This window comes from Podarcis raffonei, chromosome 2 (genome assembly GCF_027172205.1).
Source record: "Podarcis raffonei isolate rPodRaf1 chromosome 2, rPodRaf1.pri, whole genome shotgun sequence".
Lineage (NCBI taxonomy): Eukaryota > Metazoa > Chordata > Lepidosauria > Squamata > Lacertidae > Podarcis > Podarcis raffonei.
This window is the reverse complement of record NC_070603.1, coordinates 105,461,190-105,590,830: the sequence shown is the minus strand read 5'-3', so window position 1 is coordinate 105,590,830 and position 129,641 is coordinate 105,461,190. Positions and strand designations below refer to the sequence as shown.

The 129,641-nt window shown below is 46.4% G+C and overlaps 6 protein-coding genes and 1 long non-coding RNA gene across 16 annotated transcripts; 3 read left to right on the top strand and 4 right to left on the bottom strand.

Moving 5' to 3' along the window:
• Positions 1–25,278: 25,278 nt before the first annotated feature.
• Positions 25,279–37,207, top strand: DALRD3 (DALR anticodon binding domain containing 3). The gene is made up of 13 exons (XM_053378415.1): positions 25,279–25,541; positions 26,498–26,796; positions 27,704–27,972; positions 29,319–29,377; positions 29,918–30,040; positions 30,321–30,391; positions 31,097–31,155; positions 31,728–31,810; positions 32,637–32,760; positions 33,735–33,793; positions 34,775–34,888; positions 35,011–35,079; positions 36,622–37,207. Exons 1-13 carry the CDS (start codon positions 25,353–25,355, stop codon positions 36,739–36,741), a joined length of 1,638 nt encoding a protein of 545 aa, XP_053234390.1. The 5' UTR covers positions 25,279–25,352; the 3' UTR covers positions 36,742–37,207.
• Positions 37,208–40,874, bottom strand: LOC128408537 (uncharacterized). 3 transcript variants are annotated; one of them, XM_053378416.1, is made up of 3 exons: positions 40,546–40,874; positions 39,280–39,388; positions 37,208–38,270 (listed from the first exon to the last, which is right to left on the bottom strand). In XM_053378416.1, exons 1-3 carry the CDS (start codon positions 40,807–40,809, stop codon positions 37,792–37,794), a joined length of 852 nt encoding a protein of 283 aa, XP_053234391.1. In that variant the 5' UTR covers positions 40,810–40,874; the 3' UTR covers positions 37,208–37,791. The 3 variants fall into 3 exon arrangements, with proteins under 3 accessions (XP_053234391.1, XP_053234393.1, XP_053234392.1); XM_053378418.1 differs by having other exon boundaries at positions 37,208–38,108; XM_053378417.1 differs by lacking the exons at positions 39,280–39,388; positions 40,546–40,874 and adding an exon at positions 38,957–39,095 and having other exon boundaries at positions 37,208–38,390.
• On the top strand, positions 38,308–39,459 carry LOC128408538 (uncharacterized). The gene is made up of 2 exons (XR_008329121.1): positions 38,308–38,390; positions 38,957–39,459. It is a non-coding gene; the product is annotated as an uncharacterized LOC128408538 (long non-coding RNA).
• Positions 40,875–40,885: 11 nt separating the features above from the next.
• On the bottom strand, positions 40,886–51,838 carry WDR6 (WD repeat domain 6). Of its 3 annotated transcripts, XM_053378411.1 has the most exons (7): positions 51,368–51,838; positions 46,922–49,331; positions 45,898–45,993; positions 45,483–45,599; positions 45,242–45,360; positions 43,077–43,538; positions 40,886–41,298 (listed from the first exon to the last, which is right to left on the bottom strand). In XM_053378411.1, the coding sequence occupies exons 1-7, from the start codon at positions 51,492–51,494 to the stop codon at positions 41,198–41,200; spliced, it is 3,432 nt and encodes a 1,143-aa protein (XP_053234386.1). In that variant the 5' UTR covers positions 51,495–51,838; the 3' UTR covers positions 40,886–41,197. The 3 variants fall into 3 exon arrangements, with proteins under 3 accessions (XP_053234386.1, XP_053234388.1, XP_053234387.1); XM_053378413.1 differs by lacking the exon at positions 45,483–45,599; XM_053378412.1 differs by lacking the exon at positions 40,886–41,298 and having other exon boundaries at positions 41,573–43,538.
• Positions 51,839–58,041: 6,203 nt separating this feature from the next.
• P4HTM (prolyl 4-hydroxylase, transmembrane) lies at positions 58,042–86,386 on the bottom strand. 2 transcript variants are annotated; one of them, XR_008329120.1, is made up of 10 exons: positions 85,746–86,386; positions 83,774–83,855; positions 71,335–71,525; positions 70,644–70,740; positions 65,807–65,969; positions 63,923–64,108; positions 63,137–63,227; positions 60,801–60,924; positions 59,279–60,388; positions 58,042–59,236 (listed from the first exon to the last, which is right to left on the bottom strand). XR_008329120.1 is itself a non-coding variant. In XM_053378403.1 (9 exons), the coding sequence occupies exons 1-9, from the start codon at positions 86,070–86,072 to the stop codon at positions 60,171–60,173; spliced, it is 1,479 nt and encodes a 492-aa protein (XP_053234378.1). In that variant the 5' UTR covers positions 86,073–86,386; the 3' UTR covers positions 58,042–60,170. The 2 variants fall into 2 exon arrangements, 1 of the variants encoding a protein (XP_053234378.1); XM_053378403.1 differs by having other exon boundaries at positions 58,042–60,388.
• Positions 73,993–82,740, top strand: LOC128408534 (secreted frizzled-related protein 5-like). 2 transcript variants are annotated; one of them, XM_053378410.1, is made up of 4 exons: positions 73,993–75,464; positions 79,112–79,281; positions 80,056–80,142; positions 81,564–82,740. In XM_053378410.1, the coding sequence occupies exons 1-4, from the start codon at positions 75,121–75,123 to the stop codon at positions 81,878–81,880; spliced, it is 918 nt and encodes a 305-aa protein (XP_053234385.1). In that variant the 5' UTR covers positions 73,993–75,120; the 3' UTR covers positions 81,881–82,740. The 2 variants fall into 2 exon arrangements, with proteins under 2 accessions (XP_053234385.1, XP_053234384.1); XM_053378409.1 differs by having other exon boundaries at positions 80,053–80,142.
• Positions 86,387–87,518: 1,132 nt separating the features above from the next.
• ARIH2 (ariadne RBR E3 ubiquitin protein ligase 2) lies at positions 87,519–128,625 on the bottom strand. Of its 4 annotated transcripts, XM_053378407.1 has the most exons (16): positions 128,532–128,563; positions 120,247–120,413; positions 118,607–118,952; positions 108,172–108,239; positions 106,301–106,364; positions 104,180–104,327; positions 103,370–103,491; positions 102,289–102,398; positions 99,810–99,927; positions 98,266–98,316; positions 98,121–98,142; positions 97,065–97,216; positions 96,066–96,209; positions 94,728–94,796; positions 92,888–92,971; positions 87,519–91,732 (listed from the first exon to the last, which is right to left on the bottom strand). In XM_053378407.1, the coding sequence occupies exons 3-16, from the start codon at positions 118,853–118,855 to the stop codon at positions 91,661–91,663; spliced, it is 1,473 nt and encodes a 490-aa protein (XP_053234382.1). In that variant the 5' UTR covers positions 118,856–118,952; positions 120,247–120,413; positions 128,532–128,563; the 3' UTR covers positions 87,519–91,660. The 4 variants fall into 4 exon arrangements, with proteins under 4 accessions (XP_053234382.1, XP_053234379.1, XP_053234381.1 ...); XM_053378404.1 differs by lacking the exon at positions 120,247–120,413 and having other exon boundaries at positions 128,532–128,625; XM_053378406.1 differs by lacking the exon at positions 120,247–120,413 and having other exon boundaries at positions 128,362–128,595.
• Between the last annotated feature and the right edge of the window lie 1,016 nt (positions 128,626–129,641).

Below are 129,641 nucleotides of genomic sequence, written 5' to 3'. Positions count from 1 at the left end.
GGACTACCTCCAAAGATGATGGACTCTCTTTCACTGAAAGTCTTTAAACAAAGGCTGGATGGCCATTCTGCCAGAGATCATTTAGCTGTGATTTTTGGGATCCCTCCCAACGCTACAATTCTATGATTCCATATATAACCTGTTAACTATATGTGAAGATGAAAAATGGCTCTCTAGGGTTGATGTTTTCGTGGAATCACCTGCCACACAAACAAACAAAACTCTGGCTATTAATTTGACAGCTTTTGGGTTACATTTGGCTGGGTGCCTTTGATTAATGGCAAGACGCACGTAGCCACACACTCACACAAGAGTCTGTTCTTAGCCCTAGGGTGGCAAAAGGATGCCATTCGCTTATGGTTTGGCAAATATGATCCTGCCCATCTGCCACTGGGCAGGATGGGGAAATCTGCCAGTTTCTCACCTTGTCTCCAATTAACATGCAGGTGCTTGTGGAAATACCCCAATGTCCCCAAAGACCGGTGTTTTCCAGCCATTCTGGCTCAAGTTTGAAGGAGGGGAGGGAAAACAGGTGCCAGAGGGTATGTTTTGAGGGGCAGGGGAGGTGCCAGGTGTCAGCAAAGGGAGGGGTGGGCGAGAAATTCAAACCCGTGAACTTGTATGTGTCCTGGAGACAAGAACAGAGGCCCTCACCAGAGCCAATTCCTCCTAAAGCCTTCCTCCTCCCACCTGAATCTAGGTCCGTTCTGACTCTGAAACCCACCTCTGTGTGATCTCCTGTTTGTGGGGAAGTTCCTAGCATCAGAAGATCAAAACAGGGAGAAAACTGAAGGTTCGAGGGCCAACTGCAATCTCTCCTTGACCCCAGGGATGCTTCCTGCTTGCCCTTTGCACACACACCCACACACCCAGGCAGCTGCCACAATGATTTGTCAGAAATGCTGGATTTTTATTTTTATTTTGGTAATATTAAAACACAAACAGCTGTAAGATCCAAGTACAATTTGAAGTTCTGGTTAAAGCCGTATGCAGTAGGGAACCTGTAGCTCTCCAGAGGTTGCCGGACTACCAACTCCCATCATCCCTGACCAGGGGTCATGCTGACTGGTGCTGATGGGAGCTGGAGTCCAACAATATTGGAGCAGGCATAGGCAAACTCGGCCCTCCAGATGTTTTGGGACTACAGTTCCCATCATCCCTGACCACTGGTCCTGTTAGCTAGGGATCATGGGAGTTGGAGTCCCAAAACAGTTTGCCTATGCCTGATCTAGAGGGCCACAGGTCATTCCTCCCACCCACCAGCCGCTGCCCTATGCAGTTTGAGACAGGAGAGTAATGGTAAAGGCCTATGGTAAAAGACCTACACCTATGGAGATCGCTCTACTTTTCTGTGCTTTTAAAAAACGACAGTCCAAGAAAAGACAGAAGAATCACAGGAGAGTTACAGGATGACTTGAAGTTGCCGATGTGCGGATGCCCTGTAAAAAAAAAATGAGTAAACGAAGCACAGCCTAACGTGGAAAAAAACTTTCATCTGTTTTCAGATTTGAACATGGCTCCTGCTATCTTTATACCCTGCACAGTTGGTTTGTAGTCATTATTTTTTGTAATTTTTGTGTTGCTGTTTTGAAATTGTTTTCTGTGCTGTTAGAACCCCTAGAACAGATATATCCAACGTGGTCCCCTCCAGGGGCTGTTGGACTCCAGTTCCCATCAGTCCCAGCATGAGCCATGGTCTTAAATCATGGGAGTTGTAGTCTAACCGCATCAGAAAGAAGCCACCCTGTTGGCTAGAAGTTTTGCTTTAAACTGAAGGGCATGGTTATTAGGATACAGTGGTACCTCGGGTTACATACACTTCAGGTTACATACGCTTCAGGTTACAGACTCCGCTAACCCAGAAATAGTACCTCGGGTTAAGAGCTTTGCTTCAGGATGAGAACAGAAATTGTGCTCCAGCCACGAGGCAGCAGCAGGAGGCCCCATTAGCTAAAGTGGTGCTTCAGGTTAAGAACAGTTTCAGGTTAAGAACGGACCTCCGGAACGAATTAAGTACTTAACCTGAGGTACCACTGTACTTAGATATAAATAATGAAATAAGGGCCTCAAAAGGGAGCAGTGCCCAGTTAAAAAGAAGGAAGGCACAACATGAAACACTAATTTGGCAACATATGGTTTTAGTACCCACACGCATTCGCAATTGTAGTATCAGCTGAAGCAACTTTGTGAACTGTCCTCAGACCCTATCATGATTATGTTGTTGTTTGTTTTGTTTCGTTTTAAGACATCTATATGCCTCATGGGAAGAGAAGACTCCCTGGAAAAAACCCTGATGTTGGGAAAGATTGAGGGCACAAGAAGTAGATGACAGAGGATGAGATGGTTGGACAGTGTTCTCGAAGCTACCAGCATGAGTTTGACCAAACTGCGGGAGGCAGTGGAAGACAGGAGTGCCTGGTGTGCTCTGGTCCATGGGGTCACAAAGAGTCAGACACGACTAAACGACTAAACAACAATATGCCACTTAATAATTTGCCTCTCTAAGTGGTGTACATAAAAGTGGGCATTCAGGGTGTTCAGGCATCAAGACCTGAAAGGCAATCAGCTGGGAAGAACACAAGCAAGAATAATCTTTCCCAGTGGGATTTTTTCCGCAGGGAGAACGGCTCAAGTGATAACACGGTATCACTTGATGTTGATGATGAGGGCACACATCTCCCAGGTTTGCTGTTTAATCCCTCTCGCAGGCTCAAATAAAAAACCCCAACAACAAATCTCTGATCGGGTGGGGAGGCAGCCTGCACACCTGCATGTTGAGTCAGAGCCACAGGTGAAACCCAATCCCAATAAGCTGCTTGGAGAGGGTCTTGGGTTCCCTCCTTCTCTACGTTAATAGGGTGGGAAGGACGCGCAGGCCTTCTGTTCCCCACTTGGCATCGTTTGAAGCCATCTGGGCTCATCTGGACGCTGAAGTCACTTTGGCGCCTCTCGTCTCCGCCTCTTCTCCCCACCCCCACATACAGGCTTTGATGCCCAACCACCCCACGTACAACCAGGAGCTGCAATTAAGCAGAGCCCCCCCCCTCCACTAATTTATTTGGGGTCTGCTGTATTGTATTCAGGATGGAGGTGTGTTTGCGAGAGCGGTGAGCTCTGTTTTGTTGTGCCTGCTCTGATTCCCTGCAGCTGTGATGTCTGAAACCCAGGGATGTGGAATAAGGAAACTGTTGTGTGGAATCAGGATCCTATGGCAACCCAAACAGCAAGGGGATAATAAACTGGGCGGCAGTGGGGGGGGGGGACACACACACCACTAGGAGCTTGGTCACAAACTGAGGCAAGGACAGCCCAATAAGCTAACGCCATTTTGATGAAAGCAGCTGAGCCTGATATCCAGGCCAGACCAGCCCTTGAACTTGAATTTGCCATTTGACTTTACACACAGTCACAGACTGCCATGCATTTAAAGCACATGGCTTTCTGCAAAGAATCCTGGGAAATGTAGTTTGTTAAGGGTGCTGGGAACCATAGCTCTGTAAGGGGTGAACTCCCATTCCCAGGAACAGACACTGCTCAGTGGGACATACTTCCTGGTGTGTGGATAGGACTGTGTCTTAAATAAGGCTTTTAAATACAATGGTACCTTGGGTTACATACACTTCAGGTTACAGACACTTCAGGTTACAGACTCCGCCAAACCAGAAATAGTACCTCAGGTTAAGAACTTTGCTTCAGGATGAGAACAGAAATCGTGGCGGTGCAGCAGCAGCGGGAGGCCCCATTAGCTAAAGTGGTGCTTCAGGTTAAGAACAGTTTCAGGTTAAGAACGGACCTCCGGAACGAATTAAGTTCTTAACCCGAGGTACCACTTTACATTTATTACCATTTTCTCTGGCTCCAGCTTACTCCCACTGCATGGCAAAGTGACTAACACTGCGGGGATCCTGTGTATGACTCAAGAGAAGTCCTGCTGCCTTCAATAGGGCTTACTCCCATCCAGGGGGAAATAACATTGCAAACCGACAGGCTGAGGCATAATCCTCTGGCACCAACTGTCTGGGGTTTGCACCAAAGCAGACAGGCCTTACCATTACTATTTTCAATTATTATTACAATTTTGCGGTGCCTTTCATTATTCTCCCGCTTTATTTTATATTCACAACAACCCTGTTGAGTAACCGACCCAACCGAGCCCCACCCATTGACCTGCGTGGCCGAGTGTGGATTTGAACCCAGGCCCTAGTCTTGACAACCACCACACAACCACAAGCAGCTGGTTTGGGGCCTGTTGAGAAGCTAGCAAATGGTTTGCCATTCCGGTTATTATTTCGGGGGAGGGGGCGCGGCGCGGTGCTTCTTCGATTGCTTTGCATCAGAAGAATTTGGGCACAAGACACTTTTGACACAGGTAGGTGTGCAGGAAGTGCCAGACGTCTTGGGGACGGAGTGCGTTTGTGCGCGCGCGTCTGAGTGTCTGTCCTACTCTGGAGTAGGGTGAGCACTGGAAATGGGTGAGAGAAACCAGTAGCACTTGAGGCGGAGCCAGCAGCAGGCCCGGCCCGGGAGGGATTTAGCCCGAGCAAGACCAAAAGCGAAAGTGGCTCGACGGCTGCGACAGCAAAGGAGAAGTTCGTTTGGAGGAGGCGAGTGTGTTTGTATGTCTGTACGCGCGTGGGGGGGGGGAGTCCAGGCTTTCCCGAGCCCTGATTGGCTGCGGCGGCCTTCCCAGGAGAGGAAGGAAGGGGGCAATTCGCTGGTCCTCTCTGCATAAAGTAGCCTCCGCGAGGAGCAGCGCAGAAAGGGCCGGGGCGCAACAGGCTGGCACGCTTTTCAGAGCTGTGCCCACGCAGCCTGGCCGGGCCGTGCCTCGACTTGCCCATTAGGCGGGCTGGCGGGCGGGCGGGCAAGCAGGCAGGTTCCCTTTCGACGTGCCTGGCTCTTGTGCCGTGGTCTGGATCCGCGGCACGCAAAGCTGAGCGAGGGCACTTGGTCGCCCCGCTTCCACAGACTGGCAGGTGAGAGGTGGGTGATGCGCGCCTGGGTGGGAGAGAGGGGGCATCAGGAGGGCTGGCACCTCACACCTGTTTCTGCACAGGTATATATATATATAAAGTATATAGGAGAGAGAGAGAGAGAGAGAGAGAGAGAGAGAGAGAGAGAGAGAGAGGTTAAACTCCACTGGAGTGTCTCCACACATTATTCTTACCCGGAGGAACTTAAAAGACTTGCACATTCATCACAACGTTTTAATGGTTAGGCCAGAAATACACAGGTAACAGGATGGTGTGGCTGATCGGGGGCGGGGGGGGGGTGCGAGTGGAGGAAAGTAGTTGCCTTGAACCCCACAGACAGGGTGTGGCCTGTGCTAAGGAAGCAGTACACACAGTGAGGCCAAAGAACTAGGAAGAGAGCAGGATCCAAGCGAAAGCAGGGGCGAAACTAGGCTTTATTTTGTCCGGGCCAAAGACCCAGTTTGCTGCCACCACCCTTCCACACCCCCAGCTGGGTATACTGTGCTTTTTAAGAGATGCAACAGGCAGAAATGCCACAGGTAGATCCTTTACCTTGTCATTGCCTCTGGTTTCATCAAGCCAGGTGTCCTCAACTGGTGGCATTGGCAAATTGGCAAAAGGAATTGGGTGTGGTGGCTAGGAAGCAAGGGGCAGTTTCCTCCCAAGAATCTTGCATTTCTCAATGCCGCAAAATACTCCCCTCCCTAACCCAAACTGGTGCCAAGAGTGGGAGAGCAGGGATCCACATCTCTGCTTGGAACAGAGAGATCCCAGTTTTGACAGAAGATTGCTGGGTGGTCTCAGGCAGGCCACAACCTTTTCCCCCCCCCCCCAACTATCCATTTGTAAAAACTGGGGATAGTGGCAATGGGTTGAAGGAAATGTTACTACAACTCCTAAGGTGTGTTTTATTCCCCCGTGGCACAAGATGTTCCAAGGTATCTAAATTAACAGGAAATATTCTGGGCCAAGTCTGAGTTTCTGCAAGAACTGAAGGTACGCCCCCCCCCACCAAAAAAAGTCCTCTTTGTTCCATACTTTTCAGGGTTGAGGGCCAAACAATATGTTGAGAGAGGGATGATCAGGTTTTCTATATTTCTTTCTCGGTATTGTTAGAGGGGTGGTGAGGATCTGAACCAGGACTGTGGGGAAAGGGAGGTTTGCCCTTTCATAACGATCATAATTTTAGGGGTGCTCCCAGGAGAAGATTAAGCCCAACTGCCTGCACAGCACAGGAATCTTGAAATTACACCGAAGCATAGAATAAAAGAATAACTAAGGCGCCCCCTTTCATACCTCGGGCTTAATGTGGATTGTGAACCTCTTGTGCCTCCTTTAGTTTCCCCCTTTAGTTCCATGCGGCCTTCTCCTCCAAGTATTGCTGTTCCACACTTTCTCCTCCCAGATAAACAAATCCAGTGCTTCTCTGTGATGTCGATGCAGCTCTGCTTTTAGGATTTTCAGAGCATAGGGAATCTCTGGAGGAGAAAGAGTGGGACAGCAGTAGCTGAAGGAAAACGCCTGGATTGGCCCTAAAAATCCCCCCCTCTGCTGTTTTCAGGTGGAAGTCACTTCCCCTCGAAGCTGCTGTTTGCACCCCATTTAGGTAAACCTACCAGTCCCTTTTTTTTTTAATGCATTGAGGTCCTGCAGCTTTTCAACACCTGCATAGCAGGCAGAAATCAACAGGTGAACCTTCCCCTGCCCTGGAGTTTCTATACCAAGAAAAGCTGTTACTGCTTCTTTGTTGTTTTTAATAGCTTCGTTGTCTGAAGTTGTTGCTTATTTACTTACTTCCTGCCTTTCTTCCCCGGTGGAACCCAAGGCAGCATTGCATGTGGTTCCCACATGCTCTCTCATTCAGTCACTGACCAGACTTGGACCTGCCTCTTGTACCTTTGGACCATACCATGGGCATGCAGTGGCTAATGGCGCAGATCTTTTCAGCCATGACTGATGCATTAGGGTGGGATTCAGCTATTGTTTCATTCAGAGTAGACCCACCGAAACTAATGAGCTTTACTAAGTTAGCTCTGTTAATTTCAATGTGTCTGCTCAGAGTTGAAGACCACCCTTTGTTGCCTAGTCGTTTGGACTGCTTTGCTTCCTGGGAAAGCCCCCATTGGATGAGCTGGGACCCCCACACAGAGAGATGGTTCCTTTCCCCAATTATTTTCAGCAACCCCCTTGCTAGAGAGGCTGGATTTCAAATATTGGTGAGCTGCTCCTTTTCCAATCGAGAATTTGTGGGTTCCCCCTGTTTTAATTGGATCTGTTCTGGTGCCTTCAGTGGCAGGCTGACACACAGGAATTTAGGAGGGGAAACGTGTCCAGCAGAGAGAGAGAGAGAGAGAGAAAGGAAGAAGGGGAAATTCCACCTGTTAAACAATGCCTCAATATCTGGTGGCTGTTCAGCTTACCAGAGCCCTGTAGCAAAAGGCGGCAAAGCTACAGAGGAGTCAGTCCAGTGTGACCCTTGTATTTGGATCACATGCTTGGTTCTCTGAATCGGAATTCAGAGGCACAACCGAGACTTCCGATCGAGGTGGTTTATGTTTTCAGAAGTGCGGCCAACGGTTTCGATCTGTAACAACAAAATGAGGTGACCTTGTGGGTTTTGAGGACAATGGCGGCAACAAGTTGGTTGTGTTTCCGCAGCTTCAAAAAGCAGTTTAGAGATCTGCTATGGATTTATTTTTTTATTTAAAAAAAGAGGAAATGGGGGGGATGGGGAATCAGCGTTTGCTGTTCTGCTGACATGTGTGTTTTTGTGTCTCTGGAGTTTTTTTGTGTTCGCACACTTGAACACACAGCCAAAATTGACTTTTGACCTTGGGGGAGTTAAAGAGCTGTTTGGGCACTGTTTTGAGATGGCTTTGGGCGCAAGTGGATGGTTCTGCAGGTGGAGCGGTGAATGGAAAGATGAGGATTGGGTTCCTTTCTGTCCCTTATCAGTCCTTTGACCCACCCACTACTTAGAGCCTAATCCTCTGCGCATTTACTTCAGGGGAGAGGGCTGAGGTGCTCAGTGGGACTCACTCCCAAATAACCCTGCACAGGATTGCAGCACCCTTTGTGTTCTTCGAGTTAAGCTGCCTCTGTCCCCAACGGAAACCACCGCTCCAGCGCAGTAGGAAGCAGAAGGGAGGCTTGTGGTGTGCGGTGTAGCACTTAAATTAGGAAGGGCGTAGTTGTGAGGCAGCCCCAAATGATAGTGTCTCCCCTGAAAGCATGCAAGCACCAGCACAGCAACAGATCATACACCATCGCAGATCTGCTGTGAGTGGGGGAGGCCAGGGTTCAAATCCCTTCACTCGGCCGTGAAGTTCACTGGGCGAACCTTGGGGCCACCGACCACTTGCCTCTCAGCCTAACTTACCTCACAGAGTTGTTGTGGAGATTTGATGATGAGGGAGAGAACCGTTCATGCTGCCTTGAGCTCCCTGGAGGAAAAAAGGTGGTTTATCAATGTAAAAAAATATAAATCAGCAGGGCAGGCTCCAGAAGTGTTGGAATCTCCTGGTGTACGAAAGTGACAGTTGACTTACTCCAGAGTCTGCCACCAGGAGATACTGTATGTAGAGCACAAAACAAACTGACTTCCTAGGGACTGTGGAGGGAGAGATGGCTATCGCTCTAGTCCAAAATGGAAGTGAGAATAGGAGGTGCAGTGAAGTTACTTTAGCCAAACTTTCCCTGAAGGAGTCTGGCCAGTTTTTGTTGAGGAACCGCAAGTTGGACCTTTGGCTGGAAGAGAGTTGCCTTTCTGAGGTGGTGGAAGAGTCCACCAACTATTCGCTGTAAGAAGCATGGCTGACGTGCTCGATACTTTACCAGTGGTCACATGAGAACGGTATAAACGGTGCAGGTACATTTGCCCTGACTTAAAAGACCACGTGGCTGCACTGCCTTTACACAGAAAAAACCGTGTGTGTTTATTTTCAATGGCCACCCCATCAGCATCAATGTCCACCAGGCACCACTGCCAAGGTCACTTGTGGTATCTGCTAAAGCCAGTTGTACGCAAGGGTTGTAGCTCAGTGACAGAGCTTCTGCCTTGCGTGCACAAGGTCCCAGGTTCAATCCCTGGTGTCCTCAGGTAGGACTGGGGTGGTTCCTTGCCTGAAACCCTGGAGAGCCACTCATACAGTCAGGCTTAGCCATACTTTCATCTGCACTTTCCAGGCGTGGTCCGTGCTTTAAGCCATGTGTCTGAGTGCCATCCCCTTTTTTTGCTAGCTTTCCCCGCAAAAACTTACTCTTTAAAGTTGAATCGGAGCAAACGGCAGAAAACCCAAATTGCTGTTGGTTCCATTTCAGCTTTAAAGAGCAGGTTTTCACGGGGAAAGCTCCAGAGCTCCTGGACAGAACAGGGCAAAAGCTAAGTGCGGAGAAGCCCTCAGTGTAGACAATAATGAGCTAAATGGATGAGGCAGATTCCATTTCCCTTTCTATATTATTGCCAGTCCATTATCTTGCTTGCAGAATAAAGATGCTGGATTGTTTGCAGAATGGGAAAGTTGTAATTTTGTCTGGGATTAACATCTCTTCCAGTACCTAGAGACAGGAATATCTTTGTGGCACAGGCTGAGGTCTGGGAAGGAGCCCCAAGAGATAGGGAAGCCTAGGGCCCTTGACAGACGCAAGCTGGAACAGAGATGGGGGAATCTATGTGACCCTGTGGATATTGTTATACTACACTTTCCACGTGGCGCTGTGGTCTAAACCACCTGCCTATTTATTTAGCTAGCTAGTTCCATCCATGTGCACCGTGCCTTTACAGAGGGACAACAAGACGAGAGGTCTCTGCCCCAAGCAGCTTACATTCTGGGATTCAGCACAGAGGAGTCAGCAGAGGGAACAGAGCAGGGGAAGAAGAATGGGTTCCTTTAGCCCTAGCTGGCAGCGCCAACTTTGGTCTGCCCATTTACTATTTCCCCGCTGGTCCATCTGGGCTTATTTACCTAGATCTAGAAAAAGATAGGGATTGTGGGTGATGTGGGCCTCAATTGGAAAGGTGCATCTGAATTGCTGTTCACAAGCAACCATTTTCTTCTTCTTCTGTTGGGCAAGGAATACCTGCAGGGGACATTCAGCAGCAGGGAGGGCCTTCCACCCACCAACCTCTTCCCCTTCCTCTCCAGCTGGGCATGAGACTTGCAAAAAGGCCACAGGGAGGCGAATGAGAGAAAAGTCGCTGGACAGAATCACCTGAAGGGGTGGGGGGCAGCCGGGCCTCCCTCCTGCACTGCTAACTGGGTCCAGTCTAACCAGTGTGCAGTGTAGATGCTGGGTTTGTCGTGTGGCGCCCTGTAGGAGGTTCTAAAATAAAATGGGAGAGAAGGTGGTTTGTTCTGCGGATTATTTTAATGGTTGGCCTTCGTGTTTTCAGCACGAACAACAGGTTTTGTCTGCCCACCCCTCCTATGCATTGCTTCTACCCTTTGGGGGGGGGATCAGGGCGGGTTGCAAAATCCACTCTAATGCAAGATGGTCCTTTCCTTCCACCCCTTTCCCTATGATAGTCTCTCCCCCCCTCCTCCCCCCTCGATTCTCCTCTTCTCTAATTTTCTGCTTAGCACAATGCATGCATCTGCTCTGCAGAGGAAAGGGTTACAAGGAAGTGGAATAACAATAAAAGATTTGAAATTTGACCCTGGCAAATCTACCTCCTCTTGTTTGAACTTTCAGCCTGACTGCATCCCAGGGGCATAATAACAGTGGGGAGTTGTGTGGCACAACAGCCAGAAGGAAGATCAAGGGGTGGGAGTGAGAATACCACCTTTCCTTGTGGAGTGTGTGTGCCAGCAAGGGACTAGGAAGTGGGTGGAGAAATAGACACCTGCCAAGGTGGGGCATGGTAATAGGGAAAGTATTTAATGTATGCCAGGCAGAATTACCAGCGAAGCTGTTTGCACAAGTGATGTTGAAATTGGTTGGGGTTTTGTTTGTGATTTGCATTTTCCTCCCCTTGCAGAGTCCATTCACAACCGACTCCCTTCCACCTTCCTGCATTGCTTAGCAGCACTCACAAGCAACTGGTGCATTGTAGGCTGGCAGGTGTTCTCATTTCTCTGCCCCCCCCCCTTGCTAGTCTCACCTGGGCTAGGCTGATTCCTGAAAGGAAGTGCTTCTTCACACAACACATTAAGTACTTTAAAGAAATTGCAGAGAGCAGATGTGGCAGCAACTGATTGGCATAGGATGGGGGGCTTTCAAATGATTTTTCTTTCTTTCAAGAAATCTGTGGTCTATCCATGGCCATGAGCCATGTTTCCTAAATAGAGCCCCCAGGTTCAGAGGAAATGTACCTCTGAATATACTACTTGTTGCGGGGACAAACAGCAGCGGAGGGCTATTGCACTCAGGTACTGCTTGCGGGCTCCCTAGAGGCAGCTGGTTCACCGGTGTAGAAACGGGAGATTTGGAATAGATGGAAGTTTGATCTGATCCTGCAGTGCTCTCCTTATATTATAAATGCAAATCTAGTAGTAGTAGTAGCGTCAGCAGCAATAATAACAGTAAAAATAGTAGTAATAATATATTGTTTATTTTATATACCAAGATCTATTTACTGCTTATCCAGAAATAAGAATAATTCTAACCCGTTTGCATATTCTTAGTCCAAACAGAGTTGCAGGATCAGTGCAGATGACACAGGAGAAACAGCACAAAGGACAGCAAGCATTGTGAAAACCTTTGTGCTGTTCAGCCCAATTTGTTAACACCCCCCCGAATCTCCTTAAGCAGTCTCTTCAATGAACCTAAGCACTTTTATCTTATTTGATACTTCTGTCCTCCAAGGAGCTCAAGATGGCATCCCTCTCTTGTTTATCCTCACAACAACCCGGCGAAGTAGATTAGGCTGAGAGATGGAGACTGGTCCACGGCCACGCAGGAACCACGTGGAACCGAGGTCTCCAAAGTCCAGCATTCTTAACCAGGGCATCATTATTTGATTGCATAGGCTTAAGTTCCACTTGCAGTTAAATTAGCTTCTGTGTAAAAAGGTCAGGGTGCCCATGATTTTCCTTTGTAGACAAATACAGGAGAAGGTCTAAGAATATAAGACTAACCTTAGTATAAGAACATAAGACTAACCTTACTGGATCAGCCACTCAGTGCCTCCTACAGTGGAGGTAGTAAAGTCAGGCAAATAAAGTCTGGTAAATAAGTACAATCAGGCAGGTAGCATTTGATACCAAGTCAGGACACAACAGCAACTTGCACTAAAGAGGGGCTTCTGGAAAAACATGCACCGTGTTGCTGAGGAATCTGCCGAAGGACTTATTGACCCTGGCTGGGCTTTCTCTCCTTACAGGACCTGTGGCATCTCCTCCGCGCAGAAGCCATAGCTGCTCTTGGAACTGTCTTCATGCTCCTTGCATAAATCTCAGCTCTTGGGGTCTGACAGTGTGTGACCTTCTTCCCTTCCGCGATGGAGCCTGCTTCTTTGCCCAGGCCTCAGTACCACCTTGCCTGCCTTCTGAGGCCAGCCAGCTTCTTCAATGATGATGACGACAGCGTGTTAGCTGGCAACGGAATCCCAAAAGCAGCTGTTTTTCTCTGAGCATTCCAGCTGCGCTTGGATTTCGTTCCCTGCTCTCCTGCTCTGCTCTTCTGGAGTTGGTTTGGTCTCCTCCTTAACTTGAGACATGGGGGAAAAGGCTGCGGCTTCTGGTGGTGGGGCTATAGGAAAGGAACAAGGGGTTTTGCACACAGAGCAAAGATTCTGCTCTCCCTAATACAGTGGTACCTCGGGTTAAGTACTTAATTCGTTCCGGAGGTCCATTCTTAACCTGAAACTGTTCTTAACCTGAAGCACCACTTTAGCTAATGGGGCCTCCTGCTGCTGCCGCGCCACCGGAGCACGATTTCTGTTCTCATCCTGAAGCAAAGTTCTTAACCTGAGGTACTATTTCTGGGTTAGCAGAGTCTGTAACCTGAAGCGTATGTAACACGAGGTACCACTGTAATGAGAGCTAGAAATCCAAATCACAGCAAAGTTCCTCAGGGTCTTGCAGATGTCATCCGTTGTCAATTGGCTCAGCTAGCTTTCCATTTGAGCTATATAGAAGAGGAAAACGGGATGCTGATTCCATTTGCAGCCGACTCCCTAGGTGGCAACAGATGCGATTGCTGTGCAAAATGATTGTGAGGGGGGGTGTTCCTCAACCGGTTAATTGTTCAGGCAACGGTGAAACTTTAATAGCCAGGTAGCAAATGAAAAACCTAAAGCAAGCGGGGGGGGGGAATCCTGGGTTGTTTAGAAAAAATAGCCAGGTGCCATTCTGAGGAGTAGCTTTAAAAAAAAAAGTGTTGTGTTGGTTTTTGTTTGTGCCTTTCTTCATGTGCTGCATAATCAGCTTATGGAATTATTGACAAAGGGGTGTTGTAATGACAGCTGCTATGTATGGTTTTTTGTTTAAAAACATATTAAACCAATGGATGGCAAATAGGTCTATCAACGGCTATTTGCTAGAACAGCTGAGAATAGAACTTCCACATATAGGAAGCCTCTAATTGCCAAAATAAACAAGAGGGGCTGGATACGCTCTGCCATGTGGGTTTCCAAAGAGCACCTAACTAGGCCACTTTGGGTTGCTGAATTATCTGGATCTTGGTGTCTCCAATAGGGGCCTTTTCCAAACAGCCGGTTCATTGAGAGCCAGTGTGGTGTAGTGGTTAAGAGCGGTGGACTCGTAATCTGGTGAACCGGGTTCATGTCTCCGCTCCTCCACCTGCAGCTGCTGGGTGACCTTGGGCCAGTCACACTTCTCTGAAGTCTCTCAGCCCCACTCACCTCACAGAGTGTTTGTTGTGGGGGAGGAAGGGAAAGGAGAGGATTAGCCACTTTGAGACTCCTTCGGGTAGTGATAAAGTGGGATATCAAATCCAAACTCTTCTTCTTCTTGAGCATTCATCCTGAATCACTTTTGGCGGGGAAATAGACAGCACTGGCTGCTTCATGAGCCTTCACTCTGGTTTGTTGGTTGGGGAGGTTCGATGGCATTTTGCGAAAGCACGGGTTACCCAGCGTTTTCCATGCCATTTCCCAAATTGCTTTCCTTCTCACAAGCCCCCTATCTTCTGGAGAAAGCGGGTTTGTTATTCAGGGGCACTAAATCAGCTTCACATGCAAAATCCCATCTGAAAACTACGACGGTCTGGAAGCATCTGGGGGGACGGGGAAGCATATGGTTGGACTACAACTCCCATCATCCCTGACCATTGGCCATCGAGACTGATGGGAGTTGGGAGTCCCAACAATATCTCGAGGAGTCCAGTCTGGAAAGACAATTTTCAAGTTACTGATGTATGTACCTGTAAAAAGGGAGCTTTCTCACAGCATGGGAGAGGATATAATTGACCACCAGAGGCGGCTAGGGTTTGAGGTAGAAGTCCGTAAGGGCAGGCTTAAGGAGGGACTGCTGGAATGGTGAGGTGTGAGTCGGGTGTGCCTCTGGGTTTCTTCATGCTTCTGTCCTCTAAAGATAGTGGTTTGTTTCCTGGGGAGAAAACCACCAGATCTGGATCTGTCGATGTGCTACAGTCAGCAAGCACTTCCAGCCACAAAGTGGATAAGGCCATCTGCGATCTGGGGCAGGAAGGGCCCAATCACGCAATGTGGGCATGAACTTCCTGTTCTGGGTACAGCACAGGCAGGGTTGGGATTGAGAGGGCCAGAGTTCAGCAGATCTAGAAGCTGGGAGGGTGGTTCACAGTAGGGGCAGTGGTGACTGGTAAAGTGGGAGCCCAGTAATGGGTGGAGCCACAGTTCATGGCAGTCAGAGCCAACCGATTCAGTTCTAGTTTTGTCCCAGTCTTCTCCCTCCACACAGCGGAGTTCTGCAAGGGCAGCCTTGGCACTGAGGAGGGGGAAGCTGGCATGCATTGCCACCCCACCCACCCCACTGTATGCAAGAAGGCCGGCAGGTGGGGGCTGGCTGAAGGCAGAGATTGGTGAGGCAATGCCCAATGGCTCTAAAGGACCAGCTTCCGTTGAATATAGGCCCTTTGGACAAGAGTGGGCAACTTTTCTTCTGTAAAGGACCGCATTCCCTCAGGGGTCATTGGTCACGAACCGAAACAGGGCTGGAACCAAAGTGGGCAGGCCTACTCCTTCTCTCTCTCTCTCTGTCTCTCTAACACTTCCATAAAGGACGTAAGGAGAGCCTGCTGGATCAGGCCAGTGCTGCATCTAGTCCAGCATCCTGTTCTCACAGTGGCCAACCAAATGCCTGTGGGAAACCGACAAGCAGGATTCGAGCACAAGAGCTGTCTCCCCTCCTGTGGCTTCCATAAAACTGATATTCAGAAGCATTGCTGCCTCCAGCTGTGGAGCCAGAGTAGAGCCCTCTTTTCTAATTCTCTTTTAAAGCCATCTAGGTTGGGCGCCATTACTGCCTCGTTTGGGAGCGAGCTCCATATCTTGGCGGTGTGAAGAAGTAGCTTCTTTTATCTGTCTAGCATTCAGCTTCAGTGTATCGCCACGAGTTCTAGTCTTGCCAGAGAGAGGGAGAAAAACACTTCTCTTATTCACTTAACACACAAGCTTTTAAACTTCTATCATGTTACCACTTAGTCGCCTTTTCTCTGAACCAAAACAGTCCCAAAGGCTGCAACCTCTCTTGTAGGGGAGTTCCTCCATTGCCTTGATCATGTATCGGTCGCTGAACCGTTTCCAACTCTACAATATCCTTTTCGAGGTTCTCTCTCTCCCCCACCCACCTTCTCTTAAATTTCTGTAGTAGGCCACATTCCAGCCACACAAGCCAGGGGTTTCTCCGATCCATACGTAGGAGAGAGCAAGATATGTTCTCAACAGTTCAGGGAAACTTTCCAGCTAAGCAGAACCACTTGAGGGGGGATGCAGAACAGTCCTGGTGAAGAATTGTCCCTTGAGGAGATTTCCACAGGCCAGGCAGAGAAGCCTGGAGGACTGAAGTTGTTCCCTGTGCATGAGATTCCCCTCACCCCCAATGACTTTGGGGTTTGTTTCTCATCCTATGTTTTCTTTATTTATACCCAGCCCTTCCTCCCCATGGCACAGCAAACAGACATGATCTAAAAATGGAAACCAAATGAAAAACAACAACAACATTCTAAAACGGATTGAAAGCGGGTTATGCGTTTACCACAACAAAATGGGGGAGGAAACCAGCGCACCCAATAGCCACATAAAAGTATGACGTGGCTCTTAATGCTAAAAATGCACAGATGCTGCTGTTGTCTCTTGTGGTGTAAGGGGGGAGGGATATATCCCTAAGACTGTGAGGGTTTTCAGCATGGTTGGAGGGAAGGGAAGCTGGTACAGTGGTACCTCGGGTTAAGTACTTAATTCGTTCCGGAGGTTGGTTCTTACCCTGAAACTGTTCTTAACCTGAAGCACCACTTTAGCTAATGGGGCCTCCTGCTGCTGCCGCGCCACCAGAGCACGATTTCTGTTCTCATCCTGAAGCAAAGTTCTTAACCTGAAGCACTATTTCTGGGTTAGCGGAGTCTGTAACCTGAAGCGTATGTAACTTGAAGCGTATGTAACCCAAGGTACCACTGTACATTGAAAAATCATTGACTACTGAGGCTAAAGATTGATATACCTTCTCAAGAGAGAAGGGTGAGGGCTTCCTTTTTCTATCATATCAGTCTTCAGCTCACGTCAGAGACAGTTATTGGTAGCTCTTCGTATCCTAACATTTTAAACGGTCACAGCTTCAGTGTCGTGCTACTTTGAGCTGCCATGCCCTTCTTAAAGAATCATGGAAACTAGTTTGTTAGTGGTGCTGAGGGCCATTGGGAGACACCCCCCCGACATAGAGCTATAATTATCATAGTGATTTAATAGTCAATCCCTCTCCTCTGGGAGCCCCGAGAGTTGTAGCTCTGGAGGTCATTTATGAACTGTAGGACACCCCTGCTCCTAACAGCAGACTTATATGGTGACTTATATACAGCAGCTAAAAGGGGAGCCACTGAGAGGAAAGTGAAGTATCAACCTGCTTGGGGGAACCCTGGTGTTCGTAGCAGTACAAAAATATTTTTGAAAAAACACTTAAACAGGTAGCCCCACCCCACAGCAGCCTAATGAGAACTGAGCATGCTCAGCTGCCTTGCTGTCTGGAACCCTGAACAGGAGCACTCCTGTTAGGATGCGAGGATATGCACATTTTGCTGCAGTCTCTCTGATCAGAACATAGCTGTTATAAATAACTATCTTCAGTTTCCACCGTATACTAACCTGTGACCTAAACTGTTTCTTGATTCTGCCAGAAGTAATTTACAGCTGGGCACATACTGAAGTGACGCGCTGAATATTTGAAAGCCTTAGGAGTGACACATCTTCCCAATCGGTTGCTCTTTTGACCAGAGAGATTACAGGTAGTAAACTCTTCTTCTCCAGCATGTTTATCCAAGGAGGAGTTGCCTTATAGTGGAATGGCTGCTAGCCGTCAATGGCTGTTATCCACAATGGCTGTGCAGTAAGGTTTTTGAATACCAGTTGCTGGAAACCACAGAAGGCGAGAATGCTCTTGTGCTTAGATCCTTGCATGTTTCTGACGGGAATCTGGTCGGCCACTGTGAGAACAGGATGCTGGACTAGATGGGCCTTTGGGCAATCCAAAAGGTTCTTCTTGTGTTCCTATGGAAGCTCATCCAGCTCAGGACTATGAACAGGACCCTAGGGCCAGGGGGAGGGTCTCAAGCAGGGGACTTTCCAAGCCCTACCCTGTGAATGTTTTAACACTGCTGATGCCCAGGAATGTTCCTAGGACACCATCACTCTTAACCTGCAAATCTCTCCTCCCCAAGCTGGTGACTGGCTGGACTTGGTCACATCAAATTGCAGAAGGCACCCACTGGAACAACCAGGTTGGCTTCAAGACGATGTTCCTGAATTCAGCCAGTTTCTCTAAGAGACATTTCTCTTCCCTGCAAGATGTTCCAAGAACAAAACAAACAAAATTATTGGTGCCCAGGCATGAAGAGACCAGTGTGTGTTGATGCACCTAGAGTGGATCAGATATCTTAAGCCTCACATGCACAGGGAGGTTCAGGAGAAGAAATTGCTTTGGAATGACACGATCACTCCCGCTGAGCGAGCAGACACAACGGCCACGGGGATGTCGTGTCTGTCCAAAGCTCTTTCAAGGATCCCAACTGGGCCCATGAAAAAAATGCAGCAGGGTGAACGAGTGAGCAGCTTTTCCAGTACCAAAGAAGACATTTCATGCAATGTCATGCGTCTTGTCTATAGCACAGATTCACTCATTCATTTCATAGCATGTCCTCCTGCACACAGAGTAAATAGCTGCTTCTAGTTCATCAAGGGTGGGTGCTTCTAGTTTCTCAAGGGTATATTTCCTACAGCTGCATAATCTTGCACAGGAAGTGAAAGGAGAAGTGAATGCATGAGGTTTCTACCGCACTGGATCTGGCCCATGCAAGTTGACAGTCCTTTCATATAAATTATTGTGTGTGGTACAAGTATACATGTGAGATGTCATGTGAGTCATGCTGTGTGTAAGGAGGAAAGGAACTCACAAATTAGATGCTCGTTCTTTTATTTGCCTGCCAAGCCAAAAGGACGTTAAGCTAAGGAGCCAAATAGATAACATAATAAACCAACTCCCCAAATAACAGCTCTGCATCCAAGACTCCTTCCTTATTCTGGTTGCCGTACAGGCCCAAATGGGAATGTTGATATAATTGTTTCCTAATCAAAGCACATGTTGTAAAATAAAAGATTTTTTAAAAAATGTTATCGGGAACTAGGTGAAAAGAATCAAGCACTTTTCAAATGGTTGAACATGTAAATAAGTAATATAGGTCCTCTGTGTCAATCTGCAAATGGTAAGTAAACACACAAAAATGCTTAGTACTGAATGTACACAATTGCTACAGTTCCTGTTATTATCCACTCTAGCCAACATGGTGCCTCCAAATGTTGAACTCCAACTCCCATCAGCCTCAGCCAGCAAATTCAGTGATCAAGGATGCTGGGAGTTGTGGCCCACAAACATCGGGAGGAAGTTGAGGAAGGCTATTGGCAAGGTCCCTCCAGAATGATCTTCAGGTGGAGGATTTCCCTTTAAGACTGGAGAAGTCAGCGATAGAACCCAGGTCCTTTGTATGTGCAAAACATGTGCTTTCTTTACTACTGAGCTATAGCCTCTCAAAGGGATGCGGGTGGTGCTGTGGGTTAAACCACAGAGCCTAGGACTTGCCGATCAGAAGGTCAGCGGTTTGAATCCCCGTGACGGGGTGAGCTCCCGTTGCTCGGTCCCAGCTCCTGCCAACCTAGCAGTTCGAAAGCACGCCAGTGCAAGTAGATAAATAGGTACCGCTGTGGCGGGAAGGTAAACGGCGTTTCCATGCACTGCTCTGGTTTGCCAGAAGCAGCTTAGTCATGCTGGCCACATGACCCAGAAGCTGTACTCCGGCTCCCTTGGCCAGTAAGGCGAGATGAGCGCTGCAACCCCAGAGTCGGTCATGGGTCCCTTTACCTTTACCTTTATAGCCTCTCAATATTGGCATATTAACTCTGAGATCTTCCACTAGATTAAAAAAGGGTCAAAACTGAAACGCTGCCACGGAAGTGCATTTTTCCTTAGCTGGAAGCTTCCAGCGCAGCCTTGCTTGGGGCATGTCAACGGAGCCCAAGAACATTGTCTCGGCTTGCCGCTATGAGCCATGCCAAAAGCGATTTAGCAGTCTAGTCCAGTGACTAAGGTTCTGTCAGGTCTCCAGTTGCATCTGGAAGGACTAGATTGCTCTAGTTTGGAGATGAACTGCATAATCCCTTGTGTGTTTATTCGGAGGTAAGCAATGGGCGAGCATACATAGGACTGAAGATTAACAGGCCTTGAATCTCGAACTGACAAGGACATATTTTAGTGCCCAAGCTATAGAACACCAACAGCCTTGTTGCTTACAATAGGGTTTCCAGGAGAAGCATCAGTGCAAGGGGCTAGGCCTGCTGCTACTGCTGTTGCACCCTTGATAATAGTATTCCCAGCTATCCATTTCCCCTCAGGCTGGATGCAAAGCAGCTAATTTGTGTGGGCATGCAATGGAGTGCCAATGCATTCAATGGAGTGCCAAGGCAACCGTAGTGGGGCTTGGGGGGGGGGAATCTTCTGCCACGGCTGACAGTCAGTAGTTGGTCTGGCGTGAGAAGGAATTCTCAGATCATCTCTTGGCTGTGAGTGGTGCAGAGAGTACGGCCCCCCTTTTTAGATTCTTCAACCTCAACAAAGAGAAGTGGGTGCACCAGGGTGTCGGATGAGAACGGGTAATGAGATGCCGATGTGAGGTCTGTTGTGCACTCTGCTGAGAAATAAAACATGCAACTGCACCAAAAAAAGGAAAGATTGAATTCTAACTTGTTGATTACTCAGATCCAATCAAAATTAAACATATGCCCTTTGTTTGAATAATGAACACTTACAGCAGAGGGTAGGGGATCTCAGGCCAGGGAATGGTTGGATGTGATGCTCCAGGCCCCCTAGACCCTCCCCAGGCCACACTCCTTTGCTGTCTCTGCTTCAAGGTCTCCTTGAGGGCTCACATGGACAAGAGGATGGAGAAATTAAGGCACAGAAGCCTCTTAAGGTTTGCATAGCTAGGAATGTAGCCTACTGCACAAATGAAAGAGTTGTATCCATTGTCCTGCCCACTTTCGCCTCTGGTGGTGCCCACCACTTGCCTGCAGCTGCCAGAAGGCTGCCCACAAAGGGATGCAGCCCTTGGGCCAGAGAAGGTGCTCCTTCCCTGCTTTAATGTGTATCACTGCAGTCTCAAGAGCTGAAAATGACATTCAAAGAAAGAAGAAGGAGCAAGCAAACTCAGGTCACTGTATGCTGTGGTTTTAATGTGCTTATGCAGGGGTCAGCAAACTTTTTCAGCAGGGGGCCGGTCCACTGTCCCTCAGACCTTGTGGGGGGCCGGACTATATTTTTTTGGGGGGGGATGATGCAAGAGCCCCATGAGCCCCAGTGGCTGCTTACCTGTGTCTTGCGAGTGGCAGGGGCTGGTGGTGGCGGCGGGGGAACGATGAGCAATGTGCAAAAGGGCTCTGGAGAGGGGCTGCTTAAAATGGCGGCCGCTTGAGCGCTGCTGCTGCTGGCACCAACAAAGCCTGGCCGCCTTCCTCCTCTAGGCAGGGCGGGGAGAAGTCAGGAGGGAGGGGGAGGCGCCACCGGTGCCATGAGAGGAAGAGGGAAAGAATATACGTGCTGGTGATCCACGCAGCAATTCCTGGACCGTCTGTGGGCCAGATCCAGAAGGCAATTGGGCCTGATCTGGCCCGTGGACCTTAGTTTGCCTTATGTGAAAGCGGGCTGAGGCATTATCTTTATCCTTTTTCAAATAAACATAGGTTTCATAGACTCATAGGGCCGAGGGCTTCTTGGAGGTCATCAAGTCCAACCCTCTCTGCTCAGTGGAGAAAGCAGCTTCAGTATCAGTTGGTATTCAGCCTCTGCTTAAAGCTGCCCGGCAAAGGAGAGCCTACCACCTCCCAAGGCACTTTGTTCTTCTGTCCAACAGCTCTGGCTGTTAGGAAGTTTTGCCTAATGTTGGGGTGAAATCGGTTTCCCTGTGATTTCTACCCAGTTGGTGGTATTCAGCTAAGTGGACCCACTGGCCCCAACTTAGTCGCTAAGTGCAAAAATTCATTTTGTATACATGGTTAAGTTTTTAAAGAGGAACCCCATGTAGCCAGAACAGTGCAAGGGGGGAAAAAAACAGAGAGAAAGATGTCTGTTTAGATCAAAGAGCCTTCTCTGGCATAATCTAATCTTTCCCGTGTGGCTGATAATGAGGAAGGTTTAACTCAACTCTGCATCTCTCATTCACAGATGTGAAAACAAAGTTGGAAGATACAGTATGTGGAGAATCAGGGTCCAAATATTCTCTCTGATGTTTTCACCTTGCATCCTGCTAAAGTCCAACATATACACCCCCAATAAATATGTGTGTCCCAGTCACATGTTATATTCTGCATGGTACACCCACAAGCCTGAATCCACAGCAATATTCCACACACACACCGCCCATGTAACGGATAGTAAAACCTAATGTTACCTAATTTAAATTTATACAATATTATAGCTAATATAAATAAATATTCCTGTACTGAGCAGGGGGCTGAAATGGGTGACCTCTAGTCCTTTCCAACACAAAATGGCCTTGGCAAGTCTGTTGAGTTGCTGACTTGCACTTTAAAACAATGGACTTTGTTTATTCTGTTCTGATATTTGTTTGTATTTTATTATATTTACTATATTTTGATTTTATAACTTTTGTAAACTACTTAGGGATTTTTTTGGGGTTTTTTTGCCAAAACCATGAAGCAGTATTTTCATTCATTCATTCTCTGACGCTTGCTTCCTCCCAAAGGAGCCTAGTGCTCCTATAGACATCTTCTTTATTATTTATTAAATATTATACACTGCTCTTCATCTGAGGAGTGAAAGAGTGGTTTACAGTACAAAAACACCACCTTCTAACTAAATAAAGGGTTCATTCATACTTTTGTTGCATGTGGGCAGCATCCTGCCCTTCCATCCATTTTCATTGTATGATGTCCTCCAAATCACTGTCTTCCTGCACTTTCCTCTCCTTCAATCCAGATTTTCTGAATCCAAAAGGGAGAGGATGTGAGAAAATCTGGAGGAGAAAGTGCAGGAAGGCAGTGGAGAACATCATATGGACAACAGAGAATTAACACAGATACAAGCAGTTTACTGTCCACAATAAACAACAGTATGAATGACCTACCAGGCTGTAGTCTATGCTGTTGGATTATGGCTTAAATTCAGAAAGCATAAATATCAATGCCCTGGAACTTCAGTCCTTCCCAAAATAATACCTAATCTTGTTGGCATAACTGGTTAGAAACCACAAATGTGCTGTTTTCTAGGGAAACCTTTAATGTTTTTAAAAAGTGCAAAATAGCCATCAGCAGCCGAGGTTGCTGTCCACTGAGACTGATAGAGCAGAAGGCAAGGAGCCCAGACAGCAGTACACTCAATAATTAGTGGAGCCAACTCATCTTAAGCTTTGTTCCTGTTCTCTTTGCTATGTTTTATAAGGGCAACAATGAGACTATGGATGAGGAAGATGACAGGCAGTTACACCACACTGGACTCATTGGAAGATGGGCTGGTGGGGGCTGGCTGAGAGCAGACTAAGGTTGGTGGGGCAGTGCTTCATTTGCCCATATGGACTAGCCTCCACCAGCCATTAGAAATATTACATTCAGTGTCTACATTTTGTTTGCATTTCTGTTGGCCTGGATAGGGGGAGTTGCTTGGGGATGTTTCACTTCTGCTTCTGGTATATTTCAAACAGTTTCCATTGTTCATAGTGCCACCCAGGCTATAAATAAAAATGCAAACAAGACTATAGCTTTCGACACAGTCTCTGAAAGAGAGATTTTCATACCAGGCACACTTATTATTTATAAGTGATGTGCTCCTTACCAGAGCTATGACAAGTGCCGACGACTGCTGGACAGATCATTGATTAATGCGTTCTACATTGGCTATCGAGATACCTCAACGCAGGCTTCAAGGAAGGAAACCAAGGCGCAAAATGAACACTCAAGCCCTTCAAGATCCTATTAAGTGGGATTGCTTCCAAATTACTCTTAAGGACCACCAGTGTTGAAGCAATAATTCTTCAACATCAACTTTGTTGGACTGGTCATGTTGTGCCGATGCCTGATTATCGTCTTCCAAAGCAACTACTCTATTCCCAACTCAAGAATAGAAAGCGAAATAGTGGTGGACAACAAAAGAGGTTTAAAGACTCTCTCAAGGCAAATCTTTTAAAATGTAGGAGAAACATGGACAATTGTGAAACACTGGCCTGCGAGCGCTCCAACTGGAGAACAGCCTTTGGAGATCAGCTGTGGGCTTTGAAGACGCTCAAACTCAGGATGAAAGGGAAACAGGTTAAGAGGAAGGCACATCTAGCAAACCCTCACTGTGATCAATTCCTGCCCGGAAACCTATGTCCCCACTGTGGAAGGACGTGTGGATCCAGAATTGGCCTCCACAGTCACTTACAGACTCACTGTTAAGACTGTGTTCATGAAAGACGATCTTACTCGGCTACAACTGATCACTAAAGAAGAAGAAGAAGATTTATATTCCATCTTTTCCCCGGCAGGGACTCCAGTCCAAGTGGCTTACAGATAAAACAGGACCAGCTAAAAACATAGGGATGAAAACAACAACAAAAAACTACAACAATTAAGCATTGATAGATTTAAAACTATAAATATAGTTTCCAAAAATGTTGTATGTTACATCACAAAAGACTCATGAGTAAGCTTGGCACCCATGGAAGAAGGGGAGAAGTACTCTTGTAGGTTAGGAATTGGTTAAGTAGCAAAAATCAGAAAGCAGGAAGAAATGTAGAAATGTAGAAGGTGGAGTTTCCCGAAGAAACTGTATTGGGACCTGTGCTTTTAACTTTTTCATATATCATTAGAGTGAGGGGTAAGCAGTGAGGTAGCCAAGTTTGCTGATGACACTCAGTTGTCCAGGTCCATTATAACAAAGAGAGATTGCGAAGAGCTCCAAAGAACCTTTTCAAATAGGCAGTAAAGCAGCAAATGCAATTCAACGTGCCCACCTGTGCGTACAGACAACATAGCTAGTAACTGCCATTTTAGACTACGTTATTTGCAAAGGCATGCAGAATTGCAGACCGCTATGTACAAAAAATGCTTCAAAGGCTACATATGTATATACAGCCTAGGGCTACAATCCTAGGGGGTTATTGGGTTGCTGTTTTTATTTTGATTATATATTTTGATTTTGTTCTGTGAACCGCCCTGAGACCTTTGGGCATAGGGCAGTATATAAATTCGAATAATAATAATACCCATTTGCCAGGGAGTAAACTACATTGAATTCAATAGGACTTCTGAGGAATTCTGAGTAGACATGGCTATGACAATGTGTTGTAAGAAACTAATTATGACGCAAGCCTCGGTGGACCTGATGAAAAGATTATGCCATTTTAAAAAAAACTGTCTTTTATTTTTATTTTTTTAAAATAAAATTGTTATTAGATTTTCCACAATGATAACACAAACCACAAAGCAAAATGATACACGGGAAAAGAAAAAAAAGGGGGGGGGGAATCGGTCTTTTAAAGTGCCCAAAGACTCGACAACACCAAGGGTGGCAGAATCCCACTCCTACGATGCCCATGCCGGCTTTGGCTCCACCCGGAAGTCAGTCTATACTATAGTTCTATGTTTATTTTCCATCATGACATCACATCCTGGCAAACCGGGCGGACTTCCCCCCCTCCCCCGCCCTCCAGGAAAGAATTCCGGAGTGGCCGGCGCCTGGGGTCGCTATGGAGACGCGCGAGAGCCGCCTGTCTGTCTCCGAGACCCTGGAGGCCTTGAACGCTGCTCTCCGAGGAAAGGCCGGGGTCGGTGCTCGTGGCCCGGTCTGGTTCAAGGAGAGCAGCGCCCGGAACTTACGTAGCAGGGATTTCCTGGCTCCGCAGGCTGCCCTGATGGCCATGTTCGCGGACGGGCAGGTAAGGGGGCGTGTCCTTCGCGAAAAGGGGCGGGGCGATGGGGCGGGGCTGCCTTGCCTGTATTCATTTATTGGTATGGAAATAGTTCCCCTGTGAGGTACCACCTCCAGCTGTCAGGTGGTGCTTTGTGATTTACTATTATTATTATTCCTGTATTACAGGGGGTTGGACTAGATGACCCTAGGGGGTGCGTACAACTCTTACAATTCTATGGATGTTATAACAATAACAATAACAATAACAATAACAATAACAATAACAATAATTCATTACTTATACCCTGCCCATCTGGCCAAGCCTCCCCAGCCACTCTGGGCTGCTTCTAACAGAATATTAAAAACACAATAAAACATCAGACATTAAAAACTTTCCTAAACAGGGTTGCCTTCAGACGTCTTCTAAAAGTCAGAAAGTTGTTTATTTCTTTGACATCTGACAGGAGGCTGTTCCACAGGGCGGGTGCCACTACCAAGAAGGCCCTCTGCCTGGTTTCCTGTAGCTTCACTTTTCGCAGCGAGGGAACCACCAGAAGGCCCTTGGAGTTGGACCTCAGTGTCCAGGCTGAACGATGGGGGTGGAGACGCTCCTTCAGGTATACTGGGCCGAGGCTGTTTAGGGCTTTAAAGGTCAGCACCAACACTTATCACTCCATATTTTATTTATACTCCTCTTTCCAGGTATCTTAGAGAAGACTTGACTGCAGAAGTCACCTACTAATTCTTTCCCTGCAGCAGATTATTTTAGTGATCTAGAGACCAGGTTTTAATACGTTACCCACAGCATTTTAGCTTAGAAAGCCCAGCTGTGATCTATTTGTGCTTGAAATTTGGGTTGTCTTTTTTTAAAAAAAAAAAAATAACCACATGGTGACCTGCTTTGTTTCTGCTCCTGAACAGCTGAAACCAGGAGGAAGCTGACGCTCGTTGACTCTTCTGCCTTTTCTTGTATCACAACAGGTTCCTGATGGCGTTGCTGAGAGTGTGTCTTCGCTTAAACGCCCAGGGTTGCCACCCATCCGGAGTTGCCAAAAGAGCCCAGCTGGACTGACTGTGCAGTTAGAGAGGCCTGCTGTCTTTGAGCAGGTCCTGAAAGCCATTCCTGTGTATGCGGAGCCCCCTCAAACAGCCCATGGGCACAGCATCCTCCTGAACTGTGTGCCCCTGCACGGCTGCAAGGGCCTGAACTCGCTGAGTTTGAGTCACCTGAGAGCCATCCTGGTCACTGACCACCTCGCAGGCACACTCCGAGCTCAAGGGTATTCTAATTGTCAATCACGGATCCAGGAACATGTGTGGCTTTCTTATTTGTTTATTACAGTGGTACCTCGGGTTACATATGCTTCAGGTTACATACGCTTCAGGTTACACACTCCGCTAACCTAGAAATAGTGCTTCAGGTTAAGAACTTTGCTTCAGGATAAGAACAGAAATAGGTCTCCAGCAGCAAAGCAGCAGCAGGAGGCCCCATTAGCTAAAGTGGTGCTTCAGGTTAAGAACAGTTTCAGGTTAAGAACGGACCTCCGGAACAAATTAAGTTCTTAACCCGAGGTACCACTGTACAACATTACACACAACGAGAAGTAGATGCAACAATGTTCAGTGGGGCTGACTTCTAAGTAGGCATGCAGATGTTTGCAGCATTAATTTGTCCTCCCCACAGTTCAAAGCTGGTTATATAGCTGTGAATGTGCTGTGTCCTGGAGAGAACAGTACAGTGGTACCTCGGGTTAGGTACTTAATTCGTTCTTAACCTGAAGCACCACTTTAGCTAATGGGGCCTCCTGCTGCTGCCGCACCGCCAGAGCACGATTTCTGTTCTCATCCTGAAGCAAAGTTCTTAACCTGAGGTAATATTTCTGGGTTAGCGGAGGCTGTAACCTGAAGCATATGTAACCTGAGATACCATTGTATTGTCCTTTCTAGGACTTCGGCAACATTCTGAGAATCTTACCTTCTTTTTAAGAGAGCTCTTGGTTCTAGCCTTCATTTCTGTGGAGGAGAAGTTCCGATTTGGAAAGCAGTGCTCTACCGTCAAGCCTTTAAATACAGCACTCAGTCCATACTGGACCTTTAGCTGTTCTTTGTGTAGAATATGGAGAGTTTTTCTTCTGCTCACTTTGGCAGTTGTATGGCCAATGTTATGTGTGGTTCTTTGCCTTTCAGGATGGATGTACACCTGGTCCCATCTTCGGTTGATGAGGAAATCCATAGATTCCTGCAACGGCTACGAGTTAAGTGGCCTTCAGCTTTGGAAGCCTCCCAAAGCCCTGAGGATATTCAAGCCATGAAGGAAAACCTTCGCCAATGTTCTCATGCCACTTTTGACCAGACGGAGCAGAATGCTGTTGTGTGCAAAGTGCACTTGAAAGGATTCCTTGAGGAGGAGCAGGAAGACTTGGAGGGCTATGACCCTAATGTGGACGTCTTTCTTGGTAGGCACTTTATTTTATCATTTTTAAGCAGATGCCTGCCTTATCCCTAAGACAGGTAACTGTCTCTTTGTATCTATCTTCACAACAATGTAGGATGGAGATGATGACTTGCCATGCTAATATGGGAGCCACTGTGCTGTAACATTTAAGAGTGTTGGACTAGGATCTGGGAGAAAAGGGTTTGAATTTTTGCTGAGTGACCTTGGGCCTGTCACTCTCTCTTAGCCAAACTATATAAAATAATTGGAAACCAGGTCCAATGCTGTTATACCAAGTCTATTGACCTGACGGGTGTTTTTATCAAGGAAATAGCTGTGGCTGGATCATGGTTGAATTAGTTCCACTTGGTTGCACTTCTTCTTCTTTGGCGATCGCTCATAGTTGAGTAAGATTGTCTTCCATAAACACGGTTTTAACAATGAGTCTGTAGGTGACTGTGGAGGCCAATTCTGGATCCACACATCTGGATCCCACACAGTGGGAACATTGGTTTCCGGGCAGGAGTTGATCACAGTGTGGATTTGCCAAGCGTGCCATCCTCTTAGCACATTTCTCCCTTGTGTCCTGAGTTTGAGTGTCTTCAAAGTGTCTTAAAGCCCTGAGTTGTGTCCTGAGTTCAAGTGTCTTCGAGTGTCTTCAAAGCCCATGACACCTTTGGTAAAGGCTGTTCTCCAATTGGAGCGCTCGCAGGCTAGTGTTTCCCAGTTGTCAGTGTTTATACTACATTTTTAAAGATTTGCCTTGGTTGCACTAAGCCCTAGGAAACCAAGAGCTCTAGAGCTGCAGAAACAGGCAGAGCAGAAACTGAACACCCTTCACACAATATTTCCTGAGAGCCAGTGTGGCATTGTGGTTGGAATGTTGGACAGGGACCTGGACCAGGGTTCAAGCGCTAACTCAGACATGAAGATAACTGGGTAACCTTGGGCCAGTTACTGACTCTCAGCCCAACCAACCTCACAAGGTTGTTGTGAGGATATAATGGGTTGGGGGGCGCATGGGGACAACCATGTAACCCACCTTGAGTTGTCTGTAGGAAAGGTGGGGCTGGGGCATTGTTTGGGTGGTTTAGTTCTGGGGGGCGTTGTTGCTGGTTGTTTTTTTTTGTATATTCATTTCAGATTTTGTTGTGATTAGCGTGGAAATTTTTCAGCTTGGTTTTGTATTTTTAAAATTTATCGGATTATGACTACTTTTATTACGTTGTAGTTATGTATCTTTTTATATGTTGTAAGCCACCATGAGCCTGGTTTGAACTGTGGAAAGGCAGCGTGCAAATAAAACTATGTATGCGTGTATACATGTAGTAGTAATAATAATAATAATAATAATTCATTCCTTTTCAGTGACAGAGGAAAAGCTGCGCCATGTGGCTGAGCTGCAGCGTGTGGCCCTGCAGTGCACGGTGAGTAGACTTCAGCCAGGGGTGAACGGAACAACTGTCTTGTGTGGTCTCTGCATCTCATGTGAGCTGCCGCTCTTCTGCAGGTTACACAAAACAATGAAATACCGTGAAAATCCCTGAAACAAGAAGTAATCGACTAGAAATATTATCTTATAGAAATAAATTAAATAATAAAAATCAAAAAGCTTAAGGAAAAAATTAGAAAAACCTAGAATTGTACAAAGCCTTAACGGGATGCCGGCCACAAACCTTGTTTCACTGAACTATTCAGTTTCCTCAGAAGGAAATGGAAAAATCATAAACCTTAAATGACCAAAATTCAAAAATGGGGTTAAAACTCCCCAGAATTCTGAAGTATTGTAATATTCTAGGTTTTTCTAATTTTTTCCTTAAACTTTTTGATTTTTATTATTTAGTTTATTTCTATAAGATAATATTTCTAGTCGATTACTTCTCGTTTCAGGGATTTTCACGGTATTTCATTGTTTTGTGTAATTTCTCGGTTTCATGACTGTCTTTTTTCCACTTCTTCTTCTGCAGGTGGCTGCACCAGAAAAACACTGCTGCATTGTGCATGTGGTGAGCAGCGAGGAGGCCTTCCAGCAGCAGAAGGTGGACTTGCTATTGAGGCTGCTAGCCCCACAAGTGCTCACAGTTTCACAGGTGAGGAGTGCCCTTTCTTTCTAGGTACAAGCTGTGTGTAAAGCTCTTCCTGCTACGTTGGGTTGCTGCGGGGCCAGATTGGGACCGTGGCTCAGGGGAAGGGACTTTTACCTTTGACCTCACTCTAGCCCCATTTGGAATTTCCTCCTCCATTTTTTTCTTTTTTAAGAGGGGAGGAAAGCTCCCATTTATGTCAATTGGGGAGCTTTCTTTCTGTTGCAAAAAGCAGGCACATGGTGGTTGCGGGCGACTAATGCTTTGTTACCTATTTATTCCCTAGAAACACCTTGTCTGTGGGCCTGTCAAAGTCACTCGCTGTGCCTCTCCCATGGGTGCTCTTCAGTATTTCCAGTAAGTTGCTTTTCTCTGCCAGGACCCTTCCCACACAGGACCCTTCTGCTTTGCTAATAACAGTGGAGCCAGGGCAAGCTGGCGATGAAAGCACGCTCTTGCTTGCGCTTACCTTCTGGGTATTCTGCGCTTACCTTTCGGTCGCTCATGGAAATTGCTGCATTACAGCCGCTTGATAAGCAGCTGGTTTGTGGTGCTGTCTTAAGCACTCATTCTTGACTTTGGACAAACAGCTTTGTTTCCAGAGTCCTGAGTGTGGTGGCGCTCCTGGCATTGTGGTCCAGAAGAATGCATTGAGAAACTTTGCCGGTACAGTCATACCTCTTGTTACGTTCAGTTCAGGTTACGTCTTTTCAGGTTGCGTCCTGCGGCGACCCGGAAGTACTGGAAAGGTTTACTTCTGGGTTTCGCTGCTCATGCATGTGCAGACGCTCAAAATGATGTCACGCACATGTGCAGAAGCGGCAAATCGCGACCCGCGCAGACACAGGTTGCATTCTGCTCATATTGTGAATGGGGCTCCAGAACGGATCCCGTTCGCAACCAGAGGTACCACTGTACTGAGCCTGCACATGTGGACGGGGTGTCTCTCCCCACCTTTTCCCACCAGCCCTAGTATTATTCAGCATTTGCTTTTGCACCCGTAGCACTGTAAGTATGACATGTTCTCTTTTCTGAGGGGCTGCAACATCTCCTTGCTTACAGGCTGCGGAACTCCCAGATGTATGAGGCTTCAGTGCTGAAATATGGGGACCTCTCTCAAGGTAAAGGTTTGTCTCTTCATTTGTTGCGTGCTGTTCTGTCTCCTTGTTTCTGCTTCTGGGAGGTTTAGATGTGTCCTACAGCTGGCACGTTGGGGGTTGTTCTTCCTATTATTCTGGGTTTCTTGCCCACTTCAGTTGGATGTCTTGTCCAACTGCTTGAAAAGGCTTTATTATGAGTCTACCAGGCTTTCCTTTCACCCTGTCAGACAGGGGAACCATAAGCATTTCCTCCTGGATGCACCCCAGCCCCCAAGGGGTCTCTTCCACCGAACACTCCAGTTCCACTGAACTCCTTTTAAATTTATTTATAAATTACTTATCCAAAAAATTTATAGCCGTGCTTTCCCCTGCCACAAAGGAGTCGGTCAGAGCAGCTTACAAAAATGAAAGCAAACATTAAAACAATGGTTAACCCAATCATTGAAACACAAATTATCAAACTAAGAAACAGCAGCAAAAGACAAGAGCCCTTAAGTGGCAATAGAATCAAAAGCTTCTTTAAAAAAAGGAATGCTTTCAATTATCAATGGTTTTGTAACTGCTGGCCTGTTTTTCTGGCTTCCTTCCTCTAGATGACACCTGGACGGAAACAGTCGGCATCTTGACATCAGCTGCCATCCGATTTGAGATGCTGAGCACGACCCATCGGAACCAGGTAAGCGGAGGAGTCCCTTTCAGGTGTGCTACGTTCACAGTTAGGAGGCGATTGGGTTGCTCATGGGTGGAAGTGGTATAATTTCAGCTGCGTGGAACGGCTTTCTTTGGGACTACAACTCCCATCATCCCTAGCTAACAGGACCAGTGGTCAGGGATGATGGGAATTGTAGTCCCAAAAACATCTGGAGGGCCGAGTTTGCCTATGCCTGGTTGAAAACATGACTCATGCTTCGTGTTGTAGCAGTTACCACTCCCTCAGTTTACAGTCCCAAGTTACAGCAGCTGGGAATGTCTCACTCCAAAACAAAAAAAACCCCATAACCCTTTCTTAACAGAGTAATTAGGTGCACAGGTATGGGGACAGTGGACAGAGGCACTGCAACACTGGGGAGGGTAGATGAATTTGGGGACGTATGAAAATAGCAAACTGGCTTAGAGTGAATCGGAAGAATGCAACAGGCAACTTTGGGCCAAGGGAATGGGTGTGTGGTTATCATCACCTTGACAGATGTGGATGTGATGGGCCATGAATAAAGGACAGTTGCAAATGAACAGACAAAATTAGCCTTTTGCACGCGGATTTGTCAGAATCCCTCTCTTCCAGGAGGAGGGAGTCTGGGTTGGCCTGGGCAAGGCCACCCTTTCTGGAAAGTGGAGATAGATAGAAGGTGGCCTGTGCTCCCTTCACTTTCACCTTGGTCACAAGTCACCTTGGTAACTTGCAGGGGAGGCCAGGGCCTTCTTGGGAGTAGGGCTAGACCTGACATTCTCTGCCTGCTCCCCACCCCATCCCCGCCCAGCATTGATTTTTGCATCATCCTCAGGTTCTCCTGGATGTGGAGGAGACCAGCATCTCCACCAAAGGGACCAAGAGCGGAGCCTTTGTGATGTACAACTGTGCTCGGCTGGCCACACTCTTTGAAACATACCAGCGGGCCGTAGAGCAAGGTGAGAGCCCTCCCATCTTCACGCAGGCTGTGCCATGGCGGCCATGATTCTGTGAATTGGTTGACAATTGACCTGGACCTTCCCTTAGAAGCTGGGGTAGTACTTAAATCGCCTGATTTAGGATTCAAGCAAACAACTTGCTTGTGGAGCTGTCATGCTTCATGCTTGTGGGGCCCCGTTGGTCCTGGGACTAGGAGCAGCCAGCCTGCCATGGTTGTTATCATAATGAATTTTCTGGAGCAGGGAGGGTCCCTTGCATTGGCCAGTGATTTGTAGCAGGTGGCCAGAAACTATGGATCCTTGGCTTGGTTAAAAGCATTCAGAAAGGTACCTGATATTAAAACGTTCGCCATGTGTTGAATTGTGACACTTTACACACACACACACACACACACACACACACACACACACACACCCCTCCTGACTACAGAGGCAGATTTTGAAACTTGCACGCAGTGTCTCCCAGATTTAGAACTCAGAAGGGCAAAGCGGTCGAGGGATGGTGTGCCCACACACTTCCTTCAGCTCATTTCTACGCAGCGTAGACCTGCTGGAATTAGTGAACCTAGGTTAGTCAAGTCTATTAATTTCAGTGGGTCTACTCTAGAGCAGAGCTCGCATTGCCTATAACTCTTTATGTCTTGCTCCACGGCCCAAGCTCCTTTTCCCTTTTACGCATCCTGGTTTATTGCTGCTCTCCAAAATGCCACGCAGCCCTTTATTTTGCCCTTTAGAACTCCTAAATATTGCAGCTTCCCCACCCACTTTTTAGTTGCAGTTGGGATTAATTACAAAAAAAAAAAACTGAGCAAATTTAGGAATGTTGGTTTAATCTGCATGGCTCTCTGTAACTGGCAGGTTTGGAGTTTCGCTGCAGGAAATGTGAATCCCTCCGTATGGCTATCATTGCATCCCCTGAAAGGCTTTTGCCTAAGATGCTCCTATGGTAACAAATTTCTCCCATCCAATTCCAGGTCTGTACCCAGCCTTTCCTCAACCTTCGGAGCTGAACTACGCATCTCTCAGGGAAGAGGTAAACAAAAGAATACAGTCGGCGACCATTTTAGGCACATCCAATTGATGCGTGGTTTTCAGTGCGTGGATCCTTTTGTACCTGTAAGAAGGCAGAACGGGGGCAGGGCGCACTTATACATGCTCCGCTGACAAGCACAGGGGCCAGAAATGGAACCCCTGTGTGAAATGGTCACCACCTGCACAATGATCCAGGCCTGCAGGGCTGCTCCTATAGGATCAGCTGGATTTGTTGGGAACACAAACATCATTTGGCAAGTTGAGCCAAGTTAGGGCAACCGCTAGAAAGCATGGAGGAGGGTCTAAAATATGCAGAGCCGGCCCACCCATGAAGCAGGGTGAAGCAACCGCTTCAGGCAGCGGAAAGGCAAGAAGCAGTTCCCCTACAGGTGCTCTGTGCTGCCCCCTGCAGGAGCAACCCAGGTAAGGAAGGCTTTGGCCGCAGCAGAGCAGCTGAGTATTCCATTACCCATCTTTGCTGCCCCTAGCGAATCTAACCCCCCCAGCCCCCCAGCCTGGTAGGGTGGCAAGGCTTTGCAAGGGCTTTTCCTCGAAGGGAAGCCCTTGCAGAGCCTCATGCCCTCCCAACATTGTGGGTGCAGCAGGAAGGTGTTTTGCCTCGGGTGCCAAGATGTCTCGGGGCGCCCCTGAAAACGTTTACCTTGTCCAAACTTTCTGCTACAAAACAGGCCTCAAGACACCTGCCTTGCACAAATCAGCTCACGGAATCCAGATCGCCGTGTGCTTCTATACCAGTCAGGTGCTTGTGCTTCTTGTGTCCGAAATCTCATTGCTTGGTTCCCTCCTTGCCAATTAACAAACTGGGGGATGAGTATAGGTGTAATGATGATTTGGACCAAAACCCCCATCAGCCCCAGCAATCACGGCCAGTGGTCAAGGATGATGGGGGTCGTAGTCCAAAACATCTGGTTGGGGAAAGCTGGGCTACTGAGACTCCCACATGTGTCTTCTCTTTCTGCAGGGCGAATGGCTTTTGTTGTTCAACAGTATCCTGCCTTTCCAGGAGATCCTGAGCCAAGTGATGCAGGTGCCCATCTCCAGCGCTGGGCTCAGAGTCACAGCCAGCACGGAGGCGGTGAGCTGAGTTTTCAGATATTGTGAGGTGGGGCTGTTGAGCTGCCTTCCCCCCTCCCCTTTATCAGCTTGGCTTCCTCTTAGCCATAGGTGAATCTGGCATCGCTCTGCTTTGTGTTGCAGATTTGCAAGTTCCTGATCCAGCTGAGCATGGACTTCAGTTCCTACTACAACCGGGTGCATATCCTAGGGGTAAGTGCTCTGGGAGGAGAGTCGCTGGGTATACAGTGAGTTGCAAGTCCACACTGCATCGGCTCAGGCTATTTCCACATAATGAACATCTGGCCCGAAAGGTGCATTCGCTACAAGTCAGGTAAACTTGTAATAGGCTCGTTTTGAAACATACTGATCTTGAATCCTCAAATCTGGATTCAAGGCTCGGCTTTGGAGAGTTGCGAAGCCTAGGGAGTGGCCAGCTTCAGGTTTGTAGGTCCCTGACTTCGTATGCCAGAAAAGGTCTTGAGTTCTGTCCACCTGCAGACTGCTCCTTGGCAGCTATTTCACTCCTCCTTTAAGCCAGGAAACTGAAATTAACGGTGGTTTCCTGTTGTGTCTGAACTTGGAACTACAGTTAATGATTTCCAAATACCGGTAAGCCACAATCTGTAACCCATCTTTGAGCAGCTTCACATCTTTGCTTGCTTAGAAACCATCAATCATGGTTTCCTGGTTCGGACAAAACAGGAAACTATGGTGAACTTTGGCTTCCTTGTTTGTTTAACCATTTTCATAAAGGGAAGAGTGAGGTGCAGCTTGGGCATAACTTGGCATATTTTATTTATTTCTGAGTCAGGAGGCTGTGTTGGCATCTTCAGTCACCCATGCTAAGGCTGTACTATACCTAGTGGAAAAAAGAAGCCCCGCTCTATTTTATATCCTCTGCATATATATTTTCTGCAAGAATCGTGATAAAGAGGAAGGGACGCAGGTGGTGCTGTGGGTTATACCACAGAGCCTAGGACTTGCCGATCAGAAGGTCGGCGGTTTGAATCCCCGCAACAGGGTGAGCTCCCATTGCTCAATCCCTGCTCCTGCCAACCTAGCAGTTCAAAAGCACGTCAAAGTGCAAGTAGATAAATAGGTACCGCTCCAGTGGGAAGGTAAATGGCGTTTCCGTGCGCTGCTCTGGTTTGCCAGAAGCGGCTTAGTCATGCTAGCCACATGACCCAGAAGCTGTATGCCGGCTCCCTCGGCCAATAAAGCGAGATGAGCGCCACAACCCCAGAGTCGGTCACGACTGGACCTAATGGTTAGGGGTGCCTTTACCTTTACCTTTGGAGCAGAAGGCTCCAAAGACTTCTGTTCCCACCATGTGAAGCTCATTTCTGAAGCTTTGCTAGCTAGAAGCTTCCATTTAGGATGTACTAATATTTTCAAAACGTTAACTAAGGTGAAGAGGTAGACAAAAGGATCAGCTTTATGAGCCTAAAGCCACAAGTGTAATTTGCCTTTGAGTGAGAGTGACAGGCATCAATTTAATAACTCAGAGTCAGCTGATGCCGTCACTGACACCGCTGTCATCATAGAAAGTTGTCAATAACATAATTTCCAGCACATTAGCCTTTGTTCCCACGAAATTCAGGTCTACACAGCGCCCTCTGCACGATGAAGGGGGCCCTGTCCATGGGCACTAATGGAGAAATGCACCCGTTAAGGGAAGGCACAAACCCGCCACTCAGCCCTCAGAGCTGTTGCACCAGGCCCCTGTGACGATCCTGTTTTTGCTCCCAACAGGAACCACGTCCCCACTTATTCGGTCAGATGTTTGCCCGGTTGCAGCTGATGAGAGCAGTGAGAGAAGTGTTCTGCAGTGCCCTGGCCACCCTCCACTTGCCTCCTCTGAGCCAGATCTGAGCAAGCCTGCAGGGGTGACTACAGGCAACCTGCCCCGGCCCTCCCATTGGCCAGCTCTGTTGCGAGGAGCAATGGACAGCGCAGTCACATGACCAAGAATGGGGAGGGTGCGTGCGGTACTGTTGCTGTTGGACAATCACCCTTCACAGCTCAGCCTGGCCCGGATACATGCAGTGTTTTGGACTTGAACCAAAGCGACCTGATGGCGATGCTGGCGAGGAGAGAGGGCACAGACTTCGCCTACATTCCGGATGGTGGGGGCCTGATGAAATTCTTTGTGGAGCCAAAGTTGTGACATTCCAGTTAGGAACATATAGGCTAAAAACTCCCCTGGGGGAGCACACAGGTTAAACACTGTAGTGGCTGCGTTGCTTTTATCCCTCCCATTTTCCTCACAGCGGACCGAAGGCACAACAAAAGCTGGCATATGAGCAATCCAAAAGAAAGCACAGAGGATGGATGCAAATGGTGGTTCATTGGTTGTTTTTATTCTGTTCTGAGCTGACTGACACCCCAGCTACGCCATGTCCCTACCCACATACAGAAAATCTTTGGCACCTGTATCAGAAAAGAAAGTTTGTAAACGAAGTTGCATAGCCTCACACAAACACAGATGTCTGTCTGCCATTTGGGCAGAAGGCAAAGTTGTTGCTTAGAGCAGGGGGCGTTTGTTGTCCATGGCAGTTGCAAAGACTTGCTCTGTGCATACCAGGGTGGGCAGAGGCTCCTGTCTGCAGCATCAGCTTGCGGCTTAGGACAAGGAAAGGGAGGGAAAGAGGACTCAGATGTTGCCAGCGTTGACAAACTGACCAGCATCTCCTGTCAGCAGCTTCATTGAGGAGCAGAGAGGCAAGCTGACTGAATGGGGGCTGTGCGTATCTTATTTCTGTGGGCCCCACTATAACCAGGAGGGCGCTTTCTCCAAGGCTCAAGGCTGAATTTAGCGTATCTTCCTGTGAGAGGTGGTGCAAGCTGCCCGTTCCACCCATGGCACCTGGCGGCCGTCCCTCTTGTTTTGCACCCAGCGCCCCAGAGGTAGGCCGGGGCTTGCTACTGCAGCTGCTTCATGAGGAGGCGGATGAGCTGCTGTCGCTGCAGCCAGTACTGGGGGCCCTGATGCGGAGGCAGCTCAAAGAAGGAGAAGGTGAAATTGCGGCTGAAGTTGAGGTTGGTGATGCTGGGCACGGGCGGCAGCTTCACCCCCTGCCACTTGCTCCGGAAGTGCCTGGGTGAGCCTCTGCTCCGGCTTGCCTTCTGCTTCGCCTTGCCTTGGAGCAGCAGGGTCCTCGGCCGCTGCTCCCCTTCGGCAGCTGGCGCCTTCTCTCCCAGGGGGTCTTGGAAGAAGCTGCAGGAGCTGGGTGTTCCTGCTGCCGAGAAAGGGACACTGTGCAAGAAGGACACCACAGGCTTGAAAAGGGCATGGAAGGAGGTCTCGGACTGAGAGGGCCCAGTCCAGGGCGCCATGTCAGGAGTGCCCAAAGGGGCTGCTTTGGCATGGGGGAGGCCTGGCAGCTTCTGGCCTGGTTTCTCTGAGGCAAGAGAAATGGGAGCAGAGCAAGTGTTAGTGAGGCGCAAGGCAGGAGACTCCAGCCCTGGGCTCAAGTGTGACACTGGGCTGGGTGCACAGGGGATTCCTGAGGCAGGGCAATGTGGGAAAGGATAATAATAATAATAATAATTTTTTATTTATACCCCACCCTCCCCAGCCAACGCTGGGCTCAGAGCGGCTTACAAGCAATAATAAAAACAAGATGAATGATTACAACTTAAAAACAAAAATAAAAAACAACATTAAAATAATTGAACATTAAAATATTAAAATGTAGCCTCATCGCAGGAGGAGAAGGAAAAGAAAAAAGAAAGAGAGGGAGGGAGGGAATCAAATTGGCTCCAAGCCAAAGGCCAGGCGGAACAACTCTGTCTTACAGGCCCTGCAGAAAGAAATCAGATCCTGCAGGGCCCTGGTCTCATGAGGCAGAGTGTTCCACCAGGCCGGAGCCAGAGTTGAAAAGGCCCTGGCTCTGGTTGAAGCCAATCTAACTTCCTTAGGGCCTGGGACCACAAGGGTGTTGTTATTTATGGACCTTGAGGCTCTCCGTGGGGCATACCAGGAGAGGCGGTCCCGTAGGTACGAGGGTCCTAGGCCATGAAGGGCTTTAAAGGTCGAAAGTAGCACCTTAAATCTGACCCTGTACTCCACCGGGAGCCAGTGCAGCTTGAAAAGGATGTGGTTGATACAAGACTCCCCAGGGAATGTCAGCACCAGCCTGCACCCCTTTCCTCTGAGGAACACAGGTGCTCCCTGCTCCCTCTGTTCTGGCCTGCATTCCCCGCAAAGCCCTTTGCCCCTGCATATGATCTCTGTGCCCTCCACAGAGGCCAGGGACCTGATGGAAGCCCCAACATAGAACCTGCTGTGTTCCCCCCACAGCAGCCCAGCCCCCTTTCAACTACCAGCAAGAGAGCATTAGCCCAGCGCCAGGCTCTCTGCAATCCTGCCAGTGGCAGGTAGGGCAGTGTCAGACACCAGAGCCTCACCAAAGACCTTGCCTCCTTTGGGCATCTGCGGAAGAGCCATCCTGTTTTGCCTTGGGGTTAAGGGAGTCTTGGGAGCAGTTTTATTCTGGTGCTTGTTTGCAGCTCCTACCTGGACATGAGGGGGAAAGAGATATAGGAGGTTAAGTTTTGTAGCTCAATAAAGCAAACAGCAATCTGTGAGAGACGGGTTGTGACTCTTGGGATATGACACCTGCACATACTAGAAGAAGAGTTTGGATTTGATATCCCGCCTTATCACTACCCGAAGGAGTCTCAAAGCGGATAACATTCTCCTTTCCCTTCCTCCCCGACAACAAACACTCTGTGAAGTGAGTGGGGCTGAGAGACTTCAGAGAAGAGTGACTAGCCTAAGGTCACCCAGCAGCTGCATGTGGAGGAGCGGGGAAGCGAACCCAGTTCACCAGATTACGAGTCTACCGCTCTTAACCACTACACCACACTGGCTCTCTATATTCAGTTTCAGTCTCAATATGCAGCTGTTGTGAGTCTTGGGCAGGTGTAAACGGGACTATGTGGACCTCAAACACTCTCTTATTGGTGGGCAACGGTTTTGATGTACAGCAGTGGAGTTTTGTACTGCTGGTCAAAAGTCTTAGGAGAACACCACGAGCAGAAAGCATGCATTGCCCTGCTGCAGGGAGGTATTCCAGCAACTCTGTAATGGGACTTCAGTCCTGCAAGTACAGCTCAGCCTCAGCTAACACACCCCTTGTTCAGCCTTGTCAATGGCTGGTCTTTTCCTCTGCCCTGAAACCAGTAAACCAGCATGGAGGGATGCAGAAGGACCACCAGGCAGCTTCCTTCTCCAGCACGAGCTCTGTACCAGGGCTAGCCCCATGACCATGTGAATTTCAAAGCCCTAAGGGGATCCCTCGTGTATCCTAATTGCCTAACGACAAGCGTAGCCAAAGTTGCTGGACTGCAGCGCCCATCACCTCTGACCATTAAGTCTGGCTGCCTGGGAGTTGCAAGGCCAAGAACACCTGGAAGGCACTGTCTTACTATAAAGGAGGAGTGAACATTTGGCAAGCGGTGGCCTGGAGCCAGGTATCCACGCTGCACGAACCAGCAAACACAGCTGTGCTGTGAAGGCAGGAATATTCATGGATGCTGGTCCTCTGCATCAATGCCATCCTGAATTCTGACCTGCCTGAGTTTAATTCCCCACCACTGCTGCAGAGATACATCTGTCCCTGGCAATGCACCAATATCTCCACTCTGCCCCACCAATCGGGCTTTCCCTACCTTCTCCATCCAGCCTGTGCACTTCCCTCTGGCAGGATCTTCTCTGGTCCTTCCATGGCCCTGGCACCGCCTGAAGCCGGGGGTCACACTCATCCTCATGGCGCAGCCGGGGTGGGTGGTGACACTCGCTGTGGGCAGGGCTGAACCTCGCTGAGCCACCAAAGGGAGCAGGCCTGTTGCTTCCAGGGGTGCCATCTCCTGTGGCTGCTCTGAGCCAGCCCCTCTCTGCCTGGCTTTGGGGACAAAGTGCGGCTGGAACGGCATTTTTGAGTGGACCGGACTGTAGCATCCCAGGTTTGTTGGTGGCAATGACAAGGAAGCAAGGTGGTCTACACTTGAGAGGTCTGGAATGGTCTGGGGAGCTTGCTACTCGGCGTCCTTCTGGTACGTACACCACAGGGTGCATCCCACGATCGGTGCAGCTCGGGACGGCATCGCCCCGTTTTGCAGCAAGCTCGGCTGTTCATCTATGAGCCAAATAGATGGAAGGCCATTGGGAATCGGCAGTGCGTGACAGCAGCGCCCACGTGCTGAACTTGCAGACAAAGGGGCCTTGGTGTGACCTCCCCGTTGCTGCAATCTGGACCATGAAATATGCATGGCGCTGCTGGGGGGCCAGAAACCCCAGCCACTCCAGGGCTCAACCGCTGAATTATTGAGTGCAGGACTTTGGGCAACCGAGCAAATCCCTCTGAACAGGTGCCACAAGCTGCTGCAGCCGAAAAGTGAAAAGTTCTGACTCGGAAGAGGAAACTCAATTGGAGGAAATAGAAATTGTATTGGGGGGGGTCAGAGAAAACTCAAGCGCATTTCCTATGGTAATTGGGGGGGATGGACAGAAAGCTAACCATTTCCCTGCAAGTCTGTACCTCCAGGATATTCTCAATCTATCCCAATTCCTGCACCAAACAGGCATCATATGATTGAACTTCTCACCCCAATTCTACTCCATGTGTTTTGTGTTTTTATCTTGCATTTTTATGCTGTGAACCACCCTGAGATCTACGGAGGAAGGGCAGTATGTACACAACTCTATTTATTTTATTTTTTAAAGAAACACCATCTCCCACCCGGGTAGACATTCTGTGAACATCCCCACTCCTCCGCAGTCCTCTTCTATCAGTGCTACAGTCTAAATGGATGTCATTCAGCAGATGCACACAGGAATGTCGCTGCCCATTGAACTGATTAGCACCTGACACTCCAGTGATCTTGTAGCAATTTTGAGCCTGTAGGCAGTGCGACAAGAAACCCTCCTCCGCAATGGGAGGGTGGGTCTTTAAGTTCTGTGGGCCCAGGGCATTGCAGGCACCAGGTGATCAGCTCTTTCCCCAAATCCATGTGAATGGGATTCATCTGACCATCCTGCAGGCTGTGATTAGGTCTCCTTAAGGAGTAGGATCACAGCTCAGAGGCAGAGAACGCTATTTGCACAGAGAAGGTTCGATCCCCAGTATCGCCAGTTAAAATGATAAAATAGGCGGCGTAGGGGGAAAGACTTGCCTGAGACCCTGGAGAAACCCTGGGGCAGTTGGACAAAGAAGTCTGTCCTGGTATAAAGTAGCTTCCTACGTTTCTCCGCGGTAATCAGAAGAGGAGGCTGAAATGCAGAACATATATTTGCAAGGAAAAGGCATTTTAAGCCATTTAACCAGCGGAGGCAGAGGGACTGGCATCGGGTGGGCTTGATTTATTACTGCATTTCTCATCACAGGCCCTCTGTCAAAATAGGTTGGCGAAGCTCCGGTATGACTGCCCACAAGCCACAAGGCAAAGAAAAGCAGGGAAGCTATATTGTATCAGGGACAGTATCTGCATGGTTATGGCAGAAGCAGTCTCTCCCTGAAGAGAGGGGCAAAGTATTTTTATTTGTTTATTGTTATTCCCGTTTTATACTGTATTTTATGCTGTTTTTTGTTGCATCAATTAAGTGTTTAAAATTTGTTGTTAGCTGCCCTGAGCCCGGTTTTCTGAACTGGGAAGGACGGGGTATAAATAAAAATTTATTATGATTATTATTTATTATATTTCTTACGGTCCTTTCTGCTTTCGCATGACAGCCCTCTGTGCCCTGGTTGGTGTTGGTGCTGACCTTTAAAGCCCTAAACGGCCTCGGCCCAGTATACCTGAAGGAGCATTTCCACCCCCATCATTCAGCCCGGACACTGAGATCCAGCGCCGAGGGCCTTCTGGCGGTTCCCTCATTGCGAGGAGTGAGGTTACAGGAAACCAGACAGAGGGCCTTCTTGGTGGTGGCATCTACCCTGTGGATGTGAAGGAAATAAGCAGCTATCCTATCTTTAAAAGACATCTGAAGGCAGCCCTGTTCAGGGAAGTTTTTAATATTTAATGCTGCACTGTTTTTAACACTTGATTGGGAGCCGCCCAGAGTGGCTGGAGAAACTCAGCCAGATGGGCGGGGTATAAATAATAAATTATTATTATTATTGGTTCAAACTCCTCTGCACCCCAACAGAATTAGGCGGCTGCACAGCCCACACTCCTTCATACACCATTTTCTGTTTCTGCACCTGGCAAATCTAGGCTGCAGCAGAGGATCTCCAGCCCCTGCCCACAGATCACGCTCTGGCAGTTACGGGCCCCAGCCTCCCAGCACTCCAGGCCAGCCACATCGGCCACGTGGCAGAATTTGCTGCTGACAAAAGACAGGCTGTCCTCGCGAAGGTGCCAGAGCGTCAGCCGCTGGTCCACCGAAACTGAGAGGAGGAAGTCCGGCTGCAGGAGCCTCACCCCCGTCACGTGAGCTGCATGGGCGCAGACCCTTGAGGAGTTTCTGAGAAGGCGGATGCCGGTCCCGGCGACGGCTTCCTGGTCGGCATCACTTCCAGCATCCACTTCAACAGCGCTGAGAGAGATGGAGCCGTCATCGCTGCCACTGGCCACCAGGAAATGCCCGGCAGCTGCTTGCTGGATGTGGAGGCTGTTCACTCCACAGCTGTGAGCCCGGATGGTCAGGACTGGGGTACCCAGGTCTGGAAAACACACACAGGCAAAGGAAGTGTACAAGGCTGGGAGGAAGCGCAAAGGGTGGTATACACTTGAAAAAGAAGGAGGGTCTTTTTCTTATACACAACGTCTGCAGCAAGAATCCTGGTGGCTAAGTATTGGAAAGGGAATCAGTTACCCACTAAGGGAGAGTGGTTATGTAAGCTTTCAGAATACTTAGAATTAGCCAAATTGACAGACATAATAAGACAGAAACCAAAAAGTGAAGTAAAAAAAGAATGTGGGTGCCTAAATGAATACATTAAAAATCAAGGTTTGAGGACAGAAATCTGGCTGAGTCTGGAATAACTTTGTGAAGTGAAAGGATAAGAAAGAGGGATTTATATTTAGATGATAGGATAGAGATGATAAGGAAAACAGGAAGACACAATGAGAGATAATGGAGGTGCTGTGGGATTGGTGGAAATCAATGTTTGTTTTTCTTTTTAGTGTTTATATTATTAACTTGTAAGATATGGAATTGGGTTTTTTGGTGTGTTTTTTTAATGTTGGTTTTTGTGTTTTGTGTATTGTTATTTTTTTATATCTTTCATATTGTTGTTGTGTGGAAAATACTAATAAAATTTATATATTTTAAAAAAGAAAAGAAAAAGAAGGAGGGTCACAAACAGGGTGGGCAGGTACGGGGGACTCCTTGGTTCTGAATGGGGCAACTGTGCCCCTGAAGGACCAGGTGCGTGGCCTGGGGGTCATTTTGGACTCACAACTGTCCATGGAGGTGCAGGTCAACTCTGTGTCTTGGGTGGCTGTCTAGCTGCTCCATCTTGTACGTCGGCTGAGATCCTACCTGCCTGCAGACTGTCTTGCCAGAGTGGTGCATGATCTGGTTATCTCCAGCTTAAATTACTGTAATGTGCTCTATGTGGGGCTATCTTTGAAGGTGACCCAGAAACGACAACTAATCCAGAAAGCGGGTGCTGGGACCACATAACACCGATCCTAAAAGATCAAAATTGGATCCCAGTACACATTTCCGAGCACAATTCAAAGTGCTGGTGTTGACCTTTAAAGCCCTAAACGGCCTCGGCCCAGTATACCTGAAGGAGCGTCTCCATCCCCATCGTTCAGCCCAGACACTGAGGTCCATCTCCAAGGGCCTTCTGAAGGTTCCCTCCTTGCGTAAAGTGGAATGCTCTCCCGGCAGATGTCAAAGAGTTAAGCAAATATATAAATTTAGACATCTGAAGGCAGCCCTGGTTCGGGAAGGCTTTAAGATTTGAATTGTATTTATTTTTGCTTTATTCATTCTTTCATTGGGAGCTGCATCCCCATAGTGGCTGGGGCAACCCAATCACATGGGCTGAATATAAGAAACAGAATCATGGTATCACAGAGTTGGAAGGGACCACAAGGATCATCTAGTCCTACCCCTGCAATGCAGAAATCTTTGGCCCAACATGGGGCTCGAACCCACAACCCTGAGATTGAGTCTCATGCTCTACCCCAGGCTTCCTCAACCTCGGGCCCTCCAATTTTTTTTGGCCTACAACTCCCATGATCCCTAGCTAGCAGGATCAGTGGTCAGGGATGATGGGAATTGTAGTCTCAAAAAACATCTGGAGGGCCGAGGTTGAGGAAGCCTGCTCTACCCACTGAGCTGTCCCGGTTATACAATAAACAACAACAACTTCAAGGATGCACAAACAGGGCAGTCAACACAACCACCTACCCAGAAGCTTCATTTCTGTGCCTTCCGCCTTCAAGGCCTCTGCAGCACGCTTAAGGGTAGGGGCGAGATCCCAGAATGCAATGCTCCCGTCGGTGGCAGCGCTGCTCAACAAGTGCCTTCTATAACAGGAAGATGAATGGGTAAAATTAGCTTTCTAGGGCCTGATGGGTCGGCAGTAGTAAACTCAGGGGAGGTGCATCTTAAGCACACCGGGGGTGGGGTGTAGCCACTCCATTCTCACCTTCCTCCACCTGCTGTCTTACATGCAAACGCCTGGACCTTCAGGACGCAGTGCTGATGGTGAAAGGATTCTGCCACAAGCTGCAGCTTCTGGGCAGGCTCAAGCAGCAGGAAGAGGCTATGCAGACATGAGAGCAGTGAAGTCAGTCCAAGGAAAAGAGTCTCCGACTTTAAAGAGGGGGAAAGGGCCACATCCTTTGTACCAAGCGCTACAGCTTCTTTTCTGTTCATGTTCCTTTCTCTAGTTTGGGGAAAGTGCTGCTCTGGGAAATGGGAGGGAGAAGCATTTACTTCATTCTGCCCCTCGTCTTCCCACCCCCCACCCCAGCTATAGGTAAAGGTAAAGGGACCCCTGACTGTGTCCCTACCCCAGCTATACAGGCCCCTAAAAGGGAGAGCACAACCATCCTCCTTACCGGACAGAGCCATCACTGCAAGCAGCGGCTAGGAAGAGCAAGGGACCAGGAAGCTCTGGGTACTCCACACCAGCCAGGACCTCAATAGACATATATCTGGAACACAGAAGTTATCAGTTACCTTCTCTGGGACACACTATCCATACCCAGAGCAGTGAAAAAGTTACACACACACACAAGCTGGAAAGTGGCACATGTTGCCTGCTATGGACTCGACGCCCAAAGTCCTCCCTATTCTCTCTGTACTAATGCATTCTTAAGCACGAGTACAGCAGAAGAGGGAAGGGGAGGGGAATTCTGAGACTGGAAAATTAAGCAAACAGACCTCAGAGCAAAGAGAGATATTTTTTTTGCTGCTGTTATTCACATTGTTTTATCCTACTGGTTTTGTTTTTAATCTCTTGCTGCTACAATATTGTTAGACCCGGTTGTGTATTTTAGATTATTTGTTTGATTTCTCACCCGCCTGTCATCATCTGATTTTGTGCTTTTCAATAATACTGTGAACAGCCCCAAGATCTGTGGATGAAGGGCAGCATACAAATTTGATAAATAAAATAAAATAAGAAAGATCTGAGGGCGGGTTACAGCCATTTAAAAATATGTTAAAATAAGTTTAATACAAATTACAGCCAAAATAATAGGGTAGGGTCTAGTCTAGTCTAGTCTAGTCTGTCTGTCTGTCTGTCTATCTATCTATCTATCTATCTATCTATCTATCTATCTATCATCTATCTATCTATCTATCATCTATCTATCTATCTATCATCTATCTATCTCAAGTCTTCCAGGCTGGATGTGAACATTGTGCCCACTTGTTGTGTGACAATAGGAAAAGCCTGTGTGTGTATGTGTGCTTGTGAGGGGGGGGGTGTTTGTTGGTAAAGGGGTTAGCAAGAGAGAGTGCAGATTCCACATTCCCTATATGAGAATCAATAACATCCCCTGTGCAGGTTGTCTGCTTTTTGAGAACCCATGACCCTGTCTAAGAATACAAATTCCTGGGAAAGGCCACAGCTACTACCTGGTCTCTGGGTCCATTTTGACGAGCTTGTGCCTGTTCTTCCTGCGGTCCCACTGCTCATCCAGGCGGTGAGAAGCCACGTGGACCAGCTGATGGACCACACCTCCGCTAGAGCCATGGCTGGGGCTAAGCAGCATCCGGTAACACTCAATTTGGGCCCGTCCTCCAGCTGAGAAGAGGATGGCAGAGATACTTCCTGCCTTGGACTGAGTGTCCTTGGCCACAGCCAGCGCTCTCACGCTCGAGATGTGGTCGCCCAGAGCCACAAGCTGGGTCACCGTACGAGACTGCGCCCTGTAGCTCAGAATATTGACCGTGCCGTCCTCGCTGCCGGTGGCAAGGGTGCTCAGCGGCTCCTGCCCGGGTGCCTGCAAAACCCCGATGTGGCAAACGCATGTCAGTTCCCGCCCGTGCAGGGACTCCTTGAGGATGCGCTGCCCGCCTTGCGCGCCTTGACTTTGGTGCACCACCACATCCCCGGATTTGACATAAGCAAAGGTTCCCGCCTGGAGGCGGTGGGTGTAGCTCCAGGAGCGGTGGCCGCCACCGCAAGGGACAGACAGCAGCATCTCGTTGCTGCTGGCGCTCCAGAGAACAAAGCGGTCAGCGTGGAAGCCCAGCACCCACATGCTCCCATCGGGGCCGAAGCGCAGCTCCTCCAGCCACTCCAGGCCCTTGCATGGCCTGTGCTTCCTCAGCACGCGCAGCTGGCGGCCTTGCACCTGCAGCTGGCGGTAGCAGCTGTCCCGGCCAGTGCTGTAGACAAAGTCCTGGTGGCAGGTGATGGAGGTGACGCCAAGCTTTCCATGTAGGCCGAAGAGCAGAGAGACAGGGCCCTCAGCGAGCAGCTCTTCCCCTGTGAGAGGAAAGGCCGGGCCAGGCAAACCGGAGACCTCCTCTGGGTCCGAGGAGCCGACTCCTGCTCCTCTGCTCAATGCCTGAGCTGGCTTGCACTCAAACAGCATGAGGGAGCCCCTGCGGTCGCCGCAGAGCAGCAGCTTTCCCTGGGGCATGAAGGCGGCGCACGTGTGCCATCGCTGCTTGCAGAGTGGCAGGCGGAAACATCGCTTCACCACCACAGCGACTCCCTCAGGTGGGCCAAGAGAGACCTCCAGCCACAGCAGGGAACCAGCTGCTCCAGAAACGAAGAGGCTGCAAGAACCAGGATCCTGCCCTGCATAGGAGGCCCAACTCAAGCTGTGCACTTTCCCCTCATACAGCTTCAGCTCCTTGCTTTCTGCGGGGCTGCGGAGAGGGAAGACTTTAACCTGTCCCAACAGGTTGCCCATGGCACACACCGCAACACCGCTGATGAGCACGGAGACTTCTAGGAGGCTGTAGGACCGATACGCAGCATCCTCGAGGACCAACGCCCAGGCTTTGGAGGTCAAGTCATAGGCGTAGACGGCCCCGGCGTCCGTCATCACAAGGAGGTGGTTTACATCCACCAGCTTCACCGCTCTGGGAGATCCTTTTCTGCGAGGTGAGGGGAAGTCCAGCCGCACAAGGCTGTTCCCGCTGTCGCCCTGCCCTTTAAGGAGCCACTGTCTGATGCCAGAATCGGCCCCGCCTGTGAACACCCAGCCCCGCCTCTCGTGGGCGGCGACTGCCCGGAGGCCACGCCCCTTGTGCCCTTTGAAACGGTGAACAATCTCGCCCTGGTAGTTCCACACCAGGCAAGCGGCGTCTTCTCCAATGCTGAGGACGTAACTGCTGAGCAGGCGCACCGCCCAGACCCGAGACTGGTGCCCGTAGCACACCAGCAAGCATGGGACAGGGTCAGGGGGTGATCTGAGGTCGCCGACGCCCCACAGCCTCAGGCTCCTGTCATCTGAGGCCGAGGCCAAGATGCTTTTGCTCTCTGAGAAACAGATGCTGAAGATGACGCCCTTGTGCCCGCTGATCCTGCTTCGGGGCTTCACCCTGCCTGTGTCATCTGGCGGGTCGGCCGCGCACCAGACCACCAGCTGGTTAAAGACTGTGCCAGCCACCAGCACCAGCGTGTCCCAGCTGCTCCCAACCAGGTGGGCTGAGTAGAGAATGCACTTCTCCTGGCAGTGCACTTCTCGAAGGGTCCTCTGGCCAGCGCAGTCGTAGAGTGCCAAGGAGTTGTGGCCCAGGGCCAAAGCCACACAGCCGGGTGCCTCCAACCACTGCAGGTCCCAGATCCAGTCATGCAGCTCTCGGAAAGGAAAGAGTTCGGCTAGTTTTGCCCTGCCGCCCTGGAAGCTGAGCTCTAAAACGACGAGGCCTTTGCCTCCAAAGACAGCTAGGGCGGTTGGTGCTGGGGCCGCATCCTGCTGCTCCTTGATACCATGGACATTATGGTTTCGAAGGACCTTCTTGTAGCATCTTGCTGACTGGCTGGCATCAGGCTCCAGGGAGTAGATGGCAATGTAGGGTCCTTCACCTGGAGGAAAAGAGGCTAGAATCACCTCATTTGATATATAGATGATAGATAGATAGATAGATAGATAGATAGATAGATAGATAGATAGATATAGATAGATAGATATAGTGTACTCTTTCCAATAGCATCCATCCTCACAAACATGATCCACACACAACCTCAGCAGCGCCTGACATAGCTGTCAACGTTTCCCTTTTTCTAAAGGGAAATCCCCTTATTCCGAATAGGATTCCTCGCAAGAAAAGGGAAAAGTTGACATATATGGTGCCTGGTCCCAATATGAAAGACACACCAAGGCCGAATCTGGTATTGCTTCTGATGCAGCTTTCGCACGGCCTCTTGTCAAACCGTCCCTATGGAATCATGTTACCCACAACTTTTGCCTTGCTTGAAATGGGAACAGGTTTCTGATAGGTCCCCCACTTCCTATAATCTCTAGGAGCATCATTTCCCCAGCAGCAGGATTTATGAAATCTAAGAAACCAGCTTGCAGGAGCTCTGAGCTCCTCCCCTGACTTGGTGCCTGTCTGTCCCACTGTAATGCACTATCCTGCCTTGATTCCTGCTTTGCTTGGCTATTCAGCTGGGTAGAACATGGCTTTGAAACAAGCCCTCCATTACGGTGGTACCTCGGGTTGCATACGCTTCAGGTTACAGACTCCGCTAACCCAGAAATATTACCTCAGGTTAAAGAACTTTGCTTCAGGATAAGAACAGAAATCGTGCAGCGGTGGCGCAGCGGCAGCAGAAGGCCCCATTAGCTAAAGTGGTGCTTCAGGTTAAGAACAGTTTCAGGTTAAGAACGGACCTCCGGAACAAATTAAGTACTTAACTCGAGGTACCACTGTATCATGTTTCGTTTCACCAAGTGTTCAGTGCCATGGCTTGGTATCTGACACACTTGACATAATGTTACCCATTGCCCACCAGAAAGGACTCTGCTCACCAGATGTTGCAACTCACACCACCCCTGACCACAGCTGTTGGGACTCCAGCTGAGGCATCTGATAAAAGTTTTGCAAATTTTTCATGCCAAACAGGAAAGCAGCTGCTAAGGACTTTGGCAGGTGTTTATCCTCTTGGACAAAGGGCCCCTCTGATTTATAGCAGTCATAAAAGGGAAATACAAAGTCATAAAAGGGAAAAGCAGGCTGAGAGCAAAGGTTACATTGACCCTACATATTATAGAATACAATCAAGTTGTAAAAACATTAATTAACTAAAAATAATACCATGTGCCTCCCATCAGACAAAGAGCCATATTTTAATAGGGTTTTAATAGGGCTAATGAGAAAAGCATCTGGCTGGCAGAAAGGGGGGAGTAGTCTAAAGAGCCTTTTAAGCTGTTTCTTTTTAAACTGAGATCTTTTTTACTCTGCAAAGGTCTTTTCCTTTTAAAAAGCTATGTAGGATATTGTATGATGTTGTCTGAAGGTAGTAGGCAAAGGAAAGTAAGAAATGTTAGATTCTCATGTTAGATTCTTATTTCATTGATGGTGTGTGAGAAGGTGAACCCAAGATCTCTGTTTAGATAAAACATAAATACCACGCCATCTGTTTTAGAAATAAGGGGCAAAAGGTGAACTGGTAATTAAGGTGCCTTGTTGAGGCTAATGTAAGATATATGGCTACTTGTCTGCCATTTATGGATAGAAGGAAATATAGCTCTTTGTCTCCCATAAAAGGTAATAGGAAATGGGTGTATCTTTTATTATTGGTTCTAGCAAACAGCCAATAGGAATTTCAACCAGGCTGATTGGACAGAGGCAGCCAAAGGAGGAGCAAGGGGGCTGGATTGAGGAAATATAAGTGCTGGTCAACAGGGCTGAAAGGCAGGCAGAGCTTTTGGTAACCATATACCACTGTGCCTCTCATTTATTTGTCTGACAAATAAATTATTATTTTAATTTCTCTATTGCTGCGTTGAATATTTCATTCCAGCTAAGCGTTAACCACAAGCAGGGTGCTACACAGCAACATGGGAAGGCTGCCTTGTGGCCTGCCATTGCCTCAGGGTATTCTGGCCCACCACATACCTGCAACAAGGTGATCATCCACAATCTCCAGAGCAGTGATAGGAGCCAGCAGCAGTTCTGTTTCCATCGCTGAACAAGGATCAGAAGTGAAGGCTCCTGTTGATTCTCTTCCTCTTATATAAGACATCTGAGGAAGGAAGTCGGGGGGAACAGTAATAAATGCTGCAGATATTCCATAGTTTGAGGTGATGGATATAGAAGTAAGCTGCCTTTTGGCCTGGAAGGTAGAAATTGTTTGGAGCTGGATTAGAGCTACTCCAGATAAAAGTCAGCATGGTCTAGCTAGCAGGTAACTCACATCACTGAGCACTAGGGATGGGGTGGGAAATCTCATTCCTTGGCCTAATTTCATGCAGATAGGAAGGAAAAATGGAAGAAAAAGGGGTAGCCAAAAAGGAGGAAGTGAACTGGGTGAGAGAGAAGGGAGTGCACTGTCCACTTTTTGTTCCAATCTTACCTACCACCACCAGCCATGTGTCCTGTCGTCCCCCCCAACTACCCCTGAGGCAATGCAGCCCTCGACAATAAAAAAGGTCCCCACCCCTGGCATGCAGGAATGAGATGCCACATGCTAGAGGGAGAGCAAATATAAATGCTGTCCTCAGTTTAGACTGGAGAGGCCTGTTCAAATCCCACCTCAGCCAAAGTCTGGGAGGAAAGATGCTTTGTTGGTTCTAACCGAACAAGCCAACTTTGCTCAGTTCTTATGACAATGAAATGATTTAACCTGCGAAGCACTTGGTAAACGACGGGGCTTTTTATTTGATAATAAAGGTAGTCTGAACAGGCATGTTCTTGCCCGTTCTGAGAAGCCCCTGGATGCCGCTGCGTGACAGTATTTTTTGTGTGTGGCAAACTTTTGGTCAGCTTCTTAATATTGGCAGATACGAAACAAAACCAGGGAGGGCCGTTGAATATATAAATGGGAGAGACTGGATAAAGGAGCGCGCTCCCCGTGGAGGAACAGCAGGCACAGAACGAATGGGATGTTTAAGCTGGAGAAACTGCGGATTTGTTGGGACGCATTAATGCCCGCAGTGGAATGTACAACAAGGAAGCTTATTATGGCACAAGTTTCCACAGACCAGGGCTTGCAGGAGGGAAAGTGGGCATGCATGCGGCAGTGCGGAGGGAGGCTACCTATAGTCGGCAGCTGCATGAGGTTCAAGTCAGGGATGGGGGGGGAGTCTTGACCCAGCAACACCTGGGCGCCCCCAAGAGCCCCGTCGTGGTTTAAGCTACAGAATGCGCGGGGCTGCTTCCAGCCTAATGCATAGCCTAGGAAAGAGGCAGGGAAGGCGCGCGCGCACACACACACACGATCGCAGAGGGAAAGGCGAGACCCGCGTGGCAGCGCCGGGAGGGAGAGAAGCAAAAGCGGAAGCCACCATATCGCGATAAACCAGGTCGCCCTACCTCTCTCCTTCGCGCGCGGGCGCAGACCCCATGAACCAATTGGGAGGCTTCTTCCGAGCGCCCAAGACACGGAGGGATGTTATTGGCCAGCGGAAGTTCTCTCCCAGGCCGCCGAGACTGATTGGCAAAGGCCGGAAGATAATTTCTTAAAGGCACAGCTCTATCTAAATACATGTAGATAAATATAGCTATACGTACATAGCTATACTGTATTAAGGTAAAAGGTAAATAGAAAGGTATATCGTTATAGCTATATACACAGTACACATAATATGTATGTATTTACACACACACAATGTATGCACATTTATGTGCCAAAGCAAGAAGAAAATAAAATTTAAAATAAAATAAAAGTAAGGTTACCAGCTGACATTAACAGTGATAATTTCTCATCAGTTAGTGGGGGGGGGGGATTTAAGTTACTTGAAAGAACACTGTAAGCAATTGAAAACATTGGCAGGTTTTTAAAAACACTTGCAATGAAGCGATAATTATGATTCAAATTGAGATTTAAGAAAATATGGAAAATATGATACGATGCAGTTTGAAAAGAATATCTGAGGAAACCACGGATGGTGTGGAGGGAAGTTTGGGGATTCTGAGAATCCTATTTGTAAAATTTTTATGATTTGTGTATGATGATAAATTTTTAAAGTGAAAATGATTTTTTTAAAAAAAATTCCCATCAGTTAGGGTTGCCAAAAACCCACAACTTGCCAAAGATCCAGAACAAGCTGCTGCCTTCCTGAAATTCCCCTTGGGATGTCCCTTCCGCCCTATCCTGGTAATGTATGGATGTATGGCAGCCCTACCATCCATCCCAATTTATACATATAGGTAGGCAATCCATGTGTTCAAATAGCTATCTAAATGAGATTGACAATGGCAAGCCATGCATTCAAATGTATAAAGGGTGCTGAGATCTTGAGACCACAGAGTAGATGATGGTGGGATTTGTTTTTTCCCCCCTGTCCTTCCAGCGTTCTGGTATATCTCAGCCACCACCGCAGGGTTCCCCCCCAAAAAAGCTCCCCCAAAAAAGTTCTTATTCAGGCAATGCCTTTATTAGGCCAACCAAAAGGTCCACAAGATAGCAAGTTTTTGAGTTCTGGAGAACTCTACAGCAACTCCCAGAGAGTTCATCCAGCTCAACCACCAGCCTATGCAAGAAAATCAACAGCTCTAGCATGCCTCAAAAGTGGGCAGCTATTCCCTGCTTAAAAACCTCTTAAGGACGCAGTGTTACCTTCCAAGACATTCTCTTCCACTGTTGAACAGCTCATATGATCCCATTCATAGTGTAGAACCATTGAAATTAATCAACACACCTAATTTAGGTCCATTCATTTCAACGGGTCTTCCTCTGAGTGGAACTTAGGCTATCTGGGAACCAGGTGCAGCAGGGTTGTTGCTGGGCCATCACATGTGATGAAGCGGTAGCTACCACAGCCACATCTCCAATACCTTGAGTTCATTAACTCCCTCTACATGTGAGTGGTGTGTTGATGTTGCTTTCAGTAGTCCCTGATTTGTACTGAAGGAGTTTCCAGGGACACGTGGGGTTGATTTTAGTTTTCTTACCTGTATGTGTTTTCCTCTCCTGTTGTGGGTGGAACACACATTGGATATAGTGCAGAGACAGTATCTTTCTGATACTGGCATAATTTAAATACAGGATTTATCTGGCTGGTACTTATCAAAAAGGTGACCTAGTTGACTGTGTAAAAAGCCATAAAAACATTCCCCATGCAGTTTTCATATCAAGACATGCATTCGCAGAATATAACCAAGATTGTGACTAGATTGGAGCTAATAAAAGTGGGACCAGGGTTGAAAAACTGTCAACCTGTCATTTCCACAATATAATCAAAGGCTATTTTTTTTAATTTATAGCCTGCTTTAACTTTGTGTTTGAAGCACTAGGACATGGCTCACAATAAAGGTCTACAAATGGAGCATTTGCTCCTAAAACTGGATCATGGTGTAAGAGGCATACAAGAGATTTTATCCTTCATGAGTATAATAATAATAATAATAATAATAATAATAATAATAATAATACCTTTATTGTCAATGTACAACCTATGAACAATGAAATTAACCGAGCCTCCCCCCCCCCAACACTCAGTCTCATTGCACTTCGTGTGCTTGTCGCACAACACACCAACCCCGAAAGTCAGTTGCACTATATTATTTTCCATTCAGCAGCGTAACAGCCCACGGATAGAAACTGTTTTTTAGCCTATTGGTACGACTGATTATACTTCTATATCTCCTGCCCAAGGGTAGAAGATTAAAGAGGTGCTAGCTGGGGTGTGAATCGTCCAAGAATTTTTCTCACTCTCCTAAGGCACCGATCCCTTGCTATGTCGTCTAGCGGGCTCAGGCGACAGCCCATGATATCACGTGCTGTGTTCACCACCTTCTGTAAAGACTTTCTGTCCATGGCTGTCAAGTCAACGTACCACACCGTGATACAATATGAGAGGTCATCAATTGTTCTTTAACATGGTTCTTTCGCAAGACCCTGAGAAAATGGAGTCTCTGTTGGGCCTTCCTAACCACCTGAGTTACGTATATTGTTTTTCCAAGTGAGGTCTTCACTAAGGTAAACTCCCAGAAAAAGCTGCATCTGGCTTTACCTTACTTTTGTAATTTAAATGCTTTAGGAATAACACCACTGGATATAAAGGAAAACGGGCAAGAGCATCATCACTTTTCAAAAATATCGCTTATGCTTATAGAAAAAAGCAATTTAATCACTTACAGTTAGAGAGCGAGCGAGCAGAAAATAAATAAATGAATGGGGTGGGGGGATTGCTTGCAGTTTAACACCAAGCCTGGAAATTCTAGCCACCGAGAGACTAATGAACAGAGACTTGCTTTGGGCCCCACTACAAAATAAGATGGTGCCCCAGTTCTTAAGAGTAGAAAATAGTAATCTGTGGAATGCATAACTTCATACCCCAATGAGGAATGGGAGGCGCAAAGAAAATGTACAGGTAACATCTAGGTTTCAAACTTTTATTTGCAGGTTAGACAAGCTACCTGACATCTGTGTGTGGAAAACAATAAATAAAATAAATATTAAATAATAAGGGGGAAAAACCAACTTTTTGCAAAACACACAAGTGTAGGGAGCACACAGAAATACAAAATCCAACGCTGACCAGTTACCTATCAATGCAACCGGCAACATCAAGTCACTTAAATTAGCTAAGGTTAGCAAAGGGTTCAGCTGTGGGCTTAGATACGCATGTCATGCCTTTGGGGCAATTAAGGACATGATTCCACAAAGCAAACCTCTCTGCTAACACCACCCTCCCCCCCCCTCCAGTACAGGTAGCTGAGCCCAGGCAAACAGCCATGCGGTCCTGGGTGTGGAATACTGCACAATCCACAGGCCATGCAACTGCTTGCAGCACTTCCCCATTCGTGGCCCAGGGGTTTTTGGTTTTGTAGGTTGCAAACTGGAAAAAGGTGGCATCACATCCTCATCCAATTCATGGCTTCTTAAACCTGAATCAAAGCCCTACATTCTTCTACACTTCAAGTCTCTGCTAGTAAAATATAAATATCTCAAGTTAGAGGTGAATAGCCTCTCTAGCACACACACACAAGAACACACTCAAAACAAGATTGCAAAGTCCTAGTTTGGAATGAACAGCAAAATAGGAGGTCTATTTCATGTCCAGCCTTTTGGCATTTCATAAGTACTAAATGAGACAGGACCTTTGAGCTGAGTCTAGATTCTTCTTATTAAACAGTTCCTAAAGGGGACCTCTAAGAACTTTAAATTGGCATGTAAACTATCTGCTAAGCGGTTAAATTTCCAAAGTCAAACCAGGGAAAGCAAGACGCTTCAAGGGATACTGAATCCTCGTTGCATCCTATCAGAAGAACACCTACTTCACTCTCCCCACCCCACAAAACCTTGCAGCGGGACTGCAGTAAAGTCGCAACCTTAGGCCTATTTCATTAAAATAACCTGCAGCAAAATCAATGAAACTTACAAGGATATTGTGGAGGACTGGGGTGACATTTTTTCATCTGGCAGGGCCATGTAGTGGTCACAAACCTTAACCTTTCTGCGTTATAAAGCACACTACTAAAGCTGATCTACACAACTCGTGACCCACCAAGCTGACTATAAGCCACCGGGACCTGCCTGGGACTACAAAAATAAGGTGGCAGAGTGGGGAAGTTTTTCAGCATCTGCCAGGTTGGTGGGTTGTGTTTGGCTTGGAAGGTCACAGGTTGCACAGGTCTCTAACTAAGGCAATCAACAAGGACCCCAGTAAAAAGGGATGCATGGGATGCACTTATTCCTTGGAATGGAAATTCACTTGCTGCCGACATAAACTGACTCAATATATACAACAATCAACATTCCACAATAACATCAGTTTCTGTCTTCAGGGAGAGCTACCGTGTAGGAATGGCAACTTATCAAAGCAAGGAAAATGCCATACAACTTAGCATCCTTTGGACAGCAGTGGAGGCACCCGGCTAGATAACTAGCTGCAAGACGGCCACCTTAAAGGCAGCTTTGTCTACTTCACAAACCTCAAGGCATCAGGAGGAAACAATCATGTCAAAATAAAAGTATTTGTGCAGGCGGGGGGACAAGACAATTACCGTATTTTTCGCTCTATAACACGCACCCGACCATAACACGCACGTAGTTTTTAGAGGAGGAAAATCCGTAGGCATGCCACCCGTAGGTATTCCCTCCAAAACACGCACAGACATTTCCCCTTACTTTTTAGGAGGAAAAAGGTGAGTGTTATGGTGCAAAAAATACGGTATATATTTGCTCATCAGGATTGAGCAGCCAGTCTGGGATTTCCAACACCAGCACTGAGAGCTACATGGCAGATAGATCCATATATTTTGGGTTAAATGTGGATAGCTTTCCTAAAGGATACAACTTATTACAAACTATGAACTGCAAGGCCCAAAGCAAAAAGATCTCATTTCTCTACAGTGATGTCTACAGCCAAAGCCTGCATTTTGCCCTATGTCAAGATGTCGAACAGTGAGGGATTTTGTAACTGGAAATCATCTTTCAATTATATATTAAAAACACCACACAATTAATCCCAGCTTTCCTAACAGCGATGAAAGTGTTTGTCTACAGTCACAAGCTTCCTGTGGTCTCACTGAATGCTACAGGAATCTTCTCTGTATCTTACTGAAGTTCCACTTTATCTTTCCAATTCATCTCCTTTTCCAACACCGCTTCCTTTTTATTACAGACACCTATTAGAAAGAAATATATCCTCAGGCCAACACAGAAGGGAAAAGGGCCAACTCTGGCTCACGCTTCAAGTTCAATTACAGGGGGAAAGCCTCTCTGATTAGCCTCATCTCAAAAAAGATATTGTAGAGCTGGAACAGGTGCAGAAAAGGACTGTTGCTTGGGGTGTTTTTTTAGTTTGGGGAGCAGGGAATTGAGTAAGGGGAAACATGAAAGAGGTTTGTAAAATTATGCATGGTGCAGAAGAGATTCTGGACAAACTGAAGGGAAGTACCTCTGGACACAATGAATAATACATTTATGGCATTCAAGATGATGGCCACTGGTTTAGATAGTTTTATAAGAGGATTAGACAAATTCATGCAGGATAAGGCAATCAACAACTACCCATGATGGCTATATGAAAGCTAAGGGAGGAATTCAACATTGCACTTAGGTGATTACTCCATCAAGCATTTTGGGTTGCCTTGTGGAATAATCCCTCCTTTTCTCCCTCCGCATGTTGTTCCAGGGGCTCTCCCAATTCCCCCAGAACTAATTTCAGAGGGTGCAAAGCGACAGTCCTTGCACAGGGCTTCCCTTGATGGGACTCATTAGCTGAATCCCGCTCTCCATGTTCAGATGCCATGTGTCTCCTGAGCAAAAAGGTAAAGGTGAAAGACCCCTGGATAGTTAAGTCTAGACAAAGGCGACTATGGGGTTGCGGCACTCATCTCACTTTCTGGCGTTTGTCCACAGACAGCTTTCCGGGTCATGTGGCCAGCAGGACTAAACTGCTTCTGGCACATTGGAACACCGTGACGGAAACCAGAGCGCACGGAAACGCCGTTTACCCTCCCGCCGCAACGATACCTATTTATCTACTTGCACTGGTGTGCTTTCGAACTGCTAGGTTGGCAGGAGCTGGGACAGAGCAACGAGAGCTCACCCTGTTGCGGGGATTCAAACTGCTGACCTTCGGATTGGCAAGCCCAAGAGGCTCAGTGGTGTAGACCACAGTGCCACCCGCATCCCTACTGTCTCTTGAGCAGCAACAATGGAAAAGGACTATCAGTTTCATGTCCTGATCAGTTTCATGCCCTGCTTTTCAGAGGAATCTGATTGGCCACTGTGGAAAGCAGGCTGCTGGTACACAGGGGCCTTTAGTTTGATCCAACAGGAATCTTCTTACGTTCATGATTGTATATATCCATCTGCAAGAAGGAACATGATGTGAGTATGCTGTTGGCCCAAACCAGACACTAAATGGAGTGGAACATGTCTGGGGGTGGGAGAAAACTCCTTCCAAACAGATTCACAGAGGGGGGAAAACCCAACCGAGCACACAAATCAAGTTACTGAAATGAAAATCTCAACAAATACAGCACACCAGCTGCTATTGCACACTTGAACACCCCCCCCCGATAATCAACACAATAAATATTTCAGAACCATGTCCTTATTCAGAACCAAGTCTGACCCTGAGAAAAATTCTCCATGAGCATTAGAAATCATCTGGAATGACTCCAGCACCTTCAATCCTGAAACTTCCTTAACATACAGCTGCTCAAGACCCCCTTACATAAAGTTTACCTATTATTATGTACTTGTGCCTGTGAGTGCTAGGAGCGACAGCTTTTGCCCCCTAGAGAACCACCTAGAATGAGAAGAGACACTTTCTGAGATCAGTTTTGCTGCTTTACGAGATCTTGTGGCAGCAGGTGGGCAGGTGCCAGGAAGAGAGCTGCAAACCCAGCTCAAGGAGAAGAACTGCATTCCAGCGGGGGGAAATGGCTCAGGATGAAGAAGAGCAACAAACCTGGAGGCTAACTGACTGCACATGCCATGGGGAAGGCTCGCTCAGAGACCCAGAACCAAAGCCAGACATTAAAAAAAAGATGCAGGTGAGAACTGCACCCTAACAACCCAGCCGCGATCATTTCTCCTGCCTCACCAGTTCTCTTTCACAGTGCATTCCAGACCATACCTCCCTATCCAGTCCCTTGTTTTCTCCAGTCTAGGCTGGAGCGCAGCTAGCAATCTCTGCTGAGATATGCGGGGATGGGGGGAAAGTGGGAGATTAGAGGGCTGAAAATGGCTAGTGCAAAAAAAGTTTCTTCCAAGTCCACGAAAAGGCATCTCCAAGCACTACAGCTCCACATGTACGTTGCTGTAGGATTTGTCCACAGTCCACTCGCTTTGGTCCTCATCCGCACTGTTTGTATATCGAGCCATCTCCTCTTGGAACTGGAGCTGTCGCCTCTTGTTGGGATCAATGTTGATCCAGTTGTTGGCAATCCACTTGGTTCCTTCGGTGACCAAGCAGCCTCCGTGCAAAGAATATTCATCTAGGTCGCCAACCCAGCCTGCAAGGAAATAAGAACCCATGAACCACTCCTGAGAGAAGCCAGGTTTCACATGACAACAGCTCAACCCCCGGGATTCCTTCAATTATTGACCCCTGGCTAGCAAATTGGCATGAAGAAGAGAAAAGTTTGGATTTGATAACCCGCTTTATCATTACCCTAAGGAGTGTCAAAGTGGCTAACCATCTCCTTTCCGTTCCTCCCCCAAAACTAACAATCTGTGAGGTGAGTGAGGCTGAGAGCCTTCAAAGAAGTATGACTAGCCCAAGGTCACCCAGCAGCTGCATGTGGAGGAGCAGGGAAGCGAACCCAATTCACCAGATTACGAGACTACCGCTCTTAACCACTACACCACACTGGGCAATGCAGCTCAGACATCCTGGCAGACGATTGCCACGAGAGGACAGATTACCTTCTCCATCTGACAGGTAATTGTACCAGAAAACAGCAGTGCCTTGCAGGGGTTTTACACGTAGGTTTCCCTTATCACAGTGTTTACGAGTGTCACGTAGGTCAATATCATTCTGGATGAGAGACTGGAAGAGAAAATGGGAAATAACGCTTATTGTGCTGCGTGCCAGGAACTTAACAAATCAACCACAAATAAATCAATCAAGGCACAGGACCTCCTATACTAGCATTACATATGTTCCTATTTACATAGAACAGCTCCGTATTTTTTCAAGCCGTCTTGATTTTAAGGAGAGGTGGGATTTTTTTTAAAAAAAACAAACCTCAGAAATGAAACAAACCATGTGGAACATTTTATAGTTATAGGATGTGTCAGGGAAGAGTTAGAGTTAGAAGATTCCAGTTTCCCAGAGGGAGAAAGCATTCCCCAAGGGGGGGAGGAGAGCAGTGAATTGAAGAGAAGAGAGCAACAGGGAGGGACCGGCTGTTCCCAGGAAAGGCAAGGGTTCAGTTCTAGCTCAGATTGGGAGGAGGGGAGATACAAGCCAGCTCTAGCCAGGAGGTTAGGAAAAAGAGCGGGAAAGCGAAGGGAAGGGCGCCTTCGCCATTTTGAGAGTGGCTGGTCATGGAGAAGCAGAGCTCAGAAGGTATCTGAAAGAAGTGACTCTGAGGAATAATAGTTAAGAACCGTTTATAAGAATGTTTTGTTAATACGCAATAAAAAGTTATAAAAGAACAAGAAGCATTTGTGTGGTGATCTGAAGAGGACAACGACCAGTCCTGACAGGATGTTTGCATACTTCACCTGTCATGCTCAAGTACATATATTTTGAAGTATGTTCCACTGAAATTAATGGGGAGGTGTGCATTGCAGGTGAAATAAAGCATCTGGCCTTAAAAAGAGTATATATATATATATATAAAAATCACAGTGCTAAGACACCGGTGCTTGGTGGTGTCAGCAGCTGAAGGGCTACTTCAGTACTCTCATGTTTGCATGGTATAGTAAGGGAGCATTCACCTCAACTTCTAGAGAATAAAAAAAGGGGTGGGAATCTTTTAGGAGTTCAGAAAATAACATGGGCTGGTGAGGAGGAGAGTGGAGCAAGGATTTGTTTTGCACATCCAAAATCTGCAGCACAAAACAGCAGGTATATTGATGCAACCATATGCCATATAATAAGCTGCAATTTTTCTAGAAACAAAATGTTGTTAACTGAATGCTGAGAGGAAGTGATTTCCTTGTAACAGGGGTGTTATCTTGAATAAAACCATGTGGATCCCCACCCACCTACAACATATTAGTACAGCGCAATTATTGTGCCATGAACTGACACACCTGGAGGCAGACTTGGACTTCCCTTATCAGACTAAACACTTCCAATAATCTTGAATTAACTAAAAAGGTGCCCTATATCTATAGCAGAGCTTTCCAAACTGTTCATGTTGGTGACACACTTTTCAGACATGCATCATTTCACAAGACAGTAATTCAGTTTCACATCATCTTGCGACACAGTAATTCAGTTTTAATAGCAAGCCGGAGGTTAAACTAACCCTTTTCCTGCCCTGGAATGAGCATGAGGAGCGTTCACGCAACACGCCTGCACACTGCAGCTGACACACTAACGTGTCACGACACACAGTTTGGAAAGCTCTGATCTATATCTATGGGCAATGCTACAAATATAACATAAAACCATTAAAACAGCAGCAAGAGTGCAACAAGCATTGTAGTATCAAAAAGACAGGATCCAATTTAATGATCAGGGGAAACCGGGAGTGGGGAAACATCTTTAAAAGATGTCTGAAGCAGGTAACTGCTGGTGTTTCCTATATGGTATCAGGGAGAGCATTGCAAAAAACAGGGGCAACAGGAGAAGATGCCCCTGTAACACATTCACTAACAAAAGGTCTGCAGATTACCATACTTTCCCATGTATAAGACTAGGTTTTTTTCTTTAGAAATGATGCTAAAAAGTGGGGTCGTCTTATACATGGGTAGTGCATAGGGTGGATGTTTGATTGGTTGCTGCTGCGGCTGTCAGCGACTATTGGGCGTGGTATTGGTTGCTGCGTCAAGGGCTGGTGTTAATTGGCTGACGCTGCGGCAACTAGGCAATCCTCCCCCCAAAAAGCTCAATAACTCTCCATCTCCCCCCACTTCCTTAAATCTGAGTCCCACAAAATAGGGGGAGTCCTTTTACATGGGGGCGTCTTATACATGGAAAAGTACGGTTTCTCAGCCATCTACCAGGTTTTCATGTTTAACACAAGTACTCAAAGAAAACAGAGTTTTCCAAGAAAAACAGGCCACAAAGAAGGACAGAACATTACCAGCTCTTCATAGGTCCTATTGTCAGCTATCGGAAAAGTGGTCTCTCCTCCTCCGGTCACGTTATTTAGGTAGAACAGAACTGTCACGTAGCTGTAAAAGGCAGGAGCCATTAGCACAGGTTAGGCTTCAAAGTTATTGAAATTGCTTAGCCCTCCCCTTCAGGTTTGCAATGCAACAGTAAAATACTATACTTAGAAGTTACGATTTCATGCCCATCTACTCACAAGTTAATCCCCCATTTTTGTGACCTAGGCTGCAATCCTATATGAATTCAGTGGGACTGACATCCCATAATTCCTACATGAGTCTCTCGGGCCAACTCACAGGTCAGAAAGTAAAAACATGCTCTGTTCTGTGCCCCCACCCTGAGCAAATGTATACAACAAACAGCAAAGCAACTGAGGTTACAGAAGAACAAACCTCAGGTTTAGAGCAGAACCATGGTTATAGACTCAAATAATACCATCACAGGCAGAGTAAGAGAAATTTTGCCCCTGCCTATCGCCAACAGTCTTCAGGTGCATAAAAAGCCTCCACATAGAGAAGCACGATGTTCTGGAGGAATAGCTGAGTATTCCTCTTCGCTAACTTATAACTGGAAAGCTGTGCATGCATGCATGCTGTGTTCTTTGACCTCTCCATGGTTAAGGGAGGCCAGCTGATTTGCACTTGAATGTTTATGTCCCTAAAAACATGATGGAGTCTCTGTTTCAGAACAAAACATGGAGTAACAGGGAAAGAACAGATTACAGATGGTTAGTTTCCTCTTCAGGCTCTAGACTAACCGGCACGAGGTCTCGAATGGAGCAGTTTCATTGGCAATCAGTTTGGTGTGACTGCAGGCAGTCTCAGGGAACACCGGTCCACTGTCCATGTGGGCATGGTAGTGCCCGCCTTGGTCGTATCGCACCACCTGCAGGGGTTCACTGTGCTCCACAATCTCAGAGGGCAGACGGGTTAAGTGAATCACCCTAAAGAAGGAGAAGCAGAGACATGCCTGTTGAACTATTAAACTATACTTGCTACTAAACCAATGTCCCCACATGCCACTGTCATCCCCTTTGCCCTGGGATAGGGTACCTGTTTACACATTACACTGAACGTAGGTACAGTGGTACCTCGGGTTAAGTACTTAATTTGTTCCGGAGGTCTGTACTTAACTTGAAACTGTTCTTAACCTGAAGCACCACTTTAACTAATGGGGCCTCCTGCTGCCGCTGTGCCACCAGAGCACGATTTCTGTTCTCATCCTGAAGCAAAGTTGTTAACCTAGGTTAGCGGAGTCTGTAACCTGAAGCGTATGTAACCCGAGGTACCACTGTATAAGCTGTCTCCACACATGTAAGTGTAAGAGTGTGCGCTTGTGGGTTTGTACGGCTGTCACTGTGCACGTAAGTACACAGACTGTATACATGTTGAATGTTACTAACTGTACAAATGCACAGCTCAACACAGATCATACACTTGTTGAATGTAACATGTGAACACCTCTAGGGACAGAAAGGTTTTACTTGACAAGTTCAGGATGGTAAGCAACTGGCATTCACAGCAGCTATCTAAGTCAATGATATAGAATATAATTATGCTTTTTATTATGTTTTTATTATTGTGCTCCAAAAAATGTGTTCTTAATGTTGGACACTGCCCTGGGATCTTTTGATAAAGGGCAGTACAGTATATAAATTGAATTAATCATCATCATATTTACATTTGCTCCTCCTGTGGCGTGTGTGTGTGTGTGTGTGTGTGTGTGTAAACACACACAGAGAGATCTTTTCAATGTTTATTTACAAAACATAATTGGGATTCTTTTTTGTAAGTTGCCAGTTGACAATGGATTTGATCACTTGTATGATCAAATGGAAGAGAAGCATCTTTCTTTTGAATGGAGAAAACCCTGCCTCACACATAAAGAAGCATGGAAGTTAACCTCAGGAAGGACAGTCACTTTCACTATCATCTAAGCATTTTTTGCAAAAAAAACCCCCCAACAACCCAAAAAACAAAAAGAGCAGGTGCTTTCAGGTTGCCGTCCTAAGCAGGCTTTCTAGGCAGTCTCAATGAAGTCAATGGGACTTACTTCAGCATAAACACGCTTAAGACTGCACTCCCAGTTCCGTAGGAAGAGGCTTCTACTGGTGTTAGTGCCAATTTTCTTCCCAGGGCAAATGCCTACTAGGCAGGGGTGGGGTAGATTTTCACTGGAACTGGAGCACAGGAGGAAAGGATTAAAAACTTTCCTGTGCACCACTGTTCTCCTACATTGGTTTATCTTAAAGTAAGGACAAGACCTGTTGAATGCACATACACATTTAATATACTGTCTAGTAGTTTGGCGCTGAGCTGCATCACTGCCTCACTTTGGTTGCATCACTGTGTGGTTAGGTGTTCAGGGAATGAGATTTTTTAAAAAGCCTTTTCAAAGTGTAACTGAGCATTTCAAGTTACTATGCCCTTATCAGTAATCACATTCTTTTAGCACCTTTAAAGGAGCCCATGCGTGTTTAAATTTTAATTGATAACTTAAAAAATCCAGGCAATTCATAATACAGAAACACTTTTTAATCAGTTGAGAACTCCCTAATATAATAAAACCGAGTGGGATCCTAGTATGGCTGCAAGGAATGGCGAACCTCTCTCTGTTTTAAATATCTGTGAGTCCCTCTTACCTTTGCTGTATGGAGCGCATGACGTGGTGGGCTCCCTCGCCTTGATACAGCCACGTGTGCTGGCTATTCCGCACCAGGTCACTCATCTTCACTTTTTGGCTGCCCATATACTTGTGAAAATCCCGAATGTTCAGCTGCTTAAACTCCTCCAAACTCAGCACACCTAACGGAAGAATGAGAAGAAAGCACAGGCTTAGATTAGCCTCAACCAGAGCCAGGGCCTTTTCAACACTGGCTCCGGCCTGGTGGAACGCTCTGTCTCATGAGACCAGGGCCCTTCAGGATCTGATTTCTTTTTGCAGGGCCTGTAAGACAAAGTTGTTCCGCCTGGCCTTTGGCTTGGAATCAACTTGATCCCCTTCCCCTCTTTCTTTTTCCTTTCTCCTCTTGTGAAGAGGCTGCATCTTAATATTTTAATGTTGTATTTTAATCTTGTTTTTTAAATTGTATTTTAATCAACTTGTTTTTATTATTGGTTGTTAGCCGCCCTGAGCCCGGTCTTGGCTATTATGTTGCAGAGCATTCAGGTATTTGTCAACATGCTGCAACGGTTGACGCCAAATCAGAGCTAACCTTCTAGCAACCACTACCATAATCCGCTCTGCCTTTAGCAGGAGGAAAGTATACGAGTTTGGATATGTGTCACACATATGGCACCTTTTAAATGATAGCTGATGCACCACAGATGCCACAGGGAAGCTCTCATGAGGGCAATAACTATTTCTGACCAGGGGAAAAACTTAGCAATGACGTTATGACACCAGAAGAAAAAAGAAGCCAAGTGAAAAACTAAAGCCAACAACTTGAGGGGGGAAATAAGACAAAACCCCATCAAAGAAAAAGATTCCTACTGCTGCTGTCACAGCAGTCAGTGGAGAACTGAGTGGAAGGGCTCTTTCCCCTCCCCTTGGAAAGTGACAACACAACCATGACTTTTTAGCTGAGGGGAGCCAGAGTGCCTATTTCCCAGCTAGAGGCCTAGAAGGTTCTGAATGGCAGTTTAGTTAGGCATTGCTTGACTGCAGAAAGACCACCGAAGGAGAAGACTGCCCTTCCAAATGAAGAGGCTGGCACCTAGTTCACAGCTTCCAGGTTACAAATACTAGAGGTGAGCACTGAGGGACCAAAAACACAACTGAAGATCAGCAGTGCATGCCCAGGAATCATTTGTATTATGACTGCTCCCAAAATCTCGAAGACACCAAGACGTACACATAAGGCACTGAACCATGCTGGCTCTCCATTGCGTATCACAAGGTAATGGGACTAAGCCATGCTTCTGACATGAAAAATATATGAAGGACAGAAAAGGTTTGCCTGTTCCAATGTTCACTTGTGGTACCTCTGAAAATGATCGCTTTCAGCTTCTGCCTTCTGGAAGAAGGTACAGGGTTATAAAGACTAGGACTAGCCACCTGAGAAACAGTTTCTACCCAAATGTGATTTTGGTTTTAAACACACTGTAAGGAGTCTGTATGGGAGTATATTGTTTTTAAAAATGGGGTATCAGAGTTTTTAGGGGGCTAACCAGATTGGGATAGCAGGCTTGTTGGTTTTTGAATGTCTTATGTAGATTTTTCAATTTCGTTGTTCTGTATGGGACAATGACAATAAAGATTATTGTATTGTAAATGTATTTTAAAACTGGCAAAACACTCATTTGGGAAAACTGTATACCAATACTTGAATTTAAAATGGCACATGGTCGAAAGGAATTTTTTACCCTGTCTATCTATCTATCTATCTATCTATCTATCTATCTATCTGATGGTTTTTGAGAGACTGGTGATCTTAAAAGTTTCCAATATTATCGCCCAGCTGATTGCTTCTGTCAGCCAAACAGGGAGAGAAGCAATTTTCAGTCGTTCCCCCTTCTGGTCATCAGCCTCTCACACACTCCCCAAATGTGCTCCTGGGGGACGGGAGACCCTTCAGAATGGATTGGGGAGGCAGGGGGCTCACCACTGCTCGTTGTCCACTCAAGCAAAAGCTGCCAGTGTGCATGAGTCACATAAGGAGAGACATGTGCTCTCCTGCTGGAGTGCATGGCCTTGACGGTTTGCCTCTTTGCCTGTTTTCTCACTGTCTGTGACACATCAGGAGAAGGTGACTAGCTGAGAGAGCCAGCTAGCAGAGGCCAGCATCATAGGTGGCTTCCTCAGTCACTCTGGTAGAGCTGCCCCTTTCCTTTCCCAGTGCACTGTGACTGAATGCCTCCTGGATTAAGTAACCATAATGAGCCAGTGCATCCAAACCAGGAAATATGGTTATAGGGCTCAAAACAAACCAGGAATATAAACCAACCAGGCTACTAGCCACAATGGCTGTTTCTACCTCCATAGTCGAAGGCAGCATCCCTCTGAATGTCAGCTGCTGGGAATCACAAGTGGGCAGGCAGAGTGCTGCTGCACTCAGGTCCTGCTTTCAGATTTCTCACAGACATGTGGTTGGCCACCGTGCAAACAGGATGGAGGACGCAAATGGGGCATTGGCCTCATCCAGAAGGCTCTTTTGATGTTCCTAAGATTCTGGTTATTCTGAACCTGGTAACCATCGTTTCCTGGTTCAGATATAATAGGAAAATATGGCTAATCAATCTGTGTGTGTGTGTGTGTGTGTGTTCAACCACAGCATATGAAGAAGGGAGGCGAGAAGGGACTCTGCAAGGACAGAGTGCTCAGGCACAAGATTTGTGTGTATCTCGGCATAATAAGCTGAGATATCTGAATTGGTCCTATACTTCAGTACTGTACTGCAAGTTTGGCATTGGTGGCTCAAATGCTGTGCACACATGAGTAACTAAAATAGGAAACTGGCAAGACTAACAATGAATGAGAAACACTGAAAGCTTCAAGTCTGGCTAACTAACTAACTAACTAACTAACTAACTACCACTGTATGTGCATAATAAATTGGAGCATCAAATATAGGGAGCACCCAAATGCTTTCTCTGTGTACTGGGCAAACAAATATGCCTCTCTATGGAGTACTGGGGGCACAATAAATATTTTGGAGAAAAAGGGACATGATTAGAGGCTTAGATGACGGGACAGCAATGTAGGTTATAGCAGCACTGCCCTTGAGCGCTGGAGTCCTACAGACACTTCCATGTTTCTGTTCCAGCCTCCTCCCCACCAGAAAGGCTAAAGGTTTTAAAAACAAACATAAACCCCAATTTTGTTCTAGAGGCTAAATTCTAAGCAAATTGCCATGTACACACAAACACCAACAGAACAACAGTCCTAGTCTACACTTAATTCTCTTAAGCAAAGGGAATAGATTTGGGGGGAGAGGTCAGCTTAGGACAGCCATGATCATCATTTATTTCCAGTGCATGCACACATTTTCTACCCACTATTCCATCATCAGCTTCAGCCTTCCATGATCTATCACCACATCCAGGTTATGACCCTTGGCTTTCTTGCTGCCACGTTGCTTACAATGGAAACAGCAGCCCTCCGAAAGTGAGGACACCCTAGACGGGGCACCGAGACCTTAATTGAAGCTCTTTAGTTCAGTGGTGTTTACAGTGCTGAAAAAACCAAACAGTGCATCCTCCCTGGTCTCTGCCAAAGACGTCACAAGCCCAGAGGGCACCAGGGCGAGGGCTTACACACCGGATTTGGAGCCCCGTCCTCCATTCACCAAAGTGCTCTTTCCCACTCCAAAGCAACCTCTCCAGGGCCGTGCAGATCATCAGGCAACCTGGCAGTGAGTGGGTGCACTCTGCCCGCTGACTTAATTTGATTAGGAAACGGAGAGGCGTTCAACTTGAAGGCACTCTAATTAGAGCAGGAGAGATCGCAGCGCACATCCGGGCAGCAGGAGGTCTGAAGAGGCCAGCGGGATGCTTGGAAGGCTCCTGGAACCATCGAACCTCTAGCCTAAAGCCGAGGGGCTGGAGGGAAATCTGATGGAGAAAATTGACCTCTGCTTCCAACTGCCCAGCAAGAAGCACACAAAAAGGCACTGTCTCAAAAGAGTGGATCTTCTGTGCTGGTGGAGTGCATGCTGAGAAGCATACTACATCTCCAGGCAACTCTTTTACTATTGAAGCAAAACAAATATATGATTTTGTGTGCACACTGTACACATTACCGCTGCCTTTATACCTTGCCCAGCCTGGCTCAGGCAATGCCTCTCTCCCTCCATGTGAAGGTTCTTTCTATTTGTGGTGTGTTATGGGGCGGGGTGGCGCTGTGGGTTAAACCACTGAGCCTAGGGCTTGCCGATCAGAAGGTCGGTGGTTTGAATCCCCGCCATGGGGTAAGCTCCTGTTGCTCGGTCCCTGCTCCTGCCAACCTGGCCGTTCGAAAGCACGTCAAAGTGCAAGTAGATAAATAGGTACTGCTCCAGCGAGAAGGTAAACGGCATTTCCGTGCGCTGCTCTGGTTCACCAGAAGCGGCTTAGTCATGCTGGCCACATGACCCGGAAGCTGTATGCCGGCTCCCTCGGCCAATAAAGTAAGATGAGCACCGCAATCCCAGAGTCGGCCACGACTGGACCTAATGGTCAGGGGTCCCTTTACCTTTATGGGGCGGGGTGGAAAGATGCAGCAGGGCCTTCTTGGTCGCAATTCCAATGACCCGGAATCCCCCTTCATGCAGAAACCAAAGCCCCGATCTGCACATGCCTATAATCATTTATTAATTTATATACCGCTTAGATGCCCAAATGGCTTCTAAGCATCCTACAACTATACAATCAACACATCATTAAAATACACAACAGCACATCCACTGGGGCATTTAAGCATTCTTAATATACACAACAAAACAAACTAACAATTAGGACAGCTACAATGCACAGTCTATCAGAAGGCAGCATTAATCTCACCATTGCCATCTGGGTCTGCTTTCACGGCAGAGTACATCTCCCGGATACTCTCAGGCGTCATCCACCTGCCGTTTCCTAGACGGGTGTGTGTCAGTACCTGAAATTGCAAAGAGTTTGCTTTCTTGGTAACTATAGGTGAGAATGTAAAACTGAATCCAGTGTATATCCACACACACAAATACTGCACTTAGGAGAACTTGTACTGTGTTGCAGGATAGGTGGGTGAAAGTCCAGGGGAAGCCCATGCTTGTTCCCATAGCACTTATACTATGGTTTAGCACTACATCTGGCCATATGCGGTGGGCTTCCAGAAGGACAATAAAGTACTGGAGAATGGTAAGGGCGCAGATAATTATTTTTTTCAGCTTGATTTGGCAATCGATCCAGCTGTGTTTAATTAAATGTTGTTAAAAGGTTTAAGATCCACATATAAGTGAGCATAAGTTTTATATATTCTAACAATTGTCAAACTTTATTATTCAAAAACTTGGAAAAGTAACTGAAATCCAAGAAAGCTGGCAAAGAAATGACGGGAGCAAGAAGTGAATAGCGCATCTAAGAAACCTAAACAAACAAGAACAGATGCTGAAAAGCTGGCATTCAATGATATGACAGTTAAGAGTTTGCCAATAAGGAGAATAAACATTAGGCGTTATGAATCAAGAATATCAACCCATCCTCTTCTCAATACCTCCTTGAGCTGCAGCTGTCCATCCTGGTTGTGGTCCAGTAGATTAAATATATCCATCTGGCTGATATCTATCATTTCGATTGCTTCCTCATAGTCATCTGTGGGCAGAATCTGACTTTTCTGCAGCCCTTTCAGCTGAGCCAAGTGGATAATTAACTTGCATTCATCCTCACTCAGGAAGTCTGGAATTTCTACCAGGAGAGAAAAGTGAATTTGTTCATCAAAAAGTGAACACCAAAAAACACAAGCAGCTTTCTTAGCATTTTCGCATTGCAAAGGAAGAATATTAAAAAGAAACTAAGACACATATAACCACCATCTTTGATAGAATCAATGAAAAATTTAAAAACAGACATAGGGAACTAAACCATATGCTTGCCAAACCAAAAATGATTTCAGTTCATAGGGAGGATGCCTGCCTAAAGATTATTTCCCTGATTTCAACCTGGGACCTCTGCTGTTCCACCTGGCTAGAGCCCCTCCTGGCATCTATGCTTTGGGCTGGAGAATATGACTGCTCCATGATGTGTCCAACTGCTTACTGCTTGAGGAGATGGGGAAGAGAAGTGCTCTGTGGTGATTATACTGCCTGTGGGTTTGGAGTCTCAACCTCTCTTGCCCCTAACACAATTGCTTTTGACCGAGCATGTGAGTGGAGCTATATTTGCTTCTCCTGGTGGGGCTCAAACTTCCTTCTCCTGCTTCCCTGCTTCTTGCCCTACTGAGTGAGCCCCTGGAGGTGGCTGCAGTCAATGTCTCCACTTGCTGCGTGTGCTGCTCCTTCAGTTCATTGGCAAAAGTCTATTGTCCTTGTCCCAAGAGGGTTGCATTTCCTCTCCTGCCCAGGGTGCTCTGTGGGTGGGTCTCAATACAAGGATGTTGTAAAACCCAGAGATGTTATAAAACATTCTAATGGTCCGTTGACTGCAAATAAATGTCAATTCATAATGCAGGGATGAGGATCCCCAGGTCCAGCGTGGTCCACCAGGCCTGCCTGTCTAGTCCATGGGATTTCCCCCGCGCCACATGCCCCTCTCTTCAAGTTGCACGCATCCTCAGCTGTGCTCAGCATCCTCCTCTAGGGCTCTGGCATCGCTGGAATGTGTCCTTGAACTCTGATGCCTTTTGCTTGCCTGGATGAAGGAAGGAGAGATAAGAGTGTGCACAGAACCTTCTAACTACAGTGGTACCTCGGGTTACGTATGCTTCAGGTTACAGACTCCGCTAACCCAGAAATAGTGCTTCAGGTTAAGAACTTTGCTTCAGGATGAGAACAGAAATCGGGCGGCGGCAGTGGGAGGCCCCATTAGCTAAAGCGGTACCTCAGGTTAAGAACAGTTTCAGGTTAGGAACGGACCTCCAGAACGAATTAAGTTCTTAACCCGAGGTACCACTGTACTGTATGGCTGGAAGAATGCAACTTGCTGTACGGAGAACAGCCACATCCAGTGGTCTGCCCAGTGTTTTGCCTCTGGCCATGTGCGTCATTGGCAAGCTGCTCCCACCCCACCCATGAAGGAATGCAGCACCACGCTGGAAAAGGTTCGTCATCCCAGCCTTGCCTTGTGCCCCCAAGCTGTTGTTGTAAGCAGCACGAGAGGAATCCGACTCCTCTCTGGAAGGGATGCCTGGGGACTGGCAGTGGGAAGGGCTGCTGCTGCCTGAGTCACAGGGCTGGTGGATTATGGGTGCTGCACTGTGGGCGGTATTCAGCTATGTTTTACTCAGAGAGAACCACTGAAATTAATGAACATGGCTAAGTTAGGAGCATTCATTTCAAAAGGTCTGGGTGAATACCACTCCGTAATGCAGGAGTATGTTAAGAGGTTCTCTGTGTAGGCAGCATGTGGGCATCATCGCTAGCTCACTGATGAACTTTGGCGGTGTTTCCAAGAACACTGGGGGCTTGCTTGGAATTTTAAAGCCATTTTTGGATATCCTGTGTTCTGTATTTTCCCCTCTCACACTGAGCAAGCACACTGCATGCTCCAAGAGGGGGGAGGTGACATTTCTCCCCGCCCCCCCCCGCCCATGATTGGCATATGCAGAATTCCTCTGCCTGGTATTAAGATTTAAACAAAAGGCACTATTAAAATTTGGCACTTTTTATTGCTTTGCTGTTTTTATTTTGTTCATTCTCAAGACTATCCCATGAAATGCATCTTAACCAGGAGTAGGCAACCTAAGGCCCATGGGCCACAAGTGGCCCACGGGGGTCATTTAACCGGCCCACGAGCTGCCTCTGATCTGAGCTGCCCGCTCGGCAAGTCCCCGCATGTTGCGCTAAACCGGCACCCCACGGGACAGGGACTCACTTCTGCGGTGCCGGAAATCGCGTCTGCGCAGATGCCAGAAATCACATCTGCGCAGACGCAGATGCCTGAAATCGCGGGCGTGCTCACACGCGTGCACAATCCAACCCACAGAGGGATCTCTGCTGGAGTGAACCAGCTCAGGCAAGGTAAACCTTGCTGACCCCTGATCTTAACTACAGTGGTACCTCGGGATGTGAACGGGATCCGTTCCAGAGCCCCATTTGCATCCTGAACATAATGTAAGACACGGCAGTGGGTCTGCGTGTGAGCGGGTCGCGTCTCACGACTTCACACTCCATTACTTTCAGGTCGCCACGGAGCACAACCCGAACACGCTCAACCTGAAGCGTATTTATCCCGAGGTGTGACTGTATTCCCACTTGGTGAGCGGGGCTTGCGGGTGGCAACTTCTGCAATTCCTTGATGGATGCAGAAATTGAACTCAGATCTAAACCAAGCATTTTATCTCCTAATCTACGTTCGAAGAAGTGAGATGCACAAAGATGAATTCCTTGTGCATCTTGATAAAAATTTTAACTGAGATTTTACTTGGCACCGAGCTAGGAAAGTTGAAGACTGCTACCTACCTCATGGGAAACAGAAAAGCAGAGCCTGCAACTGGCTATGGCCACGTTAACCCTTAACAGAGAACGCTTTCCGTTACAAGGAGCGTGTAATCCTCTCCTCAGCTACCCCCAGCTATTAGTCAGAGTGGCATAAAACAAATTAACAATGAGCCAACACAACAAGCAATGCCCCCTAAGGCTCTAGGAGACCTACATTGAACTCCAATGAGATGACAATAAACGTTTTCGACAATTACCCAGGAATAGAGCTATCCACTCGTGTTTCACAGCAGCTCACTTCATGCCAAAATAAGAAGTACACCACCATCCACAATTAATTTCCTGTGGCATGGTTAGAAGATAAAAAAGTTTGCCAATTACATCCTGTGTGTAAACAATGACCCCCAATGTTAAAACTACCCAAACTGGGGGGAAATGCCTCCAAAACAGCTAACAACCAGAATCCGTGGGGCTGGCACTCCCCACCCCCTTGCCTCTTTAAACAATGGCTGGAGCTCAACAAATGTCTCTTAATTAACTTTGTGATTGCTTTGCCACAAAACACTATGGAGAGGGAAACAAGCGGTGTTTAGAAAATAATGACTAATCCCTGGGTAGGGGCAAGGGGTGGGCCTGAGGGAGTCTCAAACAATGATTCAATCAGAACTCCAAGATATTGGTAGAGGGAACCATTCAAGCTGATTTGACTGCCCTCATTTCAACACCTGCTAGCCTAAGCCAAAACCTCTGAAAAAAGGCAAACAATCGGGCTTAATGAGAATGCACGAATACAGGGGTGGCCTCTCTGCTATAATAAACCACAACCCGACCAGGAAACCCCTCAGTCTAGATTCCCCTTTGGGAAGGCAGAATTTTAATCGGTCACATTTTGCTGGGGAGGGGCAATGTTCGGAGAGATGAGGAAAACAGCACATCAGCACCATCCCACGATGCCGGGCACACAACAGCCGCTTCTTGTCCTTTTGGGTTATCTGCTAATCTGGGACTTCCCGGGGGGGTTTGGAAACTACAGAAGAGGCTCTTCCAGATGCACATTGATTCCAAGAAGCATGGCTTTGTGTTATGACATTGGGTACACCGAGATGAGACTCCCCAACCTGCTGGACCATGAGACTATGGCTGAAGCAATCCAGCAATCCACCAGCTGGTTGCCCTTGTTAGCCAGAGAGTGCCATCCGGATGCCAGGATCTTCCTCTGCTCCCTCTTTGCCCCAATCTGCCTGGACAGGTAAGGGCATTTCAGAGTTTACTGTTAAGTTACTGTTAAGTATAGTTTCATTTGCTCGTTCTATCTTGTCCCTCTACCCCAACCAGCTTCTGTCCTTGAGATAGCTGCATGGGCATCCCATCTCCCACATCCCCAATCCTGGATCTCCCTTTTGCCCTTTGCTTTATATGCTCCAGGGACACGGGTGGTGCTGTGGGTTAAACCACAGAGCCTAGGACTTGCCGATCAGAAGGTCGGCGGTTCGAATCCCTGTGATGGGGTGAGCTCCTGTTGCTAGGTCCCTGCTCCTGCCAACCTAGCAGTTCAAAAGCATGTCAAAGTGCAAGTAGATAAATAAGTACTGCTCCGGCAGGAAGGTAAACGGTGTTTCCATGCACTGCTCTGGTTTGCCAGAAGTGGCTTAGTCATGCTGGCCACATGACCCGGAAGCTGTACGCCGGCTCCCGCAGCCAATAAAGCCAGATGAGCGCCGCAACCCCAGAGTCGGTCATGACTGGACCTAATGGTCCGGGGTCCCTTTACCTTTACATGCTCTGGCTATTTTCCCATACACTGACTTAAATCAGTTTTGGCTTCAAGCAATCTGCAATGAGACTGTAAATGCAGTATTAGCTACAGTTTGATACCTCTTCCACATTTGCAGTATTTGGAATAATAAGTCATGGGTAATGATAAGCGCATTTAAGCCTTGTGTAAAAATGTTTGTGTGTAATTTATATGTAAACACTTCAGCCACTCTGTGAATAGAGTCAGCAACTGTCTTGCTGATGACTCAGCTCCTCTCAAAATCACAGTGTGATTTGCAATCTGCTAACTCAATAAATCTAAGACAAGCACAAGACATTGCTGTCTGCTCTACAATAGATTACTACTTGAAGAATGACCAAAGTGCAATTTGCACCAACATTTTTATTGTTTTGGCACTAAGACAAGACCGATCAGTTTGCCCAGGATTCGATCATTCAATTGATCAATCAATCAAATCTGGAATGGTGTTAGATGAGCAATCTTTTCTCGCAAGAGAAAAATGTGTTTTGAAAAAACAGATTCCAAAGATCCATGCACACACAGCTGGAAATTCTGAAACCCTGCCAGTCATTGCAGACAACACTGAGCTAGATTTGTTTGTTTGTTTGTTTGTTTGTTTGTTTGTTTGTTTGTTAAGTAAGTAAGTAAGTAAGTAAGTAAGTAAGTAAGTAAGTAAAGGACTTAAAAGACAACACTAAGGACACATTGCTCTCACAAGGTGGTTTACAAGAGATCCAAAACAAAACAACTTTATATAAAACCAGGATGGGGGGCATTTTTAGAAAGCAGTTTGCTCCTTTTAAAATGAGGAAAAGCAAGGATTTAAAACATGGTCAAAATAAAAAAAAATCTTGAGAGAGTTCTCTCAAAGGTAAACAAAGATGGGGATGTACCTATTTCCTGAGAGAGAGAATTCCATAAATGTGACGCCACCAGCAACTTTATGCATCTTACCAACAGACCAAAGAGCAGGGTCTCAGATGCTGATTCTTCAATTCAGAAATGCTTATACAGATGTAGACAGACTGCCAGGCAGTGCACAGTGCTGAACTACATGGATCAAGCGTATGACTGGACATAAGGCACCTTCCTAAAGGTTCAAGCACTACAGCAGCAAAACCAAGCTAAAACTCTGTAATAATTGCTCTGTTTCTCTGCCTGCACAAGGATGACAGTCACAAAAGCTAGAACAATGTGCTCCTCTTTGGAAGAAAATGAACATTTATCAACTCAGTAACAATATTGCATTGGAATACGTAACGTAACATAACGCATAATGCCGGAAGATAGGGGAAAGAATTATCCCCATCTACTGTGGAATTTGGCTTCATCCTTCAATACACTAAGCAAGATGCTTGCTCCTTAAATTTCTAAGCTTGAGGGCACCTGATATGTCCCAAGTGTTTCCATTCAGTGCAATCTGGTACAAGGGTAATCACAATGAGGATCATGGGGATGGTCTACAAAACATTAGGGGAACCTGAGTAACCCTTAACTCAAATCTCAGCGTACCTGATTGCTGTTAGTAAACAACAGAATGTTGCTATCTGAATGAACAACAATGATACCACATTGCAGTGGGTCAAGCAATCAATGCTAATTTTAGAAAATACAGGTAGGTAGCTGTGTTGGTGTGACGCAGTCAATTTTTTTTTTTTGAAATTGTCCAGTAGCACCTTAGAGACCAACTAAGTAGTTCTGGGTATAAGCTTTCGTATGCTGATCATTATCCATGTCTTATTATGCCAAATACTGCAAATGTGGAAGAGGTATCAAATGTAGCTAATACTGCATTTACAGTCTCATTGCAGATTGCTTGAAGCCAAAACTTAAGAAGTGTGCATGCGCACGAAAGCTTATATTCAGAAATACTTAGTTGGTCTCTAAGGTGCTACTGGACAATTTTTAATTTTTTTTAGAAAATACAAAACTATTCAAGTCTTCAAATGATTTTAGAATCATGGAGTAAGATGAGGCCTGCTCCAATCTCTGCTCCATTATGCAGAACATCCAGAGCTAGAGCATCCCCAAGATGTGGCTGTCCAGCCTCTGCTTGAGGGCCTCCAGCAAGGGAGAGCCCCACCCCACCTGCTGTAGGTAACTGGGTCCAGTATTGGCCTAGGAAATTCATCCTAATGTTCAAACCTGTTTTGTTAAAATGATGCTTTGCTCTCCAAAACAAACCCATCAAGGCTGACACTGAAATACTCTCCAACTAATGAGAACAATTTTGTTCTTGTTTTACTATAAACGCAGGGAGGGTTGTGTTACCAACCTAGCTTCCCAAAGCCACACGTCACAGCTGGTTACTGAGAGGGAGAAGGGAAGGCAGTGGGGAGCTCAGTATGAGCGCAGTGGAAGAAGCATCAGACTGTCTCCACTGCTGCACTCACACTGAACTCTCTGTTGCCTCTCTTCTCTGTCTCTAGTAAGTGGCAGCGACACAAGTGTCGGGAAGCCAGGTCAGTAACTCAGCCCTGTCTACACTACTGCGGAAGCAGTGATGGTAAACAGAAACTAAGGCAGGGTGGGGAACCTCTGGCCTTGCCCTTAGCTGCTAGTGGTTGCTCTGGGGTAGTAGTAGTATAGTAATAATAATATTTTATTTATACACCGCCCATATGGCTGGGTTTCCCCAGCCACTCTGGGCGGCTTCCAACAAAATATTAAAATAAAATAGTCCTTCAGATATTAAAAGCTTCCCTAAACAGGGCTGCCTTCAGATGTCTTCTAAAAGTCTGGTACAGTGGTACCTCGGGTTACAGACGCTTCAGGTTACAGACTCTGCTAACCCAGAAATATTACTTGGGGTTAAGAACTTTGCTTCAGGATGAGAACAGAAATTGTTCTCCGGCGGCGCGGCAGCAGCAGGAGGCCCCATTAGCTAAAGTGGTGCTTCAGGTTAAGAACAGTTAAGAACGGGTCTCCGGAACAAATTAAGTACTTAACCCACTGTAGTTGTTTTTTCCTTTGACATCTGGTGGGAGGGAGTTCCACAGGGCGGGTAGTTTAACAGGCACTAGGAATCATAGAATTGTAGAACTGGATGGCACCCCAAGGGTCTTCTCGTCCAACTTTGCTCACCAAGTTTTGAAATGAGTTCATCTTTCTCTCTCTAGGCTCATCTACCCTTGCCAAAGTTTGTGCAAAGCTGTCAGGAATAGCTGTGCTCCAGTCATGGCTTGCTACGGCTACCCTTGGCCTGAAATCCTGAACTGTAACAAATTCCCTGAAGATCATGAACTGTGCATCTCCTCAATCACTGATGAAAGTGCTCCCAGCAGGAGAAGTAAGGCTCTTTGCTGTTTGTACTTGTCATGGAACACATATACCCTGTCACAACAGCACAATCTGGACAGAAAACCACAAAACTGGGACGGTGGGAGGGTGTTTGAATTCTATGTGTTAAAGCTTAAGTTTGGCTTTTTCTCAATTCAGAGGAACCCGTAAGAGCCAAAAAGCTTATGAAGTACCAACACCTTTTAATCAGGAAACAGAAAAAAAACCATTCAAAACCGTAGTGAGGTTTTGAACATAGATTTTAGTTAGAGCTGTAAAAGTAACCTCTGAAGTTAGTTCTTCATAGCCTCCCCTATTACAAAGGCAGATACCTGAGGGAGGTTAATAGTTACATATATATTTTTTTTTAAAATATTGTGTCTATTTGAAGTTGAGAGATAAAGACTTACCCAAAGTCACACTAATTATTTCATGTCAGAGTTGAACACAGTGTATGAAGCCACCAAGATAACAAGCAACTGACCTATTTTCTAGAAGAGGCATAGGCAAACTCGGCCTTCCAGATGTTTTGAGACAACAATTCCCATCATCCCTGACCACTGGTCCTGTTAGCTAGGGATGATGGGAGTTGTAGTCCCAAAACATCTGGAGAGCCGAGTTTGCCTATGCCTCTTCTAGAATCATAGAATGGCAGAGATGGAAGGGACCACAAGGGTCATCTACTCCAACCCCACAAAATCTGCAACCCTGAGTAGAGAACCCAGAATTCTCTGGGTTACATTAGGCTCAAACAAATTCTGTAACTTACTATGTGTTCCAGCAGTGCCCCAGGCCAGCTGCAGGGACTGTGAACTTGAAGAACCCAACTCTCCCAAGGAGATCCTGGAAAACCTTTGCACCAATGATTTTGGTGAGTAAACCACTTCTCTCTGCCTCTTAACCACTCGGTCTGAGAAAACAGTCCTCTAGTCTCAGAATACAAATCCATTGGATCACCACATTTTCAGCTATAGAAGAAAGGGCAAAACTGGATGAGAGAACAAAGATCCATGACTGGTTCTCCTCTCTCAATAAATTTTGGCAAATACCAGTTGCTAGGGGAGAGGGGATTACAACAGTGGAAGCAGATGAGGGCGAGAATTAAGTCTCTGGCCCCATGTCATTTCCTTAATGGAAATGTGCACTCCTCACAAGCTAAAATTTTCTCCATTAGGGAGAAGCTATGGGAACAGGCTGTGTACACACACATTTTATCTAATAGGAGAAATAGCAGCTGGAGGGGGACTTTCAGTGGGAACATAGGGTGGGGAGAGTTAGCTCTCACAGCATCACAATCTGAGCATGGATCACTCCCCCGATTCCTGACTTCTACTGGGAATATGATTCTGGATCTCTAGCATGTTGTCTAGCATGGCTCTGAAATTTGCAGGAACTATTTGGAAGTATGAGTTCCTTCGTACTTGTTCAAACCCGTTCTCCACCTACCCCCTGTCATTTGCACACACTCTTCTCTTAAAGCAGGAGTAGCCTGCTGGACTACAGCTTCCATCAGCGCAAGCCAACATAGTCAAGGATGATGGGAGCTGGAGTCCGGTAACATCTTAAGGGCAACACACTGGCTACCCCTACCTTAAAGCTATGGAGAAATGGCAAGCTGGTGCGAGGGAGTTAACTTTCTCCTTTATGCAGACTATAGTAAAGGACAACCAGAAAACCTTCACAAAATTAGCAGGCTCCTTAAATTCCAGCAGAACACCCACCTGCTTCCTATTAAAACATGAATATGAAAAGTTAAAGGTTGAAGTTAAAAGTGCATTGTGGTAGTGTCTAGCACTATTTTAATACACATAAAACACGGGGCGATCTTACATAGTGCTTTAAAAATCAAGCAAATTATCAAAGTATATGTGTGTGAGAGACAGAAAGAGAGAGAAAGAGAGAAGATGCTTGGACATCTTTGTTATCAGTGATCATCAGCTAAACTAATCTTCCTAAAATGAACTTGTTTTTGTAACAGAAACTGGGTAAATTTTGGAGATATGAGAATTTCACTGGACTAGAACCGTTATCTAAGCTTGCTACAAGAAGTGCGGAACAAAGGTGTACATCACCAGGAGTGGGGAACCTTTGGCTCTCCAGCTGAACTACAATTCCCATTATCCCTGGTCATTAGCCATGCTTGCTGGTGGGTCAAAAGTTTTCCACCCCTAGTGGAGGTTGCAAGACAGTGGATAGCATCCATTCTTTGCATCACTAAAACAGTGAGGAAGCAGCTAGTTACCTATTTTATTGGCAGTTTGATGTCTCTAGTCTAATGTGCATTTGTTCCAGCTGTGAAAATAAGAATTTCCAGGAAGAACAAGACCTCCACCATTGCTGACTTTGACCTTGACTCCAGGCTGGAAGTTCTGAAGCATGGCCCTCTTCTGAAGACTGAAACCCACTCCAAACTCCAGCAGTGGCTGAACTTAGATGCTACCTGTGTACACAACATTATGAGAGGCACAAACACAGGCGTCTATCTGATCTGTGGTGAGGTGCAGAATGACAAAGTTGTGGTGGTGAACAAGGCCTATGCATGGCACAAGAGGAACCGAAATCTACAGACTGCTGTGCGGCGATGGAAACATTACAAGTGCCGGGCCTGAACTGCTTATAGCTCTGGTATGAAATGATAGAAAGATGCTCTCTTGTTTGTATCTGAAAGGTCTTCTTCAGCATACCTGGAGCAGAGTTTAAAAAGTAATAGATATAGTCTACTTAGTAAAAATCATACACCACTGCACCAAGAAAGTAGTTTTCAAACTGCTCTGAGGAGCCCTGGAGTTTTCTACAAGCCTAATTGGGGTTTCTCAACGAGAAAGTCAGTAATGGTTCACAAGCTTCTTTGAAAGATAGTTTGTCCACCCTTGCAGATATTCTGCAGTGCTGGATTCTTTGCTGCATGGGAAGCACAGCAACCAGGAAACAAATCACAAGTATTTATAGTAATAGGCTGGTTTGTTCACTTCATCTCCTGCAAACCCACTTTCCTGGCCACTTCTTTCATCCATATGATGCAGGAATGGCTCACCTGGTGGAACCAGAGCTTCAACAATAACCTTGCGGCAGCAGTGTTGCAATGGCTTCCTGTGAGAGCTGCAGTGGCAGCTAGGCTGGGGCTGGATGGGTACACTGATATGGGTGCACAATTGGCTTTAGCAGTCTGCCTGCACAGCCCTGACCTTGCTGCTACCGCACCTCCTCCCACTACTGGTAAGTGGCAATGACTAGGCTGAGCTGCCGCAGGCTAAGCTACTGTGGCAGCTCCACCTGACCTGTCAAGCCGCTCCTGATTCCCCTTCATCTTCTACCTGTCAGGCTTTTGCCATCACCCATCCTTCCCTCACTCCAGGACATTTTATTTTGCAGTTTTACACAAAATATGTAAAAAAACAAAACCCACACACTGCCTGAGGGACACCCTTGCGATCTGCAAGCTATGAATACTATGTATTTAGAAACTAATGACAGCAGTGTGTGTTCCTTAAAAATGCTGGTTGCATTAAAAGGATTTAACAAGAAAGTTGTTTGGTTTCTCATTAAGACTTTCCTTTGAAAAAACACAATTAACAACACGGGAATCTTTTACACAGATTTTTTAAAAACCAAAACCAAAACAAAACCTGTGGCATATAACTGTGCTTGCTAGGAGCTCCCGCTTCAAGTTAAATGTGTGTTTCTGGAGTGCCTGTCATATTGCTGCTGGTTGCTTCTGAACCTCAGGCAATGCTGAGGTTCAGAAAATACAAATTCCTCAGAAAATGCTGACAACAGCTGACAACAGCAGAGCTTCCAAGAGGAGGATGAAAAATGTGTGTGTGTGTGTGTGTGTGTATTTTCTTGCTGGCTACAGAAATTATTGTTGCCTATCAAGCTCAACTGCAATTTGTAAACCCTCAATTAATACTATTCCCTGACGTAACCAGTTCAATCCAGTAAAGATTGATCTACAAGTGGTGGAAATGGATTAGTCAGGCACCAATGTAAGAGGAGTCAAGCATGTGTCACACCACCGTTTTCTATCTTTGTACCCACCCCCACCCACCCACTTTCTCTTAAGGAGCAAAGAAGGGAGGGGCAATGAGAACTGTGGAGTTTTTACGAAATTTCAGCTGTTGACACTGCATGAGAAAGAGGCAAAATCTGCTCTTCTACACAGCGGTTAAAGGCAAAGGAATCTTGTCTTTTTTTGCACCTGGTTACTTTAGAGAGAGTAGGTGAAAGACCATAGTACATAGTAAAAAAAATTCAGTATCAGTTAGGGTTAAGAAATAGATCCTGGGTCTGAAAAATTAACAGACTACTGCTGTAAAGGATGTTCACATGTGCTCGGGAGCCACAGTAATAATTAGTGTCATGAATGGGACAGAGTTTCTGTGCCCAAAGGCAACTAAAGATGAGGCAATAAGAAACCGCCAAACTTAGATATATGGTACATCTCATTCCCTCTTCTACCAATAGGTCATCTGGATATATCTCCAGTAGCCTCTTTTTCTTACCAAAAAGGAGTGGTTTCAAGCTGAGAGTTTTCATGACATGGATTTTGTTAGGAATCAGCTCCACCTTCTGTTTATGGCCCACCTTGAAAAGAAAGTAAAATAAATTAATTTTAACTGCTATACACCAAATATAGTTAGCTCCAGTATATGGTATCATTGGAGGCCTGTGGACAGTATCTTTACATATACAATGGCCTGCTAAATCATGACATGGCAAATTCTGAAATACAAAACATCACAAATCTCATCTACATGGTTCAAAACTATATGACATCAGCTACTAGCAAATACAGGATATAGTTCTAGGCTCAGTGTGGAAGCAGAAGGTTTAAGGTTCTTCTGCATTATCACTTCTCTGCACAATAAATGCACAGTTTACTCATCTGCCGTCACAGTGTGCACACGAGAGAATAACACATCTTGCTAGCACTCAAAATTCATTAACTGCCACTCTGTTCCCTGGCATCTAAAAGAAAATTCCACAAGGTGCTACAAGAGAATGGTTACTGCTGACCCACCTGCACAGCTTTGACTACCATTTTTGAAAGTATTTTTTTAACTTTTACTTTTTAAATTGGTGAAATTCTTTTCCTGTGCAAATTGAATATAGGAGCTTTATTTCTTTAAAGAGTGGATATTGGCAGCAAAAGTAACCTCCATTGCAACAGCATAGGGAACGTGTCCATCGATAAATTCTAGCTGTTGCTGCTGGTGGTGCTTTTTGTTTTAAAAGGCAGGCAATCCCAATCTGGACCAAGGAACAGACAAAGTTGCAGCCTAGTGAATTTACAATAAAGTCATATTGATGTTGCTCATATTAGATCCTACTATACCACTCTAGAATTTAGTATACTGTGCTAAATTTTATTAGGCCAACCCAACATCAATACAGACCACATCAATCAGGCCAGTCTATAGTACATCACATTATGTACCAAGATGTACCAATGTAGATCAATCCTAGCCATCACAAATAGACAAACTCAACCCACAGTTTAAGTACTTCTCTCAATAATGCACGACTGCTCAAATTATTTAAAGACAATGGCAATAAAAAGTTTTAAAAAATAAAGTCACTCCATTATAAAATAAAATATGGGGGGGGCAATTGCCCCCCCTCGCTATGCCCATTATCCCTAAATGCCTTGTGCAATGATGTCCCTTGAGACAGGAGGGGGGGTAAGTAACAGGGATGGGGCGGGGGACAGAGGCGAAAACTTTCCTTCCCCTGACACAGTTTAACAGCTGCATAAAAATCAGAAACTCAGCGAGTGCAAAAAGTTTTCATATCACTGCATCAGCGTGCTGGGGAAAGCATCATCATGGAGGGGCTAGACGGCACTTAGCCAATTATGCTTCTTTTAAAGATCCACGAGGGCTTGCCACTTATCAGAACTAGCAGCTACGGAAGGAGGAGCCAGCCCCTCTGGGGCTGCAGGAGCAGTGGACAGGGATATTATATAATATAATGTATATTTCCAGACCCCCCTCCCTTTGTAGGGTAACATTTCCTACAGGAACAGGGTTGACTTGACACCCCTCGGCCGATTTCCTGACGAGGGGGTGGAAATCCCCCTGCAGCACCATTACAGACACACAACAACAACACCCGGAACTAAGGGGCAACACTAGAAAAAAGCCAAGGAGGCAAAAAGATTGTAATAATCACCATGAGACGACGATGTTGCTGCACACCTCCAAATACGGATATATGGCAGCTGAAAGCTGGGAGGGCAAGAAATAATTTGGGGGTAAGCGCCCCAGAAACTGCTGTTTTTTGCACAGAAGCCTTGGAAGGAGGGAAGCTTTTTCTTTTCTTTTGAAGGGTCGAGGAAAGGGGGAAACTCGCCCCGACCCTTGAAACTTTAAAAACAGCCGCAAAAGGGAGACCTGCCCTCTTGAATGACCCCCAGAGAACAGCAGCGCTTGTTTCCATCCTCGCGCAAAAAGGAGATTTCGGGACGCTACTTGCCTTGATGCCCTCGAGGCGAGGCAGGCTGTGAGGGCGAGAGCCTCCTCCTCCTCCCGGGGAGGAGAAGGGCGGCGCGGGCGGGTCCTGTGCGGGGCCCGGGGGTCCCTCCTTGCCCGGCTCCGTCTCCCCGTCGTCGGAGCTAATGTGCACGAAGAGCAGCAAGCCCAGCACGTTGAGCACGTAGAGGTGCGCGAACACCATCAGCACCACGAAGTAGGGTCGGGAGCACACGGCCCTCCGCCCAAAGGAAGGCCCCGGCAGCGGGCGGGGGTCTTCGTCCGGCGTCGCCGCCGCCGCCGCCACAGCTGCCCCCGCCGCAGCAGCCATGGCTAGGCCCGGCCCGCTCCGGCCTGGGAGCTGGGCACCGTTACCACGGCAACCACCCCGCGAACAGCGGCGGCTTCTCCGGGCAGGCTCCCCTTACGTCATCACGCACGGCGAAAGAGCGCGCGGCCGGGCCCGTTAGTTTGGCCTGGAGGAGTGGGGGGGGGAGGAGAGCGGAGGGAAGGCAACCGGACGGCGCTGGCCGGGACGAAGTCCGAGAGGGTGCTGGCCCGTATAAAGGATTTTTAAAAAAGTGTTTTGGCTTCAGCCGCTCTGCCGGCCATTTTAGATCCTGGCAACTTTGCCTCTCCTCCCCTAGCAGTGTGATGGGAAGCCATTTTGAGGAAGGGCACCGGCTTCTCCCCCCCTTGCGGATGAATATGAAACTGCAGCCATTTTTGGTAAGGGCAGAACGTCCACCGCTGTCCTGACGTAGTTGTTTTGTTGACAGAGCAGTGGCTGGTGTGAAGGCAAAGTGAATTAGCTAGTTCTACTAATACTTTTTTTAATTAAAAAACACACGGCATTTTAGCCTGAGCTTCCCCCCCTTTTTCTGGAACTCGAGTAAAGTGCTCCTAGACATGTACAGAGTGCCTTTTTCAGTCTTAATGAATCCTAGGGTGTTTTGCTAAAGAAGCTGGTAGGCTAAGGCCACCACCTGGTTCTTGAGACACTTCTAAAGGTTTAAAAGCTCCTGCCTTTCAATAAAATGTATTAAATGGAATACAGAACAGCTGCTTTCAATTTCAGTAATGAAAGGCAGTTGAACAGCATGTAAAGCCCATGTAGAGTATGTAAAACCAATATTCGATATCATCTCCACACCTTATTCAATGAGTGCCTGGGAGCTACCGGTAGCTTTTGCATAATCCTCTACCTGTGAGATTTACTTCTTAACTTCAGGATTATGAAGTAGATCCAACAGTACAAATTCAGGTTTTGTTTTAAAGAGGAAGGGCAACACCTTTGCCCAGATTATTTCCTCAAAAACATGTACATCTTGAAGGAGATCCAATTTCACAGGCTTTTTTTTTAAAATGAGAGAACATGGCAGCTGGTAAAGAACTTCCCTCCCCATCCCCTTTTCCTTTTGTACCAGTGTCTTTTTTACAGAGCACATTCCCTGCCTTCAGGCTTGCTATTTTGACATGTAAGCCACTCTACGAACCTTTTTAAGTTAGTGAACAGGCTATAAATGCTTTGAATAAATAAACGAGGAAGTTGAACACAAAACCATGTTTTGGAGAGAACAAAAAACTGGATTGAGGGACTGACTTGTTTGGATGTGAAAGGCCGAACCTATTTTAATAGGTTGCTGGAAATCGGTGGTACTGTTCAAGCAGCTCCCAGTTTATACTATAAACATTTCTCTTCCTCACCCCCTTTCTCACTGTATAATGGGAAATGCTGCATCAGTAAGGGAGGGAGGGAAAAAAGACACTACGCACATTTAAAATTAGAAATTCACAATTTATTTCAAATAAACAATTTCAGGAGAGGGAAACTGCAAGGGCCCTTTCCTTTGCCCCTTCCCCTCCTAATGCCGGAAAAGTGTTGGCAGTTTCTTGAGGTTGCTTCCCCCCCCCCCAATACCTCAGTGAGGGACAGAGCAAAGGCAGCCATGATAATGTAGCACTCTGCATAATAATAAAAAGCTCCCATAGCAGAAGCTACTACCTGAAAACTTGGAACAGTCCAGACTTGAGTGAGCACACATAAGAACTTTCCTAGAAAAAGCTATTGAGAAATGAAATCTGATTTTTGAAACAAAAACAAGTTTTGAATGAATTGAGACAGTGCAATAATAAGAGAACTCTCCAGTTCTTCCTGAAGAAGTCGCATGGCACACAGCTGACATAAATTTAGGTTGTCAACAGAAAACTGGTCGCTGCTGCAGAGGAAGGAGTGCTATAGAGAGAGCAAGTATAAAACTTGATTAGAGCAGGGATAGGGAACTTTTGGCCACCCAGAAGCTATTGGACTCCCAACTCCCATCAGTCTCAGCCAGCACAGCCAATGGTCAGGGATGGTGTGAGCAGCAACATCTGCAAGGCCAAATGTTTCCCATCTCTGGATTAGAGGATCTCTCTTCTATTGAGCAGCCTCTTTTGGTGTATGTATGCAAGCTTTTGAGTTACAGAGACTTCTGTTTGCCAGGAGATGTGGTGTAACTTGAGAGCTCAGTTTGTTCAGTATCAGAAGTTGTGCAAAGACAGTTTTGTATCTCTTTTATATAGAAAACTGTGGCAGGTAATACTAAATGTAAGCGAAAACCAAAACAAAGTCAGCATTGAAGGTGAATCAAGCCAAGTTTTAAAAAGTAAGAGTGATAGGATGACAACAGCTGCCAGGCTGGCTGAGAGTCAAGCCTTACAGAAAGAGACAAAAAGCTCCCAGTTTAGGATGTTCGCCTGGTATGAGGGAAATACACCTATACTCTGAGCTCAGATGCTGCTAATTCTTAATTGTTGTCTTGCTATTGCTACCAGCTTGTTGCAGAATGGCAAGGATTTTCTGAGGCAACAAACTGTGTTGAGTTCTGCTTTAGAACCATTAGCTTCTTTTTCCAGAGTGAAGAGGATTACTTTCCTATAGCACAGCCTATTCTTATCAGTGGCAAAACCTCTCTGGCAAAGTCTGAACATGATGGAATTCTAATACAGGGAGCCTGTATCGGGGGAAGAATAAAAATGCTGATCTGTCAACTGTCTGGGACTTAAAAGTGTTAGTTTATACATATATGAATGCTACCTGCTCTAAACTGGGAGGCAGCTATTAATACGTGATGCAATACTGGCTTAATATAGCACATCTAAAAGCACTGCACGGGGTTGGTGCCAGCCATGTGGAGGCTACAAGTTTAGAAAACATGACTTTTTAACATTGAAAGTTGTCAATGTGCTACCATCAAGTTGACCAGCTACAACTGGATGTCAGATGTAAGTGCAAGCCACACATCACTTCCCTTTCACACTGGACAGTTCTGAGCTACAGAAAACATGTGTGACTTAACTTCTCTGATTCAATGAGACCGACCGCTCAGTCTGAATGCAAAGTTTAAAGATAAAAAGATCCTCGTGTCCTTCAAAGGCTGAACACTGTATTAAGCTAGCAAGGAAGATCAGGTCAGCATTTCACAGGAATAAGTCGTAAGCCATACCTTCCCACAGCTCTTCTGGCCACAAGGCTTATCTTTATCCAACTGCAGCTGGGTTAATGAAATAATCCCGTGCTAGCACTTTACGCACCACATCTCATCAAAACAATAACAAAATGAAGGCTAACATACTGTGCAATTAAAATCACACACACGCCGAACTTCTTGCACTTTGCTAAAAGGTTTTCGTCTGTTTCTATATATCAAGGCCCAGACTGGACTTCATGCAGAGAAATGGAAAACATCTACAGCCAAGAGAACACAATCACATGATCTCCGCTTACAGCAGGTAAGACATGGGTTAAAAGGAGCAAGCCTGATGAGGTCGTCGTGCCGCATCAGCTACAAGAGACCTATAAAATGGCCAATGGAAGAGAAAAGGTGAACAGAGCAGGAAATGGGGGGGGGGGAGAAGAGTTTCTCTTCACGGTACTTTTTCTTAGCCTAGTACACGCCCCCCCCCTTTCAAGGTCCTGCTTGCGTAATCTGTGGTTAACTGGCAATGGGGTAGGAAGAGAGTAATATTAAAAAGGTCCTGGGGTCATTTACTAAGGAAGCAAGCAGGTAGTGGGTATAATCATTTTCCCTGGAGTGCTTGAGGTAGTATTAGCAGCACGTGAAGGGCGAAAGGGTGGCATGGCAGATTGCCCCCCCCAAGAGCTAGGTCAACATCCAGAAATGCTAATTAAATAGCTCCCGCTGAAAGGCCAGAAAGGTAGGTGCATAAAGCACAATAATGATCCTAGCTTGCCAGTCCTCCCTTGTCCAAACCAAAAAGATCATCAATCAACGTACAAACAAAAGTTCAGTGCAACATTATTATTTTTTTTGTAAACAGGTAGCAAGGTGTTCTTATTTCAAATCGAATCAGAGTAACTTCAGGAGAGGGCCACCTGTTCCGTCTTCTTTTCTAGGTGGATAATCAGCTTAAGCAAGCATGTTGACCATGCACTGTACATAACCTACACTGCAGTTTTTTTTTTACTGTTTCGAAGCTGGCCTCCCACATGAATGGAGGAAAAATTGACCTTTTACACATTCAAGTGTACTAATAATAAGCCACCCGTGAACATAGGTTTGTACCTGACCAAGTCCTACTGAAATTAATGGGACTAAATCAGGCCCATAAATTTGAACGGTCAACTTCAAGCAGGACTAGTGGTGGATACAACTCCTTAATATTCATTAAGCTTCATTCTCACCAATTTTGCTGGCTGTTTTTCAGCCAGCCGTAGTTTCTAGGACAGTGGTGTAAGTTTACCATTGGCACATGTTTCTCAGGACTTGTCTTAGGCTGCCAATATTTTTTTTTTACCCCCCTCCACCCCACCCCCCTTACCAAGCATCATGTTTAAGTGTAACAGCTTTCCCTCGATACACAGTGAGGAAGTCTGGTCTTGTCAGGGCAAGACGGGGCCAGACTTGACATATCACCTTACAGCCATGTCAAGGATCAGGTTGTGTATGACTGGACTGCACAGATACGCAAGGCATTGGTGGAACGTGGCTTGTCCTTTTGCCTCCAAGCAAAGCCAGTGCCTGCTCCAATGCTGTCGAGAGGCAAGGTTGTGTGTTCCCATAACCCCTCAGATGATTTTAGTTTTGGCAGATGAGATCAGTCCAGAGAAACAAAGCAACTAATGCATGCAGGAGACAACCTTAAAGCTGATGGGACAGCAGGACCACGACTGTTTTCCATGCTGGCCTGAACTTTGCCCGACTGCCCCTGCATAGCCAGGGAAGAATAGGAGAGCTACTCGACCGTACGCTGACCTCCGGCCGCTGCTGTTGTCTCCTAGGCTAGCACGGTTCACCTCATGTAGTCACAGGGCAAGCAGCAGAGCGCACATAAGAGGTGCCAAACAGACAGCTGGACTATTTCATAGCTTTCAGCGCAAAAGAGGATTTGGAGGGAAAAGAAGAAAAGCAGCCATTTAGTTTACAAGCAGCTTATTAAAAAGGAAACACTCCAATTCCAATTTATTTTTTTAAAAAGGGTTGTGTGTTATTCTAGGGTTTGTTTTGTATAATTGTACAACCGTTTGAAAATTACATATGCTTGTAATGATCTAACACTATTAACAGCCATTCGGGGGGAGGAGGAAGAAGAAGAAGAAGAAGAAAAATAAAATAAAAGAACTCCTTCCCAGAACAATCCAAGAGCCGGGGAGGAAAACGTCCCAGAAAAAAAAGGTGCCAAATCTGAACTCCAGCCTCTAGCCTGGCAAAAACGAAAAGCAGAAAGAGAAGAGAAAACAGAAGACTAAGCTGTGGTGCTAGCTCGTGTCTGGCTTGCAAGGGGAGGCAGCAGTGTTGTCCTCAGCCCTTCTCTGTGGTGGGGGCGGGGGCCAGCTTCTCGTGTTGCTTCTGCTGCTGCTCTCACCGCCACCTCGCTCTTTGCGCTCACCCCTGCGCCCTGACATCTCCTGCTACTTTATGTGTCGTGGAAGTCTTTCAGCAGGGTCCTTCTCCTCTGCTCGGCTATGTGCATCTGGTTTTCCAAGTCCTGGGTGGGGAGAGAAAGAGGGCGTAAAATCAGGTTTGTTTCTAGTTTGTGGTGGCAGGGAAACGGACCCACAGACTTGAATGGTCAGCAGAAAGGAGGGAAGGAACACCAGCCATCCCTTTCGGCCCCAGTCTCCTCACAGAAACGAGCCCTCTTCAGGTATTCAAGTCTAGATCAGGAATAGTGTGGTAGTTTGATAAGCAAAAGTCAGGAGTCGAGGGGGCATATCCAGGATGAACACCTGAATAGGGCTATGGTTGTGAGAAAAATGTGTGTGGTTTAGAACAGGAACTCAAAACTTCCTGGTCCCAGTGCCTCGCTCCATTAATTACATCAAGCAGTTAAGAAAATAACACCTAACTGGTGGTCCTTATAGAAGCCAAAAAATTTTATATATTAAAAAATCCACATGCACCAGATTGAATCTAGAATTCCAACAACTGGAACTCCGCCAAGAAGATGCTCCTACAGAAGGGGTGTGCCCACTGAAAAGCTGGTCTAAATAGCTGGGGGACCCCCCAGTGCACTTGGGGAGGTTGTGTAGGGGGGGAATTGGTGAAAACTGTCTCCCCTCTTTTTCCTCAGAATGGAAGTTGCATTGGATCTAAGTCTCTGAACAGAAAGTGGACTCCCATTCATGGAAGGAGCACTCTAGGTCATGGGTAGGCGAACTAAAGCTCGGGGGCTGGATCCAGCCCAATCGCCTTCTAAATCCGGCCCGTGGATGGTCTGGGAATCAGCGTGTTTTTACATGAGTAGAATGTGCCCTTTTATTTAAAATGCATCTCTGGGTTATTTGTGGGGCATAGGATTTCGTTCATTTTCCCCCTCCAAAATATAGCCCGGCCCCCCACAAGGTCCGACGGACAGTGGACTGACCCCCTGCTGAAAAAGTTTGCTGACCCCTGCTCTAGGTTGTGCCTATCTCAGTTGCTGAGATCAATCCAAAAGTATGTGAGCATTTCCCACTAACTGTACAGAACCTCCAGGTGGCAAGAATAATGACGTCAAGGGATCTGGAGTGCCATCTCCTCCAGTCCACTGCCAATTCCTCTGCTTCCTCATAGGATTTGTTTAAGCCCTTCTGTGCAGGTAATGAGCTCCTGGGATGAGAAGATGAGGTGGCAGGAGGTTGAACAAAGCTTGTTTACTCACCCCTCTGTCATAACTATCTGCTCTCTCCACCTTCCATGAGAGGTTTTCTATTTCCGCTTCCAGCTGAGCCTGTTGGTATTCAAACTGAAAACATGAAACAGATTGTTGAGGGAAAGAGATACAGGAAAGCAGCTTTTCATCATCCTCATTCTACCCTACATCTGCTGTTACCATTCACGCCAGAAGGCGCTTCTGAAAAGAATGAAATACAAGCAAAAACTGAAGCACGGTTCTCAATAGATGCAAAGTCACAACAACACAGTATTTCGCCCTTTCTGATGTGCAACAGTACAAGAGCACCAGAAAGCTTATGGATTCAAAGCTGGGCAAGTTTCCAGTTCAGAGCTCCCTATGCATAATCTGAGGGATATTAATCAATGGTTACGTAGATGACAGAATCCAGGAACAACAACAACAACAACAATTTATTTATGCCCCGCCCATTTGGCTGGGTTTCCCCAGCCACTCTGTGCGGCTTCCAACAAAAGATTAAAAATACATTAAAACATCAGTCATTAAAAACTTCCCTAAACAGGGCTGCCTTCACGTGTCTTCTAAACATCAGATAGTTGTTTATTTCTTTGACACCTGATGGGAAGGCGTTCCACAGGGTGGCTGCCACTACTGAGAAGGCCCTCTGCCTGCTTCCCTGCAACCTAACATCTCGCAGTGAGTGAACTGTCAGAAGGCCCTCAGAGCTGGACCTCATTGTCAGGGCAGAACAATGGGGGTGGAGGCGCTCCTTCAGGTATACTGGGCCGAGGCAGTTTAGGGCTTTAAAGGTCGGCAACAACACTTTGAATTGTGCTCAGAAACGTACTGGAAGCCAATGTAGGTGTTTCAAGACGGTGTTATGTGGTCTCGGCGGCCACTTCTAGTCACCAGTCTAGCTGCCACATTCTGGATTAGTTGTAGTTTCCTGGTCACCTTCAAAGGTAGCCCCACACAGAGGGCATAAGACTTTTGTAAGTTAAGACTGCAATGATGTAAGAACCAGTCAAGCGCTGAAGGCTGTTCAAAATGAGGATGGCTCTTATTCGACAGCTACATAAGATGTGCTAGTAATTTAAGGTTTCCTATAGGGCTGTGGCAGCGGTGCTTTGATGGAGCTGCGGAGTGGCAGCTACTGGGGCTACCACTGCCACCAACCTGGAGCTCCCCTGACCTTGCTGCCACCTTTCCCCGTCCCCATTTTGAAGTGGCACAGCATCTCCACCAGCACAGAACACCCTGCCCCCTTTAGAAGTCTCCGTTGCTTTTCCAAATTGGTAAAATTGGGGAGATTTACAAACAAAGCTGAAATAGCACACTGGCTCATCTTTTACTTGCCGAATGCAGTTTGTTTTGCAACCCCCTCCTTACAAAACAAAAGTAAAGCAGCTGACAGAAGCAGCTATACAACTCTGAAGAAGAGCAGAATACAAAACTAGGAAGCTTAAACAGTTACTAGGAAGAATCTGAATTAGCGAGTCATCTCCCTGTAAATAAAAGTAACCATGGAAAGCAGGTTTGATCTATATAGTTTTAAAACTGTATATCCCACCACTGCTGTCAAAAGCATATGGTAGCTAACAACTCACTTAAGTAATTAAGCATACACTACTTAATCTATTACATTCTGTACTGTTCTTCCTCTGCAGAACTCAACAGTGGTTTACATGTGGTACCCAGGTGGTCTTCCATGCCAACCCTGCAGTCAGAACCCGCTGAGCTACTGCAGTTGCAGTTCCCATAACGTGACTCTGGGCTGTTTCCAGCTATCGGCAGGAAGCCTGACATTTCCCAGCTCAGTCCTGCAAGAAATTTAGGTGACCATTAAACACAGAGCCACAGGTCTTACCAGTTTCTTTCTGGGGCCAGACTCCATGTAGTAGGCATATGGATATGTGTACTGCAGCGTGTAACGACACTACAATGAAAAGAGAATGAAAGGAAGACAGCTTTTTTTTAATGTTGTGTGCCTGCACAGAAGTTCTCCATGTGTCTTCCAAATGTCGGAGACGCCTGTTTGTCAGTTCTGTGGAGACTGTGCCCACCTTCAGCAGCTAAACCTGCCCAATGCGCGATATACAATGCCATCATGCAACACGGCGAGCAGACAGTAATAATAATAATAATAATAATAATAATTATTATTATTATTATTATTATTATTATTATTATTATTATTTATACCCGGCTCATCTGGCTGGGTTTCCCCAGCCACTCTGGGTGGCTTTCAACAGAATATTAAAATACAATACAGTGGTACCTCGGGTTAAGTACTTAATTCGTTCCGGAGGTCCATTCTTAACCTGAAACTGTTCTTAACCTGAAGCACCACTTTAGCTAATGGGGCCTCCCGCTGCCGCCGCACTATCAGAGCACAATTTCTGTTCTTATCCTGAAGCAAAGTTCTTAACCTGAGGTACTATTTCTGGGTTAGCGGAGTCTGTAACCTGAAGCGTATGTAACCTGAAGCATATGTAACCCGAGGTACCACTGTAGTCTATTAAACATTAAAAGCTTCCCTAAACAGGGCTGCTTTCAGATGTCTTCTAAAATTCTGGTAGTTGTTTTTCTCTTTGACATCTGGTGGGAGGGCGTTCCACAGGGTGGGTGCCACTACCGAGAAGGCCCTCTGCCTGGTTCCCTGTAACTTGGGTTCTCTTAGTGAGGGAACCGCCAGGCTGGACCTCAGTGTCCGGGCAGAGCGATGAGGGTGGAGACGCTCCTTCAGGTATACTAGACCGAGGCTGTTTAGGGCTTTAAAGGTCAGCACCAACACTTTGAAATAAAATGCACGCTATACACAAAATGAACGGCATGCCAGAGTGGAGCTCCCCAAGGGATGCAGTAGCCACAGAGCTTCCGCAGGCTGTGTGAAAAAAGGGAAAGGTCCACAATACGCTCCCCTACCCTAACCTCCCCACCAAGCAGCTCCAAGTGGTGTTAAGCAGGGTAAAAACAACTCACCCCCTGATCTATAATTCAGCAAAGATCAACCCAGAGTGCTAAGACAATCTGGCACCTTCCTTGGCAATAGCTTGCAGTTGATACCAGGCACCTGATTACTATTTAAGCCCTCACAATCAACACAGTTTAAGACCGGCAGGTCCCATTGCCCACCCTCCCCAGCACCCCAAATCTCACCCCATCCTCTTTCTGCATCTTACAATTAACAGCTAGGCACACCCACCTTAGCTAGCAGCTTTGCTGCATTCTGTAGATACTGCCAGTCTATCCACGTTCCCAAGTTGTTCATCACCCTTTCTTGTATCTTCTCTTGAATTCGCTGGTATGTCTGTGCCTCCAGCTGTAAGCTCTTGTTGTGGTTTTCCCACTGTGAAAAAGGTGTAAGGTGTAAGGCAACGATGGACAAGAAAGGGGAGGAAAAGACAGGCTGGGAAACAGCAGGCCACAGCAACGCATTGGAAAAGACTGAAAAGAAGCACCTTAGAATGCAAAGTCCCTCCTTCGGAAAAGGCAAGATGTACCAGAAAGCAAACATATCCTCGCAGCTTTCTAAAAAATATTACCACATTATCTTTCGGTAAGTGACTCCAGAAAAGCTAAGACAATTCCATTCACATTAGCATTCCCACTTCAAATCTGCAGCGATATCGAACTGGAGCAAGGTTTTGCCATGTTTTAAATAGGAAAGCTTCCTGAAGCATTGTCTGAAGAAAGCAAGGTTTTTCATATACCGTATGCTCTTTTTTAATATGTCATGTGGAACACACACATATATGCAAAAATCTTATTTCCATAATGTATTTTGGAGGGGACAATCTAGGTGTTTACACAATGCAAATACTTTATTATATAGGGATTAAGAATTACAAGCCAAGAGGCAGCTTTAAGCAGTTTTGGTGCAGAGTTATGCAGATTTACAGAAGGCAAACTGTACACTTGTAGGAAGATTGCACTGCAGAGCACAGTTCAGCACCAGAAAATTTAAAGCAACCTATTGCTGTTGGCTTCAAGGAAAGAGCACTCTCATTACAGGACTGGCAGAGATTATCACTGGAAAGGAGCTTGCTTCTGGAAGAATAACCTTGAGGAATGATCTTGATCTGTGGCTACAGAATGTTTTGTTCAATGAGGGCTTTCTCACAATCATTAGCATTGCCCTTTGCATAAGGTGGGGCTCACGAAAAAGGCTACAGTTAGCTCCAGCCAAGGAGATGTCTCCTACCCTTTCAAAATAGAACAAGTACTTCTTAAGGGCCTCCCTGGCCTGTGCTTGCTGACTCTGGTTTACAATATCAGGGTTCTCTTTGTACCGACTGCATTCGTAGTACTCGCTGCCGTGAGTCTTCCAATCCCCTAGACACATCCAGCAGAAGTCTGCAGAGGACAGGAGAGGAAACGTTATTGCACAAGGCAATAAATAAAGCAATGCTTCTTTGAGGAACAAGATCGACATCTCTCCCTCTAAGGGGCAAAGATGCTACCAAAGAGCTTGCACATTAACTAGAAGAGCTACCGTATTTTTCGCTCTATAGGACACACCAGACGATAAGACGCACCTAGTTTTGGGGGGAGGAAAACAAGGAAAAAAATATTTTGAATCCCAGAAGCCAGAACAGTAAGAGAGATCTGGCTCCTGGGATACCGTGTGGCTGTTCTGGCTTCTGGGATAACCGCGCCAAGCCTCTTCAGGGGCAGCGGGATGAAGACTCCCCCTGCCCGGAACAGGCTGCGCACGGCTAAGGCAGAAGCCAGGACGGCAAGCGGGATCACTGCCTAGCGATCCCTCTTGCTGTCCTGGCTTATAGGATAGCTGCACGCAGCCTCTCTCGGGCAGCGGGATGAAGGCGCCCCCTGCCCTGGCAGAAGCCAGGACAGGCACGTCGCTGAAGGGGCGCTGCGCAGTTCTCCCTCTCTGCACAGCGCCTCTCCTGCAAAGGAGTCCCTTCTGTTCCTCCTCCGGCTCCCAGGACAGGCGCGTCGCTGAAGGGGCGCTGCGCAGCTCTCCCTCTCTGCGCAGCGCCTCTCCTGCGTGAAGCAGGAGGAGGAACAGAAGGGGCCCCATTCCTCCTGCCGCTTCGCTGAAGGGGCGCTGCGCAGCTCTCCCTCTCTGCGCAGGCCATTCACTCCATAAGACGCACTCACACTTCCCCTTACTTTATAGGAGGAAAAAAGTGCGTCTTATGGAGCGAAAAATACGGCAGTTTGGGATAATATCCAAATCATAAGGATAAACATTTCCCCCGACTTTAACACAAAAAACCTGGTGCTGTCTACTTACCATGTTTGCATTTGGAGCATTGCTGGGGGAGAGAGAGAGAGAGGTGGGGGGGGGGGGAGAGAGAAGGCATTAATAAGAAGCAGGCAAAGATTTCGCCTATAATTAAGCAGTATAGTGTTTCTGATCTTGTCCACAATCTACTCACCATGTGATTGCAGCCTCCGTTCTTTTCAATACAGATATTGCACTTGGGACACTGGAGGGAGAGAGGAGAAGAGAGAACACACCTTAGATTGTCCCATGTGTTTCAACAATCAGGAGTCTGGTCTTGGACAACTCTTCATACTCCTCTCTTGCGCAAGAATTATCAGGCCTGCCTGTGTCGTCAATCCCTTTTCCCTCTCTTTGCTTGGATGCAATTATATTTCAGTCTTGTTCTTCTTGGGAACATAGGAAGCTGCCTTACACCAAGCTTTGCATGTAGGTATTAGGGTTTGAGGGACGCGGGTGGCGCTGTGGGTTAAACCACAGAGCCTAGGACTTGCCGATCAGAAGGTCGGCGGTTCGAATCCCCGCGACGGGGTGAGCTCCCGTTGCTTGGTCCCTGCTCCTGCCAACCTAGCAGTTCAAAAGCACGTCCAAGTGCAAGTAGATAAATAGGTACCGCTCTGGCGGGAAGGTAAACGGTGTTTCCGTGCGCTGCTCTGGTTCGCCAGAAGCGGCTTAGTCATGCTGGCCACATGACCCGGAAGCTGTATGCCGGCTCCCTCGGCCAATAAAGCGACATGAGCACCGCAACCCCAGAGTCGGCCACGACTGGACCTAATGGTCAGGGGTCCCTTTACCTTTACTAGGGTTTGAGCCTTGGAATCTCCAATTAAAGAAGCCACAGATCCATGCTAGGGAAAACTTCCGCCTGAGACTTTGGAGACCTACTGACAGTTATATTATATACTACATGGCTAGATGGAGCAATCGATAGACTATAAAACATCTCTTTACTTTGCAGCTCTTCAGTGCTATCCCATGCTGCCCAATACTTCTTCATTAGTTTCTCCTTACATTCGAGTCACTTCGCACATTCTTCACCATTACTACAATTAAAATGCTTTCAGATTCCTTTTACTTTCTGCTCACACTTCCTTTCTTCTAGAGTTCAGGGTTTCTCAAACCTGGGTCTCCAGTTGTTGTTGGACTACAACTCCCATCATCCCTATCTAGCAGGACCAGTGGTCTGGGATGCTGGGAATTGTAGTCCAACAATATGTGGTGACCCAAGTTTGGGAAACCCTGTTCTAACTTGTCTAACTCCTCTCTGGTGTGATCTGGAAAATGTAAATAAGATCTGGTTCTCCTTTCTGAGAGATTGAAGTGATAGGCATCAGGTATGCCAACAGGAAGTTTAGACCAATACTTTCCACCCACCTCTTTTACCTTCTTTCCATTTTGTGTAACTGCGCCTTTAGTGTGCTTGGTGGGCACTGGTGAGTCATGTATTAGGAGGAGATGGAGATGAGAATGAAAGAAGGGACAGCACTAGATAGGGGGCGAAATGTTCTATACTCATCATTCTCTATTTAGAACACAGCGCACATTAGCTATAGAAACTGGTTTGAAAACAGTTTGAGAGAAAACTATAAACAAGCATCTAGCATGTAAGAGCAGCTTGCTGCACCCCCCCCCATTGAAAAAACCTCAAAAGGAGCCAAGTTATAAACGGAAAGGTCACTCCCACACACACACACTTACATCTTTAGTGTGAGCACTGATATAGTTGGCTGTTTCAGAGTCATCTGCACACTTGGTGAGCCATTTTCGAATGGTGGCACAATCTGTGGGAGCATGGTACATCTGCCGACACTTGAAACTTAAAACAAAGAGAAAGGCATGTCCACTTTCCAGAAATCATATTGCACGCAACCAAAAAAAAAAAAAAAAAAAGGAGCAAAGAAGGGACTCATACACAGTGTTATGTCTTCTCTGTAATGCTGCACAAGCACTGTTCAGACTCTTGGTAGGGTGCATGCACACACACACACACATCCCATGAAAGACCTGTATTTGGTACTGCAACAAAAGTTAGTATCTTGCAAGTCTCAATTTAAAAAAATGAAAGAATCCAAACTCAAAATGCATTTTTAGCTCTTGTTTATGCCAAGGGAAGCTTGGGGCATGGGGCACGGGTGGCGCTGTGGGTTAAACCACAGAGCCTAGGACTTGCCGATCAGAAGGCTGGTGGATCAAATCCCCGTGACGGGGTGAGCTCCCGTTGCGCGGTCCCTGCTCCTGCCAACCTAGCAGTTCGAAAGCACCTCCAAGTGCAAGTAGATAAAAAGGTACCGCTCCGGCGGGAAGGTAAACGGCGTTTCCGTGCACTGCTCTGGTTCGCCAGCAGCGGCTTAGTCATGCTGGCCACATGACCCGGAAGCTGTACACCGGCTCCCTCCGCCAATAAAGCGAGATGAGCGCTGCAACCCCAGAGTTGGTCACGACTGGACCTAATGGTCAGGGGTCCCTTTACCTTTAAGCTTGGGGCAGGTTATGTGAGCAGTATCATGTATCATGTAAGCTCTGGGGAAGGGCTGAGTGAAATTTCCAGGAGCCAGACAACAGGGCTACAATGACCCTCCTCACTCCACGCACACACTCCACCCTGACCAATTAGAAAAAAACAGTGGGAGGAATTCATTGCAGCACTATGGCAATCATATAGTCTGTGTAAGCGTTTCAGCTTGCCAGATGGAACAATTCCACCTCGCTTCACTCTGTGCACTGTTCAAGGGGTTCACCTGCTGCCCCCATCAAGGATTTTTTTTTTGGGGGGGGAGGGAAACCCTGTTGCACTACCCGAAGTCCTTTCACCCCTACTCCATCCTCTGATGGCAGCGTTCTGGTTTTTTTCTGCAGTGTATTCACAGCCTTACCCATTTGTCACTATGTACAATCGTACCTTGGAAGTCCAACGGAATCTGTTCCGGACGTCCGTTCGATTTCCAAAACGTTCGGAAACCAAAGCACTGCTTCTGATTGGCTGCAGGAAGCTCCTGCAGCCAATCAGAAGCCACGGAAGCCCCGTCGGACATTTGGGTTCCAAATAACGTTCTCAAACCGGAACACTCACTTCCGGGTTTGCGGCGCTTGGGAGCCAAAACGTCCAAGCAACAAGGCATTTGGGATCCAAGTACGACTGTATTGTAGTAAAGTACTGCTGTGTTCCTCAAAGTCCTTATAAGCACTTCTTCTCCCTACTCTTATTCCATCCCTCTGGTGACAGTTCACTAAGGATAGGTTATTTGAAGACTGCACCATCCAATCAGGGAGGCTTGATTGTGAATAGCCATCATGCACTCCTGGCAAATTATTTCTACGGTAGCAGAGGGATGAGGAACCTCAGACCTGGAGTACCAAACACAGCCCTACCTGGTCCTCAAGACTCTCCCAGGTTACACCCCTCAGCAGCCCTGCTCCATGGCTTCTCTGAGTGCTTTTGCCTGCTTACAATGTGTTACTGAGCTGCAATAATGCCTCCCGCTTGTCTGGATGGAGGCTGACAAGATGTGTGGAGTTTTGGGGGCTGGAACATAGTCAATGTGGTACAAAAGACAGGAGACACATCCACTTTTGCTCCTGGCCCTGCCCAGGAGGTTTACCATGAGGGAATGTGGCCCTCGAGCCGAGAAAAGGTCCATACCCCTGTTGTAGCATCTCCTTTGGGTGTTCATTCAACGCTCACAACTTTAATGGGGATTGTCTGTAGCTCAGTGGCACTGCACATACTTGGCATGAAAAAGGATTCAGGTTCGATCCACGGATCTCCAGGGAGAGCTGAGGAGGACTCCATTCTGGAGAGCCGCTGCCGGTCAGTGTCAACAATAACAGAGTTAGAAGGACCACTGGTCCAACTTGGTGTAAGGCAGTTTCCCGTATCCCTAATACATCAATTTGGCCAGCCATTGACAATTCTGCCTTAGAGGTAGCTGTGTATAGCTGTGTTTGCAAGCTTCTTTAGCCACGAGGGACACTTCCAAAGCTCGACTGGACAAGCATCCTTGAGAGCTAATTTGGCACGGGCAATTTGATCTCACCAAGTTTTATTTACATATACTTTGCACTGGATGGCCTAAGCAGCTTTTTTCAAGTCTCCCTCTCTGGACTATTCCGGTTCCTTGACTAAGGAAAACTCATGCCTTGCTGTCCTCTGCTCACGACTCAAGTTTAATTTTCTTACCAGAAAACTTCATTGCATCGATTGCACTGCACTCTGCGAGCTTTGGGCTCCTGTACCTGTATGACCATAGGGCAGTCTGCGCCGGGACAGAGCTGCAGCTGGAAATGGCTCTGCAAAGAAACCCACCACAAGCATGTATTAGAAACTGGCCCAGCTGAGAGGGAAAGAACCATTACTTATGATTTATCATGTGTAAAAAGGTCAATCATATCATATTGGAAATCTAACCTATGGAAGACCCAATGTAGGTCCTTGTTATCCTTGTGGAAAAAAAGGATGGAAAATTTTCCTGCAGACTTCCAATAAAGATAAAAAGCTTTTTAATGTGCCCTGGCAGCCAGTCTGATCCATACATTATATTTACACTGTTTTCTTCTAACTGCTTTATGAAACTGATATTATGCCCATATTTCTTGCTACAGTTGTTTATCTAGCATCCCTTCAGGTCAGCTGTAAATTCATTCAAGAAATTAAACTGATTTAAACAACTGCAATTCTTCTCTTTATCAAGTGGAAGAAATAATCAAGAAATAGTATTTAAATCTCTTGTGGGGGTATAGATCCACTGTATTTGCTTTTTTCATGTACATCAATGGCGTGGTTTTTTTTAAGAAAAAAAACCAAGGAATTTTTTAAAAATATAAGGAAGCCTTGATAAAATAAAGAGATTGGATAACTTTATATTTTATAGTGATTGAGTAAAAATGGAGCATTTGGCAGCTAAGTGAATCTGTCAGGATAGAGGACAATGAGTTTTAATGAAATGATGCTAATTCACAGAAATGTATTACAGTGATACCTCGGGTTACAGATGCTTCAGGTTACACACTCTGCTAACCCAGAAATAGTACCTCAGGTTAAGAACTTTGCTTCAGGATGAGAACAGAAATCGTGCTCCGGCGGCGCGGCAGCAGCAGGAGGCCCCATTAGCTAAAGTGGTACCTCAGGTTAAGAACGGTTTCAGGTTAAGAACGGACCTCCAGAACGAATTAAGTTCTTAACCCGAGGTACCACTGTATGTGCATTTCCATGGCATTGAAGAACACGCAGAACACCCTGATGGTAAAACAGCAAACAATACCTCAATGTAATCCCTGAAGAGGTAGCGTCTGTATTTGTCTTTCAGCTCCTCGCTAGGTAGCAATGGAAACACAAAATCTTCTGGAGTCCAGAGCAGGCAGTCCTGAGCCATGCAGGAGACACCTGTTTAAAAAGCCAGAGGAGCTATTGCATGTGACGACCTCATTACTGTGTCACCAGTGACAAAGAAGAAGAAGATGAAGAAGAAGAGTTTGGATTTGATATCCCGCTTTATCACTACCCGAAGGAGTCTCAAAGCGGCTAACCATCTCCTTTCCCTTCCTCCCCCACAACAAACACTCTGTGAGGTGAGTGAGGTTGAGAGACATCAGAGAAGTGTGACTGGCCCAAGGTCACCCAGCAGCTGCATGTGGAGGAGCAGGGAAGCGAACCCGGTTCACCAGATTACGAGACTACTGCTCTTAACCACTACACCATACTGGCTTATGTTTATATTCTCTCTCTCTATCTCTCTCTCTCTCTCTGTCACCAGAAGTATTGAACCAAGAGAACAGAGAAGACTAAGGCAGTTGACTGTATGACTGAATCTGTGGGTGGAGATCAGGAAGTTACAGAAAAGGCTGCGTGGGACTGACCGATGTCCCACAACAAGTTCTGTAACTGCTGGGGTGAAAAACATAAATAAATGCAACTTAAGGCATTGGATCAGCCACGCTCCATGTATCGGGGACTGGAGGGACGCAGGCTCCCCACCTCTGCTCACGTAAGATTATGAAAAGATTTTAAAAAGAAGATAGGAGGGAAGAGACACGTGAAGGGGTACAGAAGGGGTACATTGCTCTGAGCTCACCCACTCCGACTCCATCCTTGACGAGAACTGTACAGTGCTGCTCCCAACAGCTGCGGCAGAACTGGTGCTGACAAGCCAGAGACAACAAGTTCTCCTTTCGGACAAACTGCATACACACCGCGCAGTGCTGGGAGGAATGTACCATGGCCTGGGATTCGAAAAGGGGGAAGGGAGGGAGAGAAAGCTAAAATTACTGACAAGAGCCCAAACTGCAGTTTGCAGCAAACCGTCTGGATGAGTTGCGACGTTTCTCTCGTTTCACCCTACGTGGGAACTGGTAGCAAGAATGGAACGAAATGCAACACATTGTAGTTTCTTGGGATGCATTCGCACTTCGCTGGCTTGTAGATTACTGCACCCATTTAATTTATGCTGTTCACATGTCACTTTGAGCTTCTGATAACTGCTTCTCACTGTTCTTTTCAGAATCGATTTAACGGCTATCCCCCAAGGGCTTGGCCAAATGGGAGGATGAATTAAAAACAGGGAGGAGGACAAACTAGGTTTCACTCTGTGGCCAGATTAAAGAGGGAGCCATTTCTTCACGTTGCTCATATTACAGAATAAATCAGCAGCAAGAATGATTAGAAGGGGGTATTCCTTTATTAGCTAATCCTCAAACTCAGACTTGAACATCAAAGAGGGAATATTGCAGCAGTGATAACTGGATCAGATAAAAACAGTGGAAAAACAGTTGTAAACAAGCATATCAACAGAGCCACCAACTCATTCATTTGACAACTCATTCATTAAAGTTATGTTGCTTATATTAAATGCATGTTTATTAGCCACACATCTCCAGCTCACGTTTGAGACCCTTTGTGCCCAGTTATATCTTGTTGATCTACCAAACAATGTTAACAATTCTCCAGCATTGGAGAATATACATGGGCTTCTACATATTGATACACTTTTATTGATAGCAATGTATGTTAAGTGAGCTTAAGTATATGGAATCTAATTGTGATCCGTGGAGACACTTGTACCAGTTAGGCCCACTTATCTGCCAATGGCAAAAGAAGCTGTTCCTCTCAAGAGTCTCTGGATTTGCAGTTTCCAGCAGTTACCTTAATTACATCAATACTGCAGGGTAGCAAGTGGACAACAGATCAGCTATTGCAATAACTATATACCACCCTGTTCTAAAAAAAATATATTGCTCTGCATCAGGATTGGGGAACCTTTGGCCCTCCCTGATTTTGGACTCTGAATCCCATCGACTCCAGCCAGCACAGACAATGTTCAGGGATGATGGGAGTTGTAGTTCAGCAACCTATGCAGGTTCACAGGTCCCATAATCTCTATAGGGTAAGACATGTTGAGAGCAACTAAATATATTTCAAGTAAAAGGGGAGAAGCAATATAAGGCCTGATCTTTCAGATAGTGAAGAGCTGAGCAAGCTGCTCAGCACACTATTGGGTGCCTTCTGTGAGGCAGTAGGACAGCGAGGCTGGTTTTGATCTCAGGGCAATTACTTACATTACCAACAAGCTCATTTATGGTTTGGAATGTAGCTCAAAAGAACCCTCCAACTTGCACATCCTGTTTAGAGCATGAGAGAGATACCTTTCTGCTCACAGAGATCCCAAAGATGTGCAAATGTCCCAACCACACTTGTAAAAAGGTTAAATCTACGAACCAGAAGCTTATCTAATCCATTTTCCAAGTCAACTAGGCCAGGTTTTTCCTAATCACAGAGAGCTTTCTGGATACACAAGACCTTTCTGCTTGAAAGTGAAAAGCAACCTCTTTCCAGAGCTAGTAGCTTGGTTAGCCATACTCTTAAAACAACATAGTTCAGGGTAACTTTCAAGAACTGATGATGATAACAGAGAACTAATCCTTTACTATGTAGATTAAACCCTACAGATCCTGGCCACCACTGCTGTACAACAACTGGCAGCTGAAGTGCATTTGACTGCTTTCTGCGGCAAAATCTGACAGATCCGACCAGATCCAAAAGGTCAGGATCATAGCTTTACGCCAGAATTTTATTACTGAACCCACAAGAGCAGCACTGCATGAGCCAGCAGAGAGCAGGCAAGGAGGCAAGAACCAGTCTCTGGGGAACTATACAAGGAGTTTTAGCATCAAGCATGCCGGAACAGTCCGTTACTCACGTGTTTGGATGAGGCAGGCTGAACTCGTGCTTCCACTAGCAACTGGACAGAATTGGACTTGTGCCTGAAGGAAGAGTTAAAACTTCAAATCAGCACAGAACCATAGCTGCAGAGCTGATGAAACAAGAGCTACAGATTTCAGCGGGAAACGCGCAGAATGCCCTTACAGGGTCCTTGCCGCGGGATCACATTCATCCAGTGCTTTACCAACTGCACTGGCTCCCGGTGAAGTACAGGGTCAGGTTTAAGGTGCTGGTTTTGACCTTTAAAGCCCTCTGTGGCCTAGGACCTACGTACCTACGGGACCGCCTCTCCTGGTATGCCCCGCAGAGGACCTTAAGGTCTACAAATGACAACATTTTGGAGGTCCCGGGTCAAAAGGTGGTTAGACTGGTCTCAACTAGGGCCAGGGCCTTTTCAGTACTGGCCCCGACTTGGTGGAACGCTCTGTTACAAGAGACTAGGGCCCTGCGGGACTTGACATCTTTCCGAAGGGCCTGCAGGACAGAGCTGTTCCGCCTGGCTTGGTTTGGACTCAGTCTGACTCTTATGTTTCCCTCCCCTTATGGTCTTGATTTATTGGATACTTTTAAAATGAGGCTGCATTTTAAATTGTATTTTAACTTGTATTTTAAACTGGTTTTTTGTTTTGTTTTCCCCCTTATTGTTTTTACTGTGATTTTATTGGAGTTAGCTGCCCTGAGCCCGGCTCTGGCTGGGGAGGGCGGGGTATAAATAAAATTTATTATTATTATTACATTCATAATTTTATTCAGCATCACAGCCACCAAGGAAGGCAGGTCATTATGATATAAGGTTGGGGGGAAATCCTGTCCCAAACCAAGGCTATGCACGAAAAGGCTGATTTGAAAAATTCAATTTATGTGAATACAGTGGTACCTGGGGTTACATACACTTCAGGTTACCGACTCTGCTAACCCAGAAACAGTGCTTCAGGTTAAGAACTTTGCTTCAGGTTGAGAACAGAAATCGTGCTCCGGCAGCACAGCGGCAGCGCGAGGCCCCATTAACTAAAGTGGTGCTTCAGGTTAAGAACAGTTTCAGGTTAAGTACAGACCTCCGGAATGAATTAAGTACTTAACGCAAGGTACCACTGTAGCAGTGTATTCAGCATCAAATGCTAATGCGCAAAAACAGACAGAGTTGCAACCAATTAAATTTGTGTAGAAGTATAGCTTGAGATACAAAAGGATTTGACATTAAGATCAGGGCACCAGGAAAGTTTTTTTTGTTTCAGTGAGGCTTGTATGATCATAAGATTGGTATGCAACAATTATTTATGTGCTTTATTAGCTGAAGTGATTATATTATGGCTGTAGTAGCTTTTGGAGTATTTTTATATAACTTTTATTGTATTAATGAAATTTATTATTTATATCAGCAGGGCCTTATGGTTTTAAAATGTTTATAAGCGGTATATTGAACAGATGTTAATTGCTTTGTGTGTTTGGCCTTACAGCAATATGTATATACACTGATGATGGATATATTTGGAAACGGGTGTTTTATGCTAGCTACTACTATTCACATAAATTGAATTTTCAAATCAGCTTTTTTGTGCACGTTTTTGATTTTTTTGCTTTAGCCTACACACGGACCCCTTGTTTTTTGTCCATACCAGGCCGGCCAATGAACCATATTCTTCATCAGTCATGGATCATTATCCTTTTTTTCAATTTTCAAAGTAGCCAACATCTGCTTGCTTGAAAATTAAACCCCAGTGTGCAATACCAAGTGTTCATAGGATTGCAACTCTGGAAACGGCTCAAAGAAAAAGAAAATATGATACTCCAAGGGCGGTGAAAAGAAAACCACAGTAATGATGCTCCACAGCTTGAAGACGTGCTTACCTTTCCAAAATTTCTGAGATTTGCCAGTGGAAGCTAACTAATACAAGCTTAGCAACTGCATGGGACACCTAAAGAAGGAAAGGAAGGGGAGAAACCAGATTAAATTAACGTGTCAAACATCCCTGTGAAAGGACATATCTACCTCCCATATCTACAAAACAAGGCCAATTTGTATTTTCACAATGCTACCAACATTCCCAAGGAAAAGCAAATATCTACCCCTCTCAAATGTTCTTCCCCTTAGCCACCATGTTACTTAGTTTTCCACTTATGTCTCAAGACCAAGAACAAAAGCATGGGCAGGATTCAACTAACGGGTCCCACTAGCGGAAGATTTCCCAAACTTGGGTCTCCAGCTGATTGTGGACTACAGTTCCCATCATTCCTGACAACTGATCCTGCTAGCTAGGGATGATGGGAGTTGTAGTCCAAAAACAGCTGGAAACCCAAGTTTGGGAAATCCTGCACTAGCGAAGGCCCCTTACTCCAGATTTGATAACTGAAATATTGGAAGAATTATGCAAGCAGAAGAAAGCATTTCGTAAGGTTGACCGTACCAAGCTAACTTAATAGCTCTGCCCAAGACTCCATTGATTCCAGTGACATTCAAGGGAGAATTAAGTACTCTGCAATGGGTGGTTTAAAAAGGTTTCATATCAAAGTGTACCTGCAGGGTTGCATCTGCACAGATTTGGGAACCAGCTCCTCTCATAGGAGGTAGGTGCCTGCAAAACTGATTAGCAGGAATTAATAGGCAATGGAAGAAGTTTTTGTTTCTTCAGGTTCTTCCTCATGCACTGAAACAGGAACAAGGCCCTGAGAAACGTCACTGTGGCGTCTTTTAGTTCCTCAGTCTCCTTACAGAAAAGCACCCCACAACTTGCACCTCAATTTCACGCTCAAAGCCATTCCGCCCGGTTTCTCCGGATGTTGCGACATTCAGAAGAATGAGTAACTAAAAATGACTCCATTTAATACAACCCATTGGTATGAAAATACTTTTTAAAATTGTAACCACTATCAACAGCAATTCACAATTCAAAACTAGAGATTAACTTGCAAACTGTTGACTATGTGGGAAAAGGGCAGCAATAAAGATGAGCAACTGGACGTGTGTTGGTTTATTATTATTATTATTATTATTATTATTATTATTATTATTACTACTACTACTACTACTATCACCATTTGTCAGTTGCTTTATACAAAATAAAGGCTCAAAGCAACTTAAGATAAAATGCAAATAGATAAAATCAGTTAAAAGCTGGAAATTTTTAAACACAATGTCCAATAACAAAACTCCTAAAATGCTCAAGCAACAGCACAATAAGTTAGAACAGGTCCTACCCCACCCTAGAGGCTACCTTAACTACCAAAAGTCTGGGTAAATAGAAATGTCTTAGTCTGGTGGTTTGGGTGCTGTTGTGCAGAGACAGGTTCCATAGGGCAGGATTCAGCAGTTGCACTTTTTACATGGCTTTCGTGGCATTTGTGCATGATATTTTTGCTAAGGTTGTCTTGGGTTTCTTGCAGTTGATAGCAGGTGGCTTTGTTTTCTTGTTAGAGGATAAAATCAACAAAATATATGCAAATACTATTTATAAGTGAACGGCAAAAATTTGTTAGCTTGTTTTTAGATCGATTCTGAATTGTTAAAAAAGATGGCAACATTTGTAGTATGTATATTATGCAGGGTTCCTATTTACCTGCTTTTAAATATTCATATTTCATGCATGTTTTTAGTTGTGCCTGGTTTTAAACTAATGTATGCTGTGAGCTGCCTTGCTTTTGAGTCCTGCCCTGGAAGGAAGGTGGGATATTAAACAAACAAATAAATAAAATGCAATTTTATAATTTTAACTTATGGAAGTATTTACATCACCCTATCACAACAATATAAAAAAAAACTTTAAAGGCAGTACAGCCTATTTCTATGGGTTGTAAACCATATTTGAGTATAGTACTATAATAAAAATGCAGAAAAAGAAGTGATCACTTGGTCTCAACAAACAGGGATGGAGATGCTTTTACTCCAGCTGCTGCTTACACTCTTTCTGAGCCCAAGCCCATACGTCATGGAACAAATTAAATGTCAGCATGACAACCATTTCTGCAGTTTGACCACTTGTGCACAAATGCTCATCAGCCTATTAATTCAGAGTAGAGATGGGTTCTCGTTTCAGTCTCATCGGCATTCAATCACAGGTCCATTCTGTCCTGTTTTGCTTCATGCACAAAAGGTCTGCTGCCTTTGAAGTGTATGTATTTAATGTAATTGTACACCCTAACTTGACACACAGCAGGAAAAATATGTGTTTGTTTCAGAATGCTTCAGTTTTTTAATTGTGGATCTGTTTACTGCCCTGGGCTTCTTCGGGAGGAAGGGCAGAATATAAATTTAAGAAATAAAATAAAAATAACATGAAATATGTCAACTGCTGACAATGCATTCTACGTAGGACAACCAGGCCACTTTATGTAAAAGCATGAATGGGCACAAATCTTTAACAGAAATGGAAATATTTTTTTAAAACCCAGCAGAGGAACATTTCAGCTTCCCTAGATGCTATAATGTCACTAACTTTAAGGTGACCAGCCTTGAACAAAAGAACTTCAAAAGGAAACTGCAATGTGAAACCACTGAATTCAACACATCAGGAGGTTCAACCCTGTCACTTGTGGACTGAAACCACACTGCATGTTAATTGGCTTACCAATGCCAAGATGCCTGTTGTTAAACGCTGCTTTCTGTGAATGGCAGCTATTAATAACATAATTAACAGAGTCTGTCATTTTCTGCATTCCACTACAAAAAAACCCCAGCCATGTGTGTGTAAGAAAGCTTGTGCCATAACGAAACTAGGGCAATACAGTCTAAGACTGGCATTCTGCTTGCGCATGGAGGACTTCCCCTTCCTTTTCCTCCTGCAGCCCCCCAAACATGCTCTGTAGGGATGCTCAGAGCCAGTTGTGGAAGCTACAGAGGGCGGAGGAAGAACTTGCATCCACTGCCTTCTGATCTCACCCCTAGACTTTAAAGGTGCCATGAGACTGTTATGGTAGTGATGCAAGATACAAAAATAGCTACCCCCCCCCGGAAACTGTCTTACACAGTTATCAATACTCCATTACCTAGTCTACCCATAAAATCAAGTTAAACTCCCAGGTTTGTCAAAAAAATATGTTCCTGTGCTTCCCCCGCTCTCCACATGCTGCAAAGATCCAACTGCTGTTAGACAAGATTTTTACTTCTTGCAAATCCACAAGAGTAGTAGTCTCAGGGATCCATGAAACAAAAGAGAAGTAGGATGGATTTTGAGCTGCCTCTGTACACTTGTGGCTCATTTCCCCAGTCAAACAAGGAGGAAGTGAAAGGTATCAAAGCAGCCTTTGTGCAAATATAGCTACGCAAGATTGCCTGGTAGGTGGTGACCCCGGGGAAGAGGCTCAGATCTTCCCGATAGCACTATATTCAGGCTTGCCAAGGAAACAGACCAGGACATCCTGATACTTTCCCTTACGAGACATTAAATTTTTCTTTATGCAGAGCATACCAAAACAAGGGCTAAGATAATGGAAAAAGGAAAGAACAGGTTGTTACGAAAAAGGAGCAATGCAGAAGCAAGCACCAGGTGGCTGTAATGGTAAACAGGATGCGGGTGTTATTGGATTGTCCCGTGGGAAACTGGGACTGTCTGTAAAGTGCTCTGAGAGCCGGATGTTACCTCAGAGCAGCACATGACCCTGTACTGGAAGTACATGGGAGGAGTTTATTCTCTCTCTGCAGTGGGAAGCAGAGTGTGCAGACATGGTTTCTCTGTACTGCTGAACGACAGGAATAAAGACATGTAAATATATTTCTGTCTGTCTCTTTCCCCCCCCCCCCCGGGAATGGAGGTGGGGGAGGACTGGTGTGTTCTCTTCACGTTGAGGAGAATCGCCGATTGGAGACCTCCTTTGATCTTGCCGGGAGTCGCAGACGGGAGGTCATAAGGAATCAAGCCGGGCACCTGGAGGGTGGCCAAATTCCTCTGGACTAAGAGCTAAGCTGGAGGCTCTGACTTATGGCTTGATCCCGACAACTGGTAGCAGACCGATGGTTATCAGATCTGTGAGAATCTGCATGAGAGGTGAGAGGTCGATGAATCGTTGCCATCCTCTGCACCTAAGGAGATAAAGAAAGCGTCTGCCTGCAGCCAGAAGCTGAACAGAACAGACAGCTGGACACCGAGAGGAGTGTATGCTCACAAGGTATGCTGCATTTCGGGCTAGAAAAAATGAACGCAGAAAGGCTTATTTTCTGGTTCACAAGAAAGAGCTGCGTTTGAAAAAAACAAGCTCTGAAAGAGCAAGCTTGCATACCAGGAATTCCTGTGGTTTAGATAAGGAGTTCCGTCCTGAGCAGGTTGCTAGGCAACGTCTGCCAGTTACTGAGTGGCCTAAGAAGAGCCTGGGAAATCGAAAGTGTATCTGCGCAGCTGTGCAAGGGTTTTGAAAAAAAAAACAGCCCAAAGGCTTGCCTGCCAGTGAAGCAGTAAACAAAGACTTTTGGAGGTTTACTGGCTTGGAAAGTGAAAGCTGGCTTGAGATTGAGTGTAAAGCTGCCCCTTGGATTCAGCATGGATGCCAAGAAGGGGGGAGTGCCCCTGAGTGCCGTGGTTCTAGATGAACACAGCCGGCATGCTGCACTGGAAGTAAAGGACAGGGGGAGGGAGGAACGGAGTTCTAATTCCCCCACCGATGAGGCTACTGGAAAGAATGCTGTAGCTTTGAATGTTGTCCAGTGTTACAGTTGTGGACAGGCTGGGCATCTTCAGCGGAGCTGCAAGAAGCCACGTCAGCCAAAAGGAGCGAAGGGCCGCTCAGCAAAGCCTGAGGCGTCAGGCAAAGGTCGCACCAAGCCTATGGTGGAACCTGCAAAGGCTTTGATGGCGAAAGGAACCACGCCAGATGTTGGGAACTCGTTTGTTATTGACACTGGATGCACGTTTCATATGTCCCCACACAGAGGACTCTTTTCAACGTTTAAGAAGCAAAGCTTCACTGTGACACAGGCCAATGGTCAGGAGCTAGAAGCGGCCGGCGTGGGGACTGTCTATCTTAAGAGTCTGGACTTGACAATAAACAATGTTTACTTGGTTCCTGAATTGAAGTTCAATCTGCTGAGTGTTTCGCAGATTGCAAAGAGAGGACTAAAACTGTCCTACGATGCTGAGAGCTGCGAGATCTACAAAGATGGAGAGTTATATCTTTCTGCCAAACAGAAGGATGGACTTTATTTGTTGACTTTTGCACAAAGTGATTACATGGAATGTAATTCATCTGTGTCTAACCTAGTTTCTCTTGCAGGTGTGAGCAAGAAGAAGACCGGAGTCAACAGAGCATTTCAGCGGGTGTATGCTGATATGATTGGTCCTCTAGAACCATCTAGAGGCAATGCAAGATATTATCTTGTGTGTGTGGATCATTTCTCTAACTATGTCTGGGTTTATGTGTTGAGAAAGCCAAAGGAAGCCTTGGAGAGGTTTCAGGAGTTTTGTGACAAAGTTAAGAGTATGCATGATGCTAACATTGATTGTCTATTCACAGATGAGAAGCAGATTTTTCTTTTACAGGATTTCCAGAGGTTCCTGCAGAAGAAGGGAATAAGACACAAGGTTTCTGTTTCAGCGGAAGCGTGGAATAGGGGTGTCTGTGTACGGGTGAACAGAGAATTGCAAAAGGGGATGGAAGCGCAATTGCTTAGTTCACATCTGCCACATGAGTACTGGGCCGAGTCTCTGATGTCGTACTGTTATACGAAAGTGAGAAAGGTTTCAAAAGAGTTGGGAAGTTCTCCTTTTGAGAAACTGTTCCACAGGAAACCTTCTGTTGCCCATTTCAAGGTTTTTGGGTCTCATGTGAGAACAGAAGCTCCAGGTGGAGTAAAGAATGCCAGAGGCATTTTTGTGGGGTATGAAAAGGGTCTCTACAGAGTAATTTTGTCTGAATCTGGTCAGGTGATTCTCACAAAATTTCTAGAGAGTACTCCTGAACAGGAGAGAGTGATAGTACACACTTTTCCCACTGAGGACGATTCAGATGATGATGATTTCACTGATTTCAGCTGTACAGAAAGTGATGACACTGATAGCTCGGAGAGCTCAGTTGTCACAGTCATTGAGAGGAAGTCTCACACAATAGATAGGCCTTCACAACTGAAGGATGAACCACTGTTTACCATTGGAACTAGTTCTCCAAAGAGTCCTGAGACTGGACCAGTGAGCAGAGAGGATCAGCACCTCATACGTAGGTCTAAGAGAGTTACAAAGGGTCAACCACCCAAGAGGTACTCAAAAGAGTTTGCTAACTTAGCTGTTGCATGTGTTGCTGTTGTAAACAACCGAGGACAGGTTGGAGCTGTGTCTAAGTCAGAGACAAAGACACAACAGAGAGTTGCTAGCCAAGGTAATGCAGATGCACTCATTCCTTGGAAACCAGACAACCAGAGAGGTACACTGGGGAAACCAGTGGCGGGGAGTTCCAAGGGTGGAACTGAAACAACAGGGGAGTGTTATGTGTATAACAACTGTTTGTTTTCTTCTCTGGATCATGCTTTGCTTGCTGCAACACGCATTGATTCTTTTGGGGGAGGATGTTACGAAAAAGGAGCAATGCAGAAGCAAGCACCAGGTGGCTGTAATGGTAAACAGGATGCGGGTGTTATTGGATTGTCCCGTGGGAAACTGGGACTGTCTGTAAAGTGCTCTGAGAGCCGGATGTTACCTCAGAGCAGCACATGACCCTGTACTGGAAGTACATGGGAGGAGTTTATTCTCTCTCTGCAGTGGGAAGCAGAGTGTGCAGACATGGTTTCTCTGTACTGCTGAACGACAGGAATAAAGACATGTAAATATATTTCTGTCTGTCTCTTTCCCCCCCCCTGGGAATGGAGGTGGGGGAGGACTGGTGTGTTCTCTTCACGTTGAGGAGAATCGCCGATTGGAGACCTCCTTTGATCTTGCCGGGAGTCGCAGACGGGAGGTCATAAGGAATCAAGCCGGGCACCTGGAGGGTGGCCAAATTCCTCTGGACTAAGAGCTAAGCTGGAGGCTCTGACTTATGGCTTGATCCCGACACAGGTCTCTTTTAAATGTTAGAACAAGGATAATTGTTGACCTTAGGGGAGGCCAACTCGACAAGGACCATTAAGCAAGTTTATCTAACTTGATATTTGCCTTAAAAGTACAGTGAAACACAGTGTCTCCAGCTCCAATGTGTGCTTACTGCTTGTGAGGGAAGCCTGGAAGAGCCTGGGTGACCATCGACCTTCTCTCCTGCTGCCTTGCCTGGGCTCTGCATTCTGTGCTTTAAAAGTTCCAGGTTAAGAAGTCTTCCTAGTTCCCAAGCAAACATTCTTGTGGTCACCTATCCCAGAACACCTTGCTATAAAGGAAAACTTATTTGGCCTTTTCTCAGAGTCCAGGTTATGAGGAAGAGGCAGAAAAAGCCACCAGCACGGTTACCACTATTGCAGTGACAAATCACGTTGCTTTAAGTAAGGGGGCGGGGAGCAAAAGGAATTGGGGTGCAGTGTTGGGGGGAATAATAAGCTGGCTCTGTCGCTGCAAAGAGAAAGATAAGGGGGGCACTGAGCAGCAGAAGCAGCAAAGCATTGGTGGTAGCCGTTAGCCAGACCTGCCAAGATGCTGATGCAGACCCTGTTTCCAACATGACAAATAAAGCAGCCAACCAAGGCAGCTCTCTGGAGGACCAATTTGGCAGCACAACACACTAGAAGCAGTCACAAAAGGATTAGCTCAGGATTATCAAAGCTGTTTAGGTGAACATAATCACAGCACGGTTTAAGCACTGCTAAGAATAATTGCTCAAGGTATCTAAGGTGACATAGCGGTAATTGCAAAGCATGACACGTTTGTAATTATTAGGCTCCCGGGGTTCAATGGAGGCTGCTCATATAATGATATCCAGAGTATCATTTAACCAAAATGGGAAGTGAGCCTGGCTAAAAAGCACCAACTCCAATTAATAGAGGCTTTGCCTTCACCTCTTTTTGGCAGGCTGGAGAAAAGCAAGGCAGCACACTAAATCCATTCCCAGAGTTACAACTGCTTGATTTCTTCGCCGTGAATTGCCTCAAACTTGGCTTAGCCGAGAAATATATGCTCTTTCCTGCCGAAGGGAATGCAGCTTGACAATGCATTTGAAGAGCACAATGCCAATTAAGAATCTAGGTTATTTCCGCTGTCAAATCTAGATGGCAGTTCAAAAGTTGAGGAAGGAGACCCCTGGAAAAAACAGCTTCTAAAGAGCAAGTAAGATTCCACAATGAAGCTATGAACTTTTAAGTGTGGGCCATGCATCTATTAGGACACCTTCAGAGAATTCAGAGCTCCACTGTCCTTTCCAGGAACATCAGGCACTTAATGTGCGCATACAGAACAAGACTGCCGTTCTCAATTATGTCTTGATGGCTCCCTCAGCCTGTAGAGCGAGATGAGCGCCGCAACCCAAGATTTGTCCGCGACTGGACCTAACAGTCAGGGGTACCTTTACCTTTAAGCTTCACAGAATTTATTGTGTCCAGAGTTTCATTTGGTTCATAACTCTTAGCCTGGTGAATATTAGGTGAGGTTTCAAGTGTCTATAGTGCTGTTAAAAGATGAGCAACAGAAACCTATTCTGTGCATTATTTTCTTGGTGATAAGAGTTGTTAGTGGCTTTAAGTTCACAGCAGTCCATTACTATGTGTCATGATTATGCCAGAAGGGTTGCACCAAGTGTCAAATGCTGGCTTCTGCTCAGAAATTGAACTCGCCCCTGAGCATCTGCAAAAGGGCTTCTAAATTAAGGCTACTGCCCAAGCATTATTAACCAAATACTTACAGATTATTGTTCTCTTCCCTTCAACACGCATAGAAATTGTCTTTTTCCCCCCTGAGAAGCAATTAGTCACTGGTACAGCAGCAGGCAACAGCGCCTACCTCTAACAATCCATTTGTCATGGTAATTATAGGATTTCAGGAGACCCAGTCTGCTTCTCCTGAAGTCTATGATTATTTCTCCTTAAGATGAACAACACATTATCAAATTGCTGAACTGGAACTTTTAATGTGTCTTTTCTCCATGTACTCACTTGGAATCTATTTTAGCTCCTCAGTTATTTGCATATCATCTTGGGCTTCCTCTTTTGCAATAACCTCTGGGGCCAAATGTGCATTGCAGAAGTAAGACCCAATTATGATGCAACAAAGAATTACAAATAAAGTGCTTTCCAGTTGCACTGAGAACTCTTAAGCAACCCAAAATGAAGCTCAGATCAAGAGCTACCATTTTGCTTAATGCAAGCTAGCACAGCACAACACTTTGCCTTATTTATTCTAGATTTCATCCTGGGGGAGCAGCATGGGCATCACTGACATGCTGATCCAGAACTGGCCTCCACAGTCACTTACAGACTCACTGTTAAAACCGTGTTTATGGAAGACAATCTTACTCGGCTACGAGTGATCGCCAAAGAAGAAGAAGAAAACAGCCAGTAACTTCAGGCTCACAAGCTACACATCATCCTTCCATTTTCCTAATGCCCCTATAAATGACTTCTCATTCTGGTTTGGCCTCAGCTTCTCCATGCAAGATGGCGAATGTGGGAGCTTGGTTTGACAGATCTCTTAGGACAGGTGCAATTGACTTTCTTTCTCCTTTGAGATGCTTTGCAAAAGAAAAGGGTCTATGAAAGAGATAATTATGTCAGCGGTTCACCAGAGTTTATACCAACTGCAATACTGCATTTTACAGCAGTCATTTTAGAAAGGACTGAAACGGCAGTGGCAAGTGAAGAGGAGATGCATTTGCAAAGATGTTACTACAGATAAGGAGATTAGCATTGAAAGACCATGGGAAGAAACGAGAGCCACAGTATGAACAGTGACTAAAAGGGAGAGAAATCCTACCCCAAATCCCATTTGACCTTAAGCCTGGAACAGACACCACCGCAAAAATATACAGCACTGAGCACTAGAAACCTTTTTAAACAAGAAGTGTTAAGTCAGGCATAGGCAAACTTGGCCCTCCAGATGTTTTGGGACTACAACTCCCATCATCCCTAGCTAACAGGACCAGTGGTCAGGGATGATGGGAATTGTAGTCCCAAAACACCTGGAGGGCCGAGTTTGCCTAGGCCTGTGTTAAGTACTAGGAAGTCAGTAAAGGAGAGTTCAGCCATATTTGGTGCCTACGAGTATTAAAGCACTTGTGCTCTGTGAAAAGGGGCACACACACAAAGCGAAACTGGAAACACAGCCACCCCAGATCCACAGCAGTTTTGGTCATGTTTCACTTACAGCTCTGATGGCAGACCAAGCGGTTCAAGTTTTCCTTGTCCGTTTTGCAGCCTTAAAGGTGCACCTTCATCGCATGCCACAGTGCTGCTCACCTTTAATGCAGAGGCCAAGCTGACCATGTGCTCATTCAGGGTACTCTCCGATTCCTTGTAAGTCAGGCAGGTAAACTGATATTCCTCAGGGTCAAAGGCATCTGCTCCCTGTTGCTCCACGTCATTTGCCACCCCCTCATAGTAATCCTCAATGTCCCCAGGCTCTTCATCCTCTTCCTCCTCATCACAGTTTGGATCATAGTCCTCTTCGTTGCTGTCAGAGCCCTGGCTGTTCATGTCCACAGACATCGTAGTGCTCAGCCAAACTGCGGAGCAGGAGAGTAACGTCCGTTTCTTTCTCAACAACTCTTATCGCTCTTTTGACTTCATTTGACTTCTCTGCCTCCTAAATTTGGGGCAGGGGAAAGGGGGGGGGAGGAAAATATACGAGTAAGTTTAATGCCGACAAAATGCCTGCAAATAGCCTGACAAGAACAACAGAATTCTTATGGGGAGCAGGGCGGGAATTCAACAAAGTTAAAATAGTAAGTAGCGATGTTCATACGCAATGAAGGCAGATCACTTTTTTGTAAGACATTGAATGCTTATTATTCCTATGCCCAGGTCGCTTCAGGAGTCATGTTCAGATCCCTGCTGCATGCCTCACTCCCCCTATTCCGTCTACCTCACAGGGCTCCAGCTGCTGTAAATCTGAGTGGGAAAAGAACTGCAACAGACTTTGAAAAGTGCCACAGAAATGTATCCATCTTCTGTTTTAATTGGGCTAATTTCTATTTGTTTCAGTCTGTTCCTTGTTTTCTAACAGAGGGAGAAAATCAGCTTACGAAAACTAAAAACCGTACACTACACCATACAGATGCAAAGAGCCCAATTTAAAATAATCAAAACATAACAAATCTTAACAGCAGACATTCAAATTGCCCACCTAGAAGTGTTAAGGGTTTCCAGTATTTCAGCTCTCATTAAAGTATTTCACAAAGGACAAAAAGTCCTTCTAAAGGTCTTCTAAACCACTTCTGATCCTTCTAAAGGAGTGGAGAGGGCTGACCAGAGGCACAGTGGGGGCCATGCGTCTGATGGTAGCAGCACCCTCAGCTGTCTCTCATCAAAAGGCCTGCAAAAATGGGGCGAGAACACAACGGAGAAAGCATTCCTTCAGGGCATGTACGCATAACTTTATGGATCAAAATTTACAGTAAAGGTAAAGGGACCCCTGACCATTAGGTCTAGTTGTGACCGACTCTGGGGTTGCGGCGCTCATCTTGCTTTATTGGCCTAGGGAGCCAGCGTACAGCTTCCAGGTCATGTGGCCAGCATGACTAAGCCGCTTCTGGCGAACCAGAGCAGCACACAGAAATGCCGTTTACTTTCCCGCTGGAGTGGTACCTATTTATTTACTTGCACTTTGACGTGCTTTTGAACTGCTAGGTTGGCAGGAGCAGGGACCGAGGAATGGGAGCTCACCCCATCGCGGGGATTCGAACCGCGACCTTCTGATCGGCAAGTCCTAGGCTCTGTGGTTTAACCCACAGCGCCACCCGCGTCCCTTAACACTTTGAGTGGTGCTTCAAAAATAAGTGGTGCAGCTCACTGACGATCAGTGCAATATGGCACGTTTGGCCCAATCTCGTTAACAAACTAGCCACTGCATGCTGGAGTAGTCGAAGTTCCTCAACAACCTTCAAAGACAGCCCTGTGTCAAGTCCATTACAGTTTGCCAGGCTGACATCCTAGGGGGCAGAGCTGGTGTAGCTGAATAAGGAAATCCTGATGACAGCTGCCAAGTGTGCATCAAGTAGAAACGCAGACTCCAAGGAGCTCCTCCAAGCTGAAAACCTGTTGATGCCTACTTGAGAGGAGAGAAGGCAACCAGTCAAAGATGGCTTGTTCTTTAGGAGGAAGGCAACTCTACCCAGGACAGGGTGTCCACATGCTGCCAAGTCGACTGGTTACACCCCTATCCCTATGGCCTGAACTTCAGTTTGATGCAGCACTGGGAAACTGGATCTGACCACAGGGCTGGACCCAGGATTTATTTTTCATTTTTAAAATTTCACTTTTAATTTGTATACCACCTTTCTATATTGCTATACGTAAGGATTCTAGTATCTCACAACTGTTCAAATAAAATTCATTTTACTTTCTTCGCATCTCCTCTCCATGGTGTTCTGTATACATACGACTGTTCTCTACGACTGTTCTCTGATTTTAGAGTGTTGTTTGTGTTGTACTTTTGTATTGTTTTATTGTTGTTAGCCGCCCTGAGCCCGACTTCGGCTGGGGAGGGCGGGATATAAATAAAATTTATTATTATTATTATTACTACCTCCTGCTTCCAAAAGTCACTTTTCTGCAAAGTACCACCCCTTTTCACACTGCCCGCTACCACTTTACCCTCCCCAAACTTTCGCATCTGCCATTTACTTGCCTCACCTGGATGATAACCTTTCTTGGCAAAAATTGCACCTCCGTATAACTAATGGTACTAAATTCTATGCAGAAGCAGTGACAGTGCATAACTCAGGTTCCCATGACCTTTTAAAGTGTCACCGTCCCCTTGCTTCACAGCTGAAAAGCAAGCTGGCTGAATTAATAGCTGAATGGTGAAATGGAGAGATATGCCTGCCTCTTGCCCAAGGACTGAAAGATAAGCACACCAAAAGTTATCACATTAACACATCAAATATTCCAAGCTCAGAAGGCAGGAAATTATTAGCATAGCAACTAATGCAGAGCCCGGCTTAGCCCCTAATATTATCTATTTAAAAGCACACTAATCCTTAGGAGATATCAGAATAGCTAATGGCAGAATTCTATCTACACCGATATTTATTTACTTACTTACTTACTTACTTACTTGTCTATTTACATTTGATTACTGCTAGCAACCATGACTAGAAGCATTCTCTAAAGAGCTCATCAGCTAAATGAGCAAATCACGGCTTTAGCAAGCTGCAACTTACATCTTCTGATCAACACAATAAGTAAATCAGAATTACTGATTAGGGTGCATAAAATAGGCCAGAATTAAATACTATACTTCTCTCAGACTGGTCTAGTGGAGTATACACTCAGATCCAGTCTCAGAGTTGGTTTACATTCATAAAAAAATTACCTGTTTAGCTGCAGGAAACACAGTCAAATATCAAACACAATCTGATTCTACGCATGTTTACTTGGAAGTAAATATCAGCTATTTCAATTAGACCAGGAAAATGTCCTTATGATTGCTTCCAGAGACTCTCTAAGCTCCATATTACTTCTTGGCTTCTGATCCCCAATAATCCTCAAGGCAACTTAACAAGTTACACTGGAGAACATAATGCACCCATCTGACTATAAAACCATAGCAAGGACTTTCCTATACAAGGCAGTAATATTCTATTATATTTGCCTAAATAAAAGCTAGTCCATCACACACACACATTAGAACCTGAACACATTAGAATTTTAATGATTCTTTTAAATTCACAACTGTAAATTAGCCAGTAACAGTGAGAAATATAACTATAAAATTCCAAATGCAAATCATGGGGAGAAAAATCTCAGTTAACTCATAGTATTTCCCATCCCTTAATTTTATAGTATGTTAGGTAGGTATTGCGGTCACTCCAACATGCATTTTGATTTGCCCTGTCCTGAGCTCCGCCAGCTTCCTTCAGCTTAAGAGAATGAAGATCAAAAGATAAATGCTAAACAACCACAAATTTCTTCAAGTACCCTCAAAATGTGCCACAGCCAAATCCTTTATATCAGTCTTGCAAACAGTACTAAGGAGATTACAAGTCCCCTTCCTCACTCCCACTCATCCAAGTTCCTTCTCTTTTCCACTCCCATTATTACAACCACCATCAATCAATTCCCTATGGCAGGGGTCAGCAAACTTTTTCAGCAGGGGGCCAGTACACTGTCCCTCAGACCTTGGGGGGGGGGGGGCTGGACTATATTTTGAAAAAAAATATGAACAAATTCCTATGCCCCACAAATAACCCAGAGATGCATTTTAAATAAAAGGACACATTCTCCTCATGTAAAAACACACTGATTCCTGGACCATCTGTGGGCCGGATTTAGAAGCCCCCGGGCCTTAGTTCGCCTACCCATGCCCTATGGGGTTATCCTCATATACCTACCTAGGCATAAAACTGGCGACTTACTCCATGTGAGAAAGGTGGAGAGGGAAAAGTCCACACACATACCCCATAATGACCTAAGAATGGCCTTAGTGGATGAGGTCAAAAGGCCCATCTAGCCTAGCTTTGTTCTCAGCATGACCAGCCAGGCACCTATGGGAATCTCATAAGCAGCACATTAGTGCAAAAGCACCCCACTGCCTGTGACCCCAGCAAATGGCATTCAAAGGCATAGAGTGGTACCTCGGGTTACATATGCTTCAGGTTACATACACTTCATGTTACAGACTCCGCTAACCCAGAAATAGTACCTCGGGTTAAGAACTTTGCTTCAGGACAAGAACAGAAATCATGCTCCAGCGGTGTGGCAGCAGCAGGAGGCGCCATTAGCTAAAGTGGTGCTTCAGGTTAAGAACAGTTTCAGGTTAAGAACGGACCTCCGGAACGAATTAAGTACTTAACCCGAGGTAACACTGTACTGCCTTCAAGACTGGAGGCCGTGCACCGCCATCATGCTTAGTAGCCACAGATAGCCTTATCTTCCATAAATTTGTTTAAATCCCCCTTTAAAGCTTTTCCCCTTTCACTACATCTTGTGGCAGCTGATTCCACAGTTCAACTGCGTGGTGTGATGTCGTTTTTCCACCATTTAGCTGCTGAGATTAATCTGGGGACTCTAGCGTAATGAAAGAGGGGGAAAGACTACGCATTGTGTTTGATTTGTACACCTCTTTCCTAAAGCCGCCCCAAAGGTTGTATGTAACCTTTCATTATAGTAGGGTTGCGCCAGCCCCTTGATCTTGGTTGTCCTCTTCTGAACTTTCCCCAGCTCTACAATATTCTTTTTTAAAAGCACAGATCTGTTTCTCACCTAGCCTTTAAGGAATAGCTAGTTCTGTTTAAAGGCAGGGGTGGGGAACCTCAGGCTCAGGGAACAAATGCAGCCCTCCAAGCCTCCCTATCTGGTCCTCAGGACTCCCCCCAAGCAGAGGGAGAGCATGGCCTACTGTACAGACCTAACATTTACACTTGTTGTTCTACCCACTGCTAGTTCCCCACCCGTGGTTTAAGGCTAAAGAACTTCACATAGGTAAGAACTACACATAGGAGAGCAGCATTACATCAAGCGCATATGTTACTCTTTCTCTGTGGCAGTAGATATTTGTCAGAACGCAGAAGAAAATGGATAATTACTAGCTTTTAGTATCACTCGCCATCATTAGTTACAGCAGTGGTTTTCAACCAGTGTGTTGTGGCACCCAGGGGTGCCTTGAATGATGGTCAGGGGTGCCGCAGGCAATCCTGGCCTCCATCCCTCTTTCCTCCCATCCCTCCTCTGATGCCCTCTCGCATCTCTGCCTTCCAAAGGCTGGAGTGGCTGTTTGTTGCAGCAGCCCTGGCTACAAGGTCCCCAGACAAATGGTGCCCCTGGGGCTGGCCAAGGGTGAGGAGAGATGGGGAGGCTGAGGGAACACTCCACAAGGGGAAGTGTTTGAAAATGCGTATGGGGCTGCCAGCTCTGCAGGCAAGGGGTGACATAACTGGGCTTCTGAGTCTCAGAGCACATTTCCCCAGAGGGGAGCCACAGAAAGAATATACAGTGGTACCTCGGGTTAAGAACTTAATTCGTTCCGGAGGTCCGTTCTTAACCTGAAACTGTTCTTAACCTGAAGCACGACTTTAGCTAATGGGGCTTCCTGCTGCCGCCACGCCGCCAGAGCACGATTTCTGTTCTCATCCTGAAGCAAAGTTATTAACCCGAGGTACTATTTCTGGGTTAGCTGAGTCTGTAACCTGAAGCGTATGTAACCCGAGGTACCACTGTACTCCCAAGCGATCCGTTGGCGAGTGGCTGTTCCTCTTTCTTTCTCCCAAAAACACGGGGCTCAACAACTTTGCCCTGATCACTGCCAGTTTTTAATCCTGCGAGTAGATCGCAGTCTCTTGGGAGTTGGCCACGCCTGGTATAAACTAATGGAATATAAAGGGGAAATATGAGAGAAATTTCTATTCAGGCTTCATGCTGTCGTAGAATATTGATTTATTTTTTTTGTCTAGAGCATACAACAACAGCAATACTATACCTGAAATTTTAACACACTACTAAAAAGGCCAACTTACATATGCTTTCCAGAGGCAGGCACTCTGAAAAAAATTAGAGCAACTGCCAGAGGAACTAGTCAACATGGAAACATTATGTGGGAAGGTCAGTTACATGGGAGAACAAGTATTTAATACAATCCTCAACAATCCTCATTTTCTAGTAAAAGAGTATTTGGATGCTTTCTCCCTTCAGAATCCAAGCCTCTTTCAATCCTTTGTTAGTGAATAAAATTCTGTTGTATAAAAACTCATTATGTTCATATAGTGCCCTGATCCTTGGAATGGCAATACATTTAAGATGCCTGAAGTACTGCAAAGTGCTACCCATACACGACTACAGCAACCACATTGTCTTTGTAGTCTTTGGGATGGTGTGGCAGGAACAGCCCCCGTCCTCTTGGCTTGGACACTGTCTCCTGCTGCTCTGCTTCCAGATTTGGTCTGGGAGACAGATACTGCCAAGGTGGGGTTGTTGTTTGTTGAGGCCAAGACAGCCAGAACTGCCACCACCTTTGGCAAGAGAGGATGGTGGCTCCATCAAGCCCTCTCATGTGAGGATTCCAATGCCATTAAGTCAGCTGCTTGAGGAGCTGTGTGCCATCCATATCTTTTGGTGTGGACACTGTCGCCTGCTCTGCTCCCACATCTGAGCAGGGTGGGGAAGAGTGCTTCCTGGGGAAGGACTTCTCTTTATCAAGGGCAAGACAGCTGGCATAGACAAGAAGTTGCTGCTCTTCTGGACATCCAGAATCTTCACAGACAGAACCATGCAAGTGCATTATAAGAGCTTTGTGCTGGAGTTTGCTTTCCCTTCTCTCTCACATTCTTTTTTCCTCATATGCCATGTCTTTTTATATTACAAACCTTAGGGAAGGCATCATCTTATCATTGGTTAAGTCAATTGCTCTAAGAGCCTTTGTGGCTAAAGGGAAGTGAATAAAAGTCTTAAATAAATAAAATAAGAATTAATTGGTCAATTTCCAGGATTCTACAGATTTTATAGATTCCACAGGATTCTACTAAAAATTATAGCCAATGTTTATTTACATGAAAGAAAGTCAACACAGTGTAAGGGGACACACATGGCCAATACAGGTGGCAACTATTTAGCACACATTCAATTGATGTGTGACTTCTGGCACATGGGTCGTTTTGGACCCGGAAGAGGGCAGAACAGGCTTATGTGCACTCCCCTGAGGCACACAGGGGCCAGGAACACAACTCCCACACAAATCAGGGGCTGCCTGTACCAGCATTCTCCAACCTGATGTAATACTAAACATCTGGAGGGCACCAGGTTGGAGAAGGATGCCCAATACACTCACATCTGAATTCTGGGATCAGACACTTCCCCCTGCTCCAAATCAGTCTCTTGTCCTGCACCTGTTTGTTTTCATTACTGTCAACAGTAGCCGATAGGAACTGATTAACTCTGTACTAGAGTCAGTTGTCTTAGGAAAACTGTAGTGTGACATGAATTGGACCAAGGAATTCTATTATCCACATGGGTAGCAGTAGTTCAGTATCTGTTCCCAAACCTAGGTATGCCAGATTAGGACATTAAGACCATTGCAATTATTTTGCTACAACAACTTGACTCGCACAGTGAAACAACTACAGAGAAACTTCGTTTTTTGAAAGGTAACTGGTCCTTTGGATGCTTTGACGCAGCTCTGACATGCAAGATCAGCTCAATGTATCATGGAGAATGTACAAAATTTGTGTTGAGCACTTATCTACAGTATGAAATGCTCAGTTTTAAAATAAGATTATACAAAGCCTTCAGGAGACAGAACTACCCATGAATACTATATATGTCCAGAAATAATTTGCTACAATTACGAGCCTTAGTCCAAAGCTACTTTAAGTAATATCCACACACAAGGGAAAATTTCAACCAGAAGCAAATAATTACATAACTCTTGAGAAGAAACAGTGAACCTGTGACTCTCCAAATGATGTTGGACTTCAGCTCCAGCTAGCATGGCCAATGGCCAGGGATTATGGGAGTCGCAGACCAGTAACACCTGGAAACCCACAGATTCTCTCCACCCCACCCCCCGCTCTGTAATATAACTCCTCACTAAATCAAGAGTATTCCTTTCAGAACAGGGGCCACCTAACATAACAAAAGCAAAGTGGCCTACTTGGTAGCAACCTATCCCTTAACTACCCAAATCCCAGCAAATTATGCAAATGTGGCTGGGACCACAGACTTAGTGAAGGTGACAAAGACCTCTGATGCTCAAGAAGCGAAGCTCACACATTCCAACCTGCCTAGCCAAAAGCTTCCACTTAGAAGTGCCTTCTGTACCACATTGCAAATGCTACCTGTACACACAAAATGTAAAAGTTAAATACATTTCTGCACAGACCCTCGTCCGCTGCTAAATACTCTGTGGTGATACCCTTCCCCATCTTATGAACAGTTAAATGTAGACTGTATGTATTCTGCAATACACACATTTTGCTTCCTTCCAAAAGATATTACAGTGGTACCTTGGGTTACATACGTTTCAGGTTACATACGCTTCAGGTTACAGACTCCGCTGACCCAGAAATAGTACCTCGGGTTAAGAACTTTGCTTCAGGATGAGAACAGAAATTGTGCTCCGGCGGCGCGGCAGCAGCAGGAGGCCCCATTAGGTAAAGTGGTGCTTCAGGTTAAGAACAGTTTCAGGTTAAGAACAGACCTCCGGAACGAATTAATTACTTAACCCGAGGTACCACTGTATTTGCACAACCTGTACGTGGACACACACGCAGGTGGCACTACTTAAGCTTCAGCCTACTCCGGCCTGCTGCCATCCCAGATGTTTTGGACACACGTGGGTGAGGGAGGCCAACTTAAAACGTTTAGCATCCACTTGCAGAAATACCTAACGCTAGAGCAGCCACTGTGATGCCAAGGCAGGTGCGGGGAGGGGTTGTAAATCATTTCGCATGCGAGTGGTGGTGGGAAGGAACACAGAGCATGGACAAAGAGGCAGCTCCGGCACCAATAACCTACAACGGACCTCTCCCACCATCCACCTCCCCATTTTCCCTTTCTCTAGGGAGGCTCAGGAAGCACCCAAGTGCATAGCCTACATTCTTTGGATAATAATAGTAATAATAATTCTTATTTATACCCCGCCCTCCCCAGCCAAGGCCGGGCTCAGGGCGGCTAACAAGCAATAATAAAAACAAGTTGAATGAAAACAACTTAAAAACAAGATTAAAAGACATTAAAATATGATGAAGCTGGCAGGGCCAAGTGGGCTGGTCCCAAAGGCGGGGGGGGAAGAAGGTTTCGCCCACATTTCCCCCCACCCAACCACCTATGGGAGTGGGGAGAGCGCCGGGACCCCCTCGCTGCTTCCCGTGCACTCTGCCCCCCTTGTGGGTCTAACGGGAAAGGAACCCCCCCAAAAAAACCCCGCACCCCAAGCCCTGAAACTCACCCTCAGCCCCCACCGCCCAAAGGAAGGCGGAACCTCTCCCCGCTCGCCCTCCCCTTCCATGTAAACAAGGCCCGGCTCACCCCCCCCGCTCCTCCTCCTCCTCCTCTGCGCTCACCCAGAGTGCGAGGAAGGCGGCGTAGAGGCCGCAGCGGCCGCGGACTCGGGGGAAAGCAGCTCCCGCAGCGGCAGCGAGCGAGGCGGGGGGGCCGCCGGAAGAGAGCTGGGGAGGGAGAGGGAAATGGGGAGGAGAAGCAGAAGAAGAAGAAGAAGAAGAAGGAAAATCACCTCCCCGCGGGCTCCTCCATTGGTAGCCGGGCCACTGTGGCCTGCGCACCGGAAGCCCCGGCCTCCGGCGTGGCGTCACTTCCGCCGCCGGGGAAGAAGGGGGCGGGGGCGGAGCCGAGCGTCCGTGACGTAGCAGCGCCCCTCAGGGGATTTAAAAAACACTAAAGGCGGGAACGAGCCGTTGTGCGAAGTCAGGAGGGGGGTGTCCGTGGGCTGAACCATTAGCGTGGGTGGTTGAGGGGGAGGGCGCTTTCTCCACTCTCGCCCAATTTTTCCTCGTGATAAATTGGTCTCATCCAATTCTGCAATTACCACCGCTGCCATTTCCCTTTTAGTGATTTGTAAGCTGCTCTGGGGAGACTCTTTTGGCTGAAGAACAGGATTTTTAAAATAATAATAATAATAATAATATCCTAAATCCCTGAAATTTATGCATCTTTATTTGACTGGCGTGGGAGGGGGAGGGGGATGGCCAGCTCAATGGCTAAGGATCTGTTTCGTGTGCAGACGGTCTCAGGAAGGACTAGATCAGCCTTTTTCAACCTTGGGTCCCCAGATGTTGTTGGCCTACAACTCCCATCATCCCTAGCTAGCAAGGCCAGAGTTCAGGGATGATGGGAGTTGTAGTCCAACAACATCTGGGGACCCAAGGTTGAGAAACACTGGACTAGATTATAACTCTGTGTCTGAAATTCTGGAGAGCCACCACCAGTTAGGGTAGACCAGGGCAGCTAACTTGGTGCCTTCCTCTCACTGGACAACATCACATATCATTCCTGGCCATTGGCTGGCTGGGATTGATGGGAATTGTAGTCCAGCAACATCTGGAGCACACACAATGTTGGCTACCACTAGTTTTTTATAATAATAATAATTTATTTATAGCCCGCCCTCCCCAGCCAAAACCAGGCTCAGGACGGCTAACATCAAATATATAACATTGGTATATGACGCTGAGCGAGATGGATCGATGGCCTGGCTCAGTATAAGGCAGCTTCCTATGTTCTTAATGCCTGCAGAGATCAAGCTGCCTTTACTGGCACAGCGACAGGGTCTGTCAGGGGGGAAAGTTGTCAACCCCTTTCCCAAGAACGCGTGCAAAGGACTGTA

What these genes read in the sequence shown, in the direction of transcription:
- DALRD3 (XM_053378415.1), top strand. Translation starts at nt 25,353, where the DNA reads ATGGAGACGCGCGAGAGCCGCCTGTCTGTCTCCGAGACCCTGGAGGCC. An exon ending in GGTGCTCTTCAGTATTTCCA is followed by an intron (nt 30,392 to 31,096) that starts GTAAGTTGCTTT and finishes CCTTGCTTACAG; the next exon opens with GCTGCGGAACTCCCAGATGT. An exon ending in TCACAGCCAGCACGGAGGCG is followed by an intron (nt 34,889 to 35,010) that starts GTGAGCTGAGTT and finishes TTTGTGTTGCAG; the next exon opens with ATTTGCAAGTTCCTGATCCA.
- LOC128408537 (XM_053378416.1), bottom strand. Translation starts at nt 40,809, where the DNA reads ATGCCGTTCCAGCCGCACTTTGTCCCCAAAGCCAGGCAGAGAGGGGCT. An exon ending in GCACAGGCTGGATGGAGAAG is followed by an intron (nt 39,389 to 40,545) that starts GTAGGGAAAGCC and finishes CCTCATGTCCAG; the next exon opens with GTAGGAGCTGCAAACAAGCA. An exon ending in CAAAGGAGGCAAGGTCTTTG is followed by an intron (nt 38,271 to 39,279) that starts GTGAGGCTCTGG and finishes CTCTTGCCTCAG; the next exon opens with AGAAACCAGGCCAGAAGCTG.
- WDR6 (XM_053378411.1), bottom strand. Translation starts at nt 51,494, where the DNA reads ATGTCTTATATAAGAGGAAGAGAATCAACAGGAGCCTTCACTTCTGAT. An exon ending in AAAATGGACCCAGAGACCAG is followed by an intron (nt 45,994 to 46,921) that starts GTAGTAGCTGTG and finishes TCTGTGTTCCAG; the next exon opens with ATATATGTCTATTGAGGTCC. An exon ending in AAGACAGCAGGTGGAGGAAG is followed by an intron (nt 45,361 to 45,482) that starts GTGAGAATGGAG and finishes TTCCTGTTATAG; the next exon opens with AAGGCACTTGTTGAGCAGCG.
- LOC128408534 (XM_053378409.1), top strand. Translation starts at nt 75,121, where the DNA reads ATGTTCGGAGAGATGAGGAAAACAGCACATCAGCACCATCCCACGATG. An exon ending in AAGTGCTCCCAGCAGGAGAA is followed by an intron (nt 79,282 to 80,052) that starts GTAAGGCTCTTT and finishes TATGTGTTCCAG; the next exon opens with CAGTGCCCCAGGCCAGCTGC. An exon ending in CCTTTGCACCAATGATTTTG is followed by an intron (nt 80,143 to 81,563) that starts GTGAGTAAACCA and finishes CATTTGTTCCAG; the next exon opens with CTGTGAAAATAAGAATTTCC.
- P4HTM (XM_053378403.1), bottom strand. Translation starts at nt 86,072, where the DNA reads ATGGCTGCTGCGGCGGGGGCAGCTGTGGCGGCGGCGGCGGCGACGCCG. An exon ending in CTCGCCTCGAGGGCATCAAG is followed by an intron (nt 83,856 to 85,745) that starts GCAAGTAGCGTC and finishes TTTCTTTTCAAG; the next exon opens with GTGGGCCATAAACAGAAGGT. An exon ending in AGCAGACCCAGATGGCAATG is followed by an intron (nt 65,970 to 70,643) that starts GTGAGATTAATG and finishes TTCTTCCGTTAG; the next exon opens with GTGTGCTGAGTTTGGAGGAG.
- ARIH2 (XM_053378404.1), bottom strand. Translation starts at nt 118,855, where the DNA reads ATGTCTGTGGACATGAACAGCCAGGGCTCTGACAGCAACGAAGAGGAC. An exon ending in TCAGTGCTCACACTAAAGAT is followed by an intron (nt 98,317 to 99,809) that starts GTAAGTGTGTGT and finishes CTCTCCCTCCAG; the next exon opens with TGTCCCAAGTGCAATATCTG. An exon ending in ACGGAGGCTGCAATCACATG is followed by an intron (nt 98,143 to 98,265) that starts GTGAGTAGATTG and finishes TCTCTCCCCCAG; the next exon opens with CAATGCTCCAAATGCAAACA.